The sequence below is a fragment of the Pyrus communis genome, chromosome 2, assembly GCF_041283825.1.
Source record: "Pyrus communis isolate YQ-2024b chromosome 2, ASM4128382v1, whole genome shotgun sequence".
In the NCBI taxonomy this organism is placed as follows: domain Eukaryota; kingdom Viridiplantae; phylum Streptophyta; class Magnoliopsida; order Rosales; family Rosaceae; genus Pyrus; species Pyrus communis.
This window is the reverse complement of record NC_142566.1, coordinates 3,637,221-3,760,384: the sequence shown is the minus strand read 5'-3', so window position 1 is coordinate 3,760,384 and position 123,164 is coordinate 3,637,221. Positions and strand designations below refer to the sequence as shown.

At 38.8% G+C, this 123,164-nt stretch overlaps 10 protein-coding genes, 1 long non-coding RNA gene and 1 pseudogene across 14 annotated transcripts; 3 read left to right on the top strand and 9 right to left on the bottom strand.

Annotated features, from left to right (window-relative positions):
* Positions 1-2,970: 2,970 nt before the first annotated feature.
* On the bottom strand, positions 2,971-6,528 carry LOC137748801 (uncharacterized). Of its 2 annotated transcripts, none has more exons than XM_068488988.2 (5): positions 6,419-6,528; positions 6,214-6,338; positions 5,926-6,101; positions 4,007-4,891; positions 2,971-3,282 (listed from the first exon to the last, which is right to left on the bottom strand). In XM_068488988.2, exons 1-5 carry the CDS (start codon positions 6,425-6,427, stop codon positions 3,263-3,265), a joined length of 1,215 nt encoding a protein of 404 aa, XP_068345089.1. In that variant the 5' UTR covers positions 6,428-6,528; the 3' UTR covers positions 2,971-3,262. The 2 variants fall into 2 exon arrangements, with proteins under 2 accessions (XP_068345089.1, XP_068345090.1); XM_068488989.2 differs by lacking the exon at positions 2,971-3,282 and having other exon boundaries at positions 3,734-4,726; positions 4,805-4,891.
* A 14,359-nt stretch (positions 6,529-20,887) lies between these two features.
* Positions 20,888-23,726, bottom strand: LOC148698368 (uncharacterized; the record flags this gene model as incomplete). Its single annotated transcript, XM_088681787.1, has 1 exon — positions 20,888-23,726. A coding segment is annotated over one exon (861 nt), but the record flags the coding sequence as incomplete, so codon positions are not given.
* LOC148698367 (uncharacterized) lies at positions 20,888-25,905 on the bottom strand. The gene has a single exon (XM_088681779.1). The coding sequence runs from the start codon at positions 25,872-25,874 to the stop codon at positions 23,727-23,729; it is 2,148 nt and encodes a 715-aa protein (XP_088537905.1). The 5' UTR covers positions 25,875-25,905; the 3' UTR covers positions 20,888-23,726.
* A 6,833-nt stretch (positions 25,906-32,738) lies between these two features.
* Positions 32,739-34,345, bottom strand: LOC148698366 (MATH domain and coiled-coil domain-containing protein At3g58270-like). 2 transcript variants are annotated; one of them, XM_088681801.1, is made up of 4 exons: positions 34,267-34,345; positions 34,033-34,154; positions 33,333-33,508; positions 32,739-33,043 (listed from the first exon to the last, which is right to left on the bottom strand). In XM_088681801.1, the coding sequence occupies exons 1-4, from the start codon at positions 34,309-34,311 to the stop codon at positions 32,868-32,870; spliced, it is 519 nt and encodes a 172-aa protein (XP_088537927.1). In that variant the 5' UTR covers positions 34,312-34,345; the 3' UTR covers positions 32,739-32,867. The 2 variants fall into 2 exon arrangements, 1 of the variants encoding a protein (XP_088537927.1); XR_015954282.1 differs by having other exon boundaries at positions 32,739-33,508; positions 34,247-34,327.
* Positions 34,346-37,598: 3,253 nt separating this feature from the next.
* Positions 37,599-39,872, bottom strand: LOC137746725 (MATH domain and coiled-coil domain-containing protein At3g58200-like). Its single transcript, XM_068486726.1, has 4 exons — positions 39,742-39,872; positions 39,297-39,472; positions 38,303-38,467; positions 37,599-38,239 (listed from the first exon to the last, which is right to left on the bottom strand). The coding sequence occupies exons 1-4, from the start codon at positions 39,870-39,872 to the stop codon at positions 37,599-37,601; spliced, it is 1,113 nt and encodes a 370-aa protein (XP_068342827.1).
* A 14,697-nt stretch (positions 39,873-54,569) lies between these two features.
* On the bottom strand, positions 54,570-57,629 carry LOC137748021 (uncharacterized). The gene is made up of 5 exons (XM_088677064.1): positions 57,564-57,629; positions 57,342-57,457; positions 57,064-57,224; positions 55,695-55,776; positions 54,570-55,588 (listed from the first exon to the last, which is right to left on the bottom strand). The coding sequence occupies exons 1-5, from the start codon at positions 57,627-57,629 to the stop codon at positions 54,667-54,669; spliced, it is 1,347 nt and encodes a 448-aa protein (XP_088533190.1). The 3' UTR covers positions 54,570-54,666.
* Positions 57,630-61,118: 3,489 nt separating this feature from the next.
* LOC148698365 (uncharacterized) lies at positions 61,119-62,209 on the top strand. Its single transcript, XR_015967029.1, has 2 exons — positions 61,119-61,200; positions 62,010-62,209. It is a non-coding gene; the product is annotated as an uncharacterized LOC148698365 (long non-coding RNA).
* A 6,035-nt stretch (positions 62,210-68,244) lies between these two features.
* On the top strand, positions 68,245-75,862 carry LOC137748889 (Polynucleotidyl transferase, ribonuclease H-like superfamily protein). Of its 2 annotated transcripts, none has more exons than XM_068489081.2 (8): positions 68,245-68,609; positions 69,410-69,538; positions 70,130-70,206; positions 71,987-72,068; positions 72,238-72,293; positions 73,549-73,635; positions 75,305-75,395; positions 75,588-75,862. In XM_068489081.2, the coding sequence occupies exons 1-8, from the start codon at positions 68,504-68,506 to the stop codon at positions 75,704-75,706; spliced, it is 747 nt and encodes a 248-aa protein (XP_068345182.1). In that variant the 5' UTR covers positions 68,245-68,503; the 3' UTR covers positions 75,707-75,862. The 2 variants fall into 2 exon arrangements, with proteins under 2 accessions (XP_068345182.1, XP_068345181.1); XM_068489080.2 differs by having other exon boundaries at positions 75,585-75,862.
* Positions 75,863-78,606: 2,744 nt separating this feature from the next.
* Positions 78,607-80,674, bottom strand: LOC137748022 (MATH domain and coiled-coil domain-containing protein At3g58250-like; annotated as a pseudogene).
* A 3,239-nt stretch (positions 80,675-83,913) lies between these two features.
* On the bottom strand, positions 83,914-86,127 carry LOC148698364 (MATH domain and coiled-coil domain-containing protein At2g05410-like). The gene is made up of 3 exons (XM_088677049.1): positions 86,069-86,127; positions 85,742-85,896; positions 83,914-84,191 (listed from the first exon to the last, which is right to left on the bottom strand). Exons 1-3 carry the CDS (start codon positions 86,125-86,127, stop codon positions 83,914-83,916), a joined length of 492 nt encoding a protein of 163 aa, XP_088533175.1.
* A 2,253-nt stretch (positions 86,128-88,380) lies between these two features.
* LOC137747549 (MATH domain and coiled-coil domain-containing protein At3g58210) lies at positions 88,381-90,842 on the bottom strand. Its single transcript, XM_068487678.2, has 4 exons — positions 90,676-90,842; positions 90,428-90,579; positions 90,151-90,308; positions 88,381-89,447 (listed from the first exon to the last, which is right to left on the bottom strand). The coding sequence occupies exons 2-4, from the start codon at positions 90,553-90,555 to the stop codon at positions 88,519-88,521; spliced, it is 1,215 nt and encodes a 404-aa protein (XP_068343779.1). The 5' UTR covers positions 90,556-90,579; positions 90,676-90,842; the 3' UTR covers positions 88,381-88,518.
* A 23,997-nt stretch (positions 90,843-114,839) lies between these two features.
* Positions 114,840-117,624, top strand: LOC137749020 (MATH domain and coiled-coil domain-containing protein At3g58210-like). The gene is made up of 4 exons (XM_068489200.1): positions 114,840-114,932; positions 115,025-115,180; positions 115,301-115,458; positions 116,784-117,624. The coding sequence occupies exons 2-4, from the start codon at positions 115,053-115,055 to the stop codon at positions 117,599-117,601; spliced, it is 1,104 nt and encodes a 367-aa protein (XP_068345301.1). The 5' UTR covers positions 114,840-114,932; positions 115,025-115,052; the 3' UTR covers positions 117,602-117,624.
* The last annotated feature ends 5,540 nt before the right edge of the window (positions 117,625-123,164 follow it).

Below are 123,164 nucleotides of genomic sequence, written 5' to 3'. Positions count from 1 at the left end.
AGTTTGTTGACAGCGTTGGGAAAGTTGTCATCTACTCAAACTCTTTTACGAAGCGTCTCATCTACTCGAAGAGGTCCTCCCTGATTGTTACAATGCATAAGACTTTGATCATAGCAGCTGAGTCTATGCGTGTTAATCAGGATGCTGTTAAGTGTGCTAATGAGGCCGGAGTGGCATTGGTGGCTTAGCTTCGCTAGGCTACTGAAAAGATCGAGAAACTTGAATCTGAACCTGCCGTTTTGAAAGGGTCTGATGTCTCTGCCTCCACTTCTTTGCAGTTAGAGATCGCTCGTGAGGAGGCCTCCCATTTGAATGCTAGGCTTAGTGCGACTTAGGCGATGTTGAAAGCTGCAGAGAAGGAAATCAGTCGTGCTTCTTCATTGGTCGAGGACTTTGAGCGTGTCAATTTGGAGCTATGATCTGCTTATTTTGCCAAGTACGAGGAGTTTATCTTCATGCATGCTGAAGTGTCTCATCTTAAAGAGATTGCCAGTAAGCTTGAGTCTAAGGACATAAGTCTGCAAGGTGTGTTGTCTGCTAGCGTGAACCTGAAAAATGAGCTGCAAGGTGCTCACACTGGGCTTGTTGAGGAGAATGCACAGATGAGGAATAAGAAAGTTGGTCACGAAGTAGCGCTTGCTTCTTGTCAGGCCAATTTCTACAAGCTTGGCTATGTATACCATCTTTAGGGCAGGCTGTCAGATTATGAGTTTTTCCGAGGATGACTTCGAGACTTTTTCCATTTCTCCAGTTGACCTGCTTGATTTCTCGTTTAAGGCTACCTTTGGTGAAGCAGCTGAGGGTCAGGCAGTCCAAGCAGGGAGGGTTGAGGATAAGCTGATGAGAGCTTTAGCTGCTGGGAGTAGAGCGGCTGCAGAAGGCATGGCAGTCGAGGAACCAGTGGTTGTGCAAGCTGCTGGGAGTAGAGCGGCTGCAGAAGGCATGGCAATCGAGGAACCAGTGGTTGTGCAAGCTGCCAAGGAGTAGTCTTTTTGCTTAGACTTAGGAGTTTTTCTTATTTTCTTTTTTGTTCTGCTTTGCTTGAACTTTGTTGGCCTTCAAGCCCGTTTATCAATTTGCTAGAAATTTAATGAACAACTTTCCTTGTTTTTTCTTCATCCTTACATTTTGCCATGTCTTTTGCGAAACTTTACCATAGGACAGGTGGCTGGGTGAACTACTTCAACAAAGCAGTCGATCCTACGTTGTCACTTAGGTTTTAGTTTCAGCTTCGGGGCTTCGGGAGCTTTGCCTGCTTGAGGCGTCTTGCAAAACTTTGATGTAAGACGGGTAGTTGAGTAGGCTACTCTGATGGAGTAGTTGACTCACGTGGTCACTTACTTGACTTATATTAGGATTACTTACTTGATTGAAGTCAATTTTCAAATGGGAATGTACTAAGGATAGGATTTGGGTAATTAATCCTTATCTTTAATTCCTTGCTAAAGGCAGGTGAGATGTGGGCAGTCGTATTCAGCTACTGAGATATCCAGGGATGTGAGCTGCGTGTGGGAGCATCTGAGAAGCCTGCCCATTTATTGAGGGCAATCTTGTATTTCTTGAATAAAAGTCCACATGTCGCCTCTAGAATTTTTGGGATTATTTTAGGCTCTACAGCGGTGCCGCGCGACTTTTCCGGCCAACTTTCTAGCGACCTAACTCGGTGCGTGCGGTGGCAGGTGGGGGTACCCGAGGTTCCCCCTTAGGTTTTTCAACGTCCTGAATCCTTTTATCATGTCCGTTTCCTGATATTCAATCCTTTTAGTATAGTTTTATTAATTAGTCCCCTTATGTGCTTAGGTGCATTTGTTAGTGACGTTTACGTCCTCCCTAGTTCGCATGGCTCTTTGACGAAGGAGTATTTGTGAATGGACCACTTCCAAAATGCATGATTTTATTACTAGAAATGTATACATGAAAAGCATGATTTTATGACTACGTTTTATGAAATGTTTATGAGTAAATTGGATATACGGTTGATGAAATATCATGCTTCACTGGATTTACGTTTATTGAGATATTCACGAATATGAGTTAAGATATGATGTTTGAGCTATTGAGCTCCATTGAGATATATACATATATTTTGGAAATATTATGTTCATGTTTTTATGTGCTTATTCAGTGGGTATTCATACTATGTGCCTACGGGCAAATGATATCTATATATGGCTTTGGTCAGGTGATGTAGGGGCCTACGGGCGAATGAAAATTTATATATGGCTTCGGTCGGGTGATGTAAGGGCTACGGGAGAATGAAGATTTATATATGGCTTCAGTCGGGTGATGCAGGACCTACGGGCGAGTGACGACCTTTGGGCTATTTTAATACCACTACTAAGCACACTATATATGATATATGTTTTATGAAGTTTTATGGCATGCTAGGGTTTTGGGAAAACCTATTATATATTATGCTATTGAGTTTTCTAAACTAGGGGTAAGTACATTGATGAATAACTGTTTTAGTATTACTTATATATAAACTTGGTCCATTCATATTTTGTTTTGCGCCCCCTCAGGACCTAGGAATGAGGCATACAATCCGAGTTACGAGGCATTCCCATATCAGTGAGCTTGTGTCCTCTCCGTGTTGGACATCTCTTGTAATAGCACCTTCTATTATACCTTTTGCTTGTATTCTGAATTAGCAGTATGCTTTGAACATGTCATGCGTTATCACTATTATTTTTGTAAGGTTTGTATTTGAATATTACTTTGTGTAGTCATGTGAGAAATTTATATGCATGTTTCTCATGTTCTCAGCATATGTATTCATAAATGCCTTGCGCCATCCTCAGGTGTTAGCCAGCACGTGGCTATCCTGTTGTCCTTCAGACACCAAGATCGGGATGCGATGTATTGGGGAGATTTGGACTCATATTTAAGCTCAATTGTAAGATTTGAGTCCAAATTGTTAAGTGCATTGAAGATAAATAGTAAAGTGACATATTGAATGAAGAAAGGGGAGAAGAACTAAATGAGAGATTATTAGATAGAATAAAGAGAATTTACAGACAGAACTAAGAAGGGCAGAGCAAAAGGTGAAAAAGGAAATCAAAACATGCCCCTACAATGGTCAGGATTGTTTGATCCCCTTGCTGGGGAGGAGGAGATCTGGAGAGGATCTCAACCCCTACTACTTTTATACAGGCAATTGGGGTAAAAATTTCAACCCATCAATCAAGAACCATAAATTTATCAGGCTAATTAATCTCGAGTCGAGTTTGAGATGGTCCACTTCACCTTGGCAGAAGTAGCTTCAGCTTCCAATTGTTTGATCTATATATTGGCATAAAAAAGAAAATGTCCGGTCATGTAAAATACTTGTTCGATCTACAAGATTATATCAGATTCGAACTTGAGACCTCTTCTTCTAACATGCGAAAGAGAATCACCACTAAGACCAAGAGCTAATTCCACTTTGCAAAAACAAACTTTACATAAACCAACTAGCTATTCCACTTTGCTGGAATCACGTCCCCAAAAAATGAATCGACAAATATTGCTAAATCGACTTAGATATAAGATAGAAATAATGAACTATTCGCATAAATCCTTGCAGAGACAGCATATACGAGTAAATCAGCAAGAATCCAGTACCCAGAAGAAAGAAGAAACAAAAGTCTAGCAAGTCTCTCTAGCACAGAGCACAACATTCCAAAATTTAGACCGTTCAATCCAAAACAAAACGATGAAATATGAAAGGCGCAACTTGAAACACTGTACGAAATCTTAAGAAACAACGTTAAGTTTCAATATCAAAGTAAAAGATGCATTTTTGACGAAAGTAAATTCAAGTGCCTCACTTGAACAAAGGCTATCAACACGGACATCCTGCCTAATTGATCAGACCAGGAAGTTGATGAAGGTGCACAAAATTAGTCCTAAACCATGAAATATATAAACGGTTCCCAAAACTAGCTTACTATTCATGTCTATCTCTCTCATATGTCCGTCCTACAACTTATATCAAAGAGAAACTTCTATGATAAGGCCAACTCACCACAACCTAGCTCAGAATCCATATCTTTCTCGTTGAAGCCCTCTTCCTCCTTAGCCAACTCTCTCTTCGCTTCCTCAAGCTCTGCCTCTGTGACAGCAAGGGCAGCACTCCGCCTCTTCTTCTCATTATCCAAAGCTTCAACGTCTTCTCTCAACCTCTTCACTCTCCTTGCCCTTTCCAGAAACTTCTTCATACCCAAAGCAGATTGAACATGTGGCTCCAGCCAAGCCAAGTCAAATCTGAACATCCTGACATCCTCCCATAAACTTTGAAGGTGAGCAAAGGTATCCCCATTCATATCCTTTACCTTTGTTGTTTTAAGAAAATGCAAGAGCCCTCCGAGAGCTGTCAAAGCACATTCAATAACTTTACGATTCTTCTTACGTACACACTCAATCAACAAAGGATGCAATGAACAAGCTTCCTCCAGCAGTGGAAAGAAAGCTCTCTCTATTAGTCCCAACCCACGAAATTCCAAAAGCTCCCCCGTTGGCTTGGTGGGAATTTCCTCAACCTCCTTCACTAGAGAAGGGTCAGGAAGGCTTTCAACAATAGCCTTAGTGCAAACTTGTTCAGGACCTGATGTTTCTTGGAAAGGAGTCAGCGGTTCTGAACTTGGTGTCTTAGGTGTCGGAGAAGATTCTGGAGTATGCACCGAATGCACATGTGAAGGTTCCTGCCCACCACGCTCTTTCATTTCGGGCTCCATAAGTGCAGATTCTGCAAAACCATTAGCTCTTTGGTATATTGGAATATGGACCTTCACTTCGACAATGCATTTATCATTCACGAGATAACCTGCAGTCTCGTCATAAAGTTCACTGAGCAGCATGAATGAATTGAAGCCCCATTCACTTGTGGGTTCTTTGAACTCTTTATAAGAGCCTGTGAACAAAAATATAAAGGAATACAAAACTTTAATCAGGTACGCAAAGCACATCAAAGGTAATACGGAAACAACAATAAAAGAAGTCCATTTGGGAATTTACTACAGAAGCAAATTGTCAACAAAGATGACCTCAATCAATGATCAAGAACTCATGCTAATTATATTAACATATTTGGAGATGGACTTCCTTCCATGTGTAAACGTACTTACCCAGGCATAAATCCATTAGCTTTAAAACCAGAAAGTTTAAGAAAAAATAAAAACTAAGCTGCCGCCAGTGTCTCAAATCCATGGCAAATCTCATATAACATTGATAACCATACATATAATTATGCAAAACAAATCAGAGCCTGGGATCCAATAAATATTATCACCACCAAAGCTTAAAGGAAGAGAAATTCTAAATAGTTCTTGATGACACATCCAAACTAACTGATCCGAAAATCAAAATTATGGTTTCATTGATAAAGATCAGCTACTCAATCTATACTAGAAACTCACTCCAAAAACCTTGATTGAAATCTTTACATCCAAATGCAACAAACTTGTTCCAACAACCAACAACGCGTGTCGCATGAATGAGATAATGATCCTTTAAACAATTTGTACTAGAAACTCACTCCAAATTCTTTGTTTTCAATCATTCAATCCAAATGCACCATAACTTATTACAACCAACAACGCGTGCCACATAAGTGATCACCATCAGTCAAACAATTATGCTAGAAACTCACTCCTTTGTTTTAACTCTTTCTATCCAAATACACCTCATGTTGTATAGATGACAACGCTCGGCAAAACAATTTACAATCTTATACTAGAAACGCACTCCAAATCCCTTGTTTTAAATCTCTCCATCCAAATCCACCATAACTTGTTACAAGTAACGAACGATGCGTGTCACATATAAACAACAAACAACAACAGAGTCATGATGGAAAGCACAATGAAATCCATTTACTGAGTTTCGATTGCCAAAACCACAAGATCACATAGAAAGAACATAAACATGAAACGGTAAAAGTTATACCCTTTGTAGCCCTTGTAATTGTCTTGTTGCTGTCCAGTTGATTGAGCACACTCAAGCTGAAGTGGGCAAATCTAGTCCAACCAGATTCCAGAATTGAAGCACTTGGGACACACAAGTACATGGAGAAGTGCATTTCAGAATTTACTTCATTGACCTTCGGCCATGCTAGGATCGTCCTGACCAAATCAAAATTATCAAACCAAAAAGGTGATCTTGAAGTGTTCACAATCAAAAGAACTAAAAAAAAAAAAAAAAAAAAAAAACCAAAATATGAGAGAATAATTTTACCATTTGAAACCAGCGATGGTGAAAACGTCAGAGTAATGCCTTTCGTTCTTGAGCTTAGAGAAGTTTTCGATCACCCATGTGAATGTCCCAGACACCTCTTCTTCTTCCTTGTTCTTGCTCTTCATCTAAACAGAAAAATTCAAATAAATAAAACCCATAAAAATGGTCACCCAACAATCACACCAACCATCACAGCAATCCCAACCATGATCATCGGTGAGAGAGAGAGAGAGACAGAGAGAGGGGAGAGAGGGAGGAAAATACTCTCCACTCCCCAGCAGAGCACACACTAACACCGCAGCACGGAAGCTCCGAGGACAAAACCTCCAATTATACGATAGCTCAGTCAAACAATGTCCAAAGGGGTCCCACGCTCGTGGTTTTTTTTTGTTTTTTTTTTTTTTTTTTTGAATTATACTGTTTACTTTAACAAAAAATCATATTTTTATACTAAAAAATCAGTCTTAGTACTATTTATTTTACCTTTTATTTTATCTTTATTGTTAAAACTCAAAGTCAATCTTAGTACTATTTATTTTACCTTTTATTTTATTCTTATTGTTAAAACTCAAAGTTTCAAACTTTTTTATTAATTTTTTTTTTTTTAGAAAACATAAATATATTACCAACAAATAAATATTACACATGAAGGGCCCAAATATACATTGAACAAAAGAAAAAATGTACCCTTAAAACACACATTAAAACATACATTGAACCAAAGCCCAAGAAAGCTTTGGGCCCCAGCACAAACACACCACACAACAGAAGAAACCCTAAACCACACTGGCTACTGTAGCAATTCCTCTTGCCATCGAAACTCCCCAATGAGTCGAAGCCATCTCCGCCATAAGGACCTGCCATCACACCATCTCTAGTCCTAAAGTTGAGGAAGAAAAACGCCGCTCCATCATCCACGAACCACCAAAATGATCGTCGCTCCATCCTCCACCCGCGCTCTTGCTTTATGTCTAACAAAAGGGATAGATATTGTCATCCCAATGTCTTATTTTTTCACCTATTTAATAACATATTTATCCTTTTGTAAGAAAACTTTTAAATCCTTATTTAATTAATTACTAAAATTTGGAAAATGTTGTTATGTAATATGTGGATGGCCCACATGAATAGTTTGTTACTATTCATCCAAAGAAAAATCAGATGAGTTATCATTCATATGAAGAAAGTTTGTAAAGCAAATAGTCTTGCAATAGTAATCTTTTGCCTATAAAATGAGAGCATACGGAGGAAGAAAGAAAGAGATAAAGAAAAGAAGAGAGATGAGAGGAAGAAGAGAAAGAAGAGAGATACAAAAGAAAATACCAGTGAGTTAGGTTAGAGAGAAGAGAGAAAATAGGATGAGTTATCATTGTACTCCTATTATTTCACATAATGAAAGAAAATATTACTGCTGCCCTGATGACGTAGGTACGCTTGCCGAATCTCGTAAATATTGTGTCTCATTTACTTTATGTTCCACTGCACACGTACCGTTGATTTTATAACACGTTATCTGCACGAGAAGCTCTCGTGTTGGTGAAAATCGTACACTATAAATCTGGTGAAGCACTACCTACCTCTCACATCTGTCGGCTGTAATCCCAAAGATAAAAAAATCTTTTCATTTCATTTTCATATCTCTATATGACTAATTTTCTTAAGGTAAATTTATATTTGTTTATATAACTATTATTATTATTGGTAGAAAATCTGACAGTCATGAAAGCAGCTTCTGAACTCCAACTTGTTAACCTTAGATTGAGATACTTCCTTCTTGAAAGTTGTTCGTCTGCCCAGTACCTATAACATATAAAAAATTTCAGAAAATTCCAACAGTGCGATCGTCCTAGATGTTTGAAACACCAACTCAGTTTCCAATTTTGCAGAAAACTGGACAACCATATTATGAGTGGCAAAACTCCATTTTAGGTAGCTCAGATCAAAAATGTCTTCAAGAAAGTTGTTCAATATCCTCTTATCCATATCACACTAAAATTCGAGCCAAATATAATGATTTGATCTTCTCATATTTTGCAGAAACTACTCTTGACTCCAAAACTTTTGGGAACCATTTCGATTTTTTCGAAACTCACCAGAGGAGGAACACCAATTGAGACTAATTGTTAGTATTACTTCATGGGTGACTAAAAGGACTTAAAACTGTGAAATGAAAATAAAATAAAAAGGATGAAATAAAAGAAAAGTGAAATGGGGCTAAAGCTTTTGGAATGGAGTGGTTTTGGTTGCACCATAAGAAAAAGTAAAATTGATAGTGGGAAGTAATAATGGCACCACCACCATGTGAAGAAAAAGGTTTTGGAATGGTGTGTTGACACCATGTGAAAAGAAGAAGAAAAATAATGATATTCAAAATGGACCCGCTAGTACACTTCTTTATTAAAGGGGTCTGATACTTTTGTTTTATGAAATGTGTTGGTTTAAAGTCCTATCACAAGTTCTATTTATTTACAGTGGGTAGAATTATTACCCTTTGCTTTAAAACTTTGACATTTATGTGAATGGTGCTGGTTCAAATCCCTTGTCACAAGCTTTATTTACTTAAAAGCAATTTATTTATCATGGCTGGAATTCCTGCATATTGCTTTAACTTATTTAGTGCATTACATTTTGTTATGATGAGTATTTAAAGGACCCGAAGTTCCTTAATAAGATTAGAACCTAGAATTTCTGGATCCTTATCATATAAAAAAATCGGACCTGAAGTTCCTTGATCAAAAATCAAAACATGAAGTTTTTGAATAAATTAAGAGAGCAGTAGTTCCTCAATTAAAATAAAGTGACGCCCATAAATGCCTCAGTCCACAAACTATTAAATGAGGGCCAAAAGTTCCTTGCTTCATGTAAATGAAGACCATAAGTTTCTTCATCCATGTACAGATTAAGTACGGGTATGAATTCCAGAAATATGAACCTAAAGGTTCTAATGATGTCAATATTGAAAATAAATTTTGAGTACATATGAATAATGTTTTGACTTGAAGTTCAAAATATGAATAATGTTAAGAACTTGAAGTTCTAACATTTTGTGTGGGCATATATTATACGTGGTATGAGTTAATTATCGCAATTTCCGTCATACCTGAATTTCTTCCTTTTGGGAATAAGAAAATGGTGAACTTAGTAAAACCCGATTTTGTGACCATCGTCATCTCACACAAGAGATGCTTTCATGAATTCATAATGCTCGAGAACTTATGTGGAAGCATATGATATTAGAAAATATCTATACTTAAAGGCTCATTGAATCATATTCATGGAACCAGAAGTGTCCTTTGGTTCCCATATATAATAAGCTAAAGTAGAAGCTTTCTGACATGTATAAAATCAAATGGGAGAACAAAAATTTATATACACATGAGTTACAACAACAAAAAAATAAACAAATGGGGGGCCTTCATAAAGGTTGTTCATGTGAAGTCTCAGTACTTGGCAGTACCCCAAAAGAGGGAGGCATTGGAGATTGATCATGTAACGCTCTAGTACTTGGCAAAACACCAGAAAGGGGAAAGCACCAGTTGCCTTCATAATATAGCCACAAATCTTTGGTGATCACTTTGAATTTGACTTTCGGATTCCAGCAGCTGGTCGGGCTTTATTTTCATGCTCGTCGAGTAAATATTTGCAAGTTTGTGAAACTCTTTATTCTTGTGCTTGAGCCCTCTAATTTCTTATCTAAGACTTGCCATCTCAGCCATTAATGTTTCGACTTGGCGAGTTCGAGCAAGTAGACGTTGGCCCATGTTGGATACATAACTCGCACACTGAACACTCAAAGCCAAAGAGTCTTGAACAACCAATTCATTAGACCTCTTTGAAAGTATTATATTATCTCTGGGAGTGAGAAGCTTACTACTGTAGCCATTATATCATCCCTCATCATAGAGTCTCCAATTGTAAGAGGGCCATTAGAAGATAAAAAGGACGGGCGTCATATATTATCTTGACGCATCTCATGTGTATCACTCCCGAGACTCAAATCTAAACAAATGTTAGAAGGGCAAGCCATTTACAAAAATGATTAAAGATAATGATTGGATAGAGTGAAATCTCAGAAATACAACATAGACAATTTTCATAGGCGGGCGACCTTCAAAGCATGTTTTTGGATACAATTGATACCTTTATAAAAAGAAAGGCAACACAGCCACTTGTTCAAAAATCAAGACACTGCTCTCCGAATTTCAAAAGCTGGATTTTCCTGAATAAAGTTCGTCAACATTTCTCAGATGCAATCTCAGCTTTTCGGATATCAAGAACAACTCTGTCAAAATATTTCTGGCAAACTTAAAACGCGTAAAGTTCACTATTCTAACTACACCACTGTTGCCGACAAGCATGGGTGACAAGGCCACATCTGCATCATTACCTGCTATTAGGAAATCCCTATATATGTCGACCTTCGTCCTCCATGGTAAGGCACACCTCCAAAATTCCTAGCTCATCTTCCTTGCCGAGAATGCATCTACACCCAAACCTCTTAACATATTTAGTCTTCCTTCTCTCTGAAAATACCTCTTCAATCAAGTCCCTCAAAATGACAAACTCATTTCTCAGCAAGAAAATTTTTTGATCGAGAAGCTTTACATTAACATCAAATCCTTCTACTGTTTTCCTTCAAGAGAAAAAGTATTTCATATCATTAGGGTCGAGAGCAAGAGTATCTCATATCATGCTCTTTCCTTGTCTTTTCATTTGCATTTGCTCTTACCTACAAGGCAAAGAGAAAAAAAGCAATTAATCGAAACTTGAAGTCAAACTTCCGGTTAAGAACCGATTGCCTGGAACCTTTCCTGATTACTTAACTTGCATTGCTCTCGAGTAGTCATCTTCAACTATTGTTAGAGTTGGGTCTCAAGTCACCAACACTGCAAAATAATTAGTACGTTGTTGGCTTTTTACACTGAAGTTGCCAAGCATGGACGAGTCACCAAGAAGTGATGGACCATTTAAGGACAAAGGTTGCACATCACTTCTACTACGCAAAAGATTGAAGTAGAATGATTAACGATGAGCCCATAGAAGTCCAAAGGGAGAAAATTGGTGGCTGACTGAGTGAATAGGAATCCGACTCATATCCCCAGCAAACTTTACCAGTTTATATCATTTACATGATGTACAAAAAGGTAATGAAAATTACTAATTGATTACAAGTTACAGAGATGCCACACGGATTAAAGTCTCAGTCGGGCTATCCATAGACTTGGCATTATCAAGCTATTGCATGCTTGAAGCATGATAGTCGCCGTATGGATTCAAGTTTCAAAAGGGATAATCCATGGACATGACAATTTTAATCTATTTCATGCCTGAAGCATGATCGATGTGTAGGTTCCAATAATTCAACTCCCCAGAAGTGAAGATTAACAATCCAAGCTCTGTAGTGCTCTAGATAAGGTTATGATCCATATTCTCAAACAATTTATCTAATAAGATATGACTATCCTACAAGAGACAACGTACAGTCCTAGAAGAGGAAAGGATATCCAAAGTAATGAAATAATTATAAATATGCATGCACATGCACATGAGAATTATGGGATCACGAATTGATGATTACCAATGTTAATTTTGGTTTTCAGTAGCTACTAAATTCATCAATGAGCCGTGTTGATATTGAGTCACATTCTTTTAATCGTTGACAAAAAGCAAAATTATTGGCTAAAAATGAAGAAAGGCAATTCCATTACAATTTATCAAGAACGTGGAAAATGGACCTATTGTACAAATCGCCAAATGATGTTGAACCCAAAAGGTTACATATGAGCATTTGTAATATAGTGAACTACACTTAAACAATATGACACAAGGTTCTTAATTGAAACTTGAAACTGTAATATACTCCTGGAAACATGATTTCTTATTGTTAAACTTGTTCATTTAAATGGAGAATTATATATTACACAAAGCCTTATGAAATGCCTCAAGCATATCTCCACAAGTAAATCCCTCAAGTATACATGGAAGCAAGTTGCTCAATATAAATTCCAAAAGAAAATGTGTCATGAAGTGTAGAAAATTCCTGAATGACTTAGATTGCTTGAAGAAAGCCTGGAAAGGTAAAACATAAACTATGTACTCAATACCAGTAGATGATATAAATTGCCTTAATGAGTACTATCATTATGATGTTGTTGCAACATACTAAATCTCTTGCAAGAATTGATGATATTAGAGTGAGACTCCTGAAGAGTTTAGAAAAATTATAAAGTGTTGAAAGGAATATTGTCTCGAGTTACAGATCAAACAATATGCCAACACGAATCTTACCCATGATGTTTATGGTATTAAAGAACCATATGGATTGAAGATCATGAGTTGAACACTCAAGTGGTTAATTAATATTTAGACACTAAGAAAGATCATTCATCCTCATGAGGGAAATGATGAATTGATATTTGGTCTCAGAGTACCATATCCTAGTGAAGGATGTACCTTACTGTATTTAGCACGCTACATTGAATTAGGTGTTACACTTCCTGTGGAGCACAATAGCAACAAATGGGTATTGCAATGAAATAAGTTTATTTATCGATATCTCCAGGAAATTATAGACATGTGCTCATTCTATTTCAAAGAACTCATTAATAGCCATGGTCTTATTGGGCAAGAAAAATTTGAATACCTTTGTAGCCTGCATACAAATTGCTTTCATAAAGGATTTGTATTTACATATGGAAATATATTGATTCTGCAACAATCAAGGAAGCAAGGATCCTTTGTTGCATCTTCATATCTCTCATAACTACATATCTCCATGAAGCTAATCATGAATGTATTTGGCTAATACTTGGGGCCATTAAAATTTGGAGCGCATGTAAACCACCTTCAGAAGCAAACACTCCAGCTATCATGAATAGTATCAGATTACATCAACATAGTAGTCAGTCAAATTAAGGAATTCGAAATCAAGGGAAGATACTCATCAGGGGAGCTTCCAAAACGGATCAAGGTTTGAACAAGGCAACCAAAATTGACATATGGCCATTCAAGGGGGAGTGTTGTAATGTAATATGTGGATGGCCCACATGAATAGTTTTTTACTATTCATCCAAAGAAAAATCAGATGGGTTATCATTCATATGAAGAGAGTTTGTAAATCAAATATTGTTGCTACAGTAATCTTTGCCTATAAAATTAGAGCATACGGAGGAAGAAAGAAAGAGAGAAAGAAAAGAAGTGAGAGGAGAGGAAGAAGAGAAAAGAAGAAAGATAAGGAAGAAAATAACAGTGAGCTGGCCTTGAGAGAAGAGAGAAAATAGTGAGAGTCATCTTTGTACTTGTAGACATCAAAATTTCGGTGAAATGAATGTTGACCAATAATTAAAATTTCAACGCTCACGTGTCACATAAATTTTACATGTAGCGTGTGACTCAACAAAAAATCGAAATAAATTGGAAAGGTCATCAAATAGGATACGTGTCATTACCTGGCAGAAATGATTTATTTCATCTGATTATTTAAATCCAAAAATCAAGTTTTAGAATTCTATAAATAGGAAGCCAAGACATTCATTTCAAGGGAAGAAAAGAAAGGAAGAAGAAAAGAAAGGAAGAAGAAAAGAAAAGAAGAAGGAAAGAAAGGAAGAAGAAAAGAAAGAAAGAAGGGAATTTACATCACACCAAAACCTTGAAGCCTTGAAACTCTAAAGCTCTCAAGCAAAATCCCGAAGGATCAAGAAAACACTCTTCGTTCTTCGTCAAACCCTCCTTCAAGGTCAAGCCCCAACGGCCCTTGAAGAACTTCCGCCGACTCAAGATCAAGCCCCGACGGCCCCTTGAAGAAAGTGTTCATCATCCGTTCGTCCTAAGATCAAGCCCCAACGGCCCTTTGGATCAACAACCTCAACAAATCCACACATCCAATCAGTCTTCAAGATTAGGCCCAAAAGCCCTTGAAGATCCGCTCATCCATCAACCCTCAAGATCAAGCCCCGACGGCCTCTTGAAGAAATCCATACACTCAGTCTTCAAGATTAGGCCCAAAAGCCCTTGAAGATCCGCTCATCCATCAACCCTCAAGATCAAGCCCCGACGGCCCCTTGAAGAAATCCATACACCCAGTCTTCAAGATCAAGCTCAAAAGCCCTCGAAGATCCGTTCATCAACTGTTCATCCCTAGATCAAGCCCCGACGGCCCTTTGGATCAACAGCTCATCCACAAACCTACACCCTACGAAGATAGAATCAGAGGATCAAATTACAAAGAGATTGTAACCCCAAAATCATTAAACATAAAATATATTTTGTACACGGTATTCTTGTTTCTTGTTTCAGGAACTTTTCGTGTTTACAAATTTGGCACGCCCAGTGGGACTTCTCTACCTCTCATCTCTATCCTCAAATCATCGAAAAACGCAAATGGCATCAAGAAAGGATCAAGCTGTTCCTGCAATCAAAGCAAAGAACAAGAACATCATCGCCGCAAGTGGTGATATTTCGGGCATCATAACCCGAAGTAAGGCAAGAGCTCTTTTTGCTGCAGCTTCCGCCCCTGCATTAACTTTGTCAAAGGAACAAGAGCACTTGAGGTACGAGCCTGTGATCACCCTAGCCTCGCTAAGGGCATCAAAGGGGGAAAGCCCGAGGAAATACTCAGAATCCCTACTCTCCGACGCTGATTCGAGCGGTAGTACAACCATGCAAGTCATGACCACTGGAGCAACTTCAATCGAGGAGCAGCTAGCTCAGATGAATGAAGCAATCGCAAAGCTCACACGGACCGTGAAAGAGAAGGACTTGCAGATTGCCGCACTTGTCAACCAACTAGATGCGCTGCCCGACGTGAAAGTCGACCCAAATATTGGCCTATTAAAGAAAGAAGACGACGAAGAAGAGGAGCCACCAGTGGAGAAAGTTGAAGAGAAGCTGAAGCTAGACCAATCAACGGCATTCATGGGATCTCTCTCTATCCAGCAGCTACAGGAGATGATCGCAAGCACTGTCAAGACACAGTACGAAGGAAGCTCGCATGACTCCGTACTGTACTCAAAGCCTTACTCCAAGAAGATTGATGCTTTAAAGATGCCAAGGGGTTATCAGCCCCCAAAATTCATGCAGTTCGATGGAAAAGGCAACCTGAAGCAACATGTCGCCCATTTCATTGAAACTTGCAACAATGCTGGGACAGAGGGAGACTACCTCGTCAAACAGTTCGTGCGTTCGCTGAAAAGTAACGCTTTTGACTGGTACACTGACCTCGAACCTGAGTCTATCAACAGTTGGGACCAGCTAGAAAGGGAATTCCTCAACCGTTTCTACAGCACTCGTCGTACTGTAAACATGCTAGAGCTGACCAGTACGAAACAGTGGAGAGATGAACCTGTCGTCAACTACATAAATAGATGGCGCTCCTTAAGTCTGGATTGCAAAGATCGGCTTTCTGAAACCTCTGCCATTGAGATGTGCGTTCAAGGCATGCACTGGGGGTTACATTACATCCTCCAAGGTATAAAACCAAGAACATTCGAAGAGCTAGCAACTCGTTCCCACGACATGGAGCTGAGTATCGCTAATCATGGGAAAAATGAGCCAATTACTAACTTTAATAAGGAGAAAGTATTCGCCCCAAATGTAGACAAGACCGGGAAGAAGCCCGCTAAGGAAGCTTTCACCGTCAACACTACCCCCATCAAGACCTCTTCAGCGCCCATCAAGACCTCCTCAGCGCCCATCAAGACCTCCTCAGCGCCCATCAAGATCTCCTCCAAGAAGAAAGCGAAGGAGATAAAGACAAGTGAGCCTTCTCGCACCCAAGACAGATACAAGAGCACCTTGAGAGAGTTGGAACAGAAAACGTACCCTTTTCCTGACTCTGACATGGCTGCCATGTTAGATGACTTGCTGGAAAAAAAGGTGATTGAGCTACCCGAATGCAAGCGTCCTGAAGAAATGAATCGCACAAACGATCCTAGGTACTGCAAGTACCATCGTATTGTGAGCCATCCTGTTGGCAAGTGCTTCGTTCTCAAAGAACTCATCATGAAGCTAGCACAACAAGGGCAAATTGAGCTCGACCTTGAGGACACGGCCGCAACGCATACCACTACAATTGCGTTTGGATCGTTTAATCCTGTGCCTCTCCAAATGACACCTGACCGTTCCCGTGAATGCTTAAGTTGCACGGCACCTCCTACACAACCATCACTGGAGAGAAGCGACCAAGATACACATGCTGATGATGAAGAATGATGGATATTGGTAACCTACAAAAAGACAAGGAAACCAAGACCACAAGTCATACAGCCAAAGGTGGAACAAAGAAGAAATCACCACGGCCGCAACAATGCGAAGCCTAAAAGAAACATAAAGCATAATAAAACAACATATGCTAGGGAACCTATGAAGCAGGAGCCACGCATTCCCGTTTCCTTGCGTGAGTACTTCCCGAATGACTTTTTCCAACAGTGCACTACCGTGGCCTGTCACATGGTTGAAGTAGAAATAGAAGAGCCCTCAAAAGGCAAAGCTATCGCCACTGAGGTAGAAAAGACCCTTACACCTGGAGAAGGTCTGCCAACACACTTTAGCATCGAGGAAGCGCTACCATTGCCAAAAAAGATGCGAAGAGCACTAGCAGCAGTCTTGGCAGGTCCCGACGACCACGAAGTGCAAGAAAGTAACGACGAAGGCTCGAAGCTTCAGCCACATGAATGTGCCACATGTTGTGCCACCCATGACGTAATTAACTTCACTGACGAAGACCTACTGTTGGGATCAAAGCCTCACAACCGTCATCTCTTCGTCTCCGGGTACATAAAGGAATACAAAGTCAACCGCATGCTTGTGGATGGTGGGTCGGCCATAAACATCATGCCAAAATCAACAATGACCATAATCGGCATCAAGGTGAATGAACTATCCCTGAGCCGTCTGCTGATCCAGGGTTTTAACCAAGGAGGACAAAGGGCGATAGGCATGATCCGAGTAGAGATGACCATGGGTGAGCTCAAATCAAGCACGATATTCCACGTGATTGATGCAAGAACTTCCTATAGCTTGCTCTTAGGAAGACCTTGGATCCACGCAAATGGGGTAGTGCCGTCCACCCTTCACCAATGCCTAAAATTTTACCGAGAAGGAGTGAAGGTGATCCAAGGTGATACCAAGCCATTCACCGAAGCCGAATCACACTTTGCAGATGCCAAATTCTACATGGATGAAGAGACGGTACCCGAAGCCCTTCCGGAAGAGATCAAATCCATGGGCAGAGCAGCACCTAAAAAGCAGGAGTGGCAAGCCATGCCTAAAAAACAAAAAGAGCAGGCCGGGCCATCTTCAAGCAAAGATGATGACGAGTTTGCTAAACCTGCAACAACCAAAGGGAGTAGGATGCCGTCAGAAGGACCGAACGCACCCATATTCCAGTATATCTCGATGTCAAGAAGAAAGAATGGTCAATCTCCATTCGAAACTAGAAAAGCCGACACACAGTGGCACACGGATAACGTGAAGTTGCTCAAGACGAATGCAGTTTTGCCTCTGACACAGCTAGGGGGTGCTAAGGCCGCAAGACTACCACAAGGCTTCATAAAAGCTCTACCAAAGAAGGTGGAATCAAGCTTTCTTCCAACCAAGAGGACCGAGGAAGGTTTCGACCCTAACGCCTACCAACTCATGTCAAAGGCCGGGTACGACTTCGCTTCTTCTGCGGTGGCTGGAAATAAGGTTTCAAACACTGTCAATGACGAAGAACGTAACCTCACCAAAACTCAAAAGAAGTTGAAGGAGCATGGTTACGGAGTTGACAACAACAAAGCCGGACTTGGTTTCACACCAAATGCACCTGTGATGATTTCAAGCCAAGCGAAAAACACTAGCACTCAATATGTCAGCATGAGCATTGAACAAGACCAAGAAGAGCCTAAACCCTCCCCTCGGACGTCGGTCTTCGATAGGATGAGCCAGTCAAGCTCCAGAACTTCAGTGCTTAATCGCATTGGTGGTCAAGACCGAACCTCTGTCTTCAAGAGGCTTAACGCGCCGACATCCCAAAGCTCTGTTTTTGAAAGGTTGTTAAAGCCTAAGAAACAAAGCAACACAGTTATCTCTCCTCTGCGACGATCAGCTTCAGAAAGGTTTGAAGATAATGGGAAGCTTTTTGGAAAGAGGAAGACAACACCAAAGGAAGAAAAGCTCAATGGGTTAGGAGAAAAGGACGACGTTCGAAGCTTGATTCCTTCAAGGATGAAGCGCCAAGCAATCCTAGAGGTTGACACAAAAGGACCACTAAAGGTAAGGAGGCGCATCATCATCCACACTGGCAAATCTTCATGCCAACAAACCCAAGAGAACGGCACTGAAGATGAAATCCCTAAGAAAGATGTCACTTCTGGCTCTTTCGACTCAAAGTCTTCACCTCAACCGCTGGGGGCATGCTCCAAAACCATGACAGTCAAGTCAAGTGAAGATGAAGGATGGATTCATGTCACTCCGAAGAAGCTGCACGAGAAACATATGTCTTGTCCACAAGTTCACCAATCGGAAAGGGGGCAAAGCAGCTACCGTCAACCTTCAAAGCTACATGAAAATGTTGAGGATGATGAAATTACAACACAAAGATCGTTCATGCGGGATCTTTTCTTCCTCGAAGATGTCTTCAATTTCTCGATCAAGGCTCCTTGTTATGAAGATTGTGAGGAATGCATTTCGAAGATCGCTTCGAAGAAATTGGACAAGCAGCAACCATCTTGTCCACAAGTTTATCAGTCGAAAAGGGGGCAAAACAGCTCCTGTCAACCTCCAGAACAATGTGAAAGTGTTGGAGATAATGAAATTTCGACACAAAGATCGTCCATCCCCATCACAATGTGCGACCTCTTCCCAGAAGACTTCTTCAATTACCCGGTCAAGGCTCATTCCTATGAAGATTGCGAGGAACGCCTCTCCCAGAACACCAGACAATCCTTATGCCGACAAGCTCGAGAAGATAGCACCGAAGAGGAGATCCAAGATGTTTTCCATGTCACGGTTCAAGAAGGTAAAGAAGACGAAATCCCCGAGGAAGATGTCACTGCTGCACCACCACAGCTCGAAGATGGGGGGCAAGCCACAATCGATGATCTCAAGGAACTCAACTTAGGTACAAGCAAGGAACCAAAGCCTATCTTCGTAAGTGCATTATTAAGTACAGACGAGATAGAGGAGTATTATCAGCTGTTGTTAGAGTACAAAGACGTCTTTGCCTGGACCTACAAAGAAATGCCCGGCCTGGACCCTATCATCGCTATTCATCATCTTGCGGTCAGGCCTGGAACACGGCCGATAAAGCAAACTCAAAGACGCTATCGATCTGAGCTTATCCCACAAATCGAGGTCGAGATCGACAAGCTAATCGAAGCAGGCTTTATTCGAGAAGTGCAATACCCCAAGTGGATCTCCAACATCGTCATTGTCCTTAAAAAATCAGGACAAATACGTGTTTGCGTAGATTTCCGGGACCTCAACGATGTTTGCCCAAAGGATGACTTCCCCTTGCCAATCATTGAAATCATGGTGGATGCAACCACTGGCCATGAGGCATTATCATTCATGGATGGCTCTTCTGGGTACAATCAAATTCGCATGGCCCTCGAAGACGAGGAACTAACAGCCTTTCGTACTCCAAAAGGTATCTACTGCTACAAGGTAATGCCCTTTGGTCTAAAGAACGCTGGAGCTACGTATCAACGCGCAATGCAGAAAATCTTCAATGACATGCTACACAAAAACGTAGAATGTTACGTAGATGATGTGGTGGTTAAGACGAAGAAAAGATCAGAACACTTGAAGGATCTGCGAATAGTGTTCGAAAGGCTGCGAAAATACAACCTCAAGATGAACCCGTTAAAGTGTGCGTTTGGCGTCACCTCTGGAAAATTCCTCGGCTTCATCGTCAAGCACCGTGGTATTGAAGTAGACCAATCAAAGATCAAGGCCATTCAAAGCATGCCCGAGCCAAGAAACCTGCACGAGCTGAAAAGTCTACAAGGACGGCTAGCCTTCATCAGACGCTTCATCTCCAACCTCGCAGGGCATTGTCAACCGTTTAGTCGCCTTATGAAGAAAGATGTTCCATTCGTATGGGACAAAGCATGCCATAATGCTTTTGAAAGCATAAAGAAATATTTGTCAAGTCCACCTGTCCTGAGGGCACCTGTGCCCGGGAAACCACTCATATTGTATATTGCTGCTCAGGAAAGTTCAATCGGAGCACTCTTGGTGCAAGAGAATGAATCCCAAAGAGAATGAGCACTTTACTACCTCAGTCGAACTCTCACCGGCGCTGAGTTGAACTATTCCCCAATAGAAAAGATGTGCCTCGCTTTGGTCTTTGCCATTCAGAAACTCAGACATTACATACATGCTTACACCATCCACTTGGTTGCTAAAGCTGACCCTGTCAAATACGTTATGACTAAGCCAGTCTTGACAGGGCGACTCGCTAAATGGGCTTTGCTTCTTAATCAATATGAGATCATCTACGTCCCAGCTAAAGCCGTCAAGGGGCAAGCGCTAGCAGACTTCCTTGCCGATCATCCAATCCCGGCTGATTGGAAAATCTCAGATGACTTGCCTGACGAGGAGGTGTTCTACATCGACATCTTCCCGACATGGACGATGTTCTTCGACGGATCCGCATGAGCAGACGGAGCAGGGGCAAGAGTAGTATTCATGTCACCACAAAGGCACATACTACCTTACTCCTTCCAATTGAATGAGCTATGCTCCAACAATGTTGCTGAGTACCAAGCATTGATCATCGGGCTCCAAATGGCGATCAACATGGAAATCACAGCTCTTGAGGTATATGGCGATTCCAAGCTCATAATCAATCAACTCTTAACTGAATATGAGGTGAGGAAAGATGATCTCGTCCCATACTTCCGGCTAGCGACCCAACTGCTACAAAGGTTCGAAGCTGTGACACTAGAACATGTGCCAAGAAAGGAAAATCAAATGGCAGACGCTCTCGCCAATCTAGCCTCAAGTATGACACTAGGAAAAGATGAAGTTGCAGACGTGCCAGTTTGCCAAAGATGGGTGATTCCTCTCGTTAATGAAATGTCACTAGATGATACAAATGTCATCTCAGTACTTCCAGTCGATGCTGAAGAGTGGAGACAGCCGCTGATCGACTACTTAGAGCACGGAAAGCTTCCAGATGATCTTAGACACCGTTCCGAAATACGTCGACGAGCACCTCGCTTCCTTTACTACAAAGGAACACTCTACCGACGCTCTTTTGAAGGACTGCTCCTGAGATGCCTAGGTGAGGAAGAAGTTAATCAAGCCATGGAAGAAGCACATTCAGGTATGTGTGGGGCACATCAATCTGGACCAAAGCTACATTTCCAGCTTAAAAGAATGGGTTACTACTGGCCGAGCATGGTGAAGGACTGCCTGGAACACGCCAAAAGGTGCCAAGCCTGCCAATTCCACGCCAACTTCATACATCAACCGCCTGAACCATTACACCCTACAGTTGCTTCATGGCCGTTCGACGCATGGGGATTGGACGTTGTAGGACCAATTACGCCAAAGTCATCTGCAGGGGAAGCTTACATCCTAGCTGCAACAGATTACTTCTCCAAGTGGGCTGAAGCCATACCTTTAAGGGAAGTAAAAAAGGAAACTGTTGTTCGTTTCATCAAGGAGCATATCATCCACCGATATGGGGTGCCTCGCTACATTATCACGGACAATGGAAAGCAGTTTTCCAACCGACTCGTGGACGAGCTTTGCGACAAATACAAGTTCAAGCAGCACAAGTCTTCCATGTATCATGCTCCGGCCAACGGCCTCGCAGAAGCATTCAACAAGACGCTGTGCAACCTCCTGAAAAAGGTAATCGGCCGAACAAAGAGAGACTGGCATGAAAGAATAAGTGAAGCACTTTGGGCATATAGGACTACACATAGGACTCCTACCCAAGCTACACCTTATTCTCTCGTATATGGCGTAGAAGCTGTTCTACCGCTTGAAAGTCAAATCCCCTCACTAAGGATGGCTATACAAGAAGGCTTGACTGATGAAGAAAATGCAAAGTTGCGCCTTCAGGAGTTGGAAGCGCTGGATGAGAGAAGGCTCGAAGCTCAACAACACTTGGAATGCTACCAAGCACGGTTAGCCAAGGCATTCAACAAGAAAGTCCGCCCAAGGTCTTTCCAAGCCGGAGATCTCGTGCTAGCATTGCGTAGGCCTATCATTACAACCCATAAGACAAAAAGCAAGTTCACATCAAAATGGGATGGACCCTACGTAATACAAGAGATTTACACCAATGGCGCCTACTTAATCACGGCAGAAGACGGGTTGAAGATCGGCCCCATCAACGGCAGATTTTTGAAGCGCTACTACCCCTAAAGCAAACGCGCCACGCTCCTGGCCCGCAAGAGCATAAACTGTGTACGGCAAAATCATCATAAAAACCATCACTCATTTGAACTACGTCATGACTTGATCCCTCCTCAACCAAGGGTACGTAGGCAACTTGAAACTTCAAAACTTCAAGTACAGTCACATCTCAAAAAAAAAAAAAAAAAAAAAAAAAAAAAAAAAAACGCTTTGAAGAATAAAGAGCAAATTCAAGAATGCAAACATTTTATTTCTTTGAAGGAAAAAGTCTGATTACAAAAGAAAAAGGGCAGAAGACACTACTTGAAAACTATGTCCCTAAAACTAAGGAGGCGGTCTTCAAGCAAGCCTTCCAAAGCCTTCAAAGTCTCTACCTCAGTGAGAGACAGGATGGGCAACTCCATAGCCATGTCTTTCTCTTGTTCTAGGCGTGAAATCTCCTCTTGGCATTGAGAAAGTGTAGCTCCCTGCTCCCCGAGAACACTTTCAAGTTTTGATGCCTCGATGCCAAGCTGTTCTTGTTCTCGCATCAACGTATCTAGACGTACCCGGACAGAAGCTAAAGAAGTCTCTGTAGATTGATAATCTCCCGAAGCAGCTTGCTGAGAAGACCGGGCTTGGGTTAGTGACAAGTCTATTGCAGCAAGTTGGTGAGCTCTAACATCTGGACTCAACTTCTTCGAGGAAATAACACGCAAGGAAGAATACTCAGTTGAGGCGGCCATAATTTCGGCGATCTTGATCTTCAAGGATGAAGAATCAATGTTAAGATTGTCAATTGCAGAAATAAGTTTCGACAAGTCCTCTTTAAGCAACGCAAGGTCCTCCGACGGGCATTTCAAAATCCTCCCCTCAATATGGCTCTTGATATCCATTGCCGCACGAAGATTGATGCGATGAATAAGCTGCTCAGTACCACTAAGGTTTGGCCCTCTCAGAGAGATCTCAGAGCTAGCTGGCAGAGGTGTAGAATGCATGACGGGATCTTGCATGCCTCCACCTACACACGGCAAACTTGGGAAACTTGACGAACTTGGGATAAGCTCTGTACCAGGTGGATCCCCAATCTCCTCGCCTGTGGGTAGGTCGCCTCCAAATAGCATCTCCGTATAAGAATAAATACCTGTGGTCGCCAAGTCAAAAGAACAAGAAGGCCCAACCTAAAGAAAACAAAGAAAGCTGTTAGAAACAAAAGCTAGAACAATGAAAGCATAAGAAGTCATAAGAGAGAAGAAGATGCATACGTCTTTCTCAAACGACACACTACCATCGAGTTGAGGGAGCCTAAACACTTCTTTCTTCTTATGACAAAAATTGACATCGCTATCAGCCTGAGCGCCTTCAAGACGTCGCTTGTTTAAAACTTGTTGACCCTGCCGCAAAACAAGTCCATCTTCGTGCGAATCAACTTCATCACCGGCCTCTTCAGATACATCCAGATGTTGAGAAGACAAGCGTGGGCATTGAGGGACTAAAACCACTGGTCTATCTTGCAAAGTAGCAGCACTCGCGCAATCAAAAGATATCAGTTGTGTAGGAACCACAGAACACCCCTCCTTCAATACATTGAGGTGTGAATGAGAAGAATTGGTACCACTTGCCATCCCCGAATTCTCATAATATACCTTTGACCACCAACTTATGTAAGCACGGGTTACTGGACTACTCTTGAACTCGTCTTTTGCCGGCAGGGTGATAGAAGCATTTGTACATGCACGGGTACAAGACTCCCAATGCATATACACGGCTTGCAAGAAGTCTAATTGGTTTTTTTCCTTCAGCTTGCCTGGCACATGTTGGACAAAACCAAATTGCCTGCTGAAACGGTGGGGACTATACGGCTGAACAATGCATCGATCTTCTTGCCGCAAAGAAACATACCCTGAGCGAAGACTTATAAGGTAAGATAAGTCTGAGAAGCGAAGATGCGAATCGTCCATGATGCCTCGCCGCACCGAGCCAACTCTCGCCAGATAGTCCATCTTCAAGCCTTCGCAGCTTCTAAACAGTGCTTGCGCCTGGGAATCATCGAGGCTCTTCGAAGAAAGCACGCCAGAATGCTTCGTCATCAAAGGCCCTGACTTGTTTAGAGTTGAAGAAAAAAAATGAGTACCGAAGTACTCACCCAACCAACCATACACATAATGGTAGGGAAGAACCGCGGCACGATCTTCAGTGTTTGCTGAGTTCGAAACAACACTCAAGCCATTATAAATATTGGCCAAAACCGGGATAGCAAGACTGAAAGATTCACCTGCAGCCATCTTGCTAGCAACTTTGAAAACCCCAGGACGAACAAAGTTGACGTCGCCGATTGGAAAAACAAACTTACAAAGCCAACAAGCTAAGAAAGCAGCTAGGTAAGATTCTTCCACATGCTCTGATGCTATGCCAAGGTCCTCAAACGCTCTCAACTCGGCAGGGGAACGGCGCCTAGCTGAACCAATGGCACCAGATGGATATGAGTCTCCCTTTGGCTTAGTGGTTTTGTTGCAACTTCTTCTCTTCGAGGACTTCTTGTACCTTGTGTCCTCCCAATACCAGAAGCGGATCCATGAAGAAATCTTCACGCCTGATTTACTTCGAGCATCTTGGAAAAGCTTGTGATATGCCCAAAATAAACAGCGACAACTCGTAGGCAATCCTCGGTTATTGCAGAGAGAAAGTTCCTCCGCACTAGGGACGACCTCGTCATAAAACTTACCTTGGATTGGCAATCCCCCTATCTTGTGGAGATCCCAAAGTGAAATTGACATCTCTCCTTGAGCTGTATGAAGCGTGTTAGTCGCTGAACACCAATGCTCGAAGAACGCATGAAGGACAGAATGATGGAGATCATAACTAAACAAAGACGCGTACACGGCATGGTAAAGGCCCATGCTAGTAAGCACATGTTTAGATCGGCCCAAGACATCTTCAAGCCACTCCCAATAAGACTCATCAAAAACAGCTTCTCCGGTAGTCGACAAGGCATCATTCCAAGCCATAGCTCCGCTGCGGATGTGATCTCCGAGAAGCTTAAACGAAGCCGGATGACTGTCACGAGCATGGTGTGAAGGGTTCAAGATAAGAATCCCCGGTGTGCACGCCTCCCTCTCCGTATTTGATCGAACAAAGTTTGCCACCTTCCAAGATACTTCAGAAGACCACAACTTAATATGCATGGAGTTGTCTTTTGTAGGAAGAGCAAGCGCCTTAAGGCCAGTCAGTGGGGCATAAATCTTCAGCGTTGTTCCCCTATCTTGCGAATCATTTTCCTTCGCAAGAATGGTAATGGTGTTGCTCTTAAAACATTTGAAAAATACCATGACCGCAAAAAAAAAAAAAAAAAAAAAAAAAAAAAAACAGCCACAAAACTTGAACAGCAGGACAACAGACAGTGCAATGGTGTGCAGCGATGACGGTGCAGCAAGCAGCAACAAGAGGCACAACAACGTCACCACCGAGGAAAATTATGATCAAAAGGCACTACACAGCATAAACTCGCTGCAGTCTTTTGCATAACCCCACACGGTAAAAGTGACACACTGCAACAAGCTCCAAGCAGCGGTAAGAGGCACGGCAACATCACTACCAAGGGAAGACTGTGACCAAAAGGCATTACACAGCAAAAATCCCTTTGCAATCTTTGCACAACACCACTCTTTCTACACCACCAATTTACGCGTTCCTGGGTTCTTCGTCGATTTGGCAGCCTCAGCCTTGCAGATCACCATATAAAAAAAATTAATAAAAAAAAAAAAAAATATATATATATATATATAATAAAAAAAACAAAAAAAAAAACACAAAAAAAAAAAAAAAAAATGCAAGAACAAAATATAAAAGACACAAAAATTTTAACGAGGTTCCTCCACAGTCAGTGTAACTGGAGTACGTCCTTGGAGTAGTAGGAGCTCACCCAATAATCCACTATCAACCAAATGGGAGTTTACAAAGTGTTGGTAATCTCACAGCCCAAATAACCCAATACACCCAAAAGCTCTCACACACCAAAGAAACAAATAGAGGAAGAAATATAATGAATAATTTCTTCTCTATACATATAGCTCAAAGCTATTACAAACAACAACTACTTTGGTAGATGATTACTAACCAAATGAAGCAGCAGCTTCTCTTCTCTATTTGCAGTTTTTTTTCTTTTTCTCAGCAGAGTATTGAGCTCTCTCTTCTTCTCTATTTTCTCCAAAACCGAAATGAGCTATCTTCACTTTTTTCCTTTGCTTCAAAGGCTATTTAAACCAACGGATGTGGAAGAAAAAAAACAAAAACACTTTCCTGTTTTTCCTCCCTAAAACAAGGAAAATGTTTCTCCTTTTCTTCCTTTATAATTTTTTATAGCCAAAAGCATTTGCAATTGTTGTCTAGCTGAAAGCATAGCCAAGTTGGCCACTTTCCAACATAAAAAAAAAAAAAAAAAAAAAAAAACTTTGGTGGATCAGCGCCACCGAAGGAGGAAAAAAAAAAAACTTAGTGATGTATATGTTTTATTTGTATTTAACACAATACACTGAATAAAATAAAGTATGTCCATTAATCTCCAAGAAATTACAAGTGTGTACAAAAAAAAAAAAAAAAAAAAAAAAAAAAAAAAAAAGATGGAGCTTTCACAAAGGATGTTCACGTGAAGCCCCATTACTTGGCAAAACTCTAGAAGCGGAAGGCATCGGAGCGGAAGGCATCGGAGCGGGAGGCATTGAAGCTAGAGCATTCCAGGCCTCAATACTGGGTGGAACGCTAGATGACCCAGGAAAAAGGTGCCTCTGGAGGAAAGACGAAAACCTTTGACGGTCACTTTGAATCCGACCTTCAGATTCTTGCAGCTCATCAAGCTTCCTCTTCATGCCCGTCGAATAGTTGTTTGCAAGCACGTGCAAACTTCTATTCTCATACTTCAGCTGCTTGATCTCTTGCTTGAGACTTTCCACCTCTGCCATCAACGATTCAACCTGACGGGAGCGAGCAAGTAGGCGTTGGCCCATGTTGGACACAGAGCCTGCACACTGAACGCTGAGAGCGAGGGACTCTTGAACGGCCAACTCATCGGACCGTCCTGACAACAGCCTACTATCTTTTGGAGTGAGGAGGTTCCTAGCTACTATTGTAGCTGTTGTGGCGTCCTGCATCACGGAGTCTTCACCTGTAAGAGGACCGTTAGAAGATAAAAAAGAAGGGCGCCATACATTACCTTGACCGGGTGCAACCGGATCGCTGCTGAGACTCAAATCTAAGCAAAGGTTCGATGAGTTAGTCATTTTTTTCAAAGGTGTTCAGAGAGAATGGGTGGATGAAGATAATTCTCAAAAGGCCGGAGACGATTTTCAAGAATGGGCAATTTTCAGAGTGTGTATGTTGGAGTGATCGATACCTCTGTAAAAAGCCAAGCGACACGACCACCGATTCAAAAATCCGGATTTTCCTGCGTGAAGTTCGGCGACGCGTTCGCGGCTTTTCAGAAAATGCGTTCAACTTTGTCAAAAGATATCTGACAAAGTCGAGAACACGTGGAGGCCATCATCGCAACTACACGTCTTTAGCCGACAAGCGCAAAGTTCGGCGACGCTTTCTCTGCTTTTCAGAAAACGCGTGCAACTTTGTCAAAAGTGGCGCTCGTTCAGAAATCGAAGAGGCGTCGTTCAGATATCGAAGAGACGTTTGTCGACAAGGGTAAAAGAACGGTACCACCACTTGCTATTAAGAAATCCCTATATGTGTCGACCTTCATCTCTTATGGCAAGGCAGACCTGAAGAAAATGCCCAACTCTTCCTCACCTCTGAGGGTGCACTCCCAGCAAAGCCTTTCGAAATACTCAATTTTTTTCTTCTTCCCCAAATATGATACCAGATGCCTGGAGTACAGATGACCCAGGAGGAAACGATAGATTGAAGCATGTGCTGATTCATTCACCGCTTCTTCAAAAGCAAAGGTATCTCATATCATCAAGGGCGAAAGCAAAGGTATCTCATATCATGCTTTTTCCCTATCTTTTCCTTTGCCCTTGTTCTCACCTGCCAGGACAAGGACAGAGAAAGCAATATGTCGGAACCTCCACTCAAACTTGCGCTGCCACCAAGAAGTGATGGTCCATTCAAATGCAAGGTTTGCATTCAACTCCTGCATCAGAGGACAAATACTACAAGAGAAGATGCCAAACCTGCATAAGGAAATACCACTTCTGCAAAGGGAGCAAGTAAGGCAAGTGAAAATGATACATCGAAGCATGTGGAGACAAGCACAACAAATATATGTGCTGATTCATTCGCTGCTTCTTTGAAAGCAAAGGTATCTCATATCATGCTTTTTTCCCTGTCTTTTTCTTTGTCCTTGTTCTTACTTGCATGGCAAAGTGAAAGAAGCAATCAGCCAGCACTTGGAGTCAGTCTTCCGATCTGGAACCGACTGCCTGGAATCTATTCCCTGGTTGCTTACCTAGCGTTGCTCTCGAGTAGTCATCTTCAACGGTTGATACACTTCCAGAGAAGGGACCACTTCTGCAAAGGGGAGCAAGTAAGGCAAGTGAAAATGATACATTGAGGCATGTGGAGACAAGCAACAACTGCATATGCTGAGCTATCCTCTAACCCTCTTCAATACGAATTGGAGAGATTGAACAAAGAAACAGATAAAAGGAGTAAGCTCAGACCTTCGGGGGAGACCAAAAGAATCCTGCTGCCCAGTTCAAGAGTAGCACAAAGGAAAATCAATGATTGGAGGAAACCAGAAAATCTTCCAGTCGAACTCAAGATCAAGCCTCGATAGCCCTTGAAGAAATCTCCAGCCCAGTTCAAGATTAAGCTTGTGGAAAATCAACGATTGGAGGAAACCAGAAAATCTTCCAGTCAAACTCAAGATCAAGCCTCGATGGCCCTTGAAGAAATTTTCAGTCGAACTCAAGATCAAGCCTCGACGGCCCTTGGGTTGACATCTACATTAAGGGACTTCAAAACGCATCTTTTACACGTGACAAGCACATGTCTACGACGCGCCTTGAAGTGGGGGCATTTGTAGACATCAAAATTTCGGTGAAATGAATGTTGACCAATAATTAAAATTTCAACGCTCACGTGTCACATAAATTTTACATGTAGCGTGTGACTCAACAAAAAATCGAAATAAATTGGAAAGGTCATCAAATAGGACACGTGTCATTACCTGGCAGAAATGATTTATTTCATCTGATTATTTAAATCCAAAAATCAAGTTTTAGAATTCTATAAATAGGAAGCCAAGGCATTCATTTCAAGGGAAGAAAAGAAAGGAAGAAGAAAAGAAAGGAAGAAGAAAAGAAAGGAAGAAGGAAAGAAAGGAAGAAGAAAAGAAAGAAAGAAGGGAATTTACATCACACCAAAACCTTGAAGCCTTGAAACTCTAAAGCTCTCAAGCAAAATCCCGAAGGATCAAGAAAACACTCTTCGTTCTTCGTCAAACCCTCCTTCAAGGTCAAGCCCCAACGGCCCTTGAAGAACTTCCGCCGACTCAAGATCAAGCCCCGACGGCCCCTTGAAGAAAGTGTTCATCATCCGTTCGTCCTAAGATCAAGCCCCAACGGCCCTTTGGATCAACAACCTCAACAAATCCACACATCCAATCAGTCTTCAAGATTAGGCCCAAAAGCCCTTGAAGATCCGCTCATCCATCAACCCTCAAGATCAAGCCCCGACGGCCTCTTGAAGAAATCCATACACTCAGTCTTCAAGATTAGGCCCAAAAGCCCTTGAAGATCCGCTCATCCATCAACCCTCAAGATCAAGCCCCGACGGCCCCTTGAAGAAATCCATACACCCAGTCTTCAAGATCAAGCTCAAAAGCCCTCGAAGATCCGTTCATCAACTGTTCATCCCTAGATCAAGCCCCGACGGCCCTTTGGATCAACAGCTCATCCACAAACCTACACCCTACGAAGATAGAATCAGAGGATCAAATTACAAAGAGATTGTAACCCCAAAATCATTAAACATAAAATATATTTTGTACACGGTATTCTTGTTTCTTGTTTCTTGTTTCAGGAACTTTTCGTGTTTACAGTACTCTTATTATTTCACGTAATGAAAGAAAGTATCAGTGCTGCCCCGAGGACGTAGGCACATTTGTTGAACCTAGTAAATATTGTATCTCATCTACTTTATGTTCTACTACACACATACCATTGATTTTGCAATGGAAAAAAAGACAAAAAATAATAAATAAATAATGGTGGATGGGGATGTGATATTTGGGACGGATAGAGGTTAGGAAAGATTTGAGTTACAATTGATACAAAGGTTGGAGGAAGGAATAGGTGTGTGCTAGACAGAGGCGAGAAACTTCAACGGATGATAAAGAGACTTGTCGGTGAGATCTGGGACTTTGACGGAAAAGGAGGAAGAGTGGTTTGGGATTCGAGGTCTCTAAGGGAGATCTGATGATGTTCGTCCTATAATTGCCAAAAAATTTGCTGACAACACTGCATAATAGTTTGTTAGTTTTTGTTCTAAGTTCGTGCATAGAAGACACTAACGCTTTTTCTGATAATGTAAGTCAGTTGTCGAGTTTTGCTACTAGTTATTTCTTGAGAAGTTTGTAAATATTTGTATTATATAAGCATATAATTTTCCTTTAAGTGACGTTTGCGACGGTGGTTGTGTAATTCATGTTATAATCATATTCTTTTTTGTTCAACAAAACAAAGTTTCATACAAAATATATTAAGGCTATTTTGGAAATAATTATGGGTGGAGAAATAACATTTTACTTTTTAACTTTTTTATGGTAAGTGTGATTATCATGTGGGTGGGATAATAGGACACTAGGGTGAGTCTAGTAGTACTCTTATTTAAACAGTCACGATTAAATCACGTATATATATGGAGTTGACTTCTTTATAGAAGACAAAAGAAAAAGATGAGAGTGAGAAAGAAGGAAACTTGAGGAAGGAAATTTGAAGATGAGATAATCGATTCATATAATACTTAACCACAAAGATGAGTTTGACTTTCTTTTTGCCACCCAAAGTGCCATGTGTCATGGGTATAGAAAATCATGACCCATATTCTATGAGCCCCCGACGATAATTATTATTATCTTCACTAAGATGATGAATTAAAAAAATATTTTAAATTCACGTAAACGATTAAAAGAACGTCTTATTACTCATTGTCTCGCCGATTAGAACATAATAGATCCCGTAGCCAAGGATGGGATGAACACAAAATGATGGAGCGTTTAGTTTGGTTAATTTGATGGAGGTCGAAAATAAATTGAAATAGTTTCATTTAATTAATTTGACGTTTATACATCTCAAGGGGCCATAAAATAGCTTTGGGATTAGTTGGGTCTATAGGGTTTGAACCCATTGCATTTATTAAATTATTATAAGATGAGTTGAAGCGCAAATGTGGTCCAAAAAGCCCATTATCCCATTTTCACCAAACTTTGTAGAGGGAGAGACTTTGTATCTTGACACAATTTTTTATATTCTCACTCATCTGCTCAGTTTTTATTAAGTGATGCATGCATTTAAAAAAAGAAGCAACTAGTGAGAAAAAGAAAAAGAGTTTCTTAGAGAAAAGTTCAAGCTCCATCAAACTTAAACTTGAGCGTGAAAATCTGACTCCTTCACCATAAAATTGGGTGCACTAGCTTCCACTCTTTCTCTAGGTCTATTATTCATCTCAAACACTAAAAGGTGTAGAGACATTAGAGTTTTTACTTTAGAACATAAAGGAGAATCTAGATAAGGTGGATCCATGTGGAGAAGAATTGGTGGAATAGTTACATAGGTCTTGAAATCAAGATCCCAAGGTTAGTGTTTCTATTCATCTCTTTGCTTTGATTTTGAAAAATCATGTGGATACAATAACAAAATCTTGAAGGGGCTTTAGTTTATGACACATAGCCTTTGCTTTTATTTGCCTTATCTAGCTTTGCATTTTGATTTAATTGTTAGATCTAGCCATGCATGTTAGATTATATGTTAAAATTCTGAAATCTCAAGCATCCCTAAGAATTAGAATAGTATGTCTTCAAGATTTGCAAATAGCAAGGAATTTATATTAGCTAGAAATGAACTACAACAAATTATTCAGAGGGCTACAAATGAGTAGATACAATCCTTGCTCCATACATAGATTGAAAAAATTTACAAACTCTAGAGAAATCTGTATCTGAGATTGAGCTTTTATACAGATAGGAATAGATAAACAGAACTATGTATATGTTCCTGACAAACTGATTCTTCAATTTGAATCGAAAAAGGTTATATCAAATCAAATAGTATTGAACACAATTTCCATGAACAGTCACATACCAAATGAAGCAAAATTTAATAAGAATCAAATTCTCTAGCATATATGATACACGTGCGCGCACACACACCATAGATCTGGAATATTCTTACCTTTATGGCTGTGCTTGGACTTCGATCAACCTTCAAATTTAAGTTCTTTTTGGCATGGATCAAATTCTCTAGAAACTCGCTCCAAATCCCTTGTTTTAAACCTTTTTATCCAAATGCACCTCAATTTATTACAATCAACAACGTGTGTGTCACATAAATGATAACGGATTCGTTAAACAATTTATACTAGAAACTCACTTCACATCCCTTGTTTTAACTCTTTCTACCCAAATGCACCATAACTTTTACAGTTAATGACGCGTGTCGCATATCAACAACTAACAAAAACAGAAGCAGGATGGAAATTCCATTTAAGAAGTTTCGCTTGCCATAACGACAAGATCACACAGAAAGAACAGAAACATGATTCATGAAGAGTAAAGGAAATACCCTTTGTAGCCTTTGTGATTGTCTTGGTGCTGTCCAGTTGATTGACTACACTCAAGCTGAAATGGGCAGATCTAGCCCAACCAGGTTCCAAAGTTGAAGCATTTGGAGCACACAAATACATGGAGAACTGCATTTCGGATTTTACTTTGTTGCCCTTTGGCCATATAAGCAGCCTCCTGACAAATCAAAATCATCAAACCAAAGGGCACAACGATATTAAAATTGTAGGTCATGATCCTAATACTTTAGGGCATGTATTGGTCTTCTACTAGGGTTTGGCCCTTTTGGGCTATCTATGTGAATGGGGTTACTTGTGGAAGCGTCTAGATTGTTCCTATTTCGATCTCTTTCTTTCATTTTTTATTGGGAATGACAGTGGAGTTTCTAAATACCATGACAAATTTGCAAAACAATAAAATATAAAACTTAATTAAGAAAATAACATATGAGCCTGAAGCTCCTCTGAGGTCGATGGACTCATAAAAAAAAAAATTATCTTTGGAGTTGGAGAGATATTTTAGTAATCATTTTTGAAGTTGAAGAGATATTTTAGTGTACCGGAAACACTGTTTGATATATAACAATATAAGTGACTGGAAATTTTGAAAAATAAAAGTTTAACCACTTAAAACAAAATAAAATAAAATAAAACAAAAATAAAATAAAAAAAAACGAATCTTGAGAAAATAATAAAAAATACCATTTGAAACCAGCGATGGTGACGTCGGAGTAATGCTTGCCGGTCTGGAGCTTAGAGAAGTTTTCGATCAGCCATGTGAAGGTCTCAGAAAGAATCTCTTCCCCTGCCTTCTTGCTGTTCATCTGCAAAATAAAAAAATGAGATTAAAATCAAACACCCACACAAATGTAAACAAACATGCAAATGATCGACGATGACAGACAATGAGAGAGACAAAGAGAAGTATCTTCAGACCACGATTCTGATGAGTGAGAGAGCGAGAGAGGAAATACACTCCATCAGAGCACTACACTCCAGCTCTTGGTGCTGTGCGGACAACCTCCAATTTTTATAATGCCCCGGTCAAAAAATGTTTAAGTTTATCTTGATTGTCTAGCATGATGTGGGGCCCACAAAACACTGGATAAGCAGGATTTGTTTGAAACTGTCCTTTTGAGTAATATTAGGGATCACATTTTTATATCACATTAGTGTACTATATGATATGGTTAATTATTTATATAATTAATATTTAATCAGATAAACTTATTAATTGATATTTAATATGTACATATCATTTGCTACAATGCATCATATAATCTGTCTGACATTTCTTTTTTCTTTTTGTTGAAAAAAGAATTTGTTCGAGATTGTAAGAGTGTTTAATAAAATTAAATATTCTCTTAACTTTTAGTATAAATATATTATTGAATAAAAAAAATAACTTGATTAAAATATTCTACTTTTTCTCGCTAGAGTGGTGGAGTGGTTGTTTTGGTGGCAACGGTGGCGATGATGTTTGAGCAACAACGATAATAGTGGAAGTGGTGGTTATGACCATAGAAATGTGATGGTAACAAAGATGGTGGTGGCGGCCACTGCGACTACGTCAATGGTAGCAGTATATATAATAATGTCTTTCACTTCTCGTTACGTTAGTTTCTAAAAATTACATCACTTATTAATCACTTGTATTTCTTATGCATACTCTCGTCCCCAGTTCTAGCTTCTCTCCCCTTTGGAAGAACAAACCCACCACCTCCATCTTCCTCAACCCAACCTTACCACATCCCCTTGCTGAATCCAACTCCACCATCACCTCCGCATGTCAATTTGTCTTTCAAGAAAATGATTTTTGCACTAATTTTTTTTCACTTTCTATATAATTTTTTGTACGTTCTGCATATTTTTCTGTTTTCTTAACATTAAATTAAACAAATTAAGGGAGAATCAAGATCAATTAAGAACTTGTATGCAAAAAGTGAAAGAATGTGTGCACAAAACCTCCGTTTTCGAATTTCTTAATGGGTTTGTCGATTTATATTTTGATTTTGATTGTTCTTTTGATTTATCCTCAACTTGGTCCTTGTTTCACCTCACTTGAAAGACTGTCCTCAATTAATTGTACAGTCTAGTATTACGTTTTTTTGGAATGCCAGATATATACCTTCTCTATTTCCTTTTTTTTTTTTTTTTTTTTCTATTTATCTTTCGCACCATTTGACACGTGTATTTCACTAACAAATTAAACTACATAATTCATGCTTAGAATTATGATTTTAATGCACTAATTATGTAGTTTAATTTGTAAGTGGAATACACGTATCAAGTTATGAGTAAGAAAGATAAATAGGGAAAGGCAAATAGAAAAGATGGGGTGTGCTATCCACACACCCCTTCTTAATTTCTGTCCGTTGATCTTCTTCAATTCATCCGATCCGACGGCCGAAAATTAAAAGGATGTGTGGATATCACACCCCTGAAAAGATAGGTATCATTTGTTTACTTTTTTTAACTAGTTAAATAAAGGTTTTAAATTTGACTCATATAAATAACGAGGATGTTTATTAGTTGTCATGAGTTTGATACCTAATTATGGTTGGCTCATGATGTTGCTCGGCCCAATTCCCTTCTCTTAAGCTGCAATTAAAAGAATTTCTAAAAAAATTATTTCCCATGTCTTTTTCTAGGGAAGGAAAATGCCTATATAAGTAACATTTCAATTGTCAATGAGGACATAATTCTCATAAATTTACAGCTTTTTAGCCAAAATGGTCCCTGAAATTTGCATAACACATCATTTTGGTCCCTGAGATTGTCCACCATCCATTATTTTGGTCATTCCGTTAAAAACTCTGTTAAGTGTCCTGGAACTCTTGGTTGGAAGTTTGGGCAATTTTCAAAGCTTCGTAACTCAATTATTTCTTAACCAAATTAGACCCATAATATATCAAAATGAAGATGGGAAAGTGTAGAACAAGATTATACCTATTTAAAAGCCCAATGGTTGTTGAAGATGGCCGGAAAATAGCCTGAAAGGTAACTGGTCCACGGAAAAACTAGAAAACTCGCTGGAAACTGGGCCAACTTTAAACATTCATAACTTTTTCAATACTCAACGAAATTAAGTGATTTAAAAACAAAAATCATACTTCTCAATGAGAGGAATAGAATAGTTCCTTTCTTGATGGCTAACTCGCCGTGGTTTGGCCAAAAAAGGGCTCAAAAGTGGCTAACTCGAGATCAAGACAACCATTTGTCGGGCAAACCAAAGTGATTTAGCTGTCGACAATGGTACCATTCTCTTTGTCTTGTGGAGTGGAGAAGTATAATTTTCATTTTTGAATCACTCGATTTCATTGAGTATTGAAGAAGTTATGAACGTTTAAAGTTTATCTAGTTTTCGGGGAGTTTTCCCGTTTTTCAGCGGACCAGTAACTTTTCAGACTATTTTCCAGCCATCTCTAAAAATCAATGGGCTTCCAAATAGGTATAATATTGTTCTACACTTTCCTATCTTCATTTTAATATATTATGGGTTGAATTTGGTTAAGAAACGATTGAGTTACGAAGCTTTGAAAATTGCCCAAACTTTCGGGCAAGAGCTCCATGACACTTAACGGAGTTTTTAATGGAAGGACCAAAATAATGGATGGTGGACAATCTCAGGGACCAAAGTGATGTGTTATGCAAATCTTGGAGACCATTTTGGTTAAAAAGACTAAATTTACTCAATACTAGCCACGACCTCTACACCATGTGTATGAGCAGTTTTTTTTTTTTTTTTCAATTTTTTTTTAATTTTTTTTATTTCAATTGAATTGACATAGTTACAATTTTTCTCTCATTTGATTTGCTTCATTTTTATTATTTTTTAATATAATTAGAGAGATTTTTGAAACTTTGGTTAAAAGGTTGATAAGGTGGTGTTATTAGTAATGTTCCTTTCCACCGCGCATTTATGTTTGATGGATTGTCCTTACAGTTCAGGTGTATTCTTATAGAGAAATTAAAACAACACAATAAAATTGATAAAGCATGCGCGATAATCACCCTCAAAATATTAAATAAGACACAATTAAGAACTTCAAAACACGAAAATAAGCAAGGTTTGCGCTACATAAACAACAACCAAAAGTTCAGATATGCTACAAAGGAAGGACAACCAAAAACATATTGTCCAATTCCAACAACCTAGTTAACTATTGCATACCTAAAAACATGAAAAGTTGCAACACGAAGTACGAAGGCAAGGCATCATGTGCCGTAGCCGTTGTCTTAGAGAAAGCCTTACAAAATAAGGCTAGCTAAATGCCATACCCTAACGGGCCATCCATGTCAATCCCATTGATGTCTTGCTCTGCCTTTGTCAAGTGTTTTTTCACTACTGCATGATCAATCGTTGCAGCAGCTAGCGCAGCCCTCCTCCTTTTCAGTTCATTCGCCAAAGCCTCCACATCATCTCTCAGCCTCTTCAGTCTGCCTGCCTTGTGTACAAACCTCGTCATATCGAATGCAGATTCAACATGAGGCTTCAGCCATGCCAAATCAAACTTGAAGCTCTCAAGCTCCTCCCACAGAAGTTCAAGGCGGTTACAAGCATCCAGGGTCATATCCTTTACCTTTGTAGTTTTCAGAAAATGCAGAAGCCGGCCCAAAGCTGTGAATGCGCATTCTGAATATTTCTGACTTCTTTTATGCATACAGACAATCAGCTCAGGATGCGAGTTACAGACTCCCTCTAGCAGTGGCACAAAAACTTTCTCTATTCGCCCTAAACCCCTAAAATCCACAAGCTCTTCGGTTACGGTGTTTGGGACTTCTCCAAGTGCCCTGGCTAGGGAAGGGTCAGTAGGGCTAGCGACTGGGGGCTCGGTGTGAACTTGTCCAGAACCTTGTGCATCTTGGAAGGGGGCAAATAACAGTTCAGAGCATGGCGCGTTAGGTTCTGCAGAAGAGTCTAGACCTTGCTCATGATTCACATATGAAAATTCAATAGTTACAGAAATACCTGTTCCTTGGTGTTCAACCTTGATTGGGACATTAAGATTGGCTTCAACAATACATACATCATTGACAAGATAACCAGCACTTCTGTCATAAAGCTCGCTGATAGGCATGAATGATGTGAAGCCCCACTCACTGTTGATTTCATTGAACTCTTGGGGAACACTGCCTGCGAACCAAAATATCAAGGAACGAAAAAACAAATATGTAAAGGGCATCACCAGACAATAAGGAAACAATAACAAAGGAGGACCATGTCAAAGTTACTACAGAAGTGTTCTGATACATTTGAATTCAATCAACAACAACAAGAAAGCCTTATCCCACTAAGTGGGGTCGGTTATATGAATCCTAGAATATCATTGCCCTCGGTTTTGATAAATTTGAATTCAATCAATGATAAAAAAATAAAAATAAAAACTAGTAACAACAGTAACCATACATATATCCATGTTGAAAAACTTAAATCACACATGATATAATATTGTAACTGAACTAAGAACTACAACTACAATTCATTTTATTCTCCAACACCTCCCTCAATCCCTGGAGCATAAGTGGAACTGCAACCCACTTACTGTACGACAGAAAGATATATGGAGGTACCATTATAACTCCGTCTTGACTCAGTAGGAACATAGACTCACGTCGTTCTTGGTACAGATATTCACACTATGCTTAGCAAGACACAACGTGCTATGCCCGTTGTAATGGTAATGTTGTAGGGCCATGCAGCTCATGTTGAATAAAAATCTCATTTTACAACTCTACTTGAAGCACAAAAAAGGGCAAAAAAAAAAAAAAAAAAAAAAAAAGAAGGTGTATTCTACAGAATGTTCCATTTGTCATAGATTTCGAAACAAAACATCTCAAGTGAATGTAGCAGTAGCTCTAGCCTGAGGTCTGTAATTCCGTATACTACTATTGCTGGCTAGCCTTGGCATACAAGATAAGTCGACATCAGAGAAAACACACAAACATGAATGGTAAGAAAATACCCTTTGGAGGCCATGTTTTGGAGTTCTTGGTGTCAAGTTGATTGACCAGGGTCATGCTAAAATGGGCAAATCTACTCCACTCCGTTGGCAATGTCGAAACATCTCCAACACCCAAATACAAAGACAACTGCTCTGCAAGATTTGTGTCCTTCCACCCTTGACATAAAAGTATCCGCCTGATAATAAACACACATCCACAATTATATTACGGGGTGCAACTCGAGTGGATTGGGCAGCTTAGAATAAAATCCTAAGTACAGAGAAATATTAACTTGCAGGAAAGGGAATCTACTAGCTATACTAGTGACCAAGGAATCCCCATTCACATTCCCAAGCCAACAAAAATCTCTGCTTTGCGAGGGGACGGGGAAACATCACACCAAAAATCTGAGCATGCATGCAAGTGAAGAGGAATAGGAAATGCTGAAAACAAAAGCATACGTACCACTTAGAACCACCGACGACAAAAACTTGAGAGTAAAGTTTCTCCTTGTCCATCTTAGAGAAGTTCTCGATTCTCCATTTGAATGTCCCAGATACAAGTTGGTTCTGATTCCCCTCTCTAATCTTCTCCATTCTACTAAAAAATCCAGAAATAGTAATTTGATATTACATGCAGTAGCAAACAATTAGTTCTCATCGTACAATGGTTGACTGAGAGAGAGAGAGAGAGAGAGAGACTTACCTTTGGATATCCGGTACGGTGATCAGATAGACAGCTAGACAAGTTTTGATAGAAATAGAGGAATATCACAAGTCCTGCATTTTCCGACCAAAATCCACAAAGAATTACTACTGCAGCATTTTGGCGCGTTATAGAGATCAAAATTTCAGCTTTGTATAACATATTTGATTATACTTGTACGCAACACTAAATTAAGTTAAGGGTAATAATGATAGGGAGATTAAATTTGGAGACAAAATTTACAAACTAAATGATGTGTCACCAATAGAAATGAACACGTTTACAAACGCTTAATTAACAAACCAATCATCCACTTCCATGTCTTTTAGTTTCCAAAATTTTATCTACAAATTTAGTTTTCAAAATTTTGTACAAATTTAGTCTCCCTTATATTACCCTTAAGTGAATTATGCACTAAAAATCCACTTACTTTCTTATTGGGTAATGTTAGGAAGACTAAATTTGTAGACAAAATTTTGAAAACTAAAGGACATGGAAGTTGATTGGTTTATTACTTAGCGTTGATAAATATGCTCATTCCAATTAGTGACACATCATTTAGTTTGCAATTTTTGTCTCCATCTTAGTTTCCCTAACATTACCCTTTCTTGTTATACAACATAAAACTTCTATTTTTTTTTGGCAAACATAAAAAATTCTTTTTCAAAATAGATAATTATAATAAAGTTACTAATTGTTGTAAACTTTCCTAGTTCAAGTGTGATTGTGTAAATCTTAGATTAGATTTGATTCTACTTATTCTTTACTATATGGACTTGTATTCCTTGGGGATGAAGGATTTCTTGTCCCTCTTATTTCTATAAATAAAGGCACTATGTAGGAGGGAATAACACACACATTCCTCCATACAATTCTACAAACACATCTCTCTCTTTTCTCTCTTTGTCATTGGCCTCCTTCCCCCTGTTAGATAAAATAGGCTACAACACGTTATCAACACGCTCCTACCGCTGGACTTAGGAATCTGATGTGGAAGCTTTCTGCATCAAACCAGTTCATCAATATCGTCACGCAATCAGGTTTTTCCAAAACAACAGTTTTTATCTCGATATTTTTCCAATCCAGATAGCGTGAACATTCACCATAATGCATGATCCAACTATACGTTCTTCGATTTTAGATTCTACATAAATTGTGTATGCATTATATTCATAATTGTTGAATTACATGAATTTGATATTGCCATGAATTGCATCAAATATGTGTTCATTTATTCAAATTATACATGCAATTGAATTGAATTTTTTATTTTTTATATTTTTTTTTTGGATTTGTTTGAACCCAAAGCCAAGACCATGGAGCCCCACAAGTCTCCAAACCCAGAACCTGACACCATCATCGGTGTCACCATTGATTTCTAACATAAGCATGGCTTGCAGCCATGCCGAGCCACCACAGCTGCTTTCTCAACGACCTAAAGTCGTCCCCGTCGAAATTGTGGCTGAGATTTTTGAAATCTCGTCTGAGTTCAAAACCCTAACTCGAACTCGAGGGTTTCTGGTTCGTTAACATCGAGTTTTGACCCCCCGTCACCTAGGAAGAGGTTCTATGGTGAACCATACGCCTCCGACCGCCCCTAGAAACGACGAGTCCGGCATTATTCCTTGGCAAGTACACCCAACACACGGCTGCGCTGTTCTTCTGATCCAAAAACCAAGCTCTTTGGCCTTTGGCTCTTCTCGGCCCAAATCTAAACTCGGATTTGGCGTTTAGGTTTGTTGTCGCAAGCCTTATCTCTTGGCCTACTTACGATGCCATCCCAATCAGGCTTTGGTGTCCCTGTGTCCTCACCGCAATAGAACCAAGCCCTTGCATGGCTCTAGGAGTTTCCTACGCCCAACAGCACCTGATCCCAGCCCGTAACTAATGATCTGGTACTCTGGCCTGTGACACAATCGATATGTGCCTATCTGTCTTGGGCCTGCAGCCCATCCTAGCCCAACGCAACCTAATTTTTAGGCTTGGGCCGTACGTTTCACATTACTCAGCCTACCCGTGGGCTTTGACCTATTATTTTGGGCCTCGAGTTTAATTGCCTAATTATTTTTAGGCCCGCTGGGTTTTATAATTTTTTCACCCACACTTTAAATTTGTTCCAAAGTCTAAACAATTCATTCAATTATAATTATAGAACTGAAGTTCTATTTGCATATTTTCTTTTTACATATTTTTGTGTATGTATTTGTGTTTGTCTGCAAGAACATGTGAACTTGAAGTTCATAATTATTTCAAAACTTGAAGTTTTTAGAAACATGCCTTATTTGAAAACCTTAAGTTTTCCTTAAAAACATCACCCATGAAAACCTGAAGTTTTTCATGCGAATTTTAACCAATACATGTCTATTTGAACCTGAATGTTCTGTCTATTTGAACCTGAATGTTCTACTCCTATGTGAATGGATTGATATTTTTCTCCATTACACTAGCCACATCTTGTCCATCTATTTTGTGAGAGGAACATGCCGAATTTGAACAAACTCAACTTCATCGCTTTGGAGGTCTCTGGAAGAAACTACCTTGCTCCACCTTATTGCAAAGAATTTACGTCCCGCCATTGAAGATGAGACGGACAACTCGGTTGGCGAAGCTGAGAAAGCCATTGCATGATCTTCATCCAAAGACATATTCATGACGCCCTACAAACTGAGTACCTTGCTGAGAATGATCCATGAGCACTATAGGTCGCTTTGATCACCAAAATGACATCTTCTTGCCTGAAGCAAGATATGACTGGAAGTATTTGGGCTTCTAAGACTTTAAATATGTGAATGAATATAATTCTGAAGTTTGTTGAATCTGATCACTTCTCAAGTTTTGTAACAAAACTTTGACCGAAGAGGATCGCCTAGAGAATACCTATTCGACCTTCTCTGCAACTAATATTGTCCTGCAACAACAGTATAGAGCTCAGAAGTTCACTAAGTTTTCAGATTTGATCTCTGTTTTACTTCTTGCTGAAAAGCAGAATTAGCAGTTCATGAAAAATCATCAAACTCGACATATTGGGACGACTACTGTGCCTGAAGCGCACTATAACACAAACCAAACCCCAAAAAGCTAAAAGAGGCGTGGTAGGGGTTGCCAGAAGCCACCCTGACAAGGTCAACAGAGTCAAGGCCCATATGAGGGAGGAAACAAAGCCTAGAAGCGCCCTAACCTCACTCCCAAGGCCCCAAACTTCAAGAATAAGGGCAAAGCCCCTGAAACCATGGATGCATAAATGTCCTATCGTTGTGGTTCAAAGGTTGTAGCTAAATATCATTCTCGTCGTAAGAAGTTTGAATCCAACTTTGTGCAAGTGGACGAACCGAAAAGTACCAAGATGGAGGTTTCTGACTTTCAAGAGGCTGTTACCCTTATGGAAGATTAGAATCTTAGACATAAACTATTTTTCTAGTTGAAATATAGATATTAAGGCCGAATTCCACAGTAGTGGCCGAACCCCACCTTGTGTTTTTTGGTTAAATTTTGAACAATTTTCCTTTATGTTTGGATTATTTATTGGTGATTGTTTGTGGATATTAAGTTTTTAATTAATTACCGTCCTTGGATACTTAAAATTATTTTGAATGAATATTTAATTTTTAGAACTTTTATGCATGTGACCGATTCAAATTAATTTTTCATTCTACGTATGACTAATAGGGAAGTTAGTTGTCTGGCAGATAGTGCAATCACGCACATCGTTTTGCGTGAACACATCTATTTCACTGACTTCGTACCCAAGAATGCACCTCTGACAATCCTCTCATGCCCATCCAACCTGATCGAAGGATACGGTAAGGCACATATAATGTTATCCAATGGTACAATTTTGACCATTGATGAGGCAATTTATTCTCCGTGTTCTGGAAGAACATTGTTGAGTTTTAAAGACATTAGAGATAACAATTACCACGCTGAAACCCACATAGAAAACAGAGTTGAATTTATGACAAGATTCGTTCGAATCCTGCTCCACTAAACAAACCTTAGTTGCCATTTCGTCTAACCATGCTAAAATTATCGCCTTACATGAAGCAACTCGGGAATGCTTTTGGTTGATAGAAGTTATGGGCCACATTCGAAGCTTCTACGATCTTTACCCTATCGTTGATGTCCTGACGATGATCTATGAAGATAACGCTGCATGCATCGAACAACTCAAGAAGGATTACATCAAATGAGACAACACCAAGCACATTGCGCTGAAGTTCTTCTTCTCACATTAATAACAAGAGCATCAGAAGATTGAAGTCATGCAAATCCATTCATAAGACAATCTAGCTAACCTCTTCACCAAATCACTACCGAATACGACATTTTAGAAGCTTGTTCAAGGAATTGGTAGGCGTAACTATTTGAGTTGTAACATTGCTAGTTCTCTTTAGAATTATGTCAAACTCAATCGTAATGTATTCTTTTTCCCTATGATTAGGAGTATCTTTCCCATTGGGTTTCTACTACCTAACTAGGTTTTAACGAGGCACCCACCCTGGGCTGATCATATGCCTGATGACTTCCTGTAGACGTTTCATTTGACATTGCATTTCTCACGCATTTTTCCTTAGACTATGGATTTTGTCCCTACTTAGGTTTTTGCCACAGCCTTAAGGTTTTTTAGTGAGACTTACTTCTTTATGAAGTTCCTACCTTATTGAGAATAGAGTTGTTCCCAGAATCAGTGCTGACGAGTCGACTTCCTCAACTTCTACATGATGCCGAATCTACCTTGAGTATTTACACACTCAAGGGGGAGTGTTGTAAACTTTTCTAGTTTAAGTGTGATTGTGTAAATCCTAGATTAGATTTGATTCTAGTTAGTCTTTCCTATATGGACTTGTATTCCTTGGGGATGAAGGATTTCTTCTCCCTTTTATTACTACAAATAAAGGCACTACGTATGAGGGAATAACACACACATTCCTCCATACAATTCTACAAACACATCTCTCTCTTTTCTCTTTTTGCCGCCGGCCACCTTCCCACTGTCAAATAAAATAGGCTACAACACTAATGATATTTTAATCTTTTTTAGGTCTTAAATTAGAACAGACAATGATCCAGTTTGAATATGATATGCTATCGGATATGCATCAGCAAGTTATATTGAAAATGAATTCTACAATGATGAGAGAAGGAACTTTGCATTGTCTTATGAGTAAGCTGGGCTATTCTCCATTTTGCCTATTAGATTTATGGTGGAATTTCAACTTCCTTCAAAGTAGGTTGTTCCACACGTGAAGCCCAACGACCACACGTGTACCATGTCACATCATTTGTGTTCTTCACGTGTTTGGCGTGAAAATTCGCCACACGTGAGGTGGCTTGTTGAGAATAAATATCACACTGATGAGAGAATGAACCTTGCATGGCCTTATACGTAAGTTGGGCTACTTTACATATTACCAATTATATTTATGGTGAAACTTCAACTTCCTTTATGGTATCAGAGTAGGTTGTCTCACATGTGAAGCCCAATGGCTACATGTGCACCATCTCATCGCATTTGTGTTGTCCACGTGTTTGGCTTGAAAATTCGCATTAAGAGTTTGACATTATTTATTCATACCCTAATAATGTGATTATGAGTATTGTGATAGAGAGTGATCATACTACATTGCAACTCCAATTGTATAGGTTCTCCAAATATTTTATATCAACATGAGGCCATGATATGCAGTTAGGTGTCAATCATGGTCTATGTTGGAACTATAATTGCGCACATATGTTAATAGAGGCCAAATTCATCGGAATTGCCCATGATCTCTTGCAAGGGGAGAAAGGGGAGAAAGGGGTTAATTAGAGGTGTAGTTGAATCTACGTTGACTGCCTACATATCTCCGAGAAGGAGAATCAAATCACTGGTGTAGTTCTGAGAAAGAATAGTGTGATGTCTAATACATTGAGAACCATCCTTGATGAATAGCTTATGACAGGGCATTAAGGAGATGAGTTCTCCATGGATGTATCTACGCATAGACCGCGAAATGTATGGAACACTAGCCTCTGTTCGACTTAGAGAAAATATAAGAGAGATGTATCTGTAGTTTTCATTAATTGATTTATTCTAGAGATAAATGCCCAAGCAAGGGTATTTATAAAATCTTCACAGTCCTTGTAGGGAGAGTAGTCCCAATTAAATTGGGAGAATATCTAGAAGGGAATCTAGGATAAGATATCCAACCTTTGTTGGATCATGATTACTTGCGTAACCTCCAAACTATCATAATTTGACTTGAATTAAGGTTTCCATACTTGGGAGACAAGTAATATCTTCAATGTGCTTAAGCCTAGTTTGTCTAACTACTACTATCTAACTTCACTTGGTATTTTAATTTCGTTTGACTAGTCCGATCTAACTAAGGTTAGTTTGATCTGACTATGACTATCTGACTAAGAAGGCTGCCTAGTCAGACTTGACTAATATGCCTATAAAAGTAACTTGTTCCAATCCACATTAGGTCTCTGAGCTTGTTCGCTTGAGTGTCACGTGCTATGAGCATTCTGGTCCTTTTTGCCACCCAAGGTGCCACGTGTCATGGGTATGGAAAATCGTGGCCTCATATTCTATAAGCCCCCAACGATAATTATTATTGTCTTCACTAAGATGATGAATTCAAAAAATAGTTTAAATTCATGTAAACGATTAAAAGAACATCTTATTACTCATTGTCTCGCCAATTAGAACCTAATAGATCCCATAGCCAAGGATGGGATGAACACAAAATGTGTATCAGTTAGTTTGATTAATTTGATTGAGGTTGAAATTAAATTGAAATAGTTTCAATTAATTAATTTGACATTTATACATCTCAATGGGCCTTATAATAGCTTTGGGATTAGTCGGGCCTATAGGGTTTGAACCCATTGTGTTTATTTAAATTATTATAAGATGACTTGAAGAGCAAATGTGGTCCAAAAAGCCCATTTTCCCATTTTCGCCAAACTTTGTAGAGGGAGAGACTTTGTATCTTGATACAAATTCTTATATTCTCACTCATCCGCTTAGTTTTTATTAAGTGATGCATGCCTTTTAAAAAGAAGCAACTAGAGAGAAAAAGAAAAGAGTTTCTTAGAGAAAAGTTCAAGCTCCATCAAACTTGAACTTGAGCGTGAAAACATGACTCCTTCACCATAAAATTGGGTGCACTGGCTTCCACTCTTTCTCTAGGTCTATTATTCATCTCAAACACTAAAAAGTGTAGAGACATTAGAGTTTTTAGTTTAGAACATAAAGGAGAATCTAGGCAAGGTGGATTCATGTGGAGAGGAATTGGTGAAATACCTACATAGGTCATGAAATCAAGATCCAAAGGTTAGTGTTTCTATTCATCTCTTTGCTTTGATTTTGAAAAATCATGTGGATACACTAACAAAATCTTGAAGGGGCTTTAGTTTATTAAACATAGCCTTTGCTTCTATTTGCCTTATCTAGATTTGCATTTTGATTTAATTGTTAGATCTAGCCATGCATGTTAGATTATATGTTAAAATTCTGATATCTCAAGCATCCCTAAGAATTAGAATAGTATGTCTTCAAGATTTGCAAATAGCAAGGGATTTATATTAGCTAGAAATGAACTACAACAAATTATTCGGAGAGCTACAAATGATTAGATACAATCCTTGCTCCATACATAGATTGAAAAAATTCACATACTCTTGAGAAATCTATATCTAAGATTGAGCTTTTATATAGACAAGAACAGATAAACAGGACTGTGTATCTGTTCTTGAAGAGACAAACTAATTCTTTAATTTGAATCGAAAAAGGTTATATCAAATCAAATAGTATTGAACACACATTTCTATGAACAGTCACATACCAAATGAAGCACCATTTAATAAGAATCAAATTCTCTAACATATATGATACACGCGCGCGCACACACACACCATAGATCTGGAAGATTCTTACCTTACTGTTGTGCCTGGACTCCAATCGACCTTCAAATTTAAGTTGTTTTTGGCATGGATCTCGTCTCAAACCTCAAAATTTAAGTCTTAGATAGATTCCACTCAAGGTTTATAATGGCTCGAGAAATTTTGGTTGCAATTTCTTCCCTTTTTAGTTTGGTGTAGGCATGTATGACGGCGGAGAGAACGAGAAATCTAGAAGAAAAAAAATCACTCTGTTTGGGGCAGTTGGAAAATCTCAGTACATGATGATTATATAGTGTCTCAGTCATTAAAAGTTTTCTCCAAAGACCCTAGCTAAAAACCCCTTCAATAGTTCATTAATTGAACTTTTTTCATTTTACTTAATTGTTATCTCAAATCAAGCCCAAAACAATAAATTAATTAGTGTATGGCTCCACTTTTGTTAACTGCCATGTTGAGTCACGTAAGACTCTTTTTCTTGACATATTCTCTTAGTACTCATCGCTACGAACGTGTGGCACAAATGGAATGTAATTTGGAGTTATAATGAAAGAGTTATTAACAAATGAAGTTAGGGACTAAATGGTCATTTGAACATTTTTTGGAAAGCTCCAGATTTTTGGAGCAAAATTTGGAAAGCCACGTATGTGGCCTAAATTAAAGGAAATGAGAAATGGACGAATGAGAGAAAAGATAAAGGAGAGAATAAGGGAGATGTGAGGATGAATGGAGAGAAGGGAGAGGGTGAGTGACCAATTAAAGAGGAGAGAAAGGAGCAGAAAGAAAAGAAAGGGATGCATCGAATCACCCTTAACCCGGTTACACCCAGCTAACCCGCGCAACCCAGTTTTGACCCTAGGCTAATTTCGGCAGTTCTCTTCAATTTTCTGACAAATTATAGCCAATCAACTTGGCATCATCCCAACTTCCATTCCCACCTAAGTTTGATGGCTAGTGGTCGTGATTTCACGGTGAACACTCTCGTCTGCTCCGAAGGCACCCACGGCGGTGAATCCACCATTCCTAAAATGATTTCGTACAATTGCCACCATCAACATACTTCCCTTAAGCTCAAGAACCATGCCCAATCATTGGTTGGAGAGTCGAAGTCGATTTGAGGACAAATCAAGAATCACCCTTTTTAGGGTTTTCGATGGGTTCAAGTGAAATTGGGGTTTTTTTCTGCCAAATTGGCCTTAGTCACAGGTATGAAGGTTGTTCCACTTATTAAGATCTTCATTCCTATAAAATTTGGGAATTTTTGGAGTTGTTGGATTTTCCGACTAGTCAGGGTGGCCAGCCACCACGTGCGGCGGCGTGTGGGGGAAAAACCCGAGGTCCCTTTTTAGGTTTTCAACTTGCCAAATCCGAATCCGCCATCTATTTCCCAAATTCTAATGTTGTAATAGAGTTTTACTATAAGGTTCCTAACTGTGTTTAGGCGCGTTGGCGGGAAATGATCAAATACTCTATACTTCGAGCGGCTTTCGGGCAATGGAAAACTTGTGAGTGGACCCCTTCTTAACTATATATTTTTATAAACTATTAACCTAGCATGCATTTCATATTACATGCATTGAATATGCTTTATATTATGTTTTCCGAATTTTTATAATTATGATTTATTGAAATTACGTCTTACTAAAGAGTATGAATTATTGGATTTGAATATATTAATTTTTATGGATTTCATATATAATTTATATTACGGATTTACAACTATGGTGGATTTATGGATATGGAAATATATGGTTATAAAGATGGTTCGAGCTTTCATACGAGTTTTGATATATGTATTTAGTACTTACCTATTGGGTTATCATACATCACATCTGCACACCACAAGTATTGTCTATGGCCATAGGACATAGATGATGGAGGAGTGAGATATGATATATTATATACCCCCAGCTTCAATGTCGAAAGCAGTGTCGGACAGCTTTACTAGCCACGGCTAGTGTCAGTGTGGATGTATGCTATTTTATATAGCTTTACCTTTGGGTGATGGATATGTTATACAGCTTCACCTTCGAGTGATGGACAGGTACTGTCTTCGGGCGACTATGATACCTCTAGTTGAGTACTTCACAAATATGATTTACAGAGGTTTTACAAATGTTTTACATGGCATGCTAGGGTTTTTCATAAAACCTATATGTAGTATTATATATATGTTTTCAAAACAGAGGGTTTCTATGTTCATAAAGAAAACGGTTTTTCTATATTATTAATATTATTATTATTATAAACTTTGGTCCACTCACCTTTTCTGTTTTTGCGCCCCCTCAGGAGTTAGGATCGAGGCACATGGTCCCGTTGTTAAGGTACTTCGGCTTAGTTATCCTTGAGTCGTCTCAGTGTCGGTATCATTTCCTTGTTCGTATTTTTTTTATAGTCACTCTTTCATATTATTCTTAGTTAGTTGTATGCTCTAAACACGTTCCTACTTTTGTTTAATCTTGCTAATTACATATCTTTTATTGATGAGCATGTTCAAAATGGCTTTGTCACCCTCGGGTGTCGGCCAACACGTGTTTACCCTGGTATGTGGGAATATCTGGGTTGGGGCGTGTCAGTTTGGTATCAAAGCGTATTTGTTCAGAGCATACTTAAGATTTCCTCTTACTTTAGTAGTGTGTCGGCCTTGATATCATTTGGATGTCATGGCTTCCATGTGTTGATGTCATTCGGCACGATTGTGCAATCCTCATTCTGCGTGAATAGTCATATCCTATTTGAAATATAAGAAATTCATGTCGGGATCGTGCCTCAAGTTGATGAAATTGTTTGATGAACGGCTTTCAGCATCAGATTGATACCCTGCGACATGCGTTCTCTAGGAATGGCGGGTAGAGTCGGTCCCACATAGAAATGATGTAGGTTAGAGGAAACCTCAGTGAGATGAAGTCTAGTCGTGATCAGTTGAAGATCAGGTGCTATGTTATTACTCTGTGACATGTGTTCTTTTAGAATGGCGGTAGAGTTGTACCTGTTAGGAGGTTACACATGATAACCAACGTTCTTGTTAGAGAAAATCTGAAAAGCACCAGTTGTAGGCAAAGTTAGTAGGTATCTGTGGGGTAGACTGAATCAGTTCTTTAGACTTGTTATTTCCGTTGAAGGAATTCGTGTGGACCCTCAGCAAATTTTTTAGTGATTGTTTTATCGATAATATCTCTGCCAACTCCGACCATGAGGTTAGTTAGCAAAGATCAACATTCAGTTGTATATCGAATCTCTTAAATGTAGACCTTGTTTGGATTTTGTATCTTACTTGGGAGACATGAGCATAGCAGAAGATATTCTTATCAAATCAAAGGTTGTGAAGGTTGGAAATCGAAAATCCTCTTGAGTGTCATGAATTATGAAATATCATTGGTTTTGTCCATCCTATCGACAGTTACCAGTGACTCTTTGACCATAGTCTTATTTCCATTTCCTTTAGTTAGGAAAACAAGTCAGTTTTGTTCGAGATGTTGCCTCATCCTACCATTGTTCTTATACTCTTCGTTGCCACTTATAAGTTTTGAACCTTACGACGATGTTTTGCGGAAAGGATAGTTGTGTACTGATACAACATATCGGGTAACGCGTTTACCTTTCGATGGTTTGGACCATATGATGTGAACTGTCCTATTTATGACCTTGAGTCATCTATTATCATCCTGGTTTAGAAATTCGATAACACATCTTCTTGGAGAAACGCGTTAGATCATTATTAACCTCACACACTTTCCAGTTTTCCTCATTGGAAAGGAATTAAATCTCAGACTGCGGCATTAGGTAGGATATAGCAATGTCTACGATTGCACCATTGTGTACTACCCCGATTGTACAATTGTAGTTACTAACAATCGCAGTAGAAAAGCTCTTAGGCACCGAATGTTATTCAATCAGTTCTATTTTCAAAATTGTCAGATTCTTTGATGTTTTGGTTTGCATCAGCTATGTTCGTAACCTTAGTTTCACCTTTTACTACTAAAAGATATCTTAGCCAATCTTGGGTTACTCTTCTATTCTCCGTATCATTTTTGAATTAAACAGATTGTTTGGGAAGACCACTTAGATGTTGAAATTGTCAGTTGAGGTCAACAGTCCTTAAATCACCTAATCAACACCCTTTTGAGCGAATCATCACCATTGGTGATTTAATATTCCTGAAGCTACCTTGTAAAGCATTTTTGTAAATTTGGGTCAAGGAAAAATCTATGTCTCCATTCGTCAGTTTTCATTAGACTATCATTTAAGTTGAGTTAGTGTTCGACCATTTCAATCCCTATCACATGATCAAGTCAGATACTTACACGCATTCAAGCATCAAAATTGTATATTCAATCTAGATACATTGTACTCTAGATTTAATGAACTTGTTCTGACTCTCAAATTCTTGAATGTTCTTTTAGCCTTCTCGACATGGTTTCTCGCTCAATCAATGAGAAATTCACAATCGATCGATTCGATGGATGCGTGTACCCAGTTTCATATTGATACTAGCAGGTACATTTGAAGCATAATCTTCTCACGAGCCTACCAGACTTATCAAGAAGAGTTTCATGTGATCTTGAGGATGTTGAGCAGTAGTTCATCATGGTATTGGCTAAAGGATAAATGTAGTTTTTGAGCTTGGCGATTGTAGCGTTAATTTCCAGTGTGGCTCAAGACTGCAACTATCATTTGCAGAATATGGTCAGAGTTATGGTTCTTCTAATTCAGGTATTCAGACCTTATACCTTCGATTTAGAGAGTGATCATCGTAACTAGTCCTGAATGAAATGTTTTATGACAAGTGTTCATCCAAATACATTTCCCACTACTTCACTCTAGGACTTGATGGTTCAGGCGTACGTAGATGGCGATGCACTTCTAATAGTGTTGATTGGTACACTTTGAGGCAGTACGGGAGCACGATCGAGGCTTGAATCGGATGATCTAGGTATATTCTCACATGAAGGAAAATTTGGCAGTTTGGCATCCTTGGAAACTTCTCACTCGCTTACCGAGACAACAATGAGTTATCGGCATTACAGGTTGCAGACTGTAATATCGACGGCTTAATTGTTGTGTTCGCTAAGCAAGTGAGCAAGTCGGCTAGTCTACGACAACAGTTGCTAATTAATGATGGTTGGGATTCGACTGATAACACACACGCTCATTCACGAAGTACTCGGCAACACCCATTTTCGTTTTTGGTCTTCACTTTTCATGCAAATATTTTAAAATATATTACTTTATTTATATGTGTTTCTGCCATTACAAGTTTTGGGTGAGTTACTTCCATTTTTAATTTTCAACTTCATACAAGTATTTTAATCGTACGTTTCTATATATCTATTTTTTGTTGTCATCATATTATATGCATATATTTTTGACCTTGTGCTGTTACGTAGTATTACATATTTTCGACTCTACATTTTATATTATAATTATACTACTATATTATCAAGGAAGGATGAAGGTATGAGCTTGGAGGCATGAAAGAGAAATAATTGCAATTTGATCATGACAGAATGTCATTCTCTTTTATGCAGCCGCTCTGACTTGATATTTAGTCCAAAAGCGTCCTAGTAAGGGTGATGTAATCGTGCATATACAACGTACTTATCTTTGACGTCTTGACTACATTAAGTAAAAAATGCGACCCAAGTAGACAAAAGACCCACTAAAGATGTCAGACGGTTTTTCCTTGGGTTAGTTGTGTTTGAATCTTGTTTTCATTTTAAAATTCAAGTTAGTCCAGTTGCCACAAAGAAGAGAAAACTTATCTTGGAAGTTTGAGCACTCTCACTTATCTTTTCAGATATAAGAGAAACCTCAAATGCATTCTCACTGAGGAAGAGAGAAAGGTGAGAGAGGAGATCACTATTCTTGTAGAGAAGAGCAATCATCTTTAGAGTGAGAGGAGTGAGTTTTAGTTTTCAATAGAGAAAACCACACTATCACACCACCACCAAATTGGCCACCACCACAATCCTGCATGTTTGAGTAAGTGTTAACTAGCTTCACACACTTACTAATCACATTCCTTCACTCATCTGATACTAGAAGGTGTCAACAGCAGTTAGAGGGATTCTATACTTTGGAGCCTAAGAGGAAGAGCTATATAATGTGGATTCAAACTTTGAAAGAAGTTGATGGGATTGCTAAATAGATCGGGTTTAGAGCACACTGTAAAGGTATGTTTTCTACTTTCTTCTACTTTCACTTTTGTATAAAACAAAGGGAATTCTTATTAGCACTCCAAAAATTTCAATTGGCACTCCAAACTTTCTATAATTAGAAAGAAAAATACATTTGTAAGGAGTGTAGAATTAAAACTTTTAGAGTGCTAATCACAGTTGCCAAAACAAATGAATACATTAATCATATGATTAGTGATCTTGAAGGGGTTTGTATTAAAGAGTAATTAGGTTTCGGTTTCTATTCACCAATGTTCATTGACTCAAATCTTATTGATTTTCAATTTTTAATCAAACTCTCTAGCCTTTTTCCATGCCAGACTTTTATAATATATTTTTATATGTTACCAATTGTAATACTTCATCATAATGTTATCTGTTGAAATACTATATGAAATATTTTCTGAAAGATTCTGAATACCTTGAACATGAACAAGAATTCAAGCTAAAATAAAAATAATACTGCCGCAGAAATACTGTAAATAATAGTAAGAAAGCAAGTATATATCTTGCATTGAAAATGAAAAGCAGTCCCAAGTTTGAATAGATATATACTGCGTACATATTAAAACTGTCCATCGCAGTCATATGACCAAAATAATAAACGATGAATTCCAAAATTAGGCTAATGCCCCCCATAACCTAACTCTCTATCCATATCTATCTCCCTTAAATTCACCAAGTCACTTTCTGCTACCCGATCAAGATCTACCTCTGCTTCAATTAGCTCGGTCCTTCGTCTTCTTAATTTGATCTCTAAAGCATCCACATCTTCTCTCAATCTTTTCACTCGCCCTGTCATTTCCTCAAATTTCTTCATACACAAAACAGACTGAACATATGGCTTTAACCACGACAAGTCAAATCTGAAGATCTCAAGCTCTTCCCATAAAAGCTGAAGGTGGTCGCAGGAGTCCTCAGACGTCATATCCTTACTTTTTGTAGTCTTTAAAAAATGCAGGACTCTTCCCAGAGCTGTGAATGCACATTCAGTGAACTTACGACTCCTCTTTTGTTGGCACTCGATCAATGAAGGATGCCCTGAGCAAACCTCCTCTAGTAGTGGAACAAAAGCTTTCTCGATCCAACCTAAACCTTTGAAATCAATGAGCTTACTAGCTGGAGTAGTGTAGGGTAGTTTTTCTTTCTCAGGTAACTTGACTACACGAGGGCCAGTAGGACTATCGGTGCTATTGTTACTGCAAATTTGTTGAGAACTTGGTTTATCACTGGAGGGAAGCAGCTGTTCACAATGTGCTTCAGAATTGGGTGCTACTGAAGAGTCTGGAACTTGCATAGAATTTGCACTTAGTGAGTGCTCCGTACTCTTAACAAGAGAAGATGATCCTTCCTCGTTTTCATCCTCGTCGATTTCAGCCTCAAGGACATAAACCTTTACTTCAATAATACATGTATCATTCACAATATAGCCTTCAGTACAGTCATGGAGCTTACTAAAAGACAAAGTAACAAATCTGTAACCCAATGTAGTCACCTCTTCTTTGAACTCGTTCTCTTTATGAAATTCTACCAAAAAAAATATCAAACGATATCACAAAAAAAAATTAATTAATTAAGAATGCCTGTGTACATCAACAATAAAGAATTTTCAGACAGTTGCCAAAAAAAAAAAAAAAAAAAAAACCAAAAAACCATGATTCAATAAACAAAATGTTCGTCAGGAAGGGAAAAATATTATTGCAGCAATGTCCGACTTCCAACTCATCATGCTTGGCTATATTCGATAACCAAATAAAGAAAAATAGTTACCGTTCACTTTTACACAGCACAACTCTTAAAATTGTTCAAAGAGATGCAACCACCACTTGACTAAAACTATACACCTATTGGGGTTAGATGATAATTTTCATTTTACTGAGAGACTTGATAAGATTTTACATATATACAAACTTCTTCAAAAATATTCACTGGTAAGGAATTAAGTTTGATAAGATAATGGTTCTTGCATATAAGCATGTACATCCTATTGCTTTTCAATATATCAAAATCAGTCAAAACCACATATGGAGATGCAGGAACCAGTTTTGACGTGCAATTTCACCAAGCCATTCATGGCCAAATTATAGGTGGCTTCATTTAAGTTATCAGAAAATCAACCTTAAGATCTACCATTCCTCCGATGCCACTCATACCAAGTGAGCTAGCTAATTAGTTTCTATGCCATTAAGTGCTGATTAGAAAGAGAAAAAAAAACTAAGTTTGAGATGAAAAAAGATTTTATAAATAATATCATGCAAGGGAATCAGAACAAACCGCCATCAAGCAGGAATAAAACGCATGATGTACCAATTAGCGAATTTAAGCTATTTGTTTGGTTCACTTTGAGAATTTAGAAAACGGATTACGGAAAGCTGCAAGAATACTTTCATGTGTTTGGTTATATACAAGAAATGCAGGGGGGAGTAAAGACGAGAAAAACACTGTTAATTGCCTTTAGAGTATGAAATTGCAATCTCTCAAGAGTCCAGAGTTTCCTAGAAGGAAGAGAAAAACAAACTCAACAATAAGACACTCTCCCTGCATGTACTTTTGTATTCTTTTAAATGGATATACACGAATTCTTTTTTTTAAAAAAACAAAGAAACTCATTTTACGCTCCTAACACATCACTCATTATAAAATAAAGAGTGAGAATACTACCTGAACTCAGTCAAAACTTGAGCCTATATATATATTTATTAGTTAATGGTTCGTAGTCCAAAACAACAATCAATTACATGGTTTGGTCCTAACATATTTATATTATCACGTGGAAGTATAGAAGTCACACTTACACCATTGGGACCAAACGATGTAATTAGTTGTTGTTTTTATGAACCATTGATTAAGAGAAGCCAAAGCTCCATGATGACTAGTTTCGGACTATATTGTGCAATTGTGGGTACTACGTTGACACATAAGTGAGTCTCACGATTGTCAAATCATCCATTTAATGAAAGACAAACAAATAAAAGACATAAATTGATGCAATTTCAAAACATACTGAACGGAAAGAAAATACCTAGTGTTTTTGACTTATTTCTGTTTAGTTGATTAACCACAGTAAACATGAATTGAGCACAAATACTCCACCCAGATGGCAATGTCGAAGCATCTGCAACATTCAAATATATAGCCAAATAGCCGTCTCCGCGGCACCCCTTTGGATACATGAGGATCCGCCTGATCCAATCACACCAAGTTTATGCAGTCCAACTAACGCAGAGCAGAAAAAAAAAAAAAAAAAAAAATCCAAACGCACGTATCTATATAGGAGATAACTCACATTCAAATACGTACCATTTAAAACCACCAATGATGAAAACGTCAGAGTAATGCTTGCTCTGCAACTTCGAGAAGTGTTCGACTCTCCATGTGAAAGTCTCCGAAAAAATATCTTTATATTCTTCAGTATACTTCAAATATTATACTCACTCAATCAGGCTAAGATTAAGAATAAAATATATGTGAAGAAAGAAAGATACTGTCAGCAACCCTAGTCATTATAATCGAGAGACTTGCCATTTCAACCAACGAATCAGAATGAGTAGTTTTTTGTTCGCAATTTTCGGTTGTCGCTGAAGACATTTTCTTTCTGTAATTCTCTTTTTGCAGTCTTTGTTCTTTCTAGTTGTTCTACTGTTTGAACCACATCTTGTCTTCCCTGGCTTATATGTGTAGGTGCCGTGGAGATCCAGCCCACGTTTAATCTGGAATTTGGTGGAGCTTTCCACCTCGAGAATGGTAAAGGCCGTAACATTGGTAAATGAAAAGCTTGTTGGCTGGTGCATGAATTCAGATTTCAGAATCATCGATTCTTGCTATGAATGACTTTTGGTATTTCAAAACAATTTAGTGGCATTAATATGCCCACTCTTGAAGAAAAATGGTGATTTCGTACAAAATCAAGGCTAAAACGTTAAAATGGTTTCCATGTTTTAGTCATTGAGTCAACTTAGTCCTTATGTTTTCAATTTGACCAATTTGGTCCTTATGTTTATCTCCGTTAGCCAATTAATGACATTTCCATTTAATTTTTGTAAATTTTTTTATAAATAATTATAAACTTATTTATAAAATTATTTATTTGATTTAAAATATTTAAAAATAAATTTAAAAGAAAAATTATTCTCCTCCCAACTCTCTAACCTCCTCCTTGACATATCCCCCTCTCTTTTCTATGTCACAACCTTATGTGTTATTTCTCATTGATTTTCATTTTTCTGTAAAGAGAAAGGTTAATACCGTAATTATATCTCATTTTATTTTTCTTATGATTTTTTTTAAAAGAAATTGAATGAAATGTCCTTAATTAGTTAACAAAGACAAACATGATGACTAAGTTAGCCAAATCGAAAACACAGGTACCAAATTGGCTATGTGGCTATAACACAGGGACCATTTTGACATTTAAGCCTAAAATCAGGGCTTAATAATTGGTTTGCCCCTGAAACTGTCATTTAATCTCACTTTACTTTCTGAAATAGATTTTGGCTCACTTTGCCTTGTCTCATTTAGTCTCAGTTCACCCCATTTTCGTCAATTTTGTCAAATAAATGTTAAATTAAAAGGTAGCATGGACATTTTGTTTTGACACAATTCTTTGCCTCCAACTTGTCTTCTAAGACAATCCCAATTCCATTTTTAATAAGTCTGATTTAAACCTATGTCTGTCTCTCTTATGGATTGATATGTAGCTGCAGTCGCAACTGTTGGATTAAATGAGTGGTTTGAATTAGATTTCGAAACACTACCTATTATTTTCTTTTGCCAACGGCCAAGGTTCTAAAAAATGCTAGGCGCTAGTCGAGCGGTGGGCTGGCGCCTAGCGCATATGCGGCTAGGCGGGGTCTAGGCGGGCACCTAGGCGGATTTAGGTAAATTTCTTATTTATCTTGTAAATAAGTGCATATTGACACTTACAAAAAAATTATACTTGTATGAAATCCATGGATAAGATAATAAAAGAATGATAAAATGCAAAAAGAATATCCAACAAGTCCAAAATTTAAAAACACATTAAGCATAATATGCCATATAACCATAGTGAGGAGTATTGTATAATTACACATGTACAACAACTTCACAATTTTAAACCACTTAGACTTAGATAGGATTTTTTATTTTATTTTTTAATTTTATTAAAATAAAATAAAAAAACCGCCTAGCACTGCCTAGCCTCGCCTAGCCCACCTAGGCGGCCACCTAGAGCCCATCCAATTTTTCCCACCGATTTGCAAGAAAATGCCTCGGCTCACCACCGCCCAGTGCCTAGGCCGTTTTTTAGAACATTGCAAACAGTTGTGTCATGCTTCAGGCCAACCAGCGGGGCTCGGCTGCACTTGGCGACTTTCGGCAGCGACTCAACCGCGATATTCTTTTTCTTTCTTTTTTTTTCCTCGGTTTTCCTAGATTTTTAGAACCCTATTCGTGCTTATATTTTCTTTCTGTTTCTTTGACTCACAAAATTCACATAGCAATTTCATCATCAAGATATGTAAATATAAATTGCGTAGGCATAAATATGCTTATATATTTACAAATATATGCAATACGCAATATTTAATAATGAAATTATGAAATAATAGATTGAGAGTTCATGCATCATGAGAATGTTTTTATGCAAATAGGGTTGATAAATATCAAGTCTCTATTTTAGAAGAACCTAATTGGCAGAAAATGAAATTTGAGCCCTTGAATTTGTACCACGAACCTTCAGTTCCTTAAAGTCAGCAAGAGCATGCTGATAATGTGTATCGTAAGCCTGTTTAATTGAAGAATTATATAGTGAGAGGGAGTGAGGTGCGACACACAGAGAAAGAAAGAGATTTGGTGAATTCTGAGGTGTGTGTTATCTCACCTCATTGTGATTTTATATTCCTTAATTTTTAGGTATTACAACCAAATTAGGACACTATTTAAAATATAATATAGAATTCCAATAGGGTTTACACAATTATATGCCTTGCCTAATTAGGATGGTAACAATTATAAAAATTAAAATTAAAAAAAAAAACTATAAATTTAAAGAATTTTTTTATCAAAAAGTCACCGCCCATGATGTGACATCCCGTCCCGGGATTTTTGGAACGCACGTGTGAAATTACAATTTTACCCCTAGTTTGTTTTCGTTATGTTTTTGGTTGTTTTGTGTGGTGTTGGCAAGCTTAGGGCCACACACACACACACTGTCTCTCTCTCTCCCTCTTTCTTTCCCTCGGAGAACCCCATTCCTTCTTCTTCATTTTGAAAACGTACGGACACACACCAAACCCACCAAATCCTAGCAGATCGAGGAAACCAAGGGTACTGTAGTGATCGTGAGGTTGAGAGGAGTCCAGTGGTACCATTTTCAGGTAAGGTTGTAGCCGTTTTCACGTCGATTTGACGAGGTCCGTTTTAGTTACTATTCATGCAAACTTATTCTAGCGTGTTTTTGGACTTTTGAAGCTTGTAGTTGTGTTCGTGAGGTCCCAAGGAGCCTCGGAGTGCTTCGTTGGACAAATTTGGACGTCGGGATCGTCCTGTTCTAAGTTGGCCGGTTTTGGAGAGTTTGCACAGGTATAATCTAGTGAGTTTTGGACCTTAAAACGTGTTTGGTTGTGTTCTACTAGTTTAGGGCTTTAATTTGGTGCAAGAAACGTGAAGAATGGTGGAAAAATGAGCGAGAAAACCCAAGTTGCAGGTTTTCCCAGTTTCCGGCGCCGGCGACGTCGCCGGAGATTGAACGAAGAAGGTGACGGAATATTCCGTCAATTCTGACGGAATATTCCTGACGCCGTTAACGGTATCCGGTTAATTCTAACGGAATATTCCAAATTTTAACGGAATATTCCTGACGGCGTCAATTGACGCCGTCAGTGTGCATGGCACGTGGCCGCGCGTGGGGGGCGCGTAGGTCCGTGCCTATTTCGGCGCGTGGGGGCGCGTGAGGGGTCCAAAAATTATTTTAAAAATATAGTTGTGATCCTGAGGTTGTGTAGAGCACGTTGGTATATTCATTTGTCCAATTTGAGCAATGTATGAGGAGTTATTACGAGGAGTTGGTTATGTGCTTTAAAGTTAACGTTTTTATAGCTTTTTCGCATATAGGTGACACGTACCCCGAGGACGAGCGTGCACACGCGAGGCAGGGGGGCTACGACCCTTCTACATACCAGTGAGTGGGCTTTTGGTTTTCCGTATATACCTATATACTATATTTTCCCAGAACTTGAATAAATGTTTATTCATTATGCCATGCATTACATTATCGTTTTTCGTGCATCATTGGGTACGTTATTAGTTGCATATATTTATACATATGCATATTGGGTGCTGTGGACGCACAGGTAAGTGCCAGGTAAGCGTTGTGCATGTTTATGTTTCAGTAATGGTTTGAGATAGTTAGAGAGCTCATAACCTGCACCCCCGGTGTTAGTGCTCCCGCCCGTGGCCAGGGCACAGTCCTTCACGTGATGTTCACCTCCCGCACCTTATGCTTACCTTGGACTCAAGATAGGTGCACAGTCCTGTCGTACAGACCACTTTAGGTGGTTCCGACTCGTAGGTGACCCGCGATTATTCGCCCAGTCTTCACGTGATCGTAGCACTTGTTTACACCCAGGCCTGTCGTACAGACCACTTTAGGTGGTTCCGACTCGTGGGCAGGTTTAGATATTGAGATTGAGATTTGAGCTCTAGATGCAGCCGTACAGGTCACGTTAGGTGACTCCGGCTGCCAGATTATATGTTATTGATATGAGTTATGCCTGAGCACTTACATTTCATTATGAGTTTCCGACATGGCATATTCTTGAGCATGAATGATATACCCTTGAGCATGATTGGCATATCTACACTTACGTACATATGTTTATTTTCTGGGATGTATACAGGTTTTACGGCGAGGGGTTAGAAAGTATTTTATAAATGGTTTTCGAAAGCTTTGTTTTTGCCCACTCACACTTTTGTTTTGCGCCCCTCCAGGTTCTAGTTGAGTAGCAGTTCCGGTGGTTTCCCAGAGGGCTTGTTCGGCACTTCTGACAGACACCTATCATTGTAGGGTCACCTTCGGGTGAACTATTGTCGCTAACTTTTCTTTTGGACTGCTGTTGTCTGGCTCTGAAATTGTGACTCACACGCTAGCACTTATTTAGTACTTTGTATGTTAGTTTAGTTTTTAACTATTCGTACTTACGTTATTACTTTATTAGCTTCCGCACGTGCACATGGCTACGTCACCTTAGTGTGACGGCCAGCACGCTCCGATCTCGGTTGGGGTGTGTCACATGAGCTCGTTTAAAAGTACTTTTAAAATAATTAAAAGCATTCTTAATAAAAGTGCTTTTTGAAGTGCATTAAAAAACCACTATTTATATTTTCTTATAGAAAATATGTGAAACCCGGTTCCTGGTTTTCACTATTGTAAACTACATATTTGTACTAAGGAGATTTTATAGTATTTTCTGGAATTTATATTAATAAATATAAAAAAAAAAGGACTAGAAGCTGCCATATGGTAGCAAGAGAGGGGGAAAATGAGAGATGCAGGAGAGAGATGGGGACCAATCAGAAATGGGGAAATGAGAAAAATGAGAGATGAGAGAAGCAGAAGATCCGTTTCCAGACCCTTGGACTTGACGACCCAGTAAGATTTTCGGTAGTTTTCTGTCTTTTTCCGTGAATTTCACCGAGCCACCACCTGGAAACTTCACACCGGCCTTCCCTCTCCCTTTTCATCCAAGTTCGACAAGGTTTTGACCCCGTATAGCGAAGAATGACGGGATGAGACCAATAGTGCCACGAATGGTGATCCGTTGATCTTGCAGGCATCACCACCAACCACCACCCACCACCCATTCTCGGCTCTCATTAAGCCCAGGAACAAAGTCCAAACAAGTTTAGGGGTGGCGGAGCATCGGGGAAGACGAATTAAGGACACCAATTTCTAGGGATTCACGTTGTTCATGGCGTTTTCAGGCCACTTCCTGGGCAAATTGGACCCCAACCCAGGTATAAAACTTACTCCTTTCTTCAAGATCTTCATTTTGATATATGTGAGAAATTATGGAGTTAGGTGTATTTTTTGGCAAATCGAGGCCACCGGCCGTTGGGTGGTGGCGGCGCGTGGCTAAGATACCACTTGGTCTTCCTAGATTAATTTTGATGCCCCGATTCCATATTTAACATCTGATTGACGAAATCTTATCGTTTGAACATAGTTTTGTTAGATTACACCACCTGATCGTTATAATCATTGATGATCCAACCGTAGGATCGTCACCAAACCTTAGTACGTTATGGTACATAATATTTGAGGACATATGGATCTTCCTAAATTGAATTTCTAAGTTTGCAAAACTAATTGTTGATCACCGCTTAAGTTTAGCGATTGGCGAACATCCAACCGCTGGATCGTCTCGAAATTTTAGGATATTGTTCTAGAAGAGTAATGAGACCTTTGGGAAGTTATGGATCAAAAATCTGTTGGGCAGATATTCAGGATCGAATAACATAGGGTTGTGGACCCTACCGTTGACGGTTAGTTGACTTTTGGTCAACATGTTTTGAATTGTTTTTAAATACTAAAATTAATATTACTAGAGACTAAGTAGAGTCTTGTGGGCCTATCTTGGTTAGCGAGCTATCCGAGTTAATGTATACCTCGGTGTTTGTGAAATTGACGCCTTACTGTGATATATATGTTTATTGGACTTCTAGATAATATAAAAATAGAGGGAATTGTTATTGGCACTTCAAAAATCTCATTTTGCACTCCAAATTTTTCTATAATTAGAAAGAAAAATACACTTATGAGGAGTGTAGAATGAAATTTTTGGAGTGTTAATAACAGTTCCTATAAAAGATATGACTACTGGTATGAATATGAGAGGGAACCTTGTTAGAAAAGTTCATAGAATTCGTATTTCTATGTGGCTAGATATTGGGTAGTTAAGAGGAATCTGTAATATGTATATTTGAAATTGTGATTCATGATGAAATGACGTAGGTTATAGAATGTATGTTATGTGATTCGATATTCGTTTGTTTTGTGGAATCGATAGTGTGTATGTTAGTAATTATAATTTATTTATTTTGATGTATGTTGTGTGATGATGTGACTGCACCATGTAGCAATGGTACATGGATGGTTCCGCCTGGTTAATCCGCATTGGTGAACCATACTATATATGGGTTGCGCCTGGTTAATCCACATTGGGCAACTCTAGGATTGTGCCTGGTTAATCCGCATTGGGCGATCCTCGTTACCTAGGTATGGTCATACATAGTTTAGGGGTGATCACACCTGGTAAATCTGCATTGGGTGATCACTGCCTATTAGCATGTATAGGAGTGACTTTGCCTGGTTAATCCACATTGGGGTGTCACTATCTGCTTGGTTACTTATTATAGGTTTCGACCGAACTGTGTCACTTTAGCCTTAGTTTTTTTAATGTATTTATGAACAATGGTTTAGAGAATCTTGTGAATTGAATTAGAAAAGTCGTTGGACGTCTAGGTGACTTCTTCAGGATTTCCAACGATTCAATTATGATTTCATAAAGTATGAATTTATCAGGTATGGATATGATTGTTATTATTATGGTCAAATTAGTTGATTAATGTGACTAGAGAATGGTATTGTGCTTTGTCGGTTCTTTGATATGTTACACGCAATGAATTGCAGTATTGTGCTGAAAACCTAGTGATTTATATGATTGATGAAATGACAATATTGGTTGTAATGTGGGTTCGCTATAGAGCCCTAAATCTAAGCAATTCATGCTTGTCAAGTTCCAATATTTGATTGAGGAATGCTATGCCTTTTTGCTAAAACATACTATGATAAACGTCGAAGTGTAGTGAATGGTGAACTACGAATGGTTTGATCACATCTGAGGGTACCTAGGCAGTCTATCAGGAAGGTTAGATGCAGCAATAAAGTAAATGAAAAGCTATTCCTTTATTGGATCTTGAATGGTGTCTTGTTTATGTCTCGGAGGCGAGATATAAGAGACGTACTTGGTGATGCCACATGTCAATCCGGGACGTATCACGGGATCGAGGTGTGACAAAATACCTCAATGGCTTTTCATGATTTATTTGTATTTATATTGAAGAATGTTTTCATTCATTTATGGGTTTTTATCATAAATGGTCTCTGAAATTGACTCATCACATGAAGATGGTCCTTGAAATTGAAACTCGATCAATGTAGTCCCTGAAAATAGGTGCCATAAATCAATGTGGTCATTCCGTCACAATTGTGTCAAAAATTTTATTATGTGCTGATGTGGTACATAACTGGATCCCACAAATCTAATTAAATATTGCCAAGTGAATTAGAAAATATTTAAATAATTTTTTTAATTTTTTTTATAATTAAAAACTTAAAAATAAAAAGATGACTGTTCATCATCTTCTTTCCCTCCCCAAAAACCCAACCCAACTCCTATAATGACACAGCCATCAACCCAAGCCCTGTTATAATGCAATTACCATATGCATATACCCCCACACCCACCCAACATTGATCACCAAACCCACCACACTCTCACCACCAATGTCTTCCTCTTCCTCTTCTTTAGCTCCCAACCTCTCCCCACCATCCAATGAAACCACCACCACCTCCATCGTTCTAAAAATTGAACTAGGCGGCACCTAGGGGTTGGACAGTGACCGACCGCTCCGATTAACTGTTAATCAATTGAAAAATCGGAAAATGTATTAGGTGGACGCCTAGGTGGGATTAGGCAGGTTTAGGTGAAGCTATACAGGTCCGAGTGGGGCTGGGCAGAAGCTAACGGGCCTAGGCAGGCGTATGAGAAGAAGTTGGGACCTGAAAATGTTTCTGGAAAAATGATGTTGCTGGTCAAAAGGAAGAAGATGAAGGGGTGGGGACCACCATATTAGCTTTCAATTTAAACGGATGGGTAGGGTGAATTCTTTATGCTCCCACCATCTCCTCTCTTTTGAGTTTTGATTGCACGGGTCTTGGTCCAATTACTCTCTTTACCAATTTTTTATTCTTTTATTTCTAGTCCAATTACTCTCTTTACCAATTTTTTTATTCTTTTATTTCTTTTAAGACCATTTACATAAACTGGTAAAGGTCTATTGCTTTATTATTCTTTTTTCTTTTAAGACCATTTACATTAGTATGTATTTAAATCCCAACATCACGTATATTATTTTAAAAGAAAAGACATATTATTTATATATTATATAGTAAATTTAATTAATTTATATTAAATTTACATAAATCCGTCTAGGCGCTACGCCTAACTCGCCGTTCGATTAGTGTCTGGTGTCTTTTAGAACATTGATTTTATCATTTTTTTATTATCTTAGCCATGAATTTTATACAAGTATAATTTTTTTATAAGTGTCAATATGCACTTATTTACAAGATATACAAGAAATTTACCTAAATCCGCTTAGGCCGCTTAGGTGCTTGCGTAGAGCCCGCCTAGCCACTAGGCTCTAGCTTGCCGCCCGACTAGCGCCTAGTGTTTTTTCAGAACCTTGCCATCCTCACCCGTTTGATCACTCCAAGCCCAACCTACATCTCTCGTCCTGCGATCATATCAACGCCGTCCGCTCCAGCCAATCCAATCGGTTGCACCCCCATTCTTGCAGTCCTCGTGCTCTCCGATGCTGATAATCGAGCTAAAATCTTTCTTGTGTCGCTTGACCTAGAGTTGTAGTCGACAGGGTGGTGTGGGGCTATAATGGTTGCTCGGTGGGAAAGGAAAGAAGATGATGAACAGTTTTTTTTATTTTTTATTTTTTTTATTTTTTTATTTTATTTTAATTTTTTGGAAAAATAAAAGGTTTTTTTTTTTTATTATTTAAATATTTTAATTCACTTGGTAATATTTAATAGATTTGTGGGACTTATTTATGTGCCACATCAATACTTAATGAAATTTTTAACGGAATTCTAACAGAAGAACCACATTGATTTGCGACACTCATTTTCAAGGAATACATTGATAAATTTTCAATTTTAGGAATCATCTTGATGGGAGGGGTCAATTTTAGAGACTATTTATGATAAAAACCCTTCATTTATATATATATATATATATTTTTTTTTTTTAACCGTACAACCACATGTATTAGTATCAGACATTTTTTTATTTGAATAAACAATATTATCTATACTAATATATATATGGAATTGTTATTGGCACTCCAAATTTCTCATTCTACACTCCAAACTTTCTATATTTAGAAAGAAAAATACACTTGTAAGGAGTGTAGAATGAGATTTTTAAAATGCCAATAACACTTCCTTATATATATATATATATATATATATATATATATATATTTTAACAGTACAACCATGTGTATTAGTATCAGACATTTTTTTTATTTGAATAAACAATATTATCTATACTAATGGAGTGTGGTTGGGAAGAATCGAACTTGTCTCATAATAAACTAGTAATAAAATGATTATAATTCGCGGAAGGATAGAACCTAACAACTCTAATGGCACGTTTACATACCCGTAATCGAAATCAATTTACGGAATTGGATTTTGATTACGGAATACACCTTTGTTTACATAATCTTGGGAAATCAAAATATATGTGGGGTCCACACACATTAAGGAATTCAACTCCTAATTTTGAAGAAATTGGACTCCCTACATGAAGGAGGTATTTCAATTCCTTGACACTTGAGGAATCCGAAATGGATTTCTTCTACCAATTATGCCCTCACTTGTTTCTAATTATTCCAACATTGGCTTTCATTTGACACTCATTATGCCATCTTTTAATAAATAAATAAAATCTATTTATATATTTTTATATAGGTGAATTTTATTATATAAATTTAATTAAGAATTTTATTATATAAATTTAATTAAGAATTTAAATTAATTAATTGGTATGAAAATAATTTATTTATGTAAGGGCAATTTAGTAATCAATCTAATTTTCATTGCGATTGAAGTAAATTAGTAAACAACTTTTATGAATTCAACATCATTCTTGCCATCTTTTAATAAATAAATAAAACCCATTTATATATTTTTATATAGATGAATTTTATTATATAAATTTAATTAAGAATTTAATATAATTAATTAGTATGAAAATAATTTATTTAGGAAAGGGCAATATAGTAATCAAATTAGTTTTCATTCCGATTGAAGTGAATTAATAAACAATTTATATAGACTCAACATCATTCCTACTTCGATTCTAGACAGTTTTAGTAAATAACATGAACAAGAATCTGATTCTGATTCCACATCATTTCAATTCCTACTCAATCTAATTCCTCTACAATTCAATTCCTTCGAATTTGATTACGGATTTGGAAACGTGGCCGAAGTGGCAGAATGAGACAGTTGTGATTGCAGCTAACCGCAGTTGTGAAATTGCTCTCTCGTTAAACCCCTGTTTCACTTCAAATTTTGCCCAGAACTACAACCAAGCAACCATATTCAACACCGAGAAACAATGGAGTGCCTCGCAAATGCGTTCTCTGTGCTGGAGCTCGACGCCGAAGACGACGATCCAATGCGATTCGCATCTTCTGCTTCCAATGACACTCCTAAATCTTCAGGTTCATTCACTTTCCTTCCATCGGTTAGGGTTTAGGGTTAGGCTTATTTGGAATGCTGCCTTTTGCTTAATGCAAACCCTTTTCTCTATCTTTTGAGAATTGCTTTAGTGTGTATGATTATTTTGCCAAAAATGTGAAAAATTGAAGAAAAAGCCGTCTTGGGGTCGCTTGATTAGTTGATTGTGTATGAATTAAGCGTGCTTCACTTATTTTGTTACTAGTGAAGTTTGTTGCTGATTTAGGCTATAAACCCCTTGTTTGCTTTTGATTTTGGGACCATTTCTATGGCTACTGAGTGAGCCTGTAAATTGAGGTGATTTCGACAATATCCGGATCTAAGTCGTTGGGAATGCTTTTTAATTACTATTTACTTTTGTTATTTATATGTGGATGCTGTATACTTCCATATTCAACGCAACCAACTGAATCAGGAAACATGATTTTTAGGTTCTTTTTCTTAATTTTTCCCTCAAAGAAGTTGTAACTTTTTGAATGCGTGTGTTTTTCAGAGTGTTTTCTTGTTGTGAGGTTTTGTTGGTGATTGTATTGTACAGTGGAGATCTTGTCCAATGCTTCTTGTATAATTATGAAGCTGTAATAAAATTAATGTTATCTTACAGAAATTAACTTATTTTCTTAACATTTCTTACCTAAATGTAAACCAGATTCATGATCTTAGGCTAGACTTGGGCATATATTTAGTAACAATATTTGGACCACTTTAGATGAATATTGGTCGATAATCTTTCTCCGTATGGAGATTGAATATCTGCATTCTAATAATGCATCTTTTGAAGCAGGCAGCGATAAGAAAGTCATCAACTCTGATAAAATGTTGCTCGTAGACGAGAAGCAGAGTCAACAAAGTACAGAGATGCTTCCAAAAGAATACAAGATGCCCCTGGTATGGATTGACTTGGAAATGACTGGTGAGGGTAATATTGTTTGGTATAATATAAGAATGTCTGACTAAATGATGTTGATAATTGAAGACCCCCGGCGAAAAATAGCATTGATGATTTCTTTGATAGTCTTGGCACACTAGCCATATTTTTGGTTCTGGTAGGGGAATTTGTGTATTGGTAATGGGATAAGACTGATTTTTTGCTTTGTATTGGGCATCAAGTTAGGCTGCATTCTTTGACTTCCTTTCTTCCTTCCAAATTGGATGTTGCTGCTTCCTAGGCTTCATGCTTGTAATTGTCTGGTTCTTCTGTTCTATGTGGATAGGTGTCTATCTTTCCTGCTAAGGATGTTCTGTAGGTTAAGGGTTATTTATATATGGACAACCGGTCCACCTTAGTTGTCCTTCTCAGTCTTTTTTATTATTAATAAAATCATTCTGTTTTCTTTCTGGAAAATAAAACAAAAACGCGCATATAATATGTAGGAATGCCGGACAATGTAGTTTTTTCAAACTGACATTCTTATGTTTTCACTTCAATTGATATTTTCTATGATTAATTTCTCTAAAATGTGATGACATGAAAATCTTCTCCTTGACTTCCATGGCCATGCAGGTTTAAATGTTGAAGTTGATCGAATACTGGAGATTGCTTGTATAATCACTGATGGAAAATTAACCAAGTCAGTGGAGGTATTTTCAGCATAGTTTGTTAATGTTTGGGTAGTCAGCTACTTTATTTATCAGCACCATGTAATCTTCTAGTACATTTGAATCTTATCCCTGATTGCAATTTAAAAGATTACATGGGGTGAACTCAGTAAGTATTATAAATTTTTTTATGTTTTGGCATAATTTTGGCTGTTCCATATATGTTATATTTACTTTATCTAGAATATGTACATTCTTGCACTTTATTCCCCCTGGAATTCTATAATGAAATCTTGTCTTGACATGTAAATCCCTGTCTGTGGGGCATCATATATTGGGACAGCTTCTGAGATTCTGTGAAAGTAGTGGTTGGTATTGAAAAGAAAGAACTAAGAAACTGGATTGCGTTACAAATTTACAAGTTAGTAGAGTACATTGGTGTTGGTGTTTATGTAGAACTCTAAGACAAAAATTCAGTAATACTATTAATCTAGTTTTTAGGAATTAAGCTGATCAATCAACAATTAAGGTAACCAAGAAAGTCAACTCTTCAAACAGATTCATTTGATGCTGAAACTAGCCTATACTCCACCAGTTATAGAAAACCAATTCCATGTATACAAGGACCTGAATTTTCTTTTAGTAGAGTATTCATACATAATTACTTTAGGCTGCATGTATGCCTTATTGAAATATTTGTGCTGCACCAGTTTATGGTACTTGATTCTGAAAAAATATTTAGTTAATAGTACTTAGTGAGGAAATTACCTTTTTAGATATAGTGTGTGCACTGCTCAAGAGTTGGTCAGTCAATCAGTTCTCTCTGTTAAGTTAGGTCGATTTTGTTTTGTTATTCATATTAACTCTAGCATATCTGTCAATGGCTTGGAATTGATCTTTTGTGAATTTGGTGGGATTTTCAAGACTCAGGATATCTTATAGTGGGTGCTATATAGCTAGTAGCTACATGAAAATATCTCCCGAAAAGAAAAAACAAGATTCGAAAGTGAAGAAGGGGCCAAAACATCTCAGATAGGTTCAATTAGTAGGTTTCCAAGGGCAGTTCAGAGACTGAGTTTTCTCAATCCTAAAGAACATGTAGGACTGATAATCACTAGTAGTTTAAATATTACGGAAACTTTCCAAAGCTTCTTTGTTCTCCCATGTCCTCCTTATAATACGGAAATGGGTTGTGTTCATCAACTGTATTCCCTCTTCTCAACTTGTGAAATATGGATCGCCTTTGGATAATTTTGAACTTGTAGGTGTAATGTGATAGCATCATTCCAAAAAAAGAAACCAAAGAAAATAGGTTAGGTAGCACCAATGGTTCACATACCCATGAGAATGGGTGACTGTTTCAACTTTCTCAGTGTCATTTTCCGAAGTGCGATTGAGTCATCCTTATTCTATTAGCCTTTAACATCTGTGTAGAGGTCACAAATATGGTGAAATAACTGTGCACCGGTCTACTAAATAGAATGATCAGACGTTGATTTCTCTGAGATGATAGTCATGTGCTATTTACACTAATTGTTGACTTTGGAATTGTAAAGCTACAGCATTTTTCTAAACTTTTTTATTTATAATCTTGTAATTTGAGAAGTTAAAGAAACAAAACCTGATTGAGTTAAGGATATTTGTTTGTCGGAATACCCTGAGATGTTATCTTTTTCCTGATTCTTATTGTGGTGTCTTACAGTTCACTTGCTCTTTTATCAATTGCACTCAATTTCAACATGCATCTCAGTTGACTAACTAGCATTGTCACATGGATACCCAACCTGTTATTTTCCTCCCTTTTTCCCCTTTTATGTTTCAGGGCCCAGATTTAGTTATCCATCAAACTAAGGAGTGTTTAGATAGAATGGGAGAATGGTGTCAAACTCATCATGCAGCTAGTGGTAAGTAAGCAGGGTAATAAAATTGTCATCTGACATTTGTACTTTGTAGGAACATATGAATGAAGATTTTGTCCTCTTTATCTCCATGTGTTATTTTGTGCACAAGAATCTCTTGTCATTTTAGCATATGATAAAGGATTTCACGACTGACTAACTTTAATAATATTAGGGTTGACGACAAAAGTGCTCGAAAGTTCGATTAGTGAAAAAGAAGCTGAACAGCAGGTGTGAAAGAATTTTTTTTTTTTTTTTTTTTTTTTTTTTTACATGAGATTTCTTGTCAATATTTTTTTTATCACATGCACATTTGTTAACTGTGCGGCTGCTATGTGGTCTTGGTCCTGTTTAAGACTCATCATCTGCATATCACCAGAGATGGGGTAAAGCTACACTGTCATCTTATGAATCCTCTAAATGCTGCTGTTTCTGTTGGTATCTTTGTGTCGCTGGAGGGTTCATGTTTAGACATGTTTGCTGACCTCTTTGCCACTTAATAGCATGATCAGGAAGACTGAAAATTTCTGCTTGCTCCATCCTTCCTCATAGTTGAGTAATTTTCTCTAGAATCTGCTGCTTTTGTTGAAAGTGCTGTTGTAGACTGTATAGGTTTTCTCTAGTTATAGATCCATAGAATTGCATGCCTAAGGTGGCTGTGGTACCACTTGATGTAGATGGAATTATGGAAGAAATTATAGTTCCTTCTCTGAAGGGGAACCTGGGAAAAGCTCTTTATACTTCATCTTCTATTAGACACTTCTATTCCATAAAAAGAAGGTTTTGAACTCCAAAACTGCATCAATGAATTTCTCTTATCCTTGGGGCCTAAGTAACACTTGGTATTTCTACATATTCGTTATTACTTTATTAGAGAAACTGAATGGCTCCTAAACTGTGACTAAATCTGATAACTAGACACCAGAAATAAAAGAAACAAACGGAAATGTATGATTATTTGCATCAGGGTATAATTAAGACTATGATGCACTCATGAACCTTCAGTTTGGGTTGGTATAATTAATTATTGTTCTGTCGTTCGATGTCTGGTATTCTTTTAATCAATATTCAATGTGATTTTAATAACACGTGTTTAATCATAGGATTGAATAAAAAATTTAAACAATTTCAATGGAATTATTTTTAAAGAATTCTACCTCTGAGTTTCTCGATGTCAAAATAGCAAACAACCTGGAACTTTTGGTCATTTCCTCACTTAGAGAAGACAAATTTGATATCCATTGTACTTTCCCTTAGTTGTTTGGGATAAGAAAATTCTCCGACCTTGTTTTGATGAACAACTAGTTAATTTAATTGTTACATACACATTACTTATTAAGTAATCATCCTTTTTTCACTTCATTTGTGATCTTTTTGTATGTTCTAGTTGTATCTGTTCGAGCAAATTTAATTGTTGATGATATTATTGTCACATACTTCTTTCTTTATATTTCTGGGCAAGTAAATATGTACTTGAATACTGCAGGTCATAGAATTTGTAAAGAGAAACATTGGAACATATCAACCTGTCTTAGCAGGAAATTCAGTTTATGTGGATTTTCTGTTTTTGAAGGTAATTTGAATCACTTTTCCTGGATTTTATTCGTAATTAACTTGAATTGCATAAAGGTCTAATAGGAGGTTGATTGATTTTGATGTATTTTTTTATTAGTAGTACAATGGTATTATTTCATAAGCCGATCAGCATGCAAGGAGGGACCCCACTGTGCAGCACATCTGTTTTGTGTCTGCATTAATGGACATTTTTCACTTATTTGGTTGTTTTCCTGTTATGTCGGAAGCAGATGCTTGGAGTAGGGATTCTGGGAAAATAAGGATAGAAATACAAATTAGATATGATTGTAATCACAAGCTTCGTCAGAGTAGGAAACTAAATAAGAACCAAATCACTTACTAGGAAACTAAGTTGCACCCGTAAACAAACCAGGAAACCAGATATTTACGTAATCAGAATCCTAATTATAGCAGTTTTTTTTTTTTTTTTTTTTTTATCTCCAAAAAGAATTGGTGGTTCCAGTTTTGAAATTACAGTTAAGGATTACACCATTCTAACTAGAAACATCTATATTAGACTTGGGAAAGTGTAACGTAAAATGATGAGTAAACTAACATCTATATTGGACTTGGGAAAGTGTAACGTAAAATGATAAGTAAACTCTTCAAGGGAGTCCACACCTCAGTTTCCTGATGAATGCTTACATTCCATCTAGGTTACAGTTCTGCTACAAGGTTTTGCTATATTAGGTTACAGTTATGCTGCACAGTGTTACACAGTGTTATACTGTTGTCTAGTAGCTATAATAGAGCAGAGCCAGAGTAAGCAATAGGATCAAGTTATAAATTGTGCAGTCTGACATTTTCCACAAGAAATCTAATGGAAGAAGGGTGACAAGAAGCGTGAGGAATTTTAATGATTTTACAAGGGAAACAAATTTGTATGATCCGGAGTTGCACAACATCTTCTTTACATTGTAAAAAATGATGGAAACTGTGATTCAGGGGAGATTGGACAGATTTAAATTCAGTAGAATGGGAAGAGGAATTTCCTCATTGAGGCCATTAGCGCTTACTACTTACTAGGATTTCTTCAGATCGTTGTCCTGTTGTGTTTGATCTGAAACACCACTCGAGAAAGTGATTTGAGGAATGGTGGAATGATGAGAAGATTCAAGTCTGGGGTGGGAAGGTGACAAGCTTATGAGGAAATTAAAAGGGATGAGGAGGGAAGATCAAAAGAAAGTAATAAGGAAGATTTCGGAGATGTAAAAGACACGGGGCGTTCGTAAACAGGGACCATACTATAGATGTAAGTTTGATTGCAAACGAGGTTGTGGACGAAGTGAGGAAAAAAATAGTAGTAGTTTGTAAAATTTATTTAGAATAGTCCTGACCATGTGGATTGTGGTTTCATGGTGTTTTCTTTGGAACAAAAAGGTTTATGGGGCTTTTGGAGGAATTGGAATATTGGACAAGGGCATATGTTTGAATTCAATTTAATTGTTCAATTTCTTACCAAAAGAAAATGTCATCTTTGTGTCTGTTATGGAAGATAAAGCTCTAACTATTCCCTTGGCTGCCCATTACTTTTCCTTGTCTGAGAATGAACGGTTGTACTTTTTTGAAGATTCCGCAAACATCTTCCTTATTTTGTTAACATTCCTTATTTACATATGAATATAATCAGCTTGGTTGGAGTTGTTTAACTGGTTTCTTTCTGGCAGAAGTACATGCCGGATTTGGCTCGCCTTTTCTCCCATGTATTAGTGGATGTTAGCAGTATTAAAGCTCTATGCATTCGCTGGTATCCTAGAGGTAAGAATCCTTACATAACCTGGTACACTCTAATTTTTCTCTACCAACACCTTTAGGCCATCCGAACTGAGAAAACGGGTATATTGAACACGAGTGTTTACCCGGAAGCTTTGTTGTACTTGCACTCCTGAATGAATTTACTTGGGACATGTATCGACTAGTTAGTTAATTTGTATGGTGGTTGTTTAGCAGATAATCAGAAAGCCCCTTCCAAAGAAAATAAACACAGGGCCTTGGACGATATCAGAGAAAGCATCGGAGAGCTCAAATACTACAAGGACAATATATTCAAAGCATTTAGAAAGAAGTGACTCAAGGCGGCCTCAAACCCCTTTACTACTTCATTACTAGCAGTTTGTGTATTACTACTATAATTATGCATTAAAATTAAACAATGGAGATGATTTGTATTGGGACTACATCGATGTTGTGCCGACCTGTCAAGTTATATAATTATGTCCGACTTATCTGGTGATTGTTTTTAAACTTAAATGGACCTCGGGTTTTCTTAATTTTTGTATATCTTATATGTTTTGTTTTTTTTAGTACAATGATATATTTACAGTAAGGTGAGGGGAAAGTTCGGCTAAGCCACACAATGGATAACCTAATATGGTATCGAATTTGTCATCCACGACATTCGAACCTAAGGTCTCTCACTTACAATTAAAGAGGAATACTATCAGATTGTAATACTAAGAGCATCTCCAATGGGAGTCCCTATTTAGGGTTTCTCATCACCACCTTTGAGTACTCATATAAGTACTTAAAAGGGAATCTTTGTGTCCCTGAAGGAATATTGCCTTCAATGGAAGAATCCTTATGGTATAATCAATCTTAAATTTGAGGTTTTTACAATTTTATGTGATAATTTGATTAGGTACACATTTTTTGTTTATGTTAACATTTTTTTAATTAATTTAACATTACGTTCTCGTAAAATATTTTTGTGAACATTTTAACAAAAAAAAATTCAAAATTTTTTTCTTCACAAAATTGTAACTAGAATGAGTAAATGGAGTACGAGTGAACTGAGTATAGGAGATGAAGTTGTAGTTAGATAATTTGGTATTTATAAGAATGATGAGAGCACAACATGAGAGAGTAACCCAAATTGAAACTATTAATCTTTTAACGGATGCAATATGAATAGAGAAAAGAAAAAAATTGAAAATCAACATGGGAGGGTAATCTCAATTGAAACGGTTATTTAATTGGAACCAAAGATCCCAATGGTAAAAAATTTTAAAAAGTAAGAATCAATCTGGACTCTCCATTTTAAATGGTTGAAAAGAAAAAAAGGAGAAAAAAAAAAGAAAAAGAAAAGACAAGGTCATGTGAATGGGATCCGCACCTACTTTTCCACTTAATTAGTCCTTTTGGGTCTACCATTTTAGTCCCTATAGAGTTTCTATATGTGGGTACATATACCAAGTGTTCGGCGAGTCTTTATAGTTTAGGGACTCACTTTCTCACTCATTTAATTCCTATATTTGTGTATATTCATTTTATAAGTAAAAAAGAATATCAACTTAATCATCGAGGAAAGGAAAGGAAAGCGAATCAAATCAAATAAATATTAGAAGGTTCGGCTCAGTTTTATTTGGGCCTAAAGCCCAATTCTTTATGCCTCCATATTTTTTCAACTTTGTTCGTCAAAGTATGCCAAAAATATTTAAAGTAAACTAACATTAAATACCACGTTTTTTTATACAACGAGATATATATATATACACACACATACGCACATACACAAATATTAAGACGAAAGGAAATAAATTAGTTAATAACTCATTCTTAATATCCCAACATAAGATTTCTTATGAATGGAGAAAGGTTTTATGGAAAAGTATCAAGCTCAACCCATTTTATTTGGGTTAAGCCATAATCTGTAGGCCAAGACATTTATAAAAATAAAGACGCTACATTTTGCTCCCATTGCACATGATCTACAGGCCACTTCGCACAGTTGCTAAAAATTACATCAAAACTCTTTTCTAGTACCTGAATTTTTACTAGACAACATGGTAGGATTGACAATTATGTAATTATTTTGAATTATAGCAGTATTTATAAAATGATTTTTGTTGACTTTTTCATTGATGTCTAAACTAAAAACATGGTAGTTGCCCTTGCCGCACCGTCGATCCTTCAAACCCAAATTTTTTATCAATTTGTAAATGTGATACTAGTCCTTAGATTTGTATAAATTATTAGGATTTTAAAAAGCCTGGTATAAGCCACTTAGTATTACGTCTTGAATTACTATTGTACCCTTTATTCATTCAATGTAACTTTTGGAGTTGTGGTTAAGTAGGGGCAATTTTTTGTATTTTAATTGTTTCACCAAATTGCTCCTCTCACTATATCTTGAGATTACAAACTTAAATATCAAAGTCGACATTGTGGAGAACATCCAAGAGATCCTCAATAGACTTAACAAAACATAAAACCAATTTGACCAAACCAGTTGCCACAATACTGATGGATTTGAGAGCAATCCACACCCAAATTCAGAGGACTGAGATGGTTTCCAAACCCAAGAGAACTCTATTCTTGATGTAAATATCAAGTACTTCATGAACTAGCATCTGAGAAATTACTAAAACGAAAAATAAATCCGTTGCAATCTATGAGAAAAGGAACGAGGAAGCAATGAAAATGCGGAGAGGGGTTGCACCGGCCCCAAGCCGGAGCAAGGGGCCAGTAGGTATGGTAAAACTTCCTTTGCTGGTTATTTTTTCCCCTAAAAGATGATAAAACAGTGTTCACATTGATGATCATAATCATCCAAGACATGCCTGCGTCAACTATAACCCAACTTAGGTTGTCAAGTTAAAAGCTTTTTGTACTTCCTTTGGTAGCACAGAAGGATCGTCCTTGTGCCCTAAACTGGTTGTGTTTCACTAACATAAGATAATAACTGTGAAACACCCCCACAACCATTTTCTTTCTCGTCGTAGATTTGCGAGTGTAAAACCAATCACACTTGAAAAGGAAATTAAGAATGATAGCAACATAACAAGTTTTGTAATCCCATAACATAATTGCAAAATTTTCGTATTCTTAAAACTAGATGAAAGCTAAACCGAAAAACAAAAAGAATGAACCAAATTAAATTCAGAGCTAGATTAGTGTTTCAAAGTTAAACCTTCAAGTTTTACTGCATAACTTTTTCAGAGAGACTATCTAAGAGAACATTCTCCAAGAATTAAGATAACGGATAGCCTAGCTCACTATCCATATCTATCTTGCTGAAGTGCTCTTCTTGTGCCTCTGCCAAATCTCTTTCTGCTACCTCAAGATCGGCTTCTGCCTCCGCTAGGATAGCCCTTCGCCTCTCTATTTCGATCTTCAAAGCATCGACATCTTCTTGCAGTCTATTCACTATTCCTGCCCTTTTCTTCATAGCAAAAACGGATTGAACATGAGGCTCCAGCCAAGCCAAGTCAAATTTGAAGGCCTCAAGCTCCTCCCAAAACAGTTGAAGACGTTGACAAGCATCAATGTTCATATCCTTGGCAGTTGTAGTCTTCAGAGAATGCAAGACTCGGCCCAAAGCTGTGAATGCGCATTGAACAAGGGTACGACTCCTCTTCATCTGGCTGTCAATCAAGGAAGGATATGACGAACAAACCTCCTCTAGAAACGGAACAAAAGTTTTCTCTATTCGCCCTAAACCCTTAAAATTCGTAAGATCACCGGTTTCTTGGTCTTCTAAAATCCTAATACCGGTAGGAACTTCAACTTTAACTTCAACAATACACACATCATTCACCAGATACCCATTATCAAGACAGTGGAGATGACTTAGAGGAACAAGTGTTGCAAAGCCCCAGTCAGCTGTATTTGCCATAAACACATGTTCCGTTTCTGTAAAATTAGAAGTATACATATATATATATATATGAATAGCTAATGTATCCATATAAACTATAGAAGAGGACATTTCGATTGTAAAAGTTCTAATGGATCCACAGAACAGGTATGAAACACAGTTCAAACACATGTGAGACACACATTCTAATTAAAACTTGAAAACTTATCTAAATTACGCTATCGACTATATATAGTATACTTTCAAACACTAATTACCATCAGCTGGAGCATAGATTTTATATATGTTTAACTTGGCACGTAGTTTTCTTTTTTACACTACAACTAAAATTTTAATTTATTGTACCTTATCAAACTGGGAGAGGGAATTCGAAGTTGGAACTTTTCCAGATGTTCCTAGAGGAAAAGCTAGTTGAGACACATAATTCAGAACTCAGGAACATAGAGACAAAGTGATGGTCTTGTAAGTAATTATCGCTACACCCGAGGTCCTATGTTTGATTCTTCCCCTTGCAATATCACTCGTACAAATAAAACTAATAGTACAAATGATGTTCAAAGTCCAACCGCTCTTCCCTCAAATTATCTAGTAGAGGATAAACATGTAACATAATTTGAACAAAAGCTCAAACTTATATGCTTATCTTAAAATTTCTCCAATATCTTAAACTTTGCACTAAAACTTAAAGCATCAAATGTATGCTTTGAAACCACCATGAGTGAATACAATCTTCCGATGGAAACAAAATTTCACGATTACATGCACGCACAAACAATCACACTCATATCTGCTCGCCCGCACACGCACTCACACAAGCATGTTTGCCCACCCACGCACTCACACACCCCAACAAAATGACAAAAATATGTAGTAAGAAGTAAAAGAAAAAACTAAAAAGCAAGAGGACGCACACAAAAATGACAAAGCTGTGTGGTACGACGTTAAAAAGAAACAAAAAATATGGGTAAGGATAAGAATCACTAAATTCTATCTAACAAATTTTGCCTTGAGTGAATGGCAAGACCATTAGGTTAAAATTCGAACTGCTACTAATATGATAAGTAGAGAAGATATCCTCTTATACTGAGTTGCTGGTATCAAATTGATCAACGAGTGTGATGGTGAATTTGATATATCTGTTCCACCCATATGGCAATGTCTTAGTCTCTGGAACGTCCAAAAACATGGACAAGTAATCGACGTTGTAACCCTTTGGATATATAAACATCCGCGTGCAGATCAAACCAATTAACCCTAAACCCATCAACCAATTATACATATAACTAAGCTTATAAGTTCAAGATACCCAAGTGTACCATTTATAGCCACCAATAACGAAAACGTCAGAGAAATGCTTGTACTTTTTCAACTAAGAGAAGTTGTGAATTCTCCATGTGAATGTCCCACACACAAGGTCCTCCTCTTCCACCTTCTTGATCATTCTATTTCTATATATACCAAGATCATCAAATCCACAAATAAATAAAAATGTATAATGTATAAATATAAACAAGTAGACTACAGCCGATACATAATTAACAGAGACTATACTTACCTAGCAACTAACGAATCTGTCACGAGATTCTTGAGAGATATAACAGAGAGAGAGTGAGAGAGATTGTCTTGATAAAACCAGTGAATAAAAATAATAGAATTTGACACACCTTATATACTTCGCTAAGTCCTTGTTTTAAATCGTAATAAAACCCTAGGCCGTCCACAGTGGGCCCAAAATTGCTATTTTGATTCATGTAAGTTAGTGGTCAAGTAGATTAATAGACATAGAATCTGCATCACGGTGCATAAGCTTCATTGCTTTCAGCATTGAGGTAAAGCATCATCCTATTTAATTTAGTAAAAAGTTGATTTTAGCCCAATTCTTATAGCGTAATTTAGGGTTTAAAAAAATCGGAGTGAACTTTTCATACCTATTTTACCCTCCACAACTAGTTTGCACACAATTTACTCATAATTTTTGCCTTTAACTCTCTTCTTATTGGTTTCTATACGTTTTTATTGGTTAATTTTAGTTATTGACATATATTGGTGATCCCTACCTTTATTAGAGAGATGATACAAATATGTAGTAAAAATAACATTACTCTTATATTTAAAGTTGTAAATAGTGGGGGGTTTTTTTTTTCTTGTTTTTTTTATGCCATTGACTGGGCCTAAATAAAAAACTAATGTAATCATCATCTTGATAATCAATTGGTGATTGTAATTAAAATTATATTTATATTAATTGTATCTGACAATTGAATGATAACAATACAATAAAGTCTAACCCCACTAAGTGGAGTCGGCTGTATGAATCCTAAAACACCACCGCGCTCGGTTTGGTGCCAAGTTTTCCATAAGCTCTAAGTACTCCATGATCTTTTCTTAAAGTCTCTTTTTTGGGAGACTTTGGATGCAGTCCCTAGTTATGAAAATTTTTTGACTGAAACCTTGTTGGTTTTCAATTTTTTATCGAAGTCCCTGAAATTAATGTGATAATTTATTTTATGTATGTTACTATATTTTTTTAAATTAAAAATTGAAATTTATAGTTGTTTATATTAATGAGATTTTACATAAAAAAACTATAATTTGTGGGATTAAAAATATTAAAATATAAATATACTATTGTGTGTGTGTGTGTGTGTGTACATACACATAAACATGGGCACACCATTGCCTAAAACTCATGAGACCAAAATGAGATGAAATAAAAACAAGGGTTTTTTAGATATAGACCCTTACAACTCTTATTTCCTAAACAAAAACCCACCTAGTTACAAACATCAAAATAAAACCCAAATTTGAAAACGGTTGCCAAGTAGAGAAGTAATTAACCAATTATTACAAAAGATTTACAACTTGTACTACAATATTCAAAATAAATCAATAAATGTAATTACTTACCTTAATTACAATAAACAAATAGTTATTGCACATGTTATTACCCCTAACACACACACACACACACATATATATATATATATATATATATATATATATATATATATATATATATATCTTTAAGGGAAGCGATCCCCATTTTTTTTGAAAAATGGGGACATCCTCTTGACCATTAGATTTGACTTTAATGAAATTTTGTGGCTGAGATTAAATCACATGCCACAAAATTTCAACCACAGGATTTCATTAAAACCAAATCTAATGGTTAAGAGGATGTTCCCATTTTTTTTGAAAAATGGGATCCCTTCCCTTAAAGGCTTCCTATATATATATATATATATATATATATATATGTTCAAACATGTTAACTACTTAATCTACCTATATGTAAATTTATGATGAGCAATAACGTATATTTTGTAGGTAAATTAATATTGAATCAAATAACATTATTTTATTTTGTAGGTACATAATATATTTTCCATGTATTATTACATATAACACTTTTTTATTATGTAGGTATTTTATTTTGTATGTATCATTGTTACATCTCACATCGCCCAGGGGAGTGGATCATGTAAGCCTTATATGTATATTCCCATCTCTACCTAGCACGAAGCCTTTTAGGAGGTCACTGGCTTCAGATTCCATGGGAACTCCGAAGTTAAGCAAGTAGTGCGCGAGAGCACTCCCATGATGGGTGACCCACTGGGAAGTTCTCGTGTGAGTACCCAGAAACAAAACCGTGAGGGCATGATCGGGGAAGTTCTCGTGTGAGTACCCAGAAACAAAACCGTGAGGGCATGATCGGGGCCCAAAGCGGCCAATATCGTGCTACGGTGGTGGAGCTGACCCAAGATGTGGTGGACCCCGAGCGGGGATGTGACAATCATCATATTTATTGGGCACATTTCATTATTATATGTACAAATAATAGGTAAACTAATTTTGAATCAAAATAAAATTGCTTTATTTGTAAGTAAATTAATTTTGAATCAAATAACATTTTTTCATTATGTAGGTATTTTATTTTGTATGTATCATCATATATATTGGGCACATTTTATTATTGTATGTACAAATAATAGGTAAACTTGTATTGAATAAAATAATATTATTTTGTATGTAGGTACATTATTTTTCATGTATTTGGGGATTTACTTTATTATGTAGGTAAATTATTTTGCATGTACTTTACATTTATTGGGTAAATTAATTTTTTTTTTTTTTTTTAAGCAATCTAACATTTTAAAATTTGATATCTAACATCTTTTTCAAATAAATAAAAAAATTTATTTTAAAAGTTCTCGTATGAGTTCCCAGAAACAAAACCGTGAGAGTGTGGTAGGGGCCCAAAGCGGACAATATCGTGCTAAGGTGGAGTCAAGCCCGGGATGTGGTAGGGGTCCAGGTCGGGATGTGACATATTAGGCATGTTTTATTGTTATTATATATTAGGCAATGAATTTATTATTTTCTTATTTTTGTAAAATCATTAATTCTGTTTTATAATCCGTATGAAATTAATTATGTCATTCAAATAGGGGTATTTTAGGCATAAAAAAATGTAAATGTGTAAAGTCAAATATAATTGATGTGGAAAACTTCTGTCGAATTTTATGTGGAGAAACTAAAGTCATATTTTCAGTAAAAACAAAAAGACGAAACAATTCATAGTCAGATCTGATTTAAGTTTCAAAATTCATAACCGTCCATGTTTCACTACGTAGTTGCATCAAGTGAGAGACTACTGTTGATGGAAAATCCAAGGATAAATTAAGTTAAGGGATACCCTAACTCACTATCCATATCTATCTTGTTAAAGCACTCTTCTTCTGCCTCTGCCAAATCTCTTTTTGCTACCTGAAGATCGGCTTCGGAAGCAGCTAGCATAGCCCTTCGCCTTCTTATGTCGTTCTCCAAAGCATCCACATCTTCTCTCAGTCTATTCACTCTTCCTGCCCTTTTGTTCATCACAAGAACAGATTGAACGTGCGGCTCAAGCCAACCCAAGTTAAACTTGAAGATCTCTGCCACAAACTCTCCACTGCTATCTGCAACATTAAATTGGATCCATAAAACATTAACCAAGCAAGAACGCAAAAGAGGCAAAAAAAAACGCAAAAAAGATGAATCATTCATAATCCCAAAAATACCACTAGCTAATTAGGATTTTAAAATAAAAACAATTTAATTAAAATAAATAAATAAATAACCCAAACTAACAGAACAAAAGCACCGTAGCGGGCAGTTTTGTTTCATTTATTTGTTTAATTTTTTAAACAAAAAAATATAAATTACAAGTAAAGAATAAAATGTGTAAGAGATGCTAGTCAACAGCATGCATAAAAGGTACAAGACCAGGTAAAAAAAGAAATATTGGTGATAGACAGAGGAGGCCAGCCGAATTGTAAAAACGGAAAAAGCATTCGATTATGTTGTCAACCATCAAATATAAATATGTTGATGCACAAAATCGGATTGATTTTAGACCAACTAATTTGGATCATAAATCATATATACGCGCAAACACAAAAATATATCGTAGTTCACTTCAAGTTGAAGCTACATCTGCACTTGTGTAGATCCAATTTCACTATGTAAATTAAGAGTTACAATATACATAGAAGTTTGTTTCTAAAGGCTAGGGTTTGCCCTCCTTTCTAAAGTGAGGGTGAGATTCCTTTTATAGAATAAGGTTTTCCTCTCCTCTCACCTATATCACAGGCTAAGTAGTGGGGCCCGAATATTGAGGCTCAATATATGGTACAACAAAATATATAGCTAGGTAAGAAAATCACAATTTAAACAGATTGTTGGAAGATATTTTAACCGATTACAGACCTAATTGTAATATATTCAAGATTATAGAGTACATTGTCAAGACTTCAGAGTCACGCCATCAACCCATTACTAATCACACTGATAAGTATTCATTTATAAGTACATAATAATATATTTTGTCAAGTTTCTGATAGGATTGCACACTTCAACATACAGAGTCTTATTTTTTTTAATACTATGGCCTTGTTTGATAGAGAAGATAGACTTGTATAGAATTTATTCATTATATTAAATGTATTTTAAGGAAAGAAATGAATGGCAAATTTTTTTTTTGTCCAAGTTAAAAGTTACTTATGAAGAATAGTTCTCCTTTTTAATCCTACCATTTTTGTAGGGATTAGTAAGAATATCTTTTCTTCATGAGTAGCCCTTAACTTGGACAAAATAAGAAATTTATCATTTATTTCTGCTTTTAAAATGCCTTCAATATCATAAAGAGTCGTACCCAATTTACACACAAAATATACTGACAAAACAGAAAAAGAAATACTTTCAACATAGAAAAAAATTGAATGCGTGAAACAAAACAATATTGCTCTAATGAATAATGATCTTCAGAACACCAAATATATAACTTGTTTTTTTGTTAAAAAATAAAAATCAATTTCCTTAAATAATCACAGGCACATCACAAAAATTGGAAGTAATGACGAAGACACGAGTGATCAACCAAACAATCTATTCTACGAAATAGAAGGGAAGAAAACGAACATAAATTCCAAGGTAAATAAACATTTACATGATCAGTAAAGGAAAGTACCCTTTTTTATTGACTTGTTGCTATCAAGTTGATGAACCACGGTGAAGCTGTATTTGGCATATCTACTCCACCCAGATGGCAATGTTGAAGCATCAGGAACATCCAAATCTAGCGACAAGTGCTCTTCTTGTCTATTCTGTAAACAACTAACCTGCCTGAACAAAGCAAGTCCACAAGCATTTACCTATCATCATTTATAATTGAGCACAAAAATCTTAAGCTTGTAAATTGGAGAGACCCGATTAATTAATTATTAAAACGTGCCACTTGTAACCACCTATGAAGAAAAAGTCAGAGTATTGCCAATGGCTCCTCAACTTAGAGAACCTGTAAATTCTCCATGTGAACGTCCCAGACCAAAGATTCTCCTCTTCTTCTTTCTTCATTCTCCAACAAGCTTAAGCCAACAAACATATGAAAAAAACACACACAAACACACACACATATATATGTATATATTATACAGAGCATATAATAGGTGATGCAAACCACCATGGTCCAGAAGAGAGACGGTCAGTTTATTCAATATATTTCTTTATGATATCTGCCATTCGACTCATTTGGGTAAAGGGGGAATTCTAGCCACCTTTTCATTTACTTTTTCATTTCTACCTCTCTAGGGACTCTCCATCACCTCATTTTTTTCGCACAATGTTTTGTAATGTTGGTATGTAAATTGTGCCAAAAACATGAAGTGGCGGAGTGTCCTTTGAGAATGTCATTTTAAGAAAGTCTCTTTAGCATTTCTCAAAAATCCAATGCAAAAATTAGTGCAAAGGTTGTTAGCATTTATCAATACTGATTTTGCTAATTCCAACTTCCGTCCCCCATATTACATAATCCAATGAGTCACTCAAGTAAAATTTTAAATGAATGAACCAAATGGTATTATGGTAGGGAGGGAATGTTCCTCTTCCTTAAACAATGAGAAAACAATTCTGCTTCCTTTCTAATTAGTGGTTTGTCCCGAGCGAACAAAAAAAAAAGAAGAAACGACAAATGTTAAGGGGACTCTTTGTCATCTTATATTTTTAGCATAATGTTTTATAGTGTTGGCATGAGAATTTACGTTAAACTAAGAGATGGCAGAAAGTTCAAAAAAAATCTCACTTTTGAGAGAACTTCGTTAGCATTTCTGAAGGAGAAACCCTACCTCTTAGTTCTGTATATTTCTTTATGATTTATACCAAAGTTGTTAATACATTTCGTATAACAGTAACGGAAGTTACCAACTATCCACTTACTTCAACACACAACCACTTCATTATGACATAGTAGCGGTAACAGTAAATCCATGCCATGTATTCACACACACACACAAGTAACTCAAATATTCATGGCTGGATGTTGCAGAATGCTACGAATTGTCTCCAAGCTCAGTTTGAGGTCCTAATGATGTCGTAGTATGTTATATGGCTGGCACACATGCAACTCATTGCTTTGGGAGGGTACGACTCCAGATCCCATTCAATTTATACAGACGACTGCTTCTCATCTCCAGTAATTTCTACAATCCTAGTCATCCCCCTCAACCGTGACTCTCTCCGTCCCCTTGATTTGGTCTAAACAGGCTTGTGGTTGGTTAGAACTGAATACAGATGGAGCCTTCAATGCAATGGGTGACTTTGTGGTTGGTTTTTCTGGCAAGTAAATTGTAGCAATGGTCTCTTAACTTTAATCAAATTAGAGCAATGATCCTTCAACTAAAAATTAATTACTATTGGTCTCTCAACTCATCAAAATGTGTAGCTATGGTCATTTTCGTCAACTTCGTTAGAATTTTATCAAAATAAGTTATGTTAGAATGATCATTGCTACAATTGGGGTCCTTTAACTTATCAAAACGTGTAGCTATGGTCCTTTTCGTCAACTTTGTCAAAATTTTGTCAAAATGAGTTATGTTGGAAAGACTATTGCTACAATTAGGTTAAAGTTGAGGGATCATTTGTCCAGTTAAATTAAAGTTGAGAGACCAAAAATAATGGATTTTTAATTGAAGGACTATAATTGTACGTTTTGATGAGTTAAGAGACTAATAGTAATAAATTTTTAATTAATGAACCATTACTACAATTTACTATCTCTCATGTGACTAGTCTTGTACTAGTTGAAGCTTGGCTGCAAGGGAAGGAATCAGCTTAGCCTTCAGCAATAATGCTTCCCATACACCCTAGTGATTGAAGATGTGAAATCTAGTTTACGATCCATTTCTAATTCCCGAACTTACGGACGGTCAGCTGATTGTCGTGCATCATAGATTGGTCAAGTAAGCCCCAGTAATTGAGGTTCCAATATCATCGGTGATATTTTTTTGAAGATTGTAATTAATTTTTAATTTATTTTTAACAAACGATATTATCTACACTAAAAGGATGAGGGAGTACTTAACCTTACAATGGGCTAGCAATAATGTGGTTCAAATTCGTTTTTGACAAAAATCGAACCTAAAATCTCTACTTATAAGTGAAAAAGAATACATCTAGATCGTAATACTAACTACTAAGTGACAAAGATATAATTATTAGTTATCAATAAATCACTATCGTTTCGTGTAAAATTAAAAAAAAAAATATATATATATATATATATATTAAACATTGAGCTCAATTCCAAACAAGAAAAAAAACGAGAATTCCCACTTGCTATAATAGTCTTGGAATATCATAAAATACTGATAACACAACTAGAACGCAAGTGCTGAATACATAATAGTTTGGAATGTGTTGGAGATATTGCACATCACTTGTAATATCAACGAGATGTTTCTCAAATAAGGTTCAATGCCTCCCATAGCCTAACTCCCTGTTCATATCGGTCTCGCCGAAGCCTTCGTCTACCTTTGCCAAGTCTCTTTCTGCTACCTCTAGATCTACCTCTGCAACCGCTAGCCTCGCCTTTAGCCTCTTCACTTCCAACTCCAACGCATCCACACCATCTCTCTGCTTTTTAACTACCCCTGCCCTTTCCACAAGCTTCTTCACGTCCAGAGCAGATTGCACATAAGGCTCCAGCCAACACAAGTCAAATTTGAAAGTCTCAAGCTCCTCCCACAAAAGTTGAATGCGTTCACAGGTATCTGGGGTCATATCCTTCACCTTCGTAGTCTTCAGAAAATGCAAAACTCGACCCAAGGCTGTGAATGCCCATTCAATATAAGTACGGCTTCTCTTCTTTTGGCACTCAATCAACGAGGGATGCAATGAACAAACTTCCTCTAGCAGTGGAACAAAAGCTTTCTCTATTTTCCCTATACCCCTAAAATCCATGAGCTTACCATCTGTAGCAGAAAGCACTTCCTCATGTCCCTTCACTATGGAAGGGTCAACATGGATATCAGTAGGCTTAGTGCAAACTTCTCCGGTACCTGGTGCATCCTGAAAAGCAAGCACCTGTTCCGATTTCACGTTTGCTTGCACCTGTTCAGATGTAGGTGTTGTAACTGGTACGGATGAGTGTGGAACTTGCACAGAATCCAAACTTGAAGGTTTCGGGACTCGAGCTTCTTGCTTTGAAGGCTCTTTGGGTGCAGAACTGCCAGTTCCTTGGTCTTCGAAATTCTTTATGTCCACCTTACGGACTGCAACCCTGGCTTCAATAATGCATTTATCATTGCGAACAAACTTTTTCCCGTCAAAAAATTCATGTAGAGGCATGAATGACGTGAATCCCCAGTCACTCTCACTTGCATTGAACTCGTGTTCAGTCTCTGTAAAATCAAAATATGAAGGATCACAGAAACACTTAATTAATAAAATATTCATAGCAAACCAAGAACTAATAAAAAAAAAAACAACAAAGGAAGCTTATTCCTAATTGTAACACAACCAAACCCAAGACTATATATACATGTAGAGGTATTCAAGAACATACGAGGAAACATAGAATTTCCTTCTGAACTTAACCATTGAATGAATCCATCTAAAAATTATATTAATTTCTTCAAAAGAAATCTCCCTTCTATTGGTCCTTGGACAATAAAAGTGACAATTCTTCTTTATCTCTAACTAATGGTTTTCCCAGAATGAAAAAGGGAGGCAAAATTGTATACTTCCTCTAGTTTATCTTTCCCTCAAGTCCCTGATTCCAAACAAGTGTAAAACTTTAACGACAACCGAAGCCCCAAATCCTGAAGTGAACTGACTATTGTTTGTTAAGAAAGTTGAACGGTAACTATTTCTTTCTTGCAGACAAAACTACAAATAGGGTAACAGGGTGCTCATTAGCGATCATAAACAATAATCACGACTGAATCAAAGCAGAGCCTCAATAACCGGATGCAAGAATCGCAATTTCCAGTTCATAAATTAACCACATTCAAGCAGAATTGGGCACAAAATGAAAAGAAAACAGACACACAAAAAAGCAAGCGTAAATGCGAAATCAACCCAAATGAACAATAGAGAAAATACCCTTGGTTTTCGACATGTTGCTGCTCCACTGATTAACCACTGTCAAGCTGAATTGGGCATACCTAGTCCACAGAAATGGTAAATCCGAAGCATCTACAACCTCCAAATACAAAGACAACTGCTTTACGTTGTTCCCTTTCGGAAACACAAGGATCCGCCTGATCAAAACAACCAATGAAATCAATCAATCCCAAAACCAACAATAATTCATCTCAAAACATACAAAACCTCGAAGCGATTTAAATATTAGCAGGAGGAGATGCATAAATTAAATTACCATTTCCAATCACCGACGAGGAAAACCTCAGAGTAATGCTTCTGGCTTTTCAACTTAGAGACATTTTCGATTGTCCATGTGAATGACTTAGTGACAAGCTCCCCTGCGACTTGCTGCTGATTCTCCATTGTTGATGATCCAAGCTAAGCTCTCTAATTTAAACCCATAAACAGTAAACAAATCTGTATCGTTAGCACGGAATATCGAACAACGGAGACTAATTTACAAGACCCACAACTCAGGCATACCTTCCAATCGACGATCACAGAGAGAGAAAGGGCTCTGCAGGGATGGCACGGCCGTAGGTCAAGCGCCAAGCAGAGGAAAGTGTTGCCGGTAACTTTACCGATAAGAAACTTTATACCATGAAACTTTTTGGACGGCAGATATTTTGAAGCATTTCTAAGAGGCGGTGCCATAATTGAAAGTTTGATTATAACGGTATATTTATAACAAATGATGTGTTATCCATACATTTTAAATTACTTTTTACATATTCTTATTAATTTATGTATGTTGATCTTCTTCAATTTATCCAATTTAATGGCTGAAAATTAGAAGGGTGTATGAGAAATAAAATGATATATATGGCTATCACACCCCTATAATAAAAGGTGGGACACACGAGGGCTTGCATAATAGTAGCCTTCATGCATGCGCTTGAGCGCATGCAGAAGACATTTTTTAAATCACGACGTGCTACGCGTGACTTACACGTTTTAAATATATTTATATGCGTAAATTGACAAAAAAAAAAAAAGTCAAATATTTGAAGTAAATGAATAATCTTAGATCATGCTAGAACAAATCGCTCATATACCAATTAAAGCAGCTGAATCCACATAATAAAATCGATCTTTATTGAATTTATATTAAGAATAAAGAAAATAATATTTAATAAACAACCAATTGAATCACATTATTGTTAGCCTATTGAGAGACTAAGCCTATCACCTCCCCCTTAATATAGATAATATCGTTTGTTAAAAAAAAAAAAAAAAAAAACAATCATTTGACAACTAATTTAATCACATTATTATCCACATGCGAAAGATTTTTTTTTCTAACTAGCATTACACGCCTTTTAAGATGTTTTGAACCTGTTTAAAAATAAAGAAAATAATATTTAATGAACAGCTAATTGAATCACATTATTGCTAACTTATTATGAGGTATTAATTATAAAAAATTTAAAAAAAAACTGTACAAAAAAATTAATAATTTAAAAACACTTTTAAAATAACGAAAATACCCCTGCCACATATGATGTATTATTTTGGGTTGCTTTTGAAGTTTTTTGTTTGGGGGACATTTTTATCCCATTTTTTTTGGTGAAGCTTGTGGCAATTCACTTTAGTGTTGGCTTCATGTATAGAGTTGAGTATATCATCTCGGTAGCAATATGTGTCACATCCATCTTGGTAGCAATATGTGTCACATCCCAGCCCGGGCCCTCACCACATACCGAGCTCGACTCCACCGTAGCATGATATTGTCCGCTTTGAGCCCCTACCACACCCTTAGAGCAACTCCACCACTAAAGACTTTGTGTCAGCACCCAGCCCATTTATCGACTTCAGTGAATACTAATAGACCCTAATGAACAGTAATAAGCCAAAGTATCTCCACCCCAAAAAAAATGTGTTGGCACCCAGTCTAAAAATGCGCTGGCACAAACGATCTCCACCCCTACAAAATGTGCTGGCACCCAGTCCATTTAAAATATTAAATAAATTTTTTATAAAATAATAAATTAAAAAAATGGTTTTAATTTCGGATAGGTTTTTTAACCAATCTCATCACGCCACGTGTCATTATCCGAACGTACTATTTTGTGAATAGATTTCCGCTAAGATTTTCAACCAATCCCGACAAGCCACGTGTCACTTCCTGTTTACAATAATTTAGGCAAGATTTCGATAAGATTTTCAACCAATCTTGTCACGCCACGTGTCATTATCCGAACGTACTATTTTTTTAGATAGATTTCTGATAAGATTTTCAACCAATCCCGACACGCCACGTGTCATTTCCTGTTTACAATAATTTAGCCAAGATTTCGATAAGATTTTCAACCAATCATGTAGTGCCACGTGGCATTGTCCAGAACCTCATCTTCTCTTTTTTTGTCCATATAAACCCTACATCCCTACATCCATCCTCACACTAAACTCAATCCTTTTTTTTAGCTCAGAATTCTTCTTTATCGTTTTCAAATCTTGAATTCTTACAATGTCTTCTTCAAGGAGAGTGTATAAACAGTTGCAAGAGCAGCAAAAAAGGTTATTGGCACAACAGGAAGAATTGGTCAATCTTGACGAAGGTGGAGGTGGAGATGAGGCCTTCGCAATGGAGGAGGATGAGGATGATCACCATAGAAGGTGGAGGGCCTCATATTCCCGCCATATCATGGAAGCTGTGGGTCAGATATCCAAACCCAGACGTGCGGCAAACATTGATAGAAGAAGGGAAAGACGAGGTAAAGATCTCTTGGAAGAATATTTTTTTCCTAACAGCGTTTTCTCTGATCATGTTTTTAGACGTCGTTTTAGAATGCAACGAAGTTTGTTCGATAAAATCATGAGTGCTGTTTACAACCATGATCCATATTTTGTGCAAAAAGAAGATGTTTTTCATGTTCTAGGTCTTCTTCCTGAGCAAAAAATTACGGCTGCCTTGCGAATGCTTGCATATAGAGCATCTGCAGATCAAGTGGACAAGATCGCAAGGATGGGAAAAACAACTGTTCTGGAGTCCTTGATGCGGTTTTGCTCTACATTGAAGCCATCTACACCAATGAGTACCTTCGGAAACCTACGTCAAGGGACATGCGAAGGCTTCTGAGGAAGGGTGAGATCCGAGGCTTCCCTGGCATGATTAGAAGGATCGACTGCATGCACTGGACTTGGAAAAACTGTCCAAGTGCGTAGCAAGGAGCTTATGGTGACAGAAAATGAGCCAAAAACATCATTTTGGAAGCGGTGCCTTTTTTTGATACATGGATTTGGCATGCTTTTTTTGGTGTTCCAGGAGCTCAGAATGACCTAAATGTCCTTGCCCAATCTCCAGTGTTTAACGAACTGTTACAAGGAAATGGGCCGAGATGCACATATTGGGTTAATGGTAATAAATACGAGGGACCATACTACCTTGCAGATGGTATTTACCCAAGGTGGTCAACATTTATCAAAACAGTGCCATATCCACATAGTGAAAAAGAAAAACACTTCGCAAAGTGTCAAGAAGGGTGTAGGAAGGATGTCGAGCATTGTTTTGGTATCCTACAAGCTCGTTGGGCGATTGTCAGGGCTGCAGCTAGAATGTTTGATGTCGAGGCTCTTCGATCCATCATGATGACGTGTATTATTCTCCACAACATGATGGTTTAAGACGAGTATGATTATGATGCCGTCGATGAATACGAGCCGAATCCGATGAACAACTCAAGAACACAAATCTACTATGCTCATGACCGGACCGAATATCTCGTGCAACATAAGCCGTTGGAACGGGATGGACGTTACAATGAATTGATCGTTCAGCGGTACACTTCATTGCAAAAGCCATACTGGCACATAACCCGCCAGAATGACTTGATTGACCACCAGTGGGGATTGCACGAAGGCGAAGATAATTAAAATAAGGTTTGTGGTTGAAGAATAAAGTGTATTGTTTTTTAAGTAATCTTATTTAGTGTGTTTTTTTTTTTTTTTTTGTTTTAAGTTTATATGGTGAGATTATGTAATTTTATTTGGTGTTTTTTTTTAAATGTTTATTTGGTGAGTTTATGTAATCTTATTCAAATATTTGAATAAAGTACAAAAATTACATAAGAAATTAAATAAAGTTGTAAAAATGTTAAGAAATTACATAACAAATTAAATAAAGTAGTACAAATAAATACGAAATTATACAAAGTCTGTGGAGTAAGGATATGTGGTGCTAGGATCTTCGTTGCTAGGAATTTTGTAGCTAGAACCCCCTTGACTTGTTTCGGCATCTCTTGCACGCCTCCTTCGCACGACATCTCTTTTTTCTGATGTCCAAAAAAATTTTGAATTCGGAGACAGTCCTACTAGAGACTTGTTCATAGTGTCACGATCTGCTTGAGCCATCCTTTCTTCTCTAAGCATCTCATTCTCTCGATGAAGTGCTTCTCTAATCATCTCGTTCTCTCGATTAACTATTTCTCTTTGTCTCTCAGCCGCCGCATCACGAGCCTCAGTAGCTGCTATTATTGCTGCCATAGCAGTAGCTTTTTCCTCATCTCTAGCCTTTTCCCATGCCATGTTCAGTTCACCTTGGCGAGCAAGTTCCTCCATATATTTAGTGTAGTCATTTTTGGAAGAACTACCTTTTTTCTTTGATGCCTTTTTACCTTGAGGCCTGAGGGACTAACGAGTCGGTTGGGTCTCCGGCACTTCTTTAGACGTCCTTTCCGTGTCTTCAAATGTGTTGGCTTCTTGTTCGGCCGTGTCTGCTTCTGGCGAACTGTGTAGACCCATGCCGTGCATGGCAACTTCTGGACCGATTGCCACAATTTTGTATCTAAGGTAATCTTTGTGACATCCCGTCCCGGAATTATAGAAAACGTATGTATGAAATTACGATTTTACCCCTAGTATGTTTTTCGTCACGTTGTGGGGTTATTTTGTGTGTGGTGGCAAGTGGAGGGCCACACACACACACTGACTCACTCTCCCTCTCCCTCTATCCCTGTCCCGTGTCTCTCTCTCCCTTCTTTCTTATTCTTCCTTCTGTGAGAGTACGGACACACACCAAGGACCTTCAAACCATCACAGATCGAAGGAACCAACTACACCATTCGACTCGTGAGGTCGAGGCGAGCTCAGCCATACCATTTTCAGGTGAGGAATCCTTGATTTTCACGTCGATTCATCAATGGCCGATTTGGGTACTGTTCATGCAAAGTTTGTACATTAAGTTTTTGGGTTTTCTGAGCTCGTGGTTGTGTTTGTGAGGTTCCCAGGAGCGTCGGAGTAGCTCGTTGGACGATTTTGGACGTCGGGAAGGCCTGGTTCGAAGTTGGCCGAACTTGGAGTTTTTGGGCAGGTATAATCTCTTAGTTTTAGCCCTTAAAACTTGTTGGGACTTGTTCTTCTAGTCTAGGGCTTTCATTTGGTCCAAAAATCACGAAAAACGGTTGAAAAATGAGTGAGAAAACCTGAGTTGCAGGTTTTCCCAGTTTCCGGCGCCGGCGACCGAAGGAAGAAGGCGACGGAATATTCCGTCAATTCTGACGGAATATTCCTAACGCCGTTAACGGAACCAGTTAGATTTAACGGAATATTCCGTCAGTTTGACGGAATATTCCTGACGGCGTCTGTTGACACCGTCAGTGTGCCTGGCACGTGGCCGCGCGTGGGGGGCGCGTAGGTCCGTGCCTGTGCTGGCGCGTGGGAGCGCGTGCGGGGTCCAAAATTTTTTTCTAAAAATATGGTTGTGATCCTGAGGTTGTGTAGAGCACGTGGGTATATTCATTTGTCCATTTTGAGCAATGTATGAGAAGTTATTACGAGAAACGGGTTATGTGCTTTAAAGTTAACGTTTTTATAGTTGTTTCGCATCTAGGTGACACGTACCCAGAGGACGAGCGTGCACACGCGAGACAGGGGGGCTACGACCCTTCTACATACCAGTGAGTGGGCTTTTGTTTTCCGTATATACCTATATACATTTATATTCCCAGAAATTGAATTAAAAAGGGTTATTTGCCTTATGCCATGCACTTTATTATTTATCGTTCATGCATCTTTGCATGCATTATTTGTGGCATACATATACATATGCATATGTCATATATATTTATATGTGGGTGCTGTGGAGGCATAGGTAAGTGCCAGGTAAACGTTAATTAACGATTGCATTGCATAGTGTTTAGAGGTGCTTAGAGAGCTCATAACCTGCACCCCCGGTGTTAGTGCTCCCGCCCAGAGTAGGGCACAGTCCTTCACGTGTTGTTCACCTCCCGCACCATACGCTCAGCTTGGATCCAAGCTAGGTGCATAGGCCTGTCGTACAGACCACTTTAGGTGGTTCCGACTCGTAGGTGACCCGCGATTGTTCGCACAGCCTTCACATGATCGTAGCACTAGAGCGTATATATGTATTACACCCAGGCCTGTCGTACAGACCACATAGAGTGGTTCCGACTCGTGGGCAGGTTCAGTTGTTGAGTTTGAGATTGAGCTCTATATGCAGCCGTACAGGTCACGTTAGGTGACTCCGGCTGCCAGATGTTATGTTATTGATATGATTCATGCCTGAGCACATACATTTCATTACGAGGTTTTGACATGGCATATCTTGAGCATGATTGGCATACCCTTGAGCATGTTGGACATATCTATACATACGTACATATGGTTATTTTCTGGGAAGTATACAGGTTTTACGGTGAGGGGTTAGAATGTATTTTATGAAATGGTTTTCAAAGAGCTTTGTTTTTGCCCACTCACGCTTTTGTTTTGCGCCCCTCCAGGTTCTAGTTGCTTAGCCGTTGCGGTGGTTTCCCTTGAGAGCTTTCCGGCGTTCTGACAGACACTCCACATTGTAGGGTCGCCTTCGGGCGTACTACTGTTGTCGTTTTATTTGGACTGCTATAGACCTGCTCTGAATTTGTATCGCACTAACTAGCATTTATTCTAGTACTTGTATGCTAGTTTTTTTTAATTATTCGTGCCTTTATATTACTACTTACTAGCTTCTGCACGTGCACATGGCTACGTCACCTTTGAGTGACGGCCAGCACGCTCCGATCTCGGTCGGGGTGTGTCAGTTTGGTATCAGAGCCTAGGTTTGGCAGTCCTGTGTCCTTGTGAGTATTCTAATGATTTTGGTGTCTTCTGTCAGAACTATGCCGCCTCGTCGGGAACCCCGTCGCTCTTCTGAGCCTAGTTTCCCCGATATTACTCAGTTGGGGGAAGCTTTTGCTACAGCCCTTCAGGCAGTGATGCGCCCTCCCCAGAGGACTCCTCTGGAGACTATGTACAACTTGAAGCTGGATAAGTTTAAGGGCAGTGAGGGACCCGAGAGCGCAGAGCGCTGGCTAGAACACATAGAGAAGACCTTCCGGGTGCTGCATAATCAGGGGAACTTGCCTATGGAGAGGTGGGTCGAGACGACCGCTTGGTTTCTGGATACGGAGTCGGCCGCTTGGTGGGAGCAGGAGCTTCGTAGGTTGACTCCGGATCAGAGGGTTGATTGGAATGTTTTTACGAGGTTGTTTAGGAGAAGGTATGTTCCCCCTGAGTACATCGACCGTAAGAAACAGGAGTTTTCCGAACTGAAACAGCGGAAGATGTCAGCGAATGAGTACTACCGTAAGTTTACGGACTTGTCCCGTTATCACCCTGATGTCGCTGGTAATCCGGCGGAGATGCTCCGTCTTTTCCGTTTGGGCACCAGGAAGAAGTGGCGTTCTATGGCGTCTACGGTCCACAGCGAGACTTACCGGGACTTTTATGAGATACTGTTGAGGATCGAGGATTCCGAGAATATGTCGAGCGATACTGATGAAGAAAAGGACGGCAACCAGAAGAAAGATGACAAAGGCAAAGGTCAGGCATCGCTCGGGCCCCGTCAGACTCAGAACTTCAAGAGAGGTGGAGCTAGTTCTAGTTCTTCGAGTGGTGGCTTCAGTGCCACTGGACAGGGTCGTGGAGGTAGATTTGCTGGTGGCGCTAGAGGCCAGAGGCAGGGCGATGGTGGGCAAGGCAGAGCCCCAGTTTGTCGTAGGTGTAACAACCGGCATTTCGGCGAGTGTAGACGTGGTAGCAACGGGTGCTTCACATGTGGACAGGTGGGACATAGAGCGGCGAATTGTCCCCAGGGTCAGCAGCAGCAGAAACCACATCAGACCTTTATGCCACCGCCTGCACCACTCCAGCAGATCCAGGGTCCTAGTAGTTACGGCCAGACGGGTCGAGGTGGTGCTTACCACTATCAGGGTGATGCTGTCCCTTATGCTCCTGGGCAGTATCAGTATCCTCAGGATCCCTATCCCCAGGGTGGCTATCCCCAGTATTCGGGCGGCTATATACCGTATCCTCCAGCCTCAGCGGGTGGTTCACAGTGGTATCAGGGAGGACAGTATCAGCAGGGGGAGATTGCCACTAGCAGTGCAGGATCTTCGAGACAGTCAGGCCAGCCCAGTCAGGGGCGTGGTGCTCAGGGACGCGGTGTTCAGGCGAGCAGAGGCCGCGGTGGGCGTCAGCAGGGACAGGGGCGTCTTCACAATATTTCTCTGCAGGACGCTCAGAACAACCCAGACTTGATTATGGGTACGTTGAACATTCTTGGTTGTTTTGCTAGAGTCTTAATTGATTGTGGAGCTACACATTCCGTAATTTCTCATACGTTTGCTCAAGCGACGCAACCTCGCCCCACACCTCTAGGGTATGATTTAGAGTTTGTTATGCCTAGAGGAGAGAGTTGTGTCGTAGATTGTGTGTACCCAGGGTGTCCAGTGATCGTAGAGGGAGTTGCTTTGTCAGCCGATCTTATCCCGTTAGATATTGTGGACTTTGACGTGATTCTGGGCACGGATTGGTTACACTTCTATCGTGCCAACATTGACTGTTACGGGAAGGTAGTTACGTTTCACCGACCTGGACTACCTGTGGTTACTTTTGTGGGTGAACAGAGTGGGGTGAGATATGACGTTATTTCGGCGCTTCGAGCGAAAAAGTTGTTAACTAAGGGTTGTCAGGGGTATCTGGCTCATGTGATGCTGGAGGAGGCTGTTACTAGCAGAATGGAGGATGTGAGAGTGGTCAGACACTTCCCTGATGTATTCCCCGAGGATTTACCTGGTTTACCCCCAGATCGAGACGTAGAGTTCACCATTGAGTTGCTTCCAGGTACTAATCCTATTTCTTTAACTCCTTATCGTATGGCTCCCGCGGAGTTAAGGGAATTGAAAGTTCAGCTGCAGGAGTTAGTAGATAAGGGATTTATCCAGCCTAGTACTTCGCCTTGGGGCGCTCCAGTGTTGTTTGTGAGGAAGAAGGATGGAACTTTGAGGCTGTGCATCGACTACAGGCAACTCAATCGGGTGACGATTAAAAACCGTTATCCATTGCCTCGTATCGATGATTTGTTCGATCAGCTGAGAGGTGCTTGTGTGTTCTCTAAAATAGACTTGAGGTCTGGTTACTATCAGCTGAAGATCAGTAAGGATGATGTCCCTAAGACGGCGTTCAGGATTCGTTATGGTCATTACGAGTTTCTGGTTATGCCATTTGGGTTGACGAATGCACCAGCCGCCTTTATGGATTTGATGAACCGAGTATTCCAGCCTTACTTGGATAGATTTGTCATTGTCTTCATTGACGATATTCTGGTGTATTCTAAGTCGAAAGCGGAGCATGTTCGACATCTTACTTTGGTGTTGAAAAGGTTGAGGGAACACCAGTTATATGCTAAGTTTAGCAAGTGCCAGTTCTGGTTAGATCAAGTTGCATTCTTGGGGCACGTCATTTCTGCTCAGGGTATTTTGGTTGACCCTCAGAAGGTTGCAGCGGTAGAGAGTTGGGAGCAACCGCGAACCGTCACCGAGGTGAGAAGTTTCCTTGGATTGGCAGGGTATTATCGGAGATTCGTTAAGGATTTTTCGGTGATCGCCTTACCACTGACGAGGTTAACGAGGAAGAATGTCAAATTTGAGTGGGATGATAGGTGCGAGCGGAGTTTCCAACAGTTGAAGCATTGTCTCACTCATGCACCTGTTTTGGCACTCCCAGACGATAGTGGTGATTTCGAGGTTTACAGCGATGCTTCCTTGAATGGTTTGGGATGTGTATTGATGCAGCATGGTAGGGTGATTGCTTATACTTCGCGGCAGTTGAAACCTCATGAGATGAATTACCCTACACATGACTTGGAGTTGGCTGCTATCATCTTTGCGTTGAAGTTGTGGAGACATTATCTTTATGGGGAAAAGTGCAGGATCTTTACAGATCACAAGAGTCTCCAGTATCTCTTTACTCAGAAAGAACTTAATCTTCGTCAGCGGAGGTGGTTGGAGTTGCTCAGCGATTACGATTGCACGATTGATTATCATCCTGGTCGTGCGAACGTAGTGGCTGATGCACTTAGCAGGAAGTCACAGGGCCGTATTAACGCGTTGTACGCTAGTCGTGTTCCTCTTTTGGTGGACTTGCGTACTACGGGAGTAAGGCTAGAAGCCGAAGATCGAGATGTGGCATTACTTGCTAATTTTCAAGTTAGGCCGATACTTGTTGATCGGGTGCTTGAAGCCCAAGTAGCTGATCAGGAGACTCAAGAACTTATTCAAGCTCGAGAGCAAGGAAGGAGGCGAGACCTCAGAGTTCGTGATTCAGATGGCATGTTGATGCTTGAAGGTAGAATGTTCGTGCCTAATAGTGTGGAGTTGAAGAAAGAAATTCTCGATGAAGCACATATCTCGGCTTACGCTATGCATCCAGGAGCTACGAAAATGTATCATACCAGTCGACCATTTTACTATTGGCCGGGTATGAAGAGGGAGATAGCCGAGTATGTGAGCAGATGTGCTGTTTGTCAGCAAGTTAAAGCAGAGAGGAAGAAGCCGTTTGGGTTGTTGCAGCCACTTCTCGTTCCGGAGTGGAAATGGGAAAATATCACCATGGATTTTGTGTACAAGCTCCCGCGTACACATAATGGCTTTGACGGCATTTGGGTGATCGTTGATCGACTCACTAAGTCGGCTCATTTTATTCCGGTAAGAGAGAAGTATTCTTTGAGCCGTTTAGCGGAGTTGTTCATCTCGAAGGTTGTGAAGTACCACGGTGTCCCTGTGAGCATTATTTCGGATCGAGATCCACGATTTACATCGAAGTTTTGGGTAGCTTTCCAGAAGCTATGGGCACGAGATTACTTTATAGTACGGCATATCATCCACAGACTGACGGGCAGTCAGAGAGAACTATTCAGACCTTGGAGGATATGCTGCGAGCTTCGGTGTTGCAGTTTGGTGATGCTTGGCACCAGCGGTTAGATTTGATGGAATTTGCTTACAACAACAGTTTTCATTCAAGCATTGGAATGGCGCCATTTGAGGCCTTGTATGGCAGAGCTTGTCGCACACCGTTGTGTTGGTCAGAGGTTGGCGAGAGAGTTTTAGTAGGTCCAGAGATTGTTGAGGAGATTACTCAGAACGTTCAAGTGATCAAGTCTAACCTGAAAGCAGCTCAGGACAGGCAGAAGAGTCTAGCGGATCGGCATGCTACGGACAGGGCATATGAGGTCGGAGATTGGGTATTTCTGAAGCTTTCACCGTGGAGAGGTGTTGTGCGGTTCGGAAAGAAAGGGAAGTTGAGCCCCAGGTACATCGGACCATACGTAGTCACAGAACGAGTTGGTGAGGTAGCTTACAGGTTGGAGTTGCCTCCGGAGTTGGCTAGAGTGCATAATGTTTTTCACGTGTCTATGCTCCGACACTATGTTGCTGATCCATCTCATGTGATACCTCCTCAACCGCTTGAGATTAACCCAGATTTGACGTACGACGAGGAGCCGGTGACGATACTAGATTGGAAAGAGAAGGTCCTGAGGAACAAGACAGTGAATTTAGTGAAGGTTTTGTGGAGGAATCATTCCATTGAGGAAGCTACGTGGGAGACAGAGGATCGAATGAGGGATTTGTATCCTCGTTTGTTCTTTGGCCACTAGGGGCTGCTGCTTGGTTGTTTTGAATTTCGGGACGAAATTCTTTTAAGGTGGGAAGGTTGTGACATCCCGTCCCGGAATTATAGAAAACGTATGTATGAAATTACGATTTTACCCCTAGTATGTTTTTCGTCACGTTGTGGGGTTATTTTGTGTGTGGTGGCAAGTGGAGGGCCACACACACACACTGACTCACTCTCCCTCTCCCTCTATCCCTGTCCCGTGTCTCTCTCTCCCTTCTTTCTTCTTCTTCCTTCTGTGAGAGTACGGACACACACCAAGGACCTTCAAACCATCACAGATCGAAGGAACCAACTACACCATTCGACTCGTGAGGTCGAGGCGAGCTCAGCCATACCATTTTCAGGTGAGGAATCCTTGATTTTCACGTCGATTCATCAATGGCCGATTTGGGTACTGTTCATGCAAAGTTTGTACATTAAGTTTTTGGGTTTTCTGAGCTCGTGGTTGTGTTTGTGAGGTTCCCAGGAGCGTCGGAGTAGCTCGTTGGACGATTTTGGACGTCGGGAAGGCCTGGTTCGAAGTTGGCCGAACTTGGAGTTTTTGGGCAGGTATAATCTCTTAGTTTTAGCCCTTAAAACTTGTTGGGACTTGTTCTTCTAGTCTAGGGCTTTCATTTGGTCCAAAAATCACGAAAAACGGTTGAAAAATGAGTGAGAAAACCTGAGTTGCAGGTTTTCCCAGTTTCCGGCGCCGGCGACCGAAGGAAGAAGGCGACGGAATATTCCGTCAATTCTGACGGAATATTCCTAACGCCGTTAACGGAACCAGTTAGATTTAACGGAATATTCCGTCAGTTTGACGGAATATTCCTGACGGCGTCTGTTGACACCGTTAGTGTGCCTGGCACGTGGCCGCGCGTGGGGGGCGCGTAGGTCCGTGCCTGTGCTGGCGCGTGGGAGCGCGTGCGGGGTCCAAAAATTTTTTCTAAAAATATGGTTGTGATCCTGAGGTTGTGTAGAGCACGTGGGTATATTCATTTGTCCATTTTGAGCAATGTATGAGAAGTTATTACGAGAAACGGGTTATGTGCTTTAAAGTTAACGTTTTTATAGTTGTTTCGCATCTAGGTGACATGTACCCAGAGGACGAGCGTGCACACGCGAGACAGGGGGGCTACGACCCTTCTACATACCAGTGAGTGGGCTTTTGTTTTCCGTATATACCTATATACATTTATATTCCCAGAAATTGAATTAAAAAGGGTTATTTGCCTTATGCCATGCACTTTATTATTTATCGTTCATGCATCTTTGCATGCATTATTTGTGGCATACATATACATATGCATATGTCATATATATTTATATGTGGGTGCTGTGGAGGCATAGGTAAGTGCCAGGTAAGCGTTAATTAACGATTGCATTGCATAGTGTTTAGAGGTGCTTAGAGAGCTCATAACCTGCACCCCCGGTGTTAGTGCTCCCGCCCAGAGTAGGGCACAGTCCTTCACGTGTTGTTCACCTCCCGCACCATACGCTCAGCTTGGATCCAAGCTAGGTGCATAGGCCTGTCGTACAGACCACTTTAGGTGGTTCCGACTCGTAGGTGACCCGCGATTGTTCGCACAGCCTTCACGTGATCATAGCACTAGAGCGTATATATGTATTACACCCAGGCCTGTCGTACAGACCACATAGAGTGGTTCCGACTCGTGGGCAGGTTCAGTTGTTGAGTTTGAGATTGAGCTCTATATGCAGCCGTACAGGTCACGTTAGGTGACTCCGGCTGCCAGATGTTATGTTATTGATATGATTCATGCCTGAGCACATACATTTCATTACGAGGTTTTGACATGGCATATCTTGAGCATGATTGGCATACCCTTGAGCATGTTGGACATATCTATACATACGTACATATGGTTATTTTCTGGGAAGTATACAGGTTTTACGGTGAGGGGTTAGAATGTATTTTATGAAATGGTTTTCAAAGAGCTTTGTTTTTGCCCACTCACGCTTTTGTTTTGCGCCCCTCCAGGTTCTAGTTGCTTAGCCGTTGCGGTGGTTTCCCTTGAGAGCTTTCCGTCGTTCTGACAGACACTCCACATTGTAGGGTCGCCTTCGGGCGTACTACTGTTGTCGTTTTATTTGGACTGCTATAGACCTGCTCTGAATTTGTATCGCACTAACTAGCATTTATTCTAGTACTTGTATGCTAGTTTTTTTTAATTATTCGTGCCTTTATATTACTACTTACTAGCTTCCGCACGTGCACATGGCTACGTCACCTTTGAGTGACGGCCAGCACGCTCCGATCTCGGTCGGGGTGTGTCAATCTTTGACAATTTGCCAACATTCCCATTTGTTGAATGATTTGTTACGGTTCTTTGCATTGTAGAATGCTTGTGCTTGTAGTGTCTATAAAAATGTGGGATAAGATAGTATTAAAAAAATACGGGTGTAACACAAATAAATAAATTAAAATATTGATGGGCGTGGAATGCATATAAATTACATAAAAATTACATAAGAAATTACATAAAAATTGCATAAGAAATTACATAAGAAATTAAATAAATTAAAATATTGATGTGGGTGGAATGCATATAAATAAATAAAAATATTGTTACCTGATCCGCTAAACTTGTCCCACTACGCAGATTACCGGAAGCATGAGAGATGACATTTTTCCAACAAGTAAAGGATGCATTGAGTTTTTTCCAACGACCTTGAAGAACTGGATTAGATCTGGCATCTTTTCCATGTACATCGCAAAACAGTTTCGTAATTTTACTCCACATTTCTCGCTTATCCATCTCATTACCCGTAATTGGGTCATGAGTAGTGTGAAACCAACATTCACACAACGTAACATCTTCAATGAGCTTCCACGAAGTCATTTTTTTCTCTCAAAGTGTACAAAATATTGAAATATAGAAAGTGTAGAAAATATTGAAATGTGGCGTAAGGTGGAAGATGAGGGTTAGGTATTTATAGAAAAAAAAAAATTAATTTTTTTAATTTTTTTTGTATTTTAAAAACAAATTTCACAATTTTTCATTAATTTTTAATAAATTTTAATGTTGTAATTAATCTGGACCGTTGGATTTGAAAAATAATCAAATTCAACCGCCAACGAGCTGCCACGTGGCCAACGGTCAAAATTCTGACCGTTGGGCCTTTTTTTTTTTAATTTTTTTTTTTTGGTGAAAAAAACATAGACCGTTGATCTGTGATCGGACGGTCCATTTTAAAAGTCAAACTTAAATTTTTTTTACCGTTGGAAATCCAACGACTTTAAGGAGGGCCACGTAGCCCTCATCAGGGTAAACACAAGTGGGCTGACAAACGGGCCCCGCCACCTACACCCTTGTCGCCTGCTCGCGCCCAGTCGCGAGTGTTGTGCATGCGCCAGCTAAGTAGGCCGGCTTCTGGGTCTGTCTGAAATGGGCTGGGTGCCAGGCTATTTTGAGGGCTGGAGCACTTGGACAGGGTGCTGGCCTGCGTTTTGGACAAGGTGCTGGGCAATTCCACCTCCGGTGGAATTACTCTTATAGTTTTGTTTCAGGGAACTCACACGAGAACTTCCCAGTGGGTCACCTATCCTGGGATTGCTCTTGCCCGAACTCGCTTAACTTCGGAGTTCCGATGGAACCCGAAGCCAGTGAGCTCCCAAAAAGCCTCGTGCTAGGTAGAGATAGGAATATACATATAAGGCTTACAGGATCCACTCCCCTGGGCGATGTGGGATGTTACAATATGTGCTAATGAAAGACATGTGTAAGTATTTAGTCTAAATATATTTATTTAATTGACCCAAAATGGCAAGTGACAGTGTACTTGTGTCATATAAGTTGTTCTTGGGGAAAAGTAAATTAGTATTGAACTTGTCATCTATGAAATCAGAACCTAAAATCTCTCACTTACAAGTGAAGAAAAAAATACAATTTGTTAGTATGCAATAAACAAATATCAATAAATCAAAAGCAAATTAACGATACTTATACTATTGTAACAAACTTTACAAAGTTACATCAATGAAAATCACTAGAACAATAAGAAAAATTGAATCAATATAACTGACTTCATACATAGATAGAGGCTTGTTTAGTCATAATTTAGTATATCCTAAAAACAGAATTTCGCCCCTTTTAATTGCTTGAAGTTTAATGGAAGTCTATCTCCCAGAATTCAGCTATCTATAAACAAAAAGTCCAACACCAGATCGTTGGTCTCTAGTGAACTTATATGTGCTTCTCTCTATATAACAGGAAAAAAAAATAAAGTGATTTTCTCATGAGTATTGTGTGGTAAATATATAGAGTTACTGGCACCCTTTTAGAAAGTAGATAACTTTTGGGATCATTTAAGTCTGTTACCCATTCAAATTCAAACGATGCATTTCAAAAGCTTATTTTTAGCTATGCCCAAACTCAAATTTCATCCAACTTTACTCCCTTAAAACTCAAAGTTTGCTCAACATCACCTTGTTTTCTTTAAATTTTCTTATGTGGCAACATGTGTGGGACCCACCATCACATCCAAAACAACTAAGGCCATCTCTAACCGAAGCCCTATAGCCCTGCAAGAAATTAATATTTTAACTAACAATGTCATGCCATATTTTATACCATCTCCAAACGAGGGGACCACAGGGCCATAGGCCGAACATAATTTATTATTTTAATTGAATTAATATGGTTACTTAAATTAAACTACCATATTAAAATAAGATTTTCAGACATATTTTGAGTGTCACTTGTCGCCAAATGAATAAGCCTTCGGATTTCTTATCTTTATATAATCTCAATAATTTTTTGGATAGGATTTCGAATGACACGTGTCGCTAACGTGAGTAACTTTCCAGATTTCTTGTCAAGATGTAATCTCAATAATTTTTCAGATATGATTTCGAGTGACACGTGTCGCTAACATGAATAACTCTCCAGATTTCTTATTTTTATGTAATCTCAATAATTTCTGACACTTGTCACTAAAGTGAGTAATTCTCCATATTTCTTATTTTTATGTAATCTTAAGAATTTTTTGGATAGGATTTCGAGTGTCACGTGTTGAGATGTAATTGGTTGTGCAAATTTTATATAGGATTCTTGACACGTCTTGATCCTAATATTCCCTGAATACCAGGATAGGCACATGCTGGCCAACACCCGAGGGTGACGAAATCCATTTATTGAGCGCAAATGTTGAAAACAAGGGATAGATAAGACTTATAAATATAAAAGAATAATAAATATGAATTTAAGGAACGTGTTCAGGGCATACAACTAACTAGAACACTAAAAAAAATAATATAAAATTGAATGAATAAAAGAATGGATCCTACGTCGAGAGGACTCAAAGATGTTGATGCGGAAGTGCCTGGACGCCGGATTGTACGCCTCAATTCTAAGTCCTGAAGGGGGCGCAAAACAAACATGAGTGGACCAAGTTAATATATATATATATAATAAAACAATTATCAAAAGTACTAATCCCCAGGTTTTATAAAAACACATCTATCCTCGGAGTACGTGACATTTCTTATGCTTAGGCGAGACCCACTCTCATTTTCCAATTTTGAATTTTTAGTATAAGTATATTAACTTCCTTCCTTTAGTTATTTGTTTTTGGCGTTACAAATGTTTTGGGGAAAGTATCTCTGTTTTCAGTTTTAAGTTGAGCATGAAGTTTTGACCTATATGTTAGTACATATCTATTTTGACGCTATAGTATTTTGCGTGCTTATTTTTGACCTTACGTCAATATATGTTTTCAGCTTTATATTTTATTAAAGTATGTTATACTTTTACACTGATGGGGAAAAAAGTAAGAGCTTGGAGGCATGATAGAGGATTTTGCAACCCACTCACGACAGTGTGGCATATTCTCTTTGATGCACCCACTCTGACTTGATTTCGCTTTATACATATATTCTTCTACCTATTTTTGAGTATTTTAGTTTAGTAAGTGATTTTAAGTTTCGGGACGAAATTCTTTTAAGGGGGGTAGATTGTAACAATCCGTCCCAAGATTTATGGAACAAAAAGGGTATTTTCGTGTTTTCACTTTGGTTGGGTTTCTTATGCTTAAAATAATGGTTTTTGGGTCTTAATTGGTGAGCCCAAGGGGCCACCCCCTGTTTTGTCCCCTGGTTCCCTTTCCCTTTTCTTTTATTTTTTTTTTCTGAACAGTCTCTTTCTCTCTCTCTCCTCCCTCACTTTCTTTTCTCTACTCGTACTCTCTCCCTCTGTTACTCCCCCCCTCTTGGTGCTCTTCTCTCTGACAAGAACACACACACACACCCAAACATACATACACACAGCCATCAGGAGGACTTCACCATCATCTTCATCATCTGAGCTTTACCTTTCTCTCCCTCACCTTCAATATCCATATCGGCACTGTGCACAATCACTATGCACGAGATCTCCGACGAGGTAAGTGCAGAGCACACCTAAATCTCCATAGATCGGGCTTGTTATTGTGTTAGATAGTGTTGGAGTTGTTGTGGTACGGTTTAAACACCAAAGTAACTCGGGAAAGCATTTTTTAGATTTTCCGAAGATGAGCACCGCCCATTTAGAGGAAATTTCCGGCCAAAACACGACGAGTTGGCTGGCTTGCAAGGTATCAATCTCTTCGTCTCGCTGAGTACTACAACTTTTCTTGTTGAATCACCCAATTTCGTTGAGTATTGAAGAAGTTATATTCATTTGAATCTTACCCAGTTTTCGGCGACCTCCAAGGCTTTCGAGGTGTTTTTCGGCCAAACCATGGCGAGTTAGCCATCATGCGGAGTACCATTCTCTTTATCTCTTCGAGAACTATGACTTTCGTTTTTGGATCACTTGATTTGGTTGAGTAACGAAGAAGTTATGGGCGTTTGAATCAACCCAGAAACCGGCCAAAGGGTGGCCTGAAAACCACCGTCAACCCAGGCCTTTGGGCCGGGTTACCTAGCCCATTTGACCCAAACTCATAGCCCAAATGTCCAGAGGCCCAAGCCTTGTGAAGCCTAACCCAAATCCCTTTTTATTCAAACCCAAAACCCTTTTAGTTGGACCGGGCTTTCAAGCCCAATACCCTTTAAACCCTAAAGTCCAAAACTTAAACCCAAACCCCAGGGCCCAAACCCAGATCCAATCTTAAGCCCAGACCAGTTTGACCCGGTCCGACCCGGACCCATGACTCGTTAACTTTGACCCGATCCGACTCAAACCTGTTGACTGTTGACTTTTGACTTTGACTTTCGGGTTGACTTTTTGAGTTTTTGTCAGGGACCTCTCATAGGCTAATTTCGACGTCCTGGACCCGTTATGATTTGAGACATTGCACAACATGCTAAGTTTTGGAAAACCTATGTTTATCATGATATATGTGTTTTTATAAAACCTAGGGGTTAGTACTTTGATAACTGTTTTATTATATATATATATATATATATATTAACTTGGTACACTCATGTTTGTTTTGTGCCTTCTTCAAGACTTAGAATTGAGGCGTACAATCCTAGCGTCCAGGCACTTCCGCATCGGCATCTTTGAGTCCTCTCGGTGTAGGACCCATTCTTTTATTCATTCAATTTTAGATTATTTCTTTTAGTGTTCTAGTTAGTTGTATGTCCTGAACACGTTCCTTAAATTCATATTCATTATTCTTTTATATTTATAAGTCTTATCTATCCCTTATTTTCAGCATTTGCACTCAATAAATGGCTTTCGTCACCCTCGGGTGTTGGTCAGCATGTGCCTATCCTGGTATTCAGGGAATATCGGGATCGGGGCGTGTCAATTCTTATCTACGTGACACTTCTTATCTTCAACTTCCAATGTTAATAAATAGGCTGGATATTGGGGTAGAATTCACACACCTTCATCTTTGCCCTTTCCAATATCTCTTTCAATTCAAGTTTGCAATGAATTCCAACTTTGGATCCTCTTCGCATTCCAACTAGGGGTATGATTCCAATTCCGAATTGGAAGATAAATGGGCATAGATGAGACGAGAAGATGAAGAGTCTGATGAAGAAGATGAAGCATGGCGCAACACAAAATATATGGTAGCAATGGCTAGGGTCATGGCGTGTAAGGAAACTGAAGAACAAGATGATCCAAATAGGTTAAGGAAGGGTCGTGCGAAAATATATGATGGGCTTAATTTGCCTTTGGATCCAAGAACTGGTAATATCTCTTCAAATAAGCATATGAGGCGCAATAGGATGGTACGTTCACGTGCCACAAACAAGTACTTACAATAGGATCTTGTTACACATCATTGGACCAAAAGAAGCATGGAGTAAGTGTTTAAGTTTTATTTTATTTAATGTTGTTTAAGTTTGAATAACTCCCCCAAGTAGTACTAGGGTGGAGATTATATTGTTTAATGTTGTTTAATTTAAAGAGTACAACATAAATATTAAAAGCTACAACAACTTCAATTTAAAGATTCAACAACTTAAATTTAAAGATTCAACTACTTAAATTTAAATACTACAACTTAAATTTAAAAATTACAACTTCAATTTAAAAACTACAACAACTTAAATTTAAAAACTACAACTTAAATATTAAAGACTACAACAGCTTCAATTTAAAGACTATAACATCATCTTTATCCGTCATTGTAGGAGTATAGTCGGATGTAAACAACTCCCGTCGGACCATAATTTCCCTTTTTTCTATTAAAATATGTCTTGCTCATTGGAGTGTAATCCGAAGTGTTCCTTTGCATGTTCCTATCATCCATCTCTTCTTATATTTGTTTTGCCCATTCTTCGTGCCTACGGTTCCTTTCTTCCGCAGCAAAGGCATTTTGCTCCCCCATTAATCACAATGAGGATGCCATTTCTTGTTGAAAGGCTAAATCATCTGTTGTCTTGCCTTTTTCCTTCAACTTTCGGGCCTTGTTTCGTCCCATAGCCCTAGGTATGGATGATTCACCTAGAGACGGATTTTCTACCCTTGTTTCTTGAATGGTAGGAGATCCTTGTTCATCCCCAACTACATTTGAGGAAACATTTCCGAACACCGACGTAGGACCAAATCTTTCTTGAGATGGATCTTGAAATAACACCCACCCTTTACAAATTTTCCAACAACCGTGATGACTAAAGGGTTTCGAGTTGTCCTCCATATACAATTCCTTGCCTAGAAAATATAATTACAAAATTTAAAGGAAAATAGTTTATGAAATTAAATGTAATATAATTAAATATTTAAAATAACTTGTGAAAACACTGACTTTGTAGTAGTAATTGGCTTCGCTTTCATGTCTACTTCCGACCTTTACCACTGCTTGATGTCATTTATTCAAACTTGGATGAAGATTATTTTTCCATCCTGGAAAACAACTATTGAGGTTTCGGTTATTCAGTGCAGTGGTGCCTTCGTAGAACTCATAGTACTCTTTGGATGTACGATTCCAAACACCTTCACTTGTTTGAGAACTCCCCTTGACACGATCTCCCGAGACCCATCTATAAGCCCTGCAAAGAGCTTTATCTTCTTTTCAGGTCCAACTCCTTCCCTTCATTACTGATGTCACGCCCCAATCCTGACATACTTTTGGAATCGACACGTGGCATCACCAAATACTCGTATATCTCACATACCCCACCTCCAGGGTATGGACAAAACAAAACTCAAGATTCGAATTGCGTAGTTTTTTTTTTTTTTTTCGTATACTTTATGGCTGCATCTAACCTCCTTGTTAGACTGCCTACATATCCTAAATAAGGATCAAGCCATTCATAGTTCACCAGTTCACTACCACAAGACATTCCTACAAACATGTAATCGGAATAACTATTAAAAACTGTATGCTTTCTTTGTGCAGCTTGTCTACGCATATGAGAAATATTTACATATAGCCTCACAACGTGAATCATCAACTACTTGATTTTGGTTTCTGTATAGGCATGCGTATAGATATTTATGTTTAATGGGACATCATTCTACCATTTAAGCAAACAACATGATACATATAAAGGTGTAGTACTTAATCGAATATTAATCTTACCAAATTGGGTCAGTCCACTATTGATATCTATACTAGCCATGACATTACCGACCAATACACTTTAGATATAATTGTAGTCAACTACTATAAGCATACCCCTTTCAAATTGTATACCAAAATACAAAGCCCATAGTACATGTAAAAGCAACAATATAACTATAATCTAATGATAACTAGCTGGACTGGTTATAGCAAATAGAATGGTTCGTTAGAACTAACCCAATTGGAGTATATAAAGAAATTGAGTGAGGAAGATACGTATGATTTGATATATAGGCAGATAAAACTAGCTGCATCCGTTTTCTCTATATAAGTAGTTATGCATTTAGCATATAATTGTTTGAAAACAACCACCTCACATAGAATCCAGTACATTTATAACTTCACTAAATTTGATAACATTTATTTGCACTAGTTAATCAAATAAGCATGCCAAACAAATCACAAGAACCTGACCTGCCATATTAAATTGGTCTTGAACTCAGAACATTGTCATACTCAATTAGAGAATAGGTATAATGTTTGATATCAAGGAACTAGTTCTCAGGCCATAGAATAACATGCAATCCCTAAACTATAACATTCGAATAATTATTCGTAACTAGTACACCAGCCAAACCATATCGATGATTCTTAATAATTAACATAGAAAACCAAACTGTTTATTCAAGTGCCTCAAAATAAAAATATAAATTCTTAGCAGTCTTAAACTCTTCATCCGCTGAAAGAATGAAATAGTGAACCACCAATGAATTAATGACCAAAACCAAGAGTCATATACTACTCTAGTAACAGCATTGTCCAATCCAGTATTTAGCATCAGCATATGACAATGCCATGGAAAAATATAGAACCACTCACTAGTTTTAGAACTCTAATTATCTACACAAATCTGGGCTACAACACATACAAACTCAGCAATGTTCTTCATGGGTAGGACAAATATGGCACACAAAATATTCAAATGTATCTGGCCTTGATTATGGAATAACATTAATACTTATAAAACAAACCCAACCCTTAAATTTCTAAAGAGAACCGAATTGAGGTTAGGATTTCAATGTTCTTCCCTATATATGCAACTAATCATGACTACCGGATTCCGATTAAACTCCTAAACAATACAACAAGCATCATCTCAAATATGCATGCAAAATATCGAATTAAAATTCGAAACCATGAATTGACCCCAAAACTAAAAGTTAAAACCTTGGGAAAATACTTACGCTAGAGGAGAGCCCACGAGGGAAGAACGTTATTCGTTATCGTATGAGGAAATTATGATGAAAATAGTTTGAAAGGGATCCCGTGAGTGAGGGAGGAAGAAGAAGAAGAGGTTCTTCCCCCCTTCTCCCCTTTTTCCTTTCCTTCCTTGCTTTTCGTTTATTCCCTATCCTTCCCCACCTCTTCTCTTTTCTTCTTTCCTTATTATTTTCTTCTCTAACATTAATATTTTAAATCTAGTGCTATTATCTTTTTGACTACTTTAAATAAAATGATTTATACGTGTTTTGTAAAATCTTTCTAGTTCTAATTTTCGCTAGACTTATGATTAATTGTTCATAATAACAAGTGTTGTTAGAATATACTAATTAATATGTCACACGTGTCTTGACCAGTAAGTCAATGAAAGTCGACACATTACCTCTAAGGGCATTTTGATCGTTTCAATTTTTTTTTATTTTTTATTATGGACGGATTGTAACAGCTGATGTGGCCATTTGAAAAATATTGAAAAAATTGAAGGAAAGATTTTTGGAAGAGGTAAGAGAATAGAATGTGAAGAATTGAAATAAAATGAAGTAAGATAGTGGTGAAAATTATATGAGAAATGGTGTAGGAATGATTTAGGTATTTATAGGGAAAAAAATAGAATTTTTTTTTTTAAAAAAATTTGTCCAAAAAAAAAAATATTCAAATGCAACAGTAACTTAACGTCAGCTAGTTGGCGTTATGCTAACACCGGGTAGCCATTGTAGTTCAAATTTTTGGGCCGCCTTGGGCTAGTTAGAATGGGCCAGCCGGTTGGCCTGATTTCAGATTTTTGGCCCAGTGGGACCCACAAGTCATTTGGCCTAACACTCAGTTGGAGACCAATTTTCGTGTCATTTCGAGTTTTTTTTAGCTCTATAATCCTTTGGCTGGATCGGTTGGAGATGACCTAAGTAAACTGTTTAACTTCCTCTGCCTCACCACGTCCGAGCTTGTTGATGGATCAACGTCCATGGCCATGCCAGCAACTTGCCATGTATGGACAACGACGACTCCGGTGAGAAAATCCCTCAAGTGACTTCGAGGACATCCCTGTGTCCATTGTCGACGTCAATCTCTTCCAAGCCACTTTTATCTTCCACTTTTAATTATTTAGACATTATTTGAAAAGAAAAAGGATCCCCTCTGGATCCATTATGTGGGAATTCTAAGGATCCTCACATCTTAACTATCGACAGTGTATCGTGCGGTTAGAAATTATTTTATTTTTATTATTTTAAATTAAACGTAAATAATACATAACGAAAACTGACCGTACAATACACAATAAACGGCTGAGATATAAGGATCCCCCACATAATGGATCCGCATGGTACCCTTTTCCATTTTAAAATTATGGTAAAACCAGGAGCCTTTAGACTAAAGTAATGATTAGGTATAGGATTCATTCATTGCGTGTCATATTGGAAATGTCTGTTTGGTGCAAAGAAATTTTCCAGACTATTTAAATTACTGCTTTTCAAGCCGTTCCCTCCCATTTCCATCCTCTTCCCTTTCCTCCCTCGTATATTGCTTTTTGTCGTAGAGCCCTTTCTCTCTCTGTGATCGTCGATTGGAAGGTATGTCTGAGTTGTGGGTCTTGTAAATTAGTCTCTGTTGTTCGATATTCCGTGCTAATGATATAGATTTGTTTACTGTTTATGGGTTTAAGTTTGGGAGCTTAGCTTGGATCATCAACAATGGAGAATCAGCAGAAAGTAGCAGGGGAACTTGTCACTAGGTTATTCACATGGACAATCGAAAATGTCTCTAAGTTGATAACCCGGAAGCCTTACTCCGAGGTTTTCCTCGTCGGTGATTGGAAATGGTAATTCAATTTTGCGCATCCCCTCCTGCTAATATTTAAATCGCTTCGAGGTTGTGTGTGTTTTGAGATGAATCATTGTTGGTTTTGGGATTAATTGATTTCATTGGTTGGTTTGATCAGGCGGATCCTTGTATTTCCGAAAGGGAACAACGTAAGGGAGTTGTCTTTGTATTTGGAGGTTGTAGATGCTTCGGATTTACCATCTATGTGGACTAGGTATGCCCAATTCAGCTTGACAGTGGTTAATCAGCTGAGCAGAAACATGTCGATAACAAAGGGTATTTTCTCCGTTGTTCATTTGGGTTGATTTCGCATTTACGTTTGCTTTTTCTTGTCTGTTTTCTTTTCATTTTGTGCCCAATTCTGCTTGAATGTGGTTGAACTGGAGATTGCGATTCTTGCATACGGTTATTGAGGCTCTGCTTTGATTCAGTCGTGCTTATTGGTTGTGATCGCTAATGGGCACCCTGTTACCGTATTTGTAGTTTTTTCCTGCAAGAAAGAAATAGGTACCGTTCAACTTTGTTAACAAACAATAGTCAGTTCACTTTAGGATATGGGGCTTCGGTTGTAGTTAATGTAACATCCCACATCGCCCAGGGGAGTGATCCTTAAATGTATATTCCCATCCCTACCTAGCGCGAGGCCTTTTGGGAGCTCACTGGCTTCGGGTTCCATGGGAACTCCGAAGTTAAGCGAGTAGCGCGCGAGAGCATTCCCAGGATGGGTGACCCATTGGGAAGTTCTCGTGTGAGTTCCCAAAAACAAAACCGTGAGGGTGTGGTTGGGGCTCAAAGCGGACAATATCGTGCTACAGTGGTGGAGCGGGCCCGGAAAGTAGTCCCCCTCGGGCCGGGATGTGACAATTTAGTATCAGAGCCCAATCCTGGTCGCGTGTGTGCCGACGAGAATGTCGGGCCCCTAAGGGGGGTGGATTGTAACATCCCACATCGCTCAGGGGAGTGATCCTTAAATGTATATTCCCATCCCTACCTAGCGCGAGGCCTTTTGAGAGCTTACTGGCTTCGGGTTCCATGGGAACTCCGAAGTTAAGCGAGTAGCGCGCGAGAGCATTCCTAGGATGGGTGACCCATCGGGAAGTTCTCGTGTGACTTCCCAAAAACAAAACTGTGAGGGTGTGGTTGGGGCCCAAAGCGGACAATATCATGCTACGGTGGTGGAGCGGGCCCGGGAAGTGGTCCCCCCGGGCCAGGATGTGACAGTTAAAGTTTTACACTTGTTTGGAATCAGGGACTTGAGGGAAAAATTAAACTTTTGCTTCCCTTTTTCGTTATGGGGAAACCATTTGTTAGAGAGAAAGAAGAACTGTCACTTTTATTGTCCAAGAACCAATAGAAGGAGATTTCTTTTGAAGAAAATAATATAATTTTGAGATGGATTCATCCAATGGTTAAGTTCAAAAGGAAATTTTATGTTTCTAGTTACGTGTTTGAATACCTCTACATGTATATATGGTCTTGGGTTTGGTTGTGTTAAAATTAGGAATAAGCTTCCTTTGTTGTATTTTTTATTAGTTCTCGGTTAGTTATGAATACTTTGTCAATTAAGTGTTTCTGTTATCCTTCATATTTTGATTTTGCAGAGACTCAACACGAGTTCAATGCTAGGGAGACAGACTGGGGATTCACATCATTCATGCCTCTGAATGAGTTTTATGATGGAGGAAAGTTTGTTCGCAATGATAAATGCATTATTGAGGCCAGGGTTGCAGTCCGTAAGGTAGACATAAAGAATTTCGAAGACCAAGGAATTGACAGTTCTGCACCCAAAGAGCCTTCAAAGCAAGAAGATCAGGCCCTGAAACCTTCAAGTGTGGATTCCGTGCAAGTTCCACACTCATCTGCACCATTTACAACACCTAAATCTGAACAGGGACACGAAAAAGTGCTCTCCGCTCCAGACGGTAAGCTCATGGATTTTAGGGGTTTAGGGAAAATAGAGACAGCTTTTGTTCCACTGCTAGAGGAAGTTTGTTCGTGGCATCCCTCGCTGATTGAGTGCCAAAAGAAGAGAAGCCGTACGTATATTGAATGGGCATTCACAGCTTTGGGTCGAGTTTTACATTTTCTGAAGACTACGAAGGTGAAGGATATGACCCCAGATACCAGTGAACGCGTTCAGCTTTTGTGGGAGGAGCTTAAGACTTTTAAATTTGACTTGGGTTGGCTGGAGCCTTACGTGCAATCTGCTCTGGACGTGAAGAAGCTTATGGAAAGGGCAGGGGTAGTTAAAACTCTGAGAGAGGATGTGGATGCGTTGGAAATGAGAGTGAAGAGGCTAAGGGCGAGGCTAGCAGTTGCAGAGGTAGATCTAGAGGTAGCAAAAAGAGACTTGGCAAAGGTTGTAGAAGGCTTCGGTGAGACCGATATGAACAGGGAGTTAGGCTATGGGAGGCATTGACCTTATTTGACAAACATCTCGTTGATATTGAAAGATAGTAATTATAAATCTCAACTCAATAATTGAGTGAGCGTCGTGCATTAATATTTATAGGATTACAAGTCATACATATGTAGAACTAGGATTACAAGTAGTTGAATCAGAACAAAACATGATCTGCAGCAAGCGGTGCAGCAAGCGGTGAGGATTCCGTGTTGGACTGGGATGTCGTGTTAGACTGGAACTCTATTTGTGCAACAGACATAGACGGAGTTGGAGTCGGTTTATCATTCCCCCGCAAATGTACAGGGAGGGCAAGAACTGGAAGTTTGGACAGCAAGGATGCAAAACGAACTGCAGACAATCCCTTGATAAGAAGATCAGCCAGCTGATCCGTGGAGGAGACATAGCAAACGATGAGCTCTTTACGAGTTACCTTTTCCCAAACATAGTGATAGTCAACTTCGACATGCCGCATGCGCTGGTGGTAAACTGGATTGGAAGCTACGGAAATGGCACTAATGTTGTCGCACCAGAGGCGGGGCGGAGCAAGAGGGAGATGAAGCTCTCGAAACAAGGTGTGATACCAAGAGAGAGCAGCGGTTGTGTAGGAAAGCTGTCGATATTCAGCTTCTGTACTGGAGCGTGAGACACCACGTTGCTTCTTGGAGCTCCACGAGATGAGGTTATCACCAAGGAATATATAGTAACCACCAGTGGAACGGCGATCGTCCGGATCACCAGCATAGTCCGCATCAGCATAGGCAGTGAGCTGAAGAGAACTCGAGCGATAAACAATCCCATGTGTTGGAGTAGCTTTAAGATAACAGAGTATTCGTTTAATCGCAACCCAATGTGTCGTTGTGGGCTTATGCATAAACTGACAAACCTGGTTAACGGCAAAGGCAATATCAGGACGAGTGAAGAGAAGATACTGCAAGGCACCCACAATGCTACGAAACTCGGTGATATCAGACAATGGTTCGCCATCAGAGAGACTGAGGCGTCGGCCACTAATGGCTGGGTCGAAATGGGCTTGCATTCCAGCATGTTGGTGCGTTGGAGAAGATCAGTGATATACTTTGTCTGAGTAAGATGAAGGCCCGTGCTAGTACGATGAACCTCCATACCTAAGAAATAATGAAGTGGTCCAAGATCCTTCATTGAAAATAATGTGCCTAACTGATGAATCAAACGAGTGATATGGTCCATGCTATTGCCAGTAATAAGAATGTCATCCACATAAATTAACAAGTAAATAACCACGGAACCATCAAAGAAAGTAAACAATGAAGAATCTGCATGAGAAGATACAAAACCCAAATTTTCCAAGTGATTGGAAAAACATTGAAACCATGCACAAGGAGCTTGTTTAAGACTGTATAAAGAACGTTGCAATTTGCACACATGAGATGGACGTTGAGGATCAATGAAACCCGGTGGTTGCCGCATATAGACCTCTTCATTCAAAGAACCATGAAGGAACGCATTTTGGACATCAAGTTGTCGAAGAGGCCAATTGAAATGAATAGCAATGGAGAGAATTAACCGAATAGTCGTATGATTGACAACAGGACTAAATGTCTCACCATAGTCTAAACCCTCTTGTTGATGAAACCCGTTAGCCACTAACCGTGCCTTGTAACGCTCAATTGAGCCATCCGAGCGTCGCTTGATTTTATATACCCACTTATTAGGAAGAATATTCATAGTGGGGTGAAACGGAACCAAAGTCCAAGTGCCATTATGTTGTAAAGCATTAAATTCGTCAACCATCGCCTTTTGCCATTCAGAATCCTTATTAGCCTGACTAAAACATGTAGGCTCAACCAAGGCATTAGTAATAGTAGCAACATAAGTATATTTGGGATTAGGTTTGCAAATACCACTTTTGGCTCGAGTGACCATAGAATGGGACACGACACTTACCTCGGGAGTAGATGAAACCAATGGTGCGGGTGTGACTGGTGGCAGGTTTGATGTAGGGACTGGTTCAGGAGAAGAACTGGAGGGCACGGTAGGGATTGATGTAGGTAGGACATGAGGCTGAGAAGGTTTGGGGCGTGGGGATCGGCGAGTGTATACTTGAAGTGGGCGTTGGGTAGAAGGCTGAGGTGGGGTAGACACGGCTGAAGGAATAGGATGAGGTGGGTGCGGGATGGAGTGGATGGCAGTAATAGGATTGTTGGATGGGCCAATCTCAAGAACGGGATCCACAAACGAGGAAAGCGGTGATGACGAAGTAACAATGGATTCTTGATATGGAAAACTGTTCTCATCAAACACAACATGGCGAGAAAGAAAGACACGTCCCGTAGTGGGATCCAAACATCTATAACCTTGATGATTTAATGAATATCCTAAGAAAACACACCGTTTTGAACGAAATTGTAATTTGTTATTATTATAAGGACGCAAGTAGGGATAACAGGCACAACCAAAAACTTTGAAAAACAGATAATGAGGAGGTTTGTGAAATAATTTTTCATAAGGAGACATATGGTGTAAAAGACGAGTGGGCAAAAGGTTAATGATATAATTAGCAGTATGAAAAGCTTCGGCCCAATACGAAGTAGGTAAACCAGATTGGGCTAAAAGAGTAAGCCCAGTTTCTACTAAATGACAATGTTTACGCTCGGCTAATCCGTTTTGTTCAGGGTGATGGGGACATGTAAGACGATGTAAAATACCATGGTCATTCAAAAACATACTAAGGGCCTTATTAACAAATTCCCCACCACCATCGGTTTGAAAAGCTTTAATCTTAACAGTGAACATATTTTCAACCAAATTTTTAAAAGTAACAAATGTAGAAAAAACGTCAGATTTGGAACGCAATGGATAAAACCAAGTATAACGAGAAAAATCATCCACAAACACCACATAATATTTAAAGCCAGAAACAGATAAAGATGGTGAAGTCCAAACATCGGAATGAATTAACGCTAAAGGAGAAGAAGACACAGATGTAGACAAAGAAAAGGGTAATTTATGACTTTTTCCTAGGGGACAAAATTGACAAAATTTATTTTGAAACGAGCCGTGAATGGGCAATTTATTTGCAGAAATTAAATGTTTTAAAATTGAAAACGAAGGATGACCTAATCTACTATGCCACAAGGCATCAGTTACACGTTCACCTAAGAAAGCAAAAACACCATGGGTTTGATGAGAGGGGCGATTAGAACACGGGTAGAGTCCATTGTTACTCCGGCCTTGTAAAAGGATCCTCCCCGTCCGTGAATCCTGCACACGATAAAAATGGGGATGTAAAGTAAAGAAGCAGTTATTATCATCCGAAAAACGGTTCAAAGAAATCACATTAGTTGAGGCTTGGGGACAATAGAGGGTGTTAGGCAAACGAAAATAAGCATATTTAGTTCGAAGGTACGAGTCACCAATTTTTGAGATATTCAAACCTGGACCACCATGCACACCACGAATTTGATCGGTGCCATGATACTCACGAGGATTTTGGAGTTGGTTGACATCATTGGTTATGTGAGAATTTGCGCCGGAGTCAAAAAGCCATTGCTGGACAGAGGGTGCAGCGGCGGAAGCACGGGAAGATGGTGCAGCTGTGTAGGCTTGAAGACGAGAGGAGGGAACCCGACCTTCGTAGGACATATTGAGACGATTGAAGCAATCAATAGCCGAGTGCCCAAAACGTTGACAAATCTAACATTGAATATGCCCAGAGGAGGAAAAAACAGGCAAGGAACCATGAGATGTGCTGGAGCCAGGTGCTGGACCAAGAAGTCCATTGTAGGAAGAAGATGACCCGCGGGAAGGAGCTGCAGAGGTGGATGTTGCAGGGGCAGCAGAACCGGAGTCATGAGCAGCCAAATTTGGGCGTGAGAAGTTACCAGCACCACCACGGGAGAAGCTTCCACAACGTCCACCACGAAAAGAATTACCACGGCCACGGAAGCCACCGCGACCGCCACGGACAGCAGCAAAAGCAGAGGTGCCGCTATCAGAGGGAAGAGAAAAGGCGTTGTAACGTTGCTCGGCACTCAGTAATAATGCTTCCAAGGAATTGTAGGTGATGGGAGTGTCACGAGCCTGTGCGGAAGCAACAGTGGTCTCATATTGTGGACCTACTTTACTCATAATAATGGCAACTAAGTCGGAGTCAGAGACGGGGGCGCCAGAAAGAGCAAGGTTGTCGGCGATGGCGTTGACGTTGTCGAGATAGTCAGCAATAGAAAGATTACCATGAGCAGTATTCATCAATTCTGTACGCATTTGGATAATACGATTTTGAGACGTAGAAGCATACCGTTCTTGAAGAGACGACCAGGCAGAAGCCGAATCAATTTTGTTGACGATTGTAGCAAGAACCTTGGGAGTAAGGGAACTCGTAATCCAAGAAAGGATCATCTGATCAGTCTGTATCCATTCAGCATATAATGGATTGACCTTGTCTGTGAGTTTACCATTGTCATCAAGAAGAAAAGCAGATGGGCAGTGATTTTCACCAGTAACATAAGATAGTAAGTTGCGGCTGCGCAGCAAGGGAAGGAACTGAGCACGCCAGAGAGGGTAGTTGTTGCGGTCGAGCTTGATGGTGAGAAAATTCATGACAGAGGGAGCAGCAGTAGCAGAGGAAGAAGACGCCATAACTGGAGAAGACGGAGAAGAACATAAAAAAAATTATAATATGAACCTTTGTCGTGAGACGCTGGCTCTTGATACCATGAAAGATAGTAATTATAAATCTCAACTCAATAATCGAGTGAGCGTCGTGCATTAATATTTATAGGATTACAAGTCATACATATGTAGAACTAGGATTACAAGTAGTTGAATCAGGACAAAACATGATCTGCAGCAAGCGGTGCAGCAAGCGGTGAGGATTCCGTGTTGGACTGGGATGTCGTGTTAGACTGGAAGTCTATTTGTGCAACAGACATAGACGGAGTTGGAGTCGGTTTATCAGATATTACAAAGCAATGTGCAATATCTCCAACACATTCCAAACTAATATGTATTAAGCACTTGCGTTCTAGTTGTGTTATCAATATTTTATGATATTTCAGGAATATTATAGCAAGTGGGAATTCTCTCTCTTTTTTTTTTTCTTTTTTTGGAATTGAGCACAATATATAATGGTTTTTTGAATTTTAGACGAAACAATAGTGATTTATTGATAAATAACAATTACAATCTTGGAAAACAATATCATCAATAATATTGGAACCTCATTTACTAAGGCTAACTTGACCAATCTATGATCCACGACAATAGCTGACCGTCCGTAATACGACAACAGCTGACCGTCGGGCATGAACGATTCGGGATAGAAATGGATCGTAAACTGGATTTCACATCTTCAATCACTAGGGTGTATATTGTATGGGGAAGCATTATGCTGAAGGCCAAGCTGATTCCTTCTCTTGCAGCCAACTCTTCAACTGGTACAGGACTAGTGACAAGGGAGAGCCTGCGAGAAAAAGCAACCACAAAGTCACCCAAAACTAAATGGTTTCGAATCACACCCGTAGGACCTCGATACCACCCATTGCATTGAAGGCTCCATCCGTATTCAGTTTTAACAGACCAAAAGCCGGTTTAGACCAGA

Bases quoted from the DNA above. Each gene is read 5' to 3' on its own strand.
- LOC137748889 (XM_068489080.2), top strand. From the start codon at position 68,504: ATGGAGTGCCTCGCAAATGCGTTCTCTGTGCTGGAGCTCGACGCCGAA. The intron at 68,610-69,409 runs GTTCATTCACTT...CTTTTGAAGCAG, and splicing joins TGACACTCCTAAATCTTCAG to GCAGCGATAAGAAAGTCATC. The intron at 70,207-71,986 runs GTATTTTCAGCA...TTTATGTTTCAG, and splicing joins AATTAACCAAGTCAGTGGAG to GGCCCAGATTTAGTTATCCA.
- LOC137748021 (XM_088677064.1), bottom strand. From the start codon at position 57,629: ATGTCTTCAGCGACAACCGAAAATTGCGAACAAAAAACTACTCATTCT. The intron at 57,458-57,563 runs GCAAGTCTCTCG...TAATATTTGAAG, and splicing joins CTGATTCGTTGGTTGAAATG to TATACTGAAGAATATAAAGA. The intron at 57,225-57,341 runs GTACGTATTTGA...TGATTGGATCAG, and splicing joins ATCATTGGTGGTTTTAAATG to GCGGATCCTCATGTATCCAA.
- LOC137749020 (XM_068489200.1), top strand. From the start codon at position 115,053: ATGGAGAATCAGCAGAAAGTAGCAGGGGAACTTGTCACTAGGTTATTC. The intron at 115,181-115,300 runs GTAATTCAATTT...TGGTTTGATCAG, and splicing joins CTCGTCGGTGATTGGAAATG to GCGGATCCTTGTATTTCCGA. The intron at 115,459-116,783 runs GTATTTTCTCCG...TTGATTTTGCAG, and splicing joins AAACATGTCGATAACAAAGG to AGACTCAACACGAGTTCAAT.
- LOC137747549 (XM_068487678.2), bottom strand. From the start codon at position 90,555: ATGGAGAATCAGCAGCAAGTCGCAGGGGAGCTTGTCACTAAGTCATTC. The intron at 90,309-90,427 runs GTAATTTAATTT...TGTTTTGATCAG, and splicing joins CTCGTCGGTGATTGGAAATG to GCGGATCCTTGTGTTTCCGA. The intron at 89,448-90,150 runs GTATTTTCTCTA...TTGATTTTACAG, and splicing joins CAACATGTCGAAAACCAAGG to AGACTGAACACGAGTTCAAT.
- LOC148698366 (XM_088681801.1), bottom strand. From the start codon at position 34,311: ATGGAGTGTATTTCCTCTCTCGCTCTCTCACTCATCAGAATCGTG. The intron at 34,155-34,266 runs GTCTGAAGATAC...TTTATTTTGCAG, and splicing joins TCTCACTCATCAGAATCGTG to ATGAACAGCAAGAAGGCAGG. The intron at 33,044-33,332 runs GTATTTCCTTTA...TTGGATAAAAAG, and splicing joins AATCACAAAGGCTACAAAGG to GTTTAAAACAAGGGATTTGG.
- LOC137748801 (XM_068488988.2), bottom strand. The intron at 4,892-5,925 runs GTATAACTTTTA...TTTTGTTCACAG, and splicing joins AATTACAAGGGCTACAAAGG to GCTCTTATAAAGAGTTCAAA. The intron at 3,283-4,006 runs GTGAGTTGGCCT...GCCAATATATAG, and splicing joins GGATTCTGAGCTAGGTTGTG to ATCAAACAATTGGAAGCTGA.
- LOC137746725 (XM_068486726.1), bottom strand. From the start codon at position 39,872: ATGGAGAAGATTAGAGAGGGGAATCAGAACCAACTTGTATCTGGGACA. The intron at 38,468-39,296 runs GTATTTTCTTAC...TTTGGTTCGCAG, and splicing joins CAAAACATGGCCTCCAAAGG to GCAGTGTTCCCCAAGAGTTC. The intron at 38,240-38,302 runs GTATTTCTGTAA...ACTCTTCTGCAG, and splicing joins GGTTGAACACCAAGGAACAG to AACCTAACGCGCCATGCTCT.
- LOC148698364 (XM_088677049.1), bottom strand. From the start codon at position 86,127: ATGAAGAAAGAAGAAGAGGAGAATCTTTGGTCTGGGACGTTCACATGG. The intron at 85,897-86,068 runs GTTCTCTAAGTT...TGCTTTGTTCAG, and splicing joins TTCACATGGAGAATTTACAG to GCAGGTTAGTTGTTTACAGA. The intron at 84,192-85,741 runs GTACTTTCCTTT...TTAATGTTGCAG, and splicing joins CAACAAGTCAATAAAAAAGG to ATAGCAGTGGAGAGTTTGTG.
- LOC148698367 (XM_088681779.1), bottom strand. From the start codon at position 25,874: ATGGTATTTTTCAAATGTTTTAAGAGCAACACCATTACCATTCTTGCG.